This window comes from Genypterus blacodes, unplaced genomic scaffold (genome assembly GCF_046128005.1).
Source record: "Genypterus blacodes isolate CSIRO-AG114 ecotype Tasmania unplaced genomic scaffold, CSIRO-AGI_Gbla_v1 ptg000214l_1, whole genome shotgun sequence".
In the NCBI taxonomy this organism is placed as follows: domain Eukaryota; kingdom Metazoa; phylum Chordata; class Actinopteri; order Ophidiiformes; family Ophidiidae; genus Genypterus; species Genypterus blacodes.
In genome coordinates this window covers 1,344,560-1,461,770 of record NW_027467013.1, presented here as the reverse complement: position 1 = coordinate 1,461,770, position 117,211 = coordinate 1,344,560, and the positions used below count along the sequence as shown (strand labels likewise).

Below are 117,211 nucleotides of genomic sequence, written 5' to 3'. Positions count from 1 at the left end.
ACAGACAACGGCTAGAGTCTAAGTGTAATAATGGCATGATGACAGTTAACTGTAATCCAGGACTTTCCATCGTTGTCCCCCCACTTGGAGCTCCACATTAAAATGATTGTTTGCTAAGTCCTATAGGCATGAAATTGCTCAAGATTGCTAGAGTGCATGCATTAATTCTTTATATAAAGCACAATTGTTTCTCTAAAATACTTGAAGGATTTTCTGGGGTCACCTTCAGGAACAAGGAACAGACAACACACTGAAACACACAATTAATTAAACTAATCAACACACAGTATCATCTTCAAATATCTGTCCAAGTGTTTCACATCCAGGTGTCTATTGTGTCTTTGTGTCAAGGATTCACCAATATTTGTTAAAATGTGCACAAAATACATCAGACAAATTTTCAAATCAAACAGTCACCATCAAAACTTCAAATGTAGACGTCAATAAACCAAATTATAAATAATAATTTTTTTGTGCTTCTCCATTACTACTGTTGATTTAATCAGCGTGATAGCACAAAGGTTATTATTAGGAGCTAGGCCATATTTTATAATATCAACTTTTCTTAAATGTCACTGTAAAGTAAAGAGTCATATCGGCCACCTTCATGCTAACAGCCTAATTGAGTTTAATGACAGTACTGTTGAATTGTTTCTGACTGAGTCTTCATTCACCTGCTTTCTACAGAGGAACAGTGTAGGAAATAAGAAACTCAGCAAACTAATCAGGCTGCAAGAATGACAAAGATAATCTGTGTTGTTCGGATTCCAGCATTAAATTCACATGTTTGTACAGTTAAGGAGTGTGTGTTTGTCCCCCTCAGGACTCAAACTGAAGAAACAAACTTCACCTGCCTGATTGATGGCAGCAATGTGAATGTTTGGCTTCTAGAAAGATCTCGTCAGGCTGCGAAAGGGAAAGATCAAACTCCGGAGACTTCTATGGTAGCACAAACTTCTCGGGAGAACACTGACACTGATAAAGCTGTGCCATGCCACAGGCTCCAACAGCCCAATAGACCGGAAAATATCCAGTTAGTCCGAAAGCCCATTAGTCCAAAAATACAGAATTTGAGTTGTTGAGTTCAGTGACTGCCTGTTTAAAGACACACACAAGTACTTGATAAACTAAAAATGATGCCTCATATTGCTGACTTATGAATTGCTGCTTTATATTCTTGCTTCTCCAACAAACCGTCTAATGTCTCATTGAACAAAAGGACCTCAGGGAACGACTGGAGAAGTTGCTGTTGACTTCGTGGTCGAGTCAATTTGTAGTTCTTATGCCCCAAGTATGATTGTTTATAACAACATATCATAAGATTGTTTATATTTTGTGTATTGTTTACATAAACTATCGACAGTTAACATATTATCTGATCTGAAACACACTAGCTTACTGAGTGAGACCACGTCAGATCCCTCAAAGATGTTTTGAGAGAGAAAAACACCTTAGAAATGTCTGTAAAGATGAGTGAGGTTTTATTCTTTTTATATTTTAGCTATAATTTTCTTTGAACACTAGCACACACAATAGCGGCACACACAATAGTCAAACGCAGCCTACAATGAGGCGAAGCAGACCTACAATTAAGAACACACCCTGAGAATGAAAAGCTCTGGCGCCAGTGAAACTCACAACATGGAGATGCTTTCTCCATAAACGTTTAAACTATAATCCCAGATGAACCATGTTTGTTCTAGGTGTGGCAATGTCAGTTAGCGTTTTAGCATTCCAAACAAGCTAACATGCTGTACATGACATGCGAATGAGGCTATACATTCTACTGCGATTGATAGCTAGGTTGAGCTCACAAGAGTGTGACCAAACAAAAGATGGACCATGAAAAAAATAATCATGAAAATAAAATCAGTGGAAACAGCTAAAGTTAGCTTGCTAATAGCTATCAGGTGTTATTGCCAGATAGTATTAGTGCTTGCTAGCTAGCTAACTTGACTGAATGAAGAGATGTGGATAGAGGATTATCGAGCCAAACATGGAGGTCTGCCAGTGTGGAACTGAGCCTGACAAACTGAGTCTGAGATGTTGGAAAATGGCCACCAAAATAAACTAAAACAACACAACCTCTCCACCTAACAGTTTTAATTTCTAGTGTTTCTTATACTCTCACAGGCTCAGAAGCACCACTTTAACTTTGGTTTTTCCATGATGAATACTTTACTAAGGTTATCATGATGTCTACAGCTGACAGATTACAATACAGCACCTGGATGAGTTGTAGAGTTGTAGCTGTGTTTTGGGTTTATCACTTCTTAGAGTATAAACTCTTTCTTTAAGTCTACTTTTCTCTGCAGCTTCGGAAACTGTTCCCCCCCACATTAAACCGATGGCGCTCCAGAATCGGAGCACTGTCATCCCACCAGCAGACGACCTCTCACTGCAGGCCTTCCTGCTGCAGCTCCATGTAGGTTCTGCCCTGTGATTAAGCTCCTTCAGTGGTGCAGTTGAAGGTCTTGGTGGAAGCTGACAGGTGGATTTGTCTGACCGGCCTTCACACCCAGGCAGTGTGTCAGCCTCTCACCTCTGCTGTCACGTCACACGCCGCTCCGGTCAACCTGTCCCCCTTACAAATAACATCTCTGGCCCTCAAACGGGGGACGACGCTGAGTGACTCCATTTGCCATAAAACACCAGCCTTTTTTTATGACATTTTCTTCGTCTCAATCTCACAATGACACGTTTAAACACAGATTTATGTTAAACTAGAGATGCAAATAAACAGGGTGTTAAATGAAACAAAACTCTATTCTTCTCTATTCTTAATACTGTTTCATATATGTTTTCTGTATCTTTTGATTCATCTTAAAATGCAACAAAAGGTGAATGACAACCAGTCTGTTCAAAACAAGTTCACATCCAATTTGGGGAATCACCTCCTTTGACACACTGTGTGTGTGTGTTTCAAGCAGCTTAGGACAGACAACTAATAGTGAAACTAAAGGGACAACAGGTCAATGTCCTTAAAAAATCAAAAACACACCAGGTTGATGCGTTGCGTTTCACTCGTTTGCATGTTTCCCTGAGATCATGTGACAAACCTACCAATCCAGTTCCCTCCCACAATCCAAAGCCTGACGTGGGTGCACCAGGATTAGTGGGTAAAGAGAGAAGATACACACACAGCTGCGGTTCTGTAATCATGTTTTATGCATTTTCTATGATTTCAGTGCTGTATAATAGTATAGTAATGTATCGAGTGGTGGTAATAACATCCACACGTCTCATCTGTTTGTTTCTTAGCCTTATTATTCACCCGCATATATGACTCACTAGGTGTCCCACTGCACGTCCACAAGTCTCGTTTCTGATTAAACCTACAGAGTTCATTGTGTTGTCCTCGTCTTCCCGCTATAGCTTTACGATATGAAAGAGTTCAATGCAAGCGTTTGGTTGAACGGTGAGCTGTTCAGCTGTTTAGTATAGGTGCAGTGAGCCATTTTATTGGTTTCTATAGGCGACTCCTGTCAAGAGTCCAAACTGCAGGGCGGCTACATGTGTGTACCTTGATTGATATTTCATTTCTATTCATTTGCACATGTGCTCTTGCTGTGTTTAATCTCGGCCTTTACACACGTTTCTATTTTTGGAACCACAGAGGCGTACACACAGCATATATACTTCATGCAAAGCGTTCACTTACCCTACGTTGGGCAGGCCGACAATTCCTATTTTTAATGAAGTGCCAAACCTTCCAATGAGTGGCGGGGGCTTCAGTGCATCATCTCCTTTCCCCTGATGAAGACAAACGGGGCAATATGAACACTCGCCCTTATGTAATCTGCAAAGCATGCTGCTGTTTTGAATGGAGGTATAGTCTCTGCTACACACACCTTCTTCGGAGCCATTTCTTACGGTTAAATTGTCACTGACTATCAACACAGCTCAAGACCTTGGTGCAAATTTTACAAAACACAAAACATACATTGAGAGAGACGCGTCTAAGCGGCAGTATAGGTCCTCTGATGTGTCCAGTCAGCTGCACTTCCACCGTCGTCCCCCGCCCCTGCTCTCGAAATAGAGCGTGCACTTTCTGGAAATGAAAGTTGACACTGTTAGCTGGCAGACTGACACACACACGTCTAAATTTAGGCATTGATGGTGCTGATGCAGGTTGATGAGTTGCTATTCGATCAATCCTACACGCCTCTGATAGTAGACCTCCTAGGGGAAGGTTTATTAAAGGTTTGAATCTGTTTCTGTTAAGATCTGAATCATCCATCTTTAGAGTCTCTAACTCCAACTAAAGGCATCCACGAGTTGCATCATCTTAAGTCAATGGAATTACGTTCTTTCTGTTTACATTCTCATACCATTGAAGAAAAAACAATCTGGCATCCACACAGAAAACTATGGTTCAGGCTTCCTGCTGGGGTAAAGTAAAAATCTGATTCATGTGGAAGCAGACGACACAAAGGCGTTTTCATCCACAAAAAATAAAGCAAAAACCTTAGACCTTTTACAGCCAAATGGTTTCGTAAGAACAACATGTCTCACGTTAAAGCATCCAAACTTTCCTTTCTCTCCGTCTATTGAGTTTCCTCTGACAAAGTGCCAGTGCAGAAGGCAGCCATGGCATCCTCATGTTAACAGTTTCCTCCAGCAGAGAGAAACAGGTGAAGCCACATGAGCACAAGGAATTACAACAATTAGTTAAATGCCCTCAAATAAACTTCCTCTCAGCAGAAATACAAATTAAAACATTCTGGGCACAACCAAAAACCCATTTCCCCACTCCAGCACCCTGTCTGGTTTAACATGCAGAAAATGAGGTTGTTATAATCTGGATTTTGAAGCAAGTGGGGCTCCTATTTGTGGCAAGAATTTAAATTAATAGGTCCGGATTAATCATTTATCTTTTGTTGTTTAAGAGCTTGATGGATGCACCCTCACTTAGACTCATCACAATGAATGCAGAGCGTTTTGTTCTACCAAATAAATCACTCCTATTGTTTAAGGTACATTGATCATTCTAATAGGCTCCTAATTGCCACAGAAAAGTGCTCACCAATGGAGTCCGGAATTAGAGATTCGCCTGAAATTTTCTCTGGGATGACAAGGCAGCATCACCTCCTGCCTCTGCACTCTGCACTTAACACGCACAAAACGCTTTGATTTTATTATTACACAGCCCTATAAGATATGTGTCCTATTAAATGTGAGGCAGGCATGTAAACAGACGCCTATATATATATATATATATATATATATATATATATATATATATATATATATAAATATATACATACATATGTTGCAGCATAAGTAGGATCCCTGCAGACTCGTCTTTGTTACCACACGTGAGGATTGCGATCTAAACGGTGTGCAAAGCTCCATAGAATTACAGATAAATAATCACTTTCACATGAATATTTTCAATTTTACCAGACAATAGACGAAGCCACTATATTTAAAAAATCAAGTTTTTAAATTTAACGCATTTTATTTATCACGGAGGATGAATGTAATTGAATATTATCCGCTTTTATTATTTTTATTTGTATTTTTTGGAGTGTTAAACGTGGAGTGGAGGGAAAAACATGCCCTTACATCTTGCATTTATTTAAATTAACGGTCAAATTATTTTCACTTCTCTCGCAACAATCAACTTTATTTATGTAGAATAGACGTTTAATGCCGCTAATAGCCCTCTAGCAAATTGCCATGATTGCAGAAATGAGTCCATTTTCTCCTCAGTGTTCGGCATTTGATGAGACTATTTTGTTTCGCCCCTCCTCAGAAGAGGATTTAAAGCAAAAAAAGAAGAGGGGGGAAAAAGGAGTATTTGAACAAATTGCGGCTGTGTTGCCTGGCTGTATAATGGAGCGTTATTTGCCCGGTGTGAATACTGTAATGCGCTGCTTTCTGCTACAGCCTTTCTCTTGGAAATTGCTTTAACTTTTACAGCGATGATGATTCACGTCAGAGGAGGTCAATTTTACATTATGTCATTCTCCCGGAGTGACTGAACAATTGTGATCTTAAGAGTTTAAAAAAAAAATAATAATAATAATAAGGAGGAAATAAAGGGAAATGTTGGAGACATCTCCTGATTTGTCACTAATTCAAATTAACATGCGATCGCTCTGATATAGGTTTTATTTCTCACCTATTAAATCAGTGTAACGTCGCAGATGCCTGGCGGCCTGACACACACACTTTTGCTTCTCTGCCTGGACTCCAACTTTTCCCTCTATAAAATTCTTATCTTATATTAAAGCGAATACAACAACAAGAGCTGTCACTTCTAATTAACCTCTCACCTTCACTACACCAACAAGTAAAGCAAGAGGAGGAGGAGGAGGAGGAGGAGGAAGGAGGGTACGGGGGACGGCGTGTGGCACGGGGGGCGAGGAGACGCAACTCACGCGCAAAAGACGTGCACAGAAAAGTGTGTGCGTGTGAGTGTGAGTGTGAGTGTGAGTGTGTGTGTGTGTGTGTGTGTGTGTGTGTGTGTGTGTGTGTGTGTGTGTGCTGGAGATAAACACGACGAGCTGGCGGTTGATCACTTTACGAGTCGCGTCAGCTCGTCAATTGTCCGGCCTGCTGCTTCACGCGCATTCTGCAAACTCAATCACCAATCTATTACAAGTTATTAGCTATGACATCATTCTTTGTCCATATGAACACCAAACAAACAGCTTCACCGGCTGTTTCTTTACACGGAGAAAGTCACATATTATCTCATTTACTCTCAAACTGCACTTCAATTAAGAAAGAATACTTATTGACGTGTTGCGCCTGATCTGAAAATTGACAATCGGAGAAGGGAAACGTACACACACACACAAACACACACTTCACTCCACCAAACACGCTTTTAAATGAGATCAGCTCTTACCTGTTGCAGTGCAGACGCGTCAACTCAAATCTGCAATGAAATAAGACATAGCGCCTTCGTGTGAGAATACATAAAAATATCTGTATGTATTTTAAAAAAACCTACCAAATCGTCGCTTGTATGACAGTCGGAGCAGAAGGCTGCACAGCGCGTGATTGACGGCGGGGTTTTGGGGGGGTTTCTGTCCGGCGGTCGCGTCTCTGATTGGCTACCCGAGTCCCCGGTCAGGAAGGCGGCCACCTGATTGGCTGCTCGCCCTCGCCAGCTGTACTTCAAAGAAACACGCTCGCTACAACTAGATAGTGTTGGGAGAGCCGCACGCGGAGAGAGGAACCGTGTGACCGGAGAGTCAAACGCGGCGCGCCGGAGTCAAGTTGGGAAGCCGCAGCAACGAAGCAATTGAAGTCGCGAACCATCCCGGCCGCAGACGCACAGACCCTGGATATGGCTACGTCTATACTTGGGGTGAGCGCGCGCCTTTTCCTATTTCCCTGCGTAGTTGAAGCTTTCTTTCCAATTCCCTCCTTTGCCGCGAAATAAAGTATTTGTTTGGGTAAATGTTTCGCGCGCTTTCACGATTTGCTGTTGATGTTGTTTATTGTTTACCAAACATTCTATGCGTTATTAAAAATATAATTTTTGTAATGCCAAGAAAGTTTGCTGTCTGTAGATGTTCAAACTATACTATCTGAGGGATTTGGACTATTCCTAAACTCACCATTGACCATATTTGACACGTTAAATAACTTCACAAAGTTGATAAAAAATATACTATATTTCTAATTCCTTTGTTGTTGTTGGTGTTGTGTCACTTGCTGAGACAAATAGAGAAATCGATATTCCTGAAATTCGAGTTTCACTTTGAATCCAAACATCTAAATTATTTCTATTGTTATTTTATATCAACTCTCACGTGTAACATAATATTCTGATCGATTTTGTGAATTTATGTGTGAATGAGTGAGCCGGTGTTGCAGTTATTCAGAGCATCTTGTAATGTTTCGTGCTTTTAAGCCCAACTTTTTGTATTTGTCTTTCTACCAGGAAGAGCCACGTTTTGGAACTACCCCTCTAGCTATGCTGGCTGCAACTTGCAACAAAATCGGTAACACCAGCCCTCTTACCACTTTGCCTGACTCCAGTGCTTTCTCAAAAGGTGGATTTCACCCGTGGAAACGGTCCTCTTCCAGCTGTAACTTGGGATCCAGCCTCCCCGGGTTCACGGTAGCAACGAGCCGCGCTTCTTCTGGACTGACTCCGACTAGCGGCGCGGGCAACAGCGCCTTCTGTTTAGCCTCCACCTCCCCGACCTCCTCGGCGTTCTCCACAGAGTACAGCGGTCTATTTTCCAACTCAGCCAGCGTCGCGTCTCAAGAGTCTGGACAGTCAGCTTTTATCTCCAAAGTCCACACATCGGCAGAGACTCTTTACCCGAGGGTGGGGATGGCGCACCCGTACGAGTCGTGGTACAAGTCCGGTTTCCACTCCACCATCTCCGGCGATGTTGCCAACGGGGCGTCCTCGTGGTGGGACGTCCACACTAACCCCGGGTCGTGGCTCGACGTGCAGAACCCGGCCGGCACCCTCCAGAGCTCGCTGCACTCCGGGACGCCCCAAGCCATCCACTCCCAGCTCAGCGGCTACAACCCGGACTTCTCCTCGCTCACACACTCGGCGTTCAGCTCCACCGGAATCAGCCCCACCGCGTCTCACCTGCTGTCCACCGGCCAGCACCTGTTAACGCAGGAAGGTTTCAAAACGGTCATCCCTACGTACACGGACGCGTCTGCCGCCAACGCCATGATCTCGGGGGCCAGCTCAGGGATAAGCAGCTCCTCGAGGTCGTCCCGGCGGTACTCCGGCAGGGCGACGTGTGACTGTCCGAACTGCCAGGAGGCCGAGCGGCTGGGGCCCGCGGGGGCGAGCCTGCGGAGAAAAGGACTGCACAGCTGCCACATCCCCGGGTGCGGCAAAGTGTACGGGAAGACGTCTCACCTGAAGGCGCACCTGAGGTGGCACACTGGGGAGCGGCCTTTCGTCTGCAACTGGCTATTCTGCGGCAAACGGTTCACTCGGTCCGATGAACTCCAGAGACACCTGCGCACCCACACCGGGGAGAAACGGTTCGCCTGCCCGGTGTGCAACAAGCGCTTTATGCGGAGTGACCATTTGAGCAAGCACATCAAAACGCACACGGCCGGCGGAGGAAGCAAAAAGGGAAGCGACAGCGACACCGACACCAGCAACCTGGAGACGCCCAGGTCCGAGTCCCCAGAACTTATATTGGACGGGGTCAATCCCAGGATCACGGTTAAGGATCCGTCCCCCCACGAGCCGTGATGGGACTAACATCAGAGCGGGGAGCTGTAAAAGAAGAGACGGAGGAAGTGTTGATACACACACACATACACATACATACACGCGGGTCTAATGTGAGAGACGCTCATGGAGAAAATATTTCAAAGAAGCGAGAGACTTCAAAAAAAACAAACTCACTCATTCCTCACTAACGAATATTTGATTCGTGAATCCATGTTTAAAGAAATGACTCTGACACACACACACACTCACTCACACATGCTCATGGACATTTTTTAGGGGACGTCTCGCAAAAATGAAAAACGGGTTTTTGTCGCGAAACCTGTTGATCTCTCGGTTTGGACAATGTGAGTTCCATCTTGTAAATCCCGCCTAAGAATCTGTGTTCTTTTCCTGTAAATGTTTAGGCTCTGATTGTTTTATTCGTGTTTGGTATCCTGGAAATCAGGGGAGTTTACTTTCGATGCACTTTGTGGATATGTATGTACACGGCTTTTTAAACTTTTTGGTTAACCATTTTGATTTCTTTGCTAAAAAAAATTATCTATATATAAATGTTGACCTGTATAAAGTCACACGTATAAGACTTTCATTTTATCGTAATTAAAACACCTTTAAAAAGGCTGGAAGTGTGTGATGTAGACTGGATTATTTATCGAATAATTATAATAATTCAGGTTTTGTTAAGGGAAATTATTTACGTTGGTTTGTTATTTTCTTAAAATTCGCCTCATCATACCTTAACTTCCACTATTTTCCCCTATGGAATAAATCAATGCTTAATGCCCCGGAAAGGACATTTCATGCCCAAATGAAAATCTTGTTAAACGGTATTAATTATGACTCGGAGCACATCGCAGCCCCATGTGTCTTGTATTTGCGATTAGGGATTCGTGTCTTATCAAATATCTAATTAATCTCCGAGACATCTTTTGTTCGCTCTCACTTTATCTGGGGGTTTCCAATGGGGGTTTGATGACAAAGGTCCCCTGAATATTTATTCTAATTGTCCAAATTAACTGCTTTAATTTGCATACCAATCGGTTGGATTTAAGAATAAGGATGAGGCATGTTTGTCAGCGCCAGAAACCCGGAAATGTTCTGAATTCGTCGATATATTTATCTGTTTGGGTTTTTTTAAGTTTTGGAGAGAAGAGTCCAAAAAAAGGAGGCACATGCAAATGCTCCAGTGGCTGGCTGTGAAATGCTCTTTGCTCGGGTGCAGTCAGACGGCGCCTTTGGGTGCTATTTGAATATCAGTGGCCCCCGCGCTGAAAGGGTTCAAGGATGCTCTCTGACTTCTTTGTGCTTAGCCAGTGCAGCGTCCGACTCTCCAAAGGAAAAGCCGGGGAATAATTACAGCGTGGGCCCGGGCCTGGGAATACGCCTCACACACACACACATTCTCTCTCTCTCTCACACACACACACCCTCTCTCTTGTCTGAAGAGGGAAGTTAAATTGACCAGAAGGCAATAGAGGGAAATTATTTTCATTTCCCTTTGTGCAGAGCGCGTCTTCCAGGGAGAAACGGACACGGAGCGAAAAGGAGCGAATTGAAGAAAGATGCTTATTTGAATTTCATGTAAATAAATATCTACACAAAAACAAGAAAAACTATAGATGCACCTCGGTTAAGTGTTTGACACTTTACACGCTGCATTCTGTAATTAAACACGAATCACTTTTTGACAGGAATTTTAAATTGTCGATATGTTTGGTGAAATTTTAAATAGATTTTCGAGCTAAAGCGGAATTTTGCATTTAGGCTGAAAAAGTTGTAAAAATCACAAAGGAAAAATAAAAATGCAATTGAAGTGGCTTCAAATTAAATGGTAAAATTACTAAGATTATTTTTGCTGTTTTCATATTAATAATAAATCTACACCTACAGCAGATACCAGGCGGTGCAGGTTTTGTCAGCGGCTGCTTTGTGTTTCCTCGCTGGTTAATCGAACAATAATCGTATTTATTCTGGGGGTAGAGACGGGAGATAGCGGCAGCTTTCCAAACACGTCCGCTCCAGGAGACGTCGGCCTGATAAATGTACACAAAAGAAATGTTAGTTTGTCCAAAGGGTGTGAGGAATTTGATACCACTTTTAAGAATGAGAAATGAAATTGTCTACATTGGAAGAATGAATCGAAACCACAACGATCACTTAAATCGGTTAACCCATATGCCGTTCAACTGAATTTCACCCGTCACAGATTAAGACACAAAGTTGTCATGGCTACAGTTTTAATCAAAATACAGTCTCGTTTCTTAAGGAATGCATAACGCACACAGGTCGAATACAACGTCAAACTATAAAAGCAACTACACACTCGTGCAAATAGGATCAGTTTGGCTGGAACAGAATATAATCTTAAATCTTTAATTCCCTTGCTGCAGTGAATTGGACACTTGGAGACGCCAGCAGGTGCAAAAGACTCAGACTGGGACTCATCTGCATGATCTGCAGCCTGAGGAGAGGAGCGGGATCTTCTGTCCACTGCTTCCCTCTACTGGAGGGAAATGAGACCTAAAGCTGCTGGCTCATGTCAAATATAGGGACATGTGTGATCAAAGCGCTCCTGAACATCAAACTATACACGCCGGGGACATTTGTGAGACGTGTCCAAGACGAGCGGTGTGGGCCTGAAAGCGTTCCGGCATGAATGAATGTGTCAGCGTTTTGTCTTGCCTCTGTCTTGGCTCCTGTCTCTCCTCTCCCTGCTCCTGCTCCTTCCTCTTCTCCTCTCCCTGCTCCTGCCCTCGTCAGCTCGGTCTCTCCTCCCGTCTGAGCCTCTCCCGTCCCTCTCTCCTTCCCTCCTGTCCCTCTCTCTGTCCCTCCTGTCTCCCTCTCCTTCCTTCCTGTCCCTCTCTCCGTCCTTCCTGTCCCTCTCTCCGTCCCTCCCTCGCCGCCCTTCTTTCCCCCGGCTCCTGCTCCTGTCTGAGCCGCTGGCCCTCTGCCTGTCCCTGCTGCCGGGGTGCTCTCTCTTCATCTCTTGACCTCTCTCTTGCTTGATGTTCTTCACCGGGCTGCGCCTCGGGCTCCGGCTCCTTGGGCTCCGGCTCTTCTGGCTCCGTCCCCTGTCGGCCGTGGCTCTCCTGGACTCTCCTTCTCCTCCCTCCTCTCCGGGCCGCCTCTGTCTGGCCTGAGGGCTCCGGGACCTGGAATCCCGTCTCTCCGTCTTGATCGTCCGCTCGGCCTCGCCCTTGTTCTCTCGACTGGATCCTTTAGTCTTGTTCTTCTTCCTCTTCTGGTCCTTGGACTTGCCGGGGCTGCTGGAGTCCGAGTCGCTGTCGTCGCTGGAGGAGTCACTGGAGCTGTCGCTGCTCTCCTGCTTCTTCTTGTGCTTTCTCTTGCTTTTCTTCTTCTGCTTCTTGCTCTTCTTCTTCTTCTTCTTCTCCTTTTCTAAGCGATCGAGTTTCCTGCAAATCGGGAACACAAACACTCCTTTACAATTAAGACTAAACATTATTCACTTCTGTACTGATATCAAGTGCAATTGCAAAGGGAAGGTTGAGACAAACGTCAACCCAAATGTGAATTATTCCCCTTTATTTACTATAAATATATAAAAAGAGAATAGTAAATCACAATTAAATCATAATTTAATCACACTTGCCTGAACAGTCCTCATCTAAAATATTAAAACTATGTATATACTTTTTTAAATATATATCAACAATACTAAATGTGTAGTTCCGCCTTAAATGCAGATTGTGTGTGCGTGTGTGTGTTGTGTTGTCTTGGTACCTGAGGAGCTTCTGTTTTTGTTTGGTTGTTAATGACTTGAGAAATTCCACCTCGGGGTCCTCCTCTTCCTCACTGGCGACATATTCCTGTAAAAGCATCACAGCACATCAGCAGGACGGTTACGTATCGGTGCAAGAACCTTCCCGAGGCTTCCATTCTCTCACGCGGGAGGAAATCTATATCAGAGCCCATCTGCACAAAGCCTTTCAACATCGATAACGTCTCCTTTCACTTCACTAAAGCTGCCCCGATAATTTCCCATTTTACAGCAATTGTGTGCAAGCTTTGGGGGCGCACAAAGGATATTGTTGGTCGTGTTTTCTTGAAAGGGTACAGCCTATGTGTGTTGGTATATCCTTACATGTGTGTGTGTCTGTGTGTGAAGATGTAGGGGTGTGCGGCAGACAATTACCTGCGATGGCTCAAAAGCAGTCACGGTCCGATCAAGGACACATTTTTTCAGGGCAAACCCACTGTTTCGCATCTCCGCCATTAACTCGGAGGGGTGCATCGACGGACCTGTTAGCACAAATCACAGCCTCAGAGTCCCATTGATGTCAGGCCCATGCCAGCCACGAGCACCACAGTGGGAATTTCAGGGGCGGCTTTGTTAACAGAATGGAACATCAAATCAACTCACTCCCCTTCCGGCTGAGCAAATCATACAATATCATTCTCTGCCAAAGCAGCAGTTGGGAGAATCAAAATACACAATAATTACATTTTTTTCCCCCTCGGAGCACAGGATGGGGGAAGGGAGCAGCACTCCAGCATCAGGACCAGGCACTGACTGGACTCTCCCAGACTAAACATTATTACTTTACCGCTCAACTCGCTGATTGCAGGAGTGAGAACTCTCACGGCTCCACTCTGGGAGCTCCGGTGGAGAAAGGAAAGGTAGAGCAGCTGCACCTCTCACTGCTGTCTGACGTGTGTGTGTGTGTGTGATAGCAGCGTTGCCTCAAATAGCAAAAATAAAAGATCGTAAAGCTTTTGCAGCTGCGAAATAACGTTGTTGTTTGAGGGAAAAATGATTTTTAAAACTTAAATATCAAAAGCTTAAGTCTCCTTCATAGTAATAGTAAAGGTTACCGTGGTGATCAAAATGTGTAAAGAGCTCATTTGCAAAAACAGATTTTTCTTATTTTTGTTAAAGAAATTCCAAATACTATAAAATTGACCAATCATTTATGTTTTGTTATTTATTTTATTTGTATTTGTTTTATTTGAACCCGTCAGATTTGGTTAATATAACTGAGAAAGCACAATAAAAATCTGTTGTTGCAAATGCACCTTTCCTCTTTATGAGCACCGCAACATGACATCGTGCTTAGCTTTATGTTAACTAGCAGCAATTTAAAGTGTGTATGTCATTCTGTTTGTGAGGACATTGTGTCAGAGAGTCAGCTGGGGGTGATTATGACTTGGTAACTCAATGTGCTGATTAAAAGATAAGTCACATGCTTAAAAAGAATACGTAGGAAGAACACAGAGTGAATGTGTGATGTCGTCTCTGTTTGCTTGTTACCTGCTGCTTCATCTGAGGCCACAGAGCTGGCGTTGATGCCTGACAGCCCAAAGAGCGGACACTCTCTGTCCGTGTTCACATGACCCCATTTGTGACATTTGATGCATCTCACATTGCGCACCTGGCAAGGAAATGACAACAATCATGACCTCTAACAGCATGAATACCATGTAAGTATACCTCAGCATTTAGGTGAAATCATACATGTAAACATGGCTTAACAAAACCAGAACATCATAAGAGTAGTGTACATGGTTCAAACATAACTCTCTGCTGACACACTCACCTGGATCCCAAAGGGTTGATCTCTAATAGTCATGTCGTCCTTTGCATACCTGAGAAAATGAAAAAAGGAAGCAGGTTCTAGAAACATACTGACAACATATTTACAAGATTTAGATGGGTGTCAATATTGACTGCTTACTTTTCTCGAGGAGCTCCTTTCTGCCACTCAAATTTGTAATCTGACTCTCCTTCCTGCAGAAAAGACACAATCGAATTAATTTCATTTCATTGTGCCATTATTTCTTCAGTACATGAGAACACATTTCTTATTATTGGTGCAGATCTGTGTGGAGTTGTGTTGGTTGACCATTTACCTCTTTTGTTTCCTCTTCAGGACAGAAGACAATTATGTAGAAGAAAAGGACAAAGAGTTAGTAAATAGTTACGCAAGACTTTGTAAGAAAACTGATGTTCGATGAATTTAACATTAATCTAGTAAGGATGAGGTCTGCTTTACCTTTGGACGCCCCTGGAGGAGCCTCGTACATGAAATTGAGACCATTCTTAACACGATCGTCTCCCATCAACAATCTACAGGAAAGAAAAGATGTAGAAAGAAAATCAGGACAATAAACCTAAACAATATAACAATATACAGGATGGTTATTGAAGCTGATGGAATGGAACCTTCCCACATTAAGAGACACATGTTGATCTAACCTGTTGTTGTAGACGTCCTGCTCCTTCAGGTAGGCCTGCATCAGGTCCTCCTGCTTCTTCTTGTCGAAGGTCAGTTTCTGTTCTGCTATCCATACCTGGATGATAAAGGGGGAATTGCAGGACACATTATTCTATTGATTCAGGTCTGATCGGTAGCCCAAGACATCACATCGCTCCAGTCCAGTTTAACTACAAGTAAACTTCATTCTATTCTTAAACATTTAAAGTTGATAACCACACTGTTGTTCTGTATCAGGTCTAACGTTTACATTTGCACACAATCCTAAAATACAGATTTTGAACTTAAACCCCTGTCTCCCAGCACAGCAACATTTCGGTTCTAAAGGTCCACATGATTCCTGTATTCACTCGAGCTAATAACGGAGAATTATTTCGTATTTCACAAAGGCGACGGCGGACAAACTTTTATTTTGAAACGACGCAGATTTCAGTCCAAACCATTACCTGTTAGCAACATTAACGTTAGCTATAATAATGTGGCTCTGCCCTTTTCTGTTACTTTAAACTAAAGCCAAAGTACACATTCTTCACCTAGTATAGTCAGTGTGATAAAGTTATACATGTTTTCCATGAGTAAGTCTCGTAATGTACGTAAACTTGATGTAGAGAAGGCTAGGCTAAGCTAAGCTAGCAAACTCTGTACGACTTCGAACATTACCATAGCTTGTTAGCTAGAATGCTCGAATATCTTTTGACGTTAAGTAGTAAGATGCTCACCTTTTTGATGTTTGACTTCGACGCAGGGTGAAAGTCTTTCTTGCACATAAAATTTGCGAATGACTTCCCCATGTTTGCTTCTGTTTGTTTGCTCTCAGGACGCCGCCGTGTTAGCTAGCTGAGAGCCGCTAGCTTAGCTTCCACCGCTGGGACGTAAACACAGCGGTCTGGCCGAAGATGGTTCTACAAGTGGACCAGGACAAACCGGGGAATAGCACAGGAAACGGTTTAATTATACTAGGGTAAGAAAATAATTAAAAATTAGTAAATTAGAATTATAAACGTTTTGTTAGTAAGTAAGTTATCAGATGACTAAATATAAGTATACAATTTAAAGTTTCATTTTAAATATTGATTAATACATATGAGAAGGATATTGGGATACTGTATACATAAATATTACTCCGGAATCTATCCTATTCAAATAAACAGTAGAACAATGAACATGTTTTAAGTAGATATTTAAATATTGTATGAATGTATTTCCTGAAAATTTCTTAGACAATTTATAAGTCTAAAAAGTATAATAATTTTGGGCCACATAGACGAGGATTTGGGTATGATATTATATGTTTGAAAATATACGTGTCCAAACTCCATCAATTAAATCAATCGATCAGAATCACGATTTATGCATTCAGTTTATCCTTCCCCATTTAACTGCGAATATAAGACCATCTTCGCCCCCAGCTCCGGACTGTTTCCGTGTCAATAATGAGCTGTGACGCATGACGTCACCTGCCAGATACACGCGAGACTAGTAGAAAGTGAATAAAACGAGAATAGACACTGTTGGTGTTTGACTAACTGGCTCACCTGGGTAAGGTTCCCGTCACGTATGGCCATGCTATGTGTTTGTGTGTGTGTTCGTCGCTGTTGATTGTAAAGACGTTGGCTGAAAGACGCCAATAGCAGCGTAAGAGTGTTTGGAAGGTGCTGGTGCTGGACTTCGTACTTTTCCTTTGCAGGTTGTTTGTGTTTCCAAAATGCTCCCACGTTCCTGCGACACCTTCGTGGCGCTGCCGCCCTCCACTAAGGGGAACAGAGTCATCTTTGGGAAAAACTCTGACAGGCCTTGTGATGAAGTGCAGGAGGTGGTTTATTTCCCTGCCAGAGACTACAGTGCAGGGAAGTCAGTGGAGGTAGAGCACACACACACACACACACACTCACTCACACACTCACTCACTCACTCACTCACTCACTCACTCACTCACTCACTCACTCACTCACTCACTCCCCCCCTTGTCTCTTGCTCTTTGTGAACAGTGCACATACATAGAGATCGAGCAGGCCACACACACCTACGCAGTGATGTTGAGCAGACCGGCCTGGCTGTGGGGGGCAGAGATGGGTGCCAATGAGCATCAAGTGTGTATTGGAAATGAAGCAGTGTGGGGCAGACACACTGCTGACGATGACGAGGCTCTGCTGGGCATGGACCTCGTCAGGTAAAAGCCTCTATACCCAACTGTGTGAGCTCGGTTCACATTCACACTGCATTCACACTGCAGCTCATTCAAAACTCAATCTGTGACTCCCAACATGTTGCAGGCTTGGACTTGAGCGAGCCGACACAGCGGAGAAAGCTGTGGATGTTATGGCGGAGCTGCTGGTAAAATACGGCCAGGGAGGATCTTGCATGGAGGATGAGTGCGGCTTCACCTACCACAACGGCTTCCTCATCTCAGACAGGAAGGAGGCATGGCTGCTGGAAACGGCTGGGAAATACTGGGCAGCGGAGAGAGTGGAAGGTAGTTAGATGTAGAAAGTTGAGGGTTGGCTGTGTACCTAATGTGCAATATGGTAGGAAGGAATGTTTGACCTGTATCCAGCCATAATGGAATTGGGACTGAAAAGAAGAAAATTGAGGATTGAACCAGAGACCAGCCAGGCTCAGACTCTCTACACTGCTCAGATTGCTTGTCAACACAGATACAGATAATCATGTTTTCTGCTGCTCTAGGTGGATATCGCAACATCTCAAATCAGTACGACATAACAACCAAGATAGACAAAGAGCACCCGGGGATGAGGGAATACGCCCAGAGCCAGGGATGGTGGGATGGAGAGACTGAGTTCAACTTCGCTGCAGTCTACTCCCACCTGACCACAGGCAAAATAGAAGAGGCCGAAAGCCGATACTGCGGAGGAAAGGCTTTGCTGAAACGGAATGACGGTTGGTTAACAAGTAATGTCAGCGGGAAACTGGGGATAGCAGGAGGAGGAAAGCGCAGCAGTGCCTCTACCACTGATTTCATTTACTGCAGGTTGTATCGCAGCTGGGACGATGATGGACATACTGAGGGACAAAGCCACCGGCATCAACATGGAGGGCGTGTTCATGACGACAGCAAGTATGGTTTCTGTGGTACCCACCAATCCTATGCTGCCTGGGGTTCACTACTTCACCGCAACTCCGTACCCTGAAAGGTACAAACAGGTGATCTTTACTGTAAGCTTGTGCAGCAGCAGCATGGTTTACTGAGGGATTCTCGTGTGTCGCAGGTCCGTTTTCAAACCGTTCATCTTTGTGAAGAACGTTGGTCAGATGAAGGACACCTGCTCTCCCAGCTTTGGTCTGGATGAGCCCGTGAAGAAAAAACCGCGCTTCCAGAGCAAGCCCGACCGCAAACACCCGCTCTATCTCGAGCACGAAGGCGTGGCCGACATCATTAAAAACACAAAGGTTAAGAAACGACCTCATTCATGCTTTCTGCTTTATCTCAGCCCCTATTGACAGTTTTGTTGTTCCCTTTTTTTAGAGAAGAGGAAAGAAGGTTTTACAAAAGATGAGGGAGATGGAAAAGTGGAAAATGGTGCAGATGGAGACGATTCTTTCATATGGCGTAGCGGATGAGACATTGCTGGTTGATCTATTCTCAGACTCCATCGAGGAGGAGATGGCTTTGTACATCAACTGCTGAGGAGAGACTGGAACCTGTTTGAAACCACCGAGATGAGACTGAACATATTCAACACCTGATGCAGGGTGCAAGGGTTTGCAAATAAACTTTATTCAAAAATGCACATGCATAAAAATGTGCCGCCCTGGACAAACAAGGCTCTGTAAAATATGCATCTATGCGCTTAAAATAAAACATCTGCCTTAGGAAAGTAGTCCTTTTATTTTCAGACCTGAGAGACAAAATCAATCATAGCAGCTCAGACTTGGTCAACTAGCTTCTGTTAAGGAGGAGACGGCCATGTGCATCTTCTCTTAGATCTGTTTAAGTCACAGGTGATGGCAGAGAATCTTCATCTTAACATACCCCTGAGGTTTGACTTCTTCTTCAGGCACAGTTGAGGGTCTTAGGACCAAACTACCACATTACAGCATCATAAATTAATGTCAAAATGAGATTGTGATTTGAAAAAGCAACAATAAATACTGTACAATACTTAATACAATGCCCTCCACGAGTCACTTCTGCCAGTGGAACAATAGAACTATTTCTGCTTAACCAGTGTAATTAATCACAGCTGTAATTTAGTGCACAAAGCCTGCAGGTACCGCAGCCAACAATAGGTACAATACAGCGTCACACTGTTTGACTTAACAGGTAAAACAAGTCGCTACAGGCTGACTTAATAAGATCCTTCCCTTTTAAAGTGGCCTTGGTAGGAGTGCAGTAACATGCAGGAAGCAGAGGACGACATCACTCACAAGCTTCAGCCAGTCCACCTGCATGCTTTCAATGCACTCAGAAGAAGACCGTTATAAAAGTAAAAGCTTTTGATTAACCCTTTAAGAACAGTAAAAACCTGTTTGGCTACCAGCTAAACATTATGACCCAACCTGTGCACTGCTAGGTTGGCTTGAGAATCAGTGCTGAGAAGCCGGACGCACACTTTGGTATAAATTGAAATGTAAGAGACACACTGGCCATGGGTTCTTATGCAGTGAAGCGGTAATAGAGTTGGCTGTCTTGAAAGCTATATTCCTGCTGGATGTGCTGGAGCACGGCGCCCTGCTCTAACCGCGTCCCGTACAGCACCGCCTCACCGCGGTCCTGAGCCAGGCCCACCTGCTGGAGCCACTCCACCAGCTCTGAGCCGAGGAAACAGGCCACCATTGTCCTCCTTCCACACCTGGGAGTCAAAGAAGGCAGGAAGGAAACATGAGGAAGAGACAAAGGGTGTGAAGACATTTCTGACCTACATTCCACATAGAGATGTACTGAATATTACTGTACATTGGTAAATGCCAGCTACATAACCCCACCTTTAAACCATAACCATTGACCTAAGGTTTAAGAACCAAGTGGTGAGTTGGCTCATGTGCTCTCACCTTCTCTTTTGGACAATGTCCTGAGAACACTGCTCTTTGTGGTATTTGGTGAATTGGTGGCAGGTCATCCTGATCTCTTCAGGTAGGTCAGCCTGTGCCGGCTCCTCTGCCCGCTTTCTGTTCCACAGTCTGTGTAACCTGAACACAATTCACAAAAACAAAAGGCATGTATAAACACAATCATATGCACAATGTACAACATTGTCCATGCATATACTTTACATTTAATTCTGTGGAAATCAAAACTGTTTATGGATCTGATGACTTCATGATGTGCAGTAAACCTTCCTACCTCTTTTTAAATGGCAGGAGAATAAAATGCTTATCCAGTCCAAACAGCCCAAAGGAGATAAATCCCTGGAGACAGAAACAATCACTTGCATCACTGCAGTACTGAGTGAAAACAGCTGCTGCCATCTCTTCTTACTTCTTGTGGGGAACACCTACCTGTCCAAAGTTGGCTGCAGCACAGAAGAACTGCAGCTCCAGGTAGAGCCTTCCAGGAACACGGTTAAAGAGCAACCAGAGGCAGCTGGACAAATTCTGTGGGGAGGAGGAAGAGCACCAGCTTGTAAAACCCAGACGGCTGCATCATAATTCATTTAACGCCGGTGACAGAGGGCCAAATGTATTGACCTGCCTTAAAATGTGACGCACTGAACATTGACAGTTTACTTACAGCAAGTGAGGTGACAGTGAGCAGCAGACACAGGAGCACGTGACGGGCCGTCTGTCTGTCTGAAGCCTGCTGCAGCTCCTCCACTTTGAGAAGGAGGCAGTCTGATGACTCACACCTCTCCCCACACGGGCCTGAAGAGGGCAGCACAGGCTAACATTTAGGCTAGCACACAAATATTCAGTGGTCTAACAACAAAAACACTACAAACAAGACCTGAAAAACATAAATTCATATGACGGTTTACATTTAAAATGACAGTAAGGATAACATAAGGATAATAGTAACAATATGGGTAAGTTGTGTTATCGCTACAATACCTGAGAGTGTGTCTGGCGTGTTGTGCATGTTTGTGCTGATTATCATATCGGGCATGGGCTGGGCTGGTGCACAGTCACATATGAGGCAAGCTTGATAAAGAGAAAAGAAGTAAAGGTCAACACGACTGACTGAGCTAATATTAGAGCTAACCTTCCCACTGTGATCAGCGTGTTTCTGACTCTGCCAACTGAACGGAAACTTCCACAGACTCAGTCTTAACCCGTCTTAACTCTTAACAGCTTGTGTACTTGGGACTTGATGCAAGACTGTTGTAACTTTGAGATAAGCCTAATCTCAAACACAAGTTAGGTTCAATGGCAATGTTAACGGTGGTATGAAGGCCTTACTGTTACTTTCACCAGTAAGATAATAACAACGCAAACCTGCCAACTATCTGTGAATGTAGCTCTTTACATGTGAATTGATGTTGGCCTAGCATCTCTGACAGCCTGAATAGAAAATAGGAAAATTAATGCATCTGACTGCTCTGTCCTAAAATTTGCATAGGTCAATGCAATGCAAATACCTGACCGGAAATAAGGAAGTCCTGTTTATTACTGTCGTTTAGACAAGGAACTAAACATGTTGTGTTTCCTGGAGATAAAGCCAGACAACATGGTTTTAATGGCAAATGGGTGACAGGCAGAAGTTGCGGTATAGACTTTGTGTTATTGACTGAAGGTCTCTGTACAGTCGCCTCTGCCAATCTACTGTGTTTATAATCAGCACACAAAACACACAGCTTCACTTGGCAGACCTGCTCTAAGTTCAATACACTCCACTGTCAGTACCTCTGCCGGCATTTATAGATGTGTTGGCTGGTGTTTCTGATTCGCTGTCAGTCGTGAGATCCTCTGTGATCCTACAGGAAGTGTCTCTCTCTGGGATCTGGTCATTCTGGTCCCAAGTCCCTCTGCTGAGGTCCACAAAAGAGGCCCCTGCCAGCAGTATGCTCAGGGCGAGGATGATTGTGGTGCTGATGATCTGACAAAGGACAAGGACACACACACACACACACACACACACACACACACACACACACACACACACACACACACACACACACACACACACACACACACACACACACACACACACACACACACACACACACACACACACACACACACACACACACACACACACACACACACACACACACACACACACAGTATGGAGACCTTAAGACCAAAATACACCAACACAGAAATTTCAAATATGTATGTCAACAAAGGAGAGACGTGAACATTCTTGTGCTGTTACCTGTGGCTTGCCATAGAAGAATGACGGGTCAGTGGTGTCGGGCATTTTGCCTCCAGAGACGAGCAACACAGCTGTTACTAATGCTGGAATTCTGTTTGGGAGGAGGACATGAAAGTATTTACAACCAGAAACCAGTCAGGACAAAGCTATGAAAGATACAACATAAACATTGAAACACGTTGGTCTGGATTATTGATCTTCAAACATGATGCAGACCAGTGAAACAACTTTTAGACGTCCTGCTATGAGAGGCTATGACAACCAGACAGACAAAGACGAGTGCAAACCCAACCTTCATGACAGAGATCCTTTAGTATGCATTTGGATTAAGGTTTAGGTTTAAATACTGTTTTGAGTTAGGAGATTCACACACATTGGGTGAAATGTCCTCACTGCTATAAAACAGCCATTAGTTGTCTTGATACAAATGCAGAAATAGAGGCTAAGCTGTCTGGCTTTATCCTTTTCTACACACGCACCTGTTTCAGAACACACAATGTATGCACAAGCTTGTTAAACCAGTAAACCAGCTCAGTCTCAGTTTCTTTCATATGCAAAGTGACTTACGCCCAGCCAACGATAACAAACACGCCTGGGGAAACTCTCAGCTCCTCGAACCTTTTCATGAGCACAAGGGAGAGGGCGATCAAACCTGAAACACAAAGCAGACAAAAGGCTTCAGATCAGACTTCACATTTAAAGGCACATTTTGATATTCTAAGGTGATGAGCAGGAGGGAAGGATGAAGGTTGTGTGAGGTCATACCAGGCCAGACGTAGGTGCCGTAGAGTGACGTACACAACAGTGTGAACGTCAGGACTTGCCCAATAAAGTTGTCAGTTTTCACAACAAAATTCCACAGGATCATCCCGACACACGTTAGACCCTAGAGGCACAATGACACAACATAACAGGCAGGACCTGTCTGAACAACAACACGGCTAGACTCTGTGACTTCTCAAAATGAACAGTTTCCAGGATGTGTTGGTTCTGTACCTGCGCCATTAACAGGTTGACTGTAAACATGTGAGGAAGCCTCTTGTACTTCTTACTCAGGAACAGTACAGCTAATGTCCACACCTGCCACACACACACACACACACACACACACACACACACACAGACACAGAGAGTATGAATGTAATGGCCACACATTTGTTAAACGGGACTACGATTTAAACTAAATACTGGCTGGGGATTCCATTTCTAAACAAGACGTTAAGGAGGAAGGCATGGAAATGGAACAAAGCAGATGTATTGCTAGAGATAAAAAAAATGGGGAAGTGAAGATGTTAAATCATTGGGGGGAAACATCTGTGAGTTTCAGGTTCCTCAAAAGAAAGTAACCACTGAAGATGAAGGAGGAAGCAGGTCAGTTAGTCTGAACTGGGACATCACAGGAGCAAGCTTCTGTTCTAACGTCTACACAACAACATAAAGCCCTATTTTATATTACATGATGTGTTCAAATAATGCAATGTTAATATTAGATCAAGAGCTTTATAGTAGTATTTAGTTTGTAGACTGACCAGAGTAACTAAGCTCACTATGCTTATGTTAAAGCAAACATTCTGCAGTGCATCCATCAGGCGCTGAGGATCCATCCAGCGGATCGTAAGCAGCCAGGCAGACACGTAGAGGATGGGGGCTGAGAGGAAGGTGCTGATCACCATCCCAGAGGTCACCTGATGGGAAAACAGAAACATTCAAGTCACGACACAAGCAACAAAAACAAACCCTCATGGAACGGGTATATATCTGATTGTGACAAAGGCTGGAAAGTACAAACGTAGACAACTTACCACTTCCAGTTCTGCATTGTAATAGACGGCGTAGATGGCCACGCTTGGTGCAGTGGGGAACACTCCATAGATGAAGGCATAATTAGAGAGGCTGGAGTGGTTCTGAGAGCTGCTGTTGCCATTATCCAACAGATCAACCATGTCCTTACAAATCAGGGGCATCAACAACCTGGAAGACAGAAAGTCCAATAAAAAGAGGATTGTTATCGGCTGTCGTTTGTGCGGTTAGTTCACCTGTGTGTAACGCTATGAGCTGAATAAATGCATTAGTATCACTATAATCATATTCTACACCCATGGGCCCTCTGATTATCCATTATGTAAACTGCTTCAAAGGCATTGTGGTCTGTGAGGGTCTGAGTCAGCGAAAAAAGCTCAGCAGAAAACAACCTGCTGCTAGCACAAAGCTCCAAAACCTGCTGACTTCATTTGCTCTCCAAGGAAACGGCTCATTATACAAATATAAATCCACTTGAAACTAAATCATTACTGGCATGAGATGATCAACTGCATTTGTAGTCCCACTCACAGTTTTGCTGTAGTGAGTAGAATCAGAGTCACCACGGTGGATCTGGTTAGTTTCCTCAGCTGGCCCACCATGGTCAGGCCCAGGTAGAACAGAGCTGCTCCCCCGAACGAGTTAGCCAGGCCGTCCACAAATTCAGCCATAAAAGCAGGAATCCTCTGGCACAGGACGAAGTGGGCGATGATCCCGATGACGACCATGAACACTATGGGGTTCTTCAGGACCTGTAGAAGCACGTGTCCCATAACCCGAAGCTTGCTCTGCTGCTGGTTCTCTTGATCCTTCCACTTCTGGACCTCACAGAGAGCGAAACCGATGGGGTTGAGAAGCATCAGGGACACGGGAGCAACCAGGTAGATGTACTGGAGGTAATCTGGATTTGTGCTCTTGTAAAGGGCCTCAACTGTGGAAGAAGAGACAGGGAACTGAATAAAAAAAAACAACAACATGGAATCAAAACACATTTAAGGTCACAAGGAGGAAACAATAACAAACTACACAACTTATTACGTACTATTCTTCTCCACAGCTTTTCACTCTGTCTGCTCTTCCTTTTGTTATGATAAATGGTATAATTGAGCTAGTCTTTAAATAGGAGTACACACCATGAAGCAGTGAGATGATAGAGTAGTGTTTACACAGGTAGATTACAGTGAAACAAATACACAAGTACACTTAAATAAGCCCTGACAGTGTGTGAATACAGTTACTGCAGTGAGTTACATGCACTCTGCCTGGCAGGTGTTATCTATACTCACCAATCGGATATCCCAATGCAAAGTCGTTGCTTTGAGTTGCAAATATAGAGAAGAGTCCAGCTTTACTGAACCGGCTCTCAGGACAGGCGACTAGCACGGTAAGGACGCAGACGACGAGAAACACACACACTTTGGCTATGAGGATACTCCAGAGGAAGGACCAGTTGACATTCCCAAAGTCCAGCAGCACCATGTTCTTGAAGAGGAGTGCAGGGAGGGCGAACTTGGACACAAAGTTCCCCAGTCCTTTAGCCTGGGTTGGTGTGATGATGTTCGCCCTCCCTGCGATGTAACCGCACAGTATGATCCCGAAACACTCCAGGAGAGCCGGGAAGAGCCGGTCTATAGACATGGCCGTGGAGCCACCGGGGGAGTCGTCCTCATATGACATGACGGGGCTGATCGATGCCTCCATCGTGCTGATCCTCGTGTGTGTGACCTGTCAAAGCCGGGTTGTCCTCATATCCCTGCTGTGATCGTCGCTGTTGGCTAAAGGATGGAGGTCAAGAGAGGAGTTACAGTCACATTCATGAGACGCCCTGTTTAGAACACGTGCCTCATATTGTTTTTTATTCTACAGCTTCACCTCCTTGAATGGTTGGATTAACTTGGTGGGTGAATGTTTCAAGGTTGCAGTTTTAACCGTGTAATTACTTCACCATGACGTCTCTTACCTTTGCGGTTGTGCTTCGTAAAGTCAGACTGAAGGACCGAACCAGCCGCGCGAGCTTAACTTGTGACGCACGAGCCGAGGAGTCGTCGAGTAGTAACCCTAGCGCCTCTTTGTGTTACGTACATATATATACATTTAACGTGTTATGAAAGTATTCACGTAACTTTCTGTTTACATTTAATGTCACGTTGCGGCGCATTGTCTTGTTTACCCCCCCGGTCATCCATCGATCACACCGCCCGATGTTCCGGCAACTTTCATAGGCTCTGATTTAGCAACAACGAGTCGACCAATCAGATCTGCGGGACGGTTACAGGGCGGGGCCTTCAGGTCCCCGCTATTGCGCAAGCGCAGATGTCATTGTTGGGTAATGTTTTGATAAGATCAGTTCACAGACAAAACAGCACACACAATAATGCAGTAAGTATATAGTGTATGTACAACAATAAATACGTGTACAGTATTTAGACCATGTCAAATATGATAATATAACAATATGGTGGTCCTTGAATATATGTATACAAATTGGCATCATAAGCAAAATAAATAAACACAAAACTAAGTGTGTCTAAATGTCTTATATGTATGTATAGATGATAGATCACAGAAAACAAGGCTGACAAAAACTTTTATTCAATGGTTTGTTATAAATATATGAGGTATAACTGTACAATATTATAACAATTTCACGCTCAATCTTTTCCCATAGCACACTATATCCTTGAAAATATTGTTTGTTTTGGCATAAAACACATTGAGGTTAAGAACATATACAGTACAACCTGATCCCAAACATACAAAGTTTACAGCTGAACACACATTGCAAACAAGAGATTACATAGCAAAACATTGAAACAGTGTTCACACGGAGCAATAAGCTTTGTAATCTGAGGAGTCATAATAATACAACACTCCAGGGTCATCCGTCTAGACCCTGCTTAGCTCAATGAGACGGCCTGCAAACACTCCTAATGTGCCGATGAGACACACAGCCATGAACACACACAGCAGAATGTGATCCAGCACCATGGCAACAAACTTCCACTCCTCAGCAGCCTTGAAACACAGGAGAGGAAACATGTCACACACACATATGACACATAAAGACACTGCAACTTTTTGGATTCTTTGTCACGCTTACATTGTTAGATTCCTCATCCGATTTCATGGTTTCTGCAATGTACTTGACCCCTTCGATGGCACTGCGCACATCAGGATTCTTGGTGATTGATGACTGATAGGTGACAGTAGAGGTTTGGTTCCCAGAAATGTCTGAGATGTCAAAATCACCACCGTAGATATTTTTATCCTGCTTCTCCTTGCCCGGGCGCTTCATTGTCGAGAAGAACATGATGTTGGGGATCGTTTCAATGAAAACCTGAAACAAATGGCAGATAATACTAATGATGAATACAAGGCAAAACAAGATGTTCTCTTCATCACCATTAGATGGCAATATAGTACAAAGAACAAGGATTGCTGCTCTGCTCACCTTACGGACCCAACCAGGCATCGTATGGGTGCTTGGTGAACGGTGGTGTGTGTTGATGACGATGACAGTGATGATGATGGAGGCAATGACGAAGACCATGGTGAAGAGCATGTACTTCCCAATGAGCGGCACTGCACTGGAGGTGGAGGGGATGAGCTCCACAATGACCAGCAGGAACACAGTCAGGGAGAGCAAGACGGAGATGCTGAGGGTCATCTTCTCACCTGGGAGGGACACAAAACCATACAGACAGCTTTTATTGTGAAAAATAATACAGCAGTCTCACAATCTCATCTAAATACATACATTCTAAGATGTGTACACTCTTGAACAGGTACATGAGGAAGTTCTTATATGGGAGTGGAAGAAGTTACCAGTGTACAATTCTCCTACCGAAGCCCTCCAATATGTAGTTTTATTATATTGCCACCAGAGGGTGCTGCTCAACGAGTATTTGATCCCTTTCCAAAGCCATCCAATCAGAAGTCTCACACAATAACCCCACTATTCCACAATACCAGCAAACAGAGGCATCTTTCTACATCTAATAATAAATAACAGCATAACAAACTCTGACACCATTTCACCAAGCAGAAGTGCAAGCGTAAATTGTTTTTCTTGCTCAGTGAAACCAGTTGATGCAAAGAGAGCAGCTTTTGGCACACAGCTTCTCCTCCACAGAATCCTGTCAGCAGCAATATCAGACATGGGGAAGGAGTGATGTATTATACATGAAAGCAAAGGCCTGCTTTCCGACATGACAGCACCGAGAGACCCTGGGTAATGAGGCGGAGCAGAGACTGGAACACCGGTCAGATGTGCACAGGAGCGGTGCTTGCTCGTGTCCTGGTCGATGTAGGGACACCTCAACGAAAAACAAGGATTTGACCAACAGAGGCGTCAAGCTGATAACACGAGGATCAAGAATCAAGGATCAATATAGAAGATTGAAAAAGCTATGATTGTTCCATTCTGTTTCCACGGACACAGCACATGTTTTACAGGTCAACATGTATGTATGGCTACATTCCAATAGGTGGTTCAAGTATTGATCTGGCTCCAAGGTGGTAAAAGAGAGCAATGTACCACAAATTATTCACATATAGGAGTCCAGCAGCCTTGCCTGTGGATATGACGATCATTTAATAATGGACTACATCTACAATTCATATCAGTTCCAACATGCAGGACGGCACGCTGCACTCTTATGTTTCCGGGAAAAGATCAAACAAACCAGGAATTCAGTGCTGACATACCAGAGTCTGTGGGAAGATAGAAGACGAGGCCAGTCAGGAAGGAGAAGAGCATGCAGGGGATGATGACGTTGACGATGAAGTAGAGGGGAAGGCGCAGCATGAGGAAGTGGTAGGTGATGTCCAGGTAGGGTGTGTCAGGACAGCAGGAGTAGTACACCCAGTGCTTCCAGCTGCGGAAATCCTTCATCACCCACTCGCCACTTTCCATGAAATTACTCAGATCAGGCCGATCACTGTCCTGGTGAGCAGAATTGATAAAAGGTGAAATTGTATTTTGGCCATTTGTTATGAAAAATGGCAATTACTGTATCGACAATTAAATCAGAGCGTTGCTTTAACCCAAAATTTGTTCAAAATCCTTTCTTATGAGGCTTTTGATAGCAGCCCTGTGGCCAGGAATCATGGGAGCTGTAATTGTAGAATGCTTAGATAATAATGGCTTTATCTGGGTTACAATGGTGAGGTTCTCGCCTCGCACTGCTGGGTTTGAGAAATCTGCACAGTTAAGCATTATGTGGAGCCATATTCAGAAGGGGGGGAGGGGTTTCTTTCTTTTTCTACAGACATTAAATTCCTGTGGCTTCGGTCAAAGAACATTTATTTTTATTACAGGATTGACGACGACCAAGTTCCCGTCATAAGTCCAGGTACCCAGCTTCATGCTGCAGTTCTGGAGGTCGAAGGGGAAATGCAGCACTATGATTTCACAGTAGCTCTTGAAAATGGCAGGTGGGTTCCATGTGATCATCCCTGTGTACTCCAGCAGCACTTTGGTCTCGTGAACGATGGCGAAGTCACCATCGGCACTGCGGGCACAGATAAACACAGGCACCGTCAACACGGGAGGTAATAAGCGAGACGTTAACGCGGGGGGACATCAGCGCCTGAGGCTGCCTGTGGCCCAGCCAACCAAAGCTCAGTGGCACAAGTGGCTGTGGCAGTGGAGTTGGTTGTCAGGGAGAAACAGCAGTGTGTCAGACACAGCATATGGTGTGAGGGGGCGACCTGCAATACGGAGGCCAGATTTAGCCTGATGAAACCTGAGCTTTCACACACTGCACACACACACTGAAGTACTACAGGGAAGTGTGATGCAAAAAAAACACTGACGGGTTTCTGTGTGCTTGTGGCTCAGACAGTTTAGGTCAGGAAAGGCAATAGAAACTGAGTGAACGATATTAGGAAAATAAACATGGTTTGAATCAAATGTGTCCTCAAAACTTACTTGTTGTAGAGAACGAGATCAGGCCGCCAAATGTCAGTGGATGGAACTCTGATCTTTTTGATTCCACCATAATCCTCTGGGTTCCACAGCAAGTTCACATCTTTCCATTGCTGGAAAAGTGCACACGGACTTCTTCGGTCATTTGTCTTTGGTACAATATAATTACTCCTAACTTTAATTTACCAATATTTAAATCTAACACAGTCAGTAGTTGTTTGGGTAACTGTCAGTGGTTATAACAAATATCTGTTGACTGAATGAATGACGCTGTTACAGTAGAAATGAAATGTATATTCGATTTGACTTAAATTAACATTGTATACATTTTAATTAGTTTTATTTATGCATTTATTGGCACGAGGCCTCGTCTGAGACAGAATCCAAGAAATATGAAAGCATGAATCTGCTCAAACAAACCTGCTTCAGTCGCACGTTGCTGTTGACAATCTGGTTGACCTCATCCTGTGTGATGCAGAGGAATTAGTTTAGGTTTTGTTGTGAACACTGAACCATGGTATGAACCTGGATGAGGAGAGACACGGTGACATGAGACCTCACCACGCTGATGAGCTGGATGAGCTGAAGGCCAACAGTCACAACCACCGGGTCGCTGAAGTGATTTACCGGACGGACAACCTTATTGTACCCGGTGAAGATAGTTTTTACCAGGCGAGTCTCATCAGCAGAAGCCCAGGCAGCACCTAAGACACACACACACACACGCAGCATATCGGCTTATACAGTGTAAATGTTGGTTGGGGAACTGAATTGTTGTCGAATACTATTTATAAGTACTTGTAAAGATCATTCAACACTTTGTTTCTTTTAAATTCTTCATACAATGATGAGGAAATTAAAAGCAATGTTTCTGATTGAAATTATGATTATTTTATTAAATGTCAAATAAGAAGTTACGCATATTCTGATTTGGTTATGATCCTGTGTTTTGTTTGTATTATTTCCTCTTTTATTTTGTAGTATTTTCTGTTCTCCCGTGTTTCCTGTTTGTTTGATTATCCTCACCTGTGTAATTGCCCACACCTGTTCCTCGTTGTCATCTGTGAGGAACAGGTGTCGACAATTACACTCTGGGTCTTTCCCTCACCTCTGGAGCCATTAAACCATTTTTTATTTATGAATAATTTGCCATTACAATAGATTATTTCCAGTCATCTCCTGTCCAAAGTGGTACGCACAACACAGTTTGAGAACCACTGCTTTAGGATTGCAATAAAATGCACTAAACTGGAACAATAGCGTACACACTTCATATACATATAGTGACAGTGTTGGCATTGTTGTCTAAATTGGGTTCTACTACTTTGCCCTGTGTGTGTTGTAATAAAGTTATTTTTGTGTTATTTCCACCACATATTTGACACATGCTGGGACAGTATCGCATTTCATTTTGCGCCTGACTTTGAAACGAAGGTCACGGCGCAGCAACACAGCTGAATGGCTGAATGCTTCCGGAGACATTCGACTCAGGAAACGCAGGAATTGTCTGAACATTAATTATGCAGGTTCATGTGGTCACAGACAGCCAGAGGTTAAAAAACAAAATCAAAACAGCGCTTGTGCCCTTGTCACTTACAGAGACGTTTTGCAACAAATTAAAAACTGCTCATTAGTTGAGATGTTTGAAATGAATCAGCTTAGAGACGTGGAAGCAGTTTTGTGAATCAAACTCCATATGAAGAGGATTAAGTAACTGAACATGTAGGTGTATTAGATCTTAAATTGTATAACTAGAGTATATAAGTTAGAGTGAAAAGTAAAATGTGTTTCTGCTCCACCAGCACACAGAAGCTTCAGCATGAAGTAATCGCTTACCTGCTAGAATCATTAGATGCAAAAGGAAACATAAAGCCTTCATTCTCGCTGGTGTTTGGTCTCAGAAAGCTTGGCACCCAAATCCAGATCCGACTTCAACACGCTGCCCGTTGACCAATAGAGAATTAGAGAGATTTGACCCACTTAAAACATTCTTTCAGCACTGGCAAATGACAATTGTGACAGTTGTACAACCTCCACAGCTCCACGCGGGCAGTTGGGTTGTTATTGTAGGTGGGCCGGGGGCGACTGCCAATGTCTGACACATGAGACGCTCACATTCTTTGTCATCTGTTTTCAGATCAACGTGCCGGTGTAATCTACCGCTGAAACATCTCATCGTGAACTTGGACACACTCAACTCTGAGGCACAGAGACGACGGTAAACAATTACAACTGGACATGTGTACATTTGGGACAAACTGTCAGCTTCTACTACACTTAGGACACTTGTGTTCTCAATGGGAACATCTATCACAAAATAGAATATCAATATGTAGCATTTGGTACTGATCTGGTCTAAGATTAGACACAGGATACACTCCTGTAATGGAACCAATGAACAGGAATAACAGGGATAGATAGCTAGATAGATAGATAGATAGATAGATAGATAGATAGACAGACAGACAGACAGACAGACAGACAGATAGATAGATAGATAGATAGATAGATAGATAGATAGATAGATAGATAGATAGATAGATGCATTCTAATGAGTGAGCTTCGAGTTATTTGTTTAGATATTATATTTAAAATGCTTTTAACGTCCCATTATCTACTCCCAGTAAGTAATATATGAGGTAATTCATGTTTTGAAATAGCCCCGTGCGTCCCCAGGCCTCCCTTTACACACCAGCGTGTGTGTGTGTGTCCCCACCCCACCCTGTCGAGCCGGTGATGGGTCAGGCAACTCAATTTCCTCACATCCCCGACCCGTTCAATCAGCCAGTCACTCCACTGCGAGGCTCATTCATCTCACTTAGAGACAAATGAACAGTTTGGCAATGTCTGAATTAAGAGAGATTTATCCCTGCACCTCCCCTCCCCCCTTTCCTGGTCCAATCACTCAGGCCACCTGAATCTACACCATGTAAGCACAGCCAAGGCTCTCATCTAACACGGGACACGGGACAGAACATGGGACAGGATGTTGGACATTGTAACTGCTGAGTTGGACACTTTTGCTGCTTGGTCCAGTGTTAATTACAGCTGGTTTCAGTGTGAGGGGCAGTGTGAGCTCTATTTATAGCACCGCTACATGACATTAAAATGCTCTTTGGATCTGAATGAATGTGGCAGTGAGGCAATATCTGGAGGGGGTGTGTGTGGACGCTGGACAATGTATAGGATGTTTATGGCTTTATGAAGATTATAAGGATTAGAGAGCATCAAAGGGATTAATATATGATTAATGTGTGTGTTGAATGATATATTTCACATAATGTCCCAACTCAAAAATAGCAACATAAAACAATGAGCTGTGTATTTTACAGCCTTTGGTAGGAAAATCCTTCTTTTGCAGCATTTTATGACTTGATGGTATAATTTAGTTATAAATTAAGTATTTTTATTATTTTTTCATTTATATAACAGTGAAAATCCTGGTTAATGCACTTTTATCCTGATAATAAAAGAGAGGCACACAGATATAGCTATTCAACCATAAAATGATATAATAAATGATATTTCGTCAAATCATTCATCAGTATTCAGTTCAGCTTTAAAGTCACTGTGCTGCAGAGAACACACACACGCGCACACACACCATGAAAAGTGTCAGCATCTGTAATAATGATGCTGATTTACATTTTCTAAGTACACTGAGGCGTTTTTGTGTGAAATATGAGGGGGAAAAAATGAAACTGTGCTACATGAATAATATTGCCATTTCTCATATTTCACATGGTTGAGCTGCATATGACTTTTATTCAGGAGAGGGTTGGGAATGTATTTAGGTCAGCCTGCTGCACGTCCATGCAGTCAGCAGAGAAAGGTCAGTCATCTCACGGATCACGGACTCTCAGATTTAGTCTCATTACTGGGAATGAAGCACATCCACCACACAATAAATTTGGCAAACATTGGCGTGACGTGCGTGTGTGTAGACTCTGAGCTGGGCCTTATCACAGCAGCTGGCTGAGAGATGAGAAAGGCTCCGTAGCTTTATTACTGTGGACGCCGCGTCCTTTCACAGCCACTATACCGTGATGGAGATGAAGCTATGATATGTTTGAAATGGCTGATAATGGAGGCTGGAGGAGGATCCAATTTTGCTTTACAATCACCAGAGACAAATCACAATTTTACCTGTATTCATTCAGTGGGATTGTGGTCAAAAACTAAGTGATTAAATGTCAAGCGGTGATTGTTTCTCCCTCGCCTCACACTCCAACCCCCTACACCTGAACACACCTATTTACATTTTCAGGGTTTTTTGTGTACATTGTTGCCCTTAATCTCTTTCTTTATCACATCATCATCATCGCCGGTTGACAAGCTCATGCCTCATGTTGTTTATTGAAAGTGCATTTAGATAATCTCACACTATATATGCTTTCAGGTTTGATCTTTCCTTCTCTCCGGGCCTATAGATCCTTATAACTCACCGCTGATAACGCTGACCTGATGCATTCATGTCATTAAAGATCAAATTGTTTGAGGCGTGACTCTCATATCTGGACGTTTAGAAATAGTGACGGAGAATTTGAATAATTTGAAAGCATATAAATGGATATGTACGCCACATCCTTGGTAGGGGGTGCTGTGCAGGGGTGCAGGCGACAAAACCCTCGCCCCTCCCCCGCTCTGATCACACTGAACACAGCTCTGATGCTCACGCTGAAAACACACAAACACACTGAACACAAGTGCGATCACACAGAAAGACCGCCATCGCGCTGAAAACACAAAAACAGACTGAACACACATCTGATCACAATAAAAACACACTATCAGAATTTTAAACCCCCCACAGGGCTTGAGATCTCTCTATTTTGCATTTTCTACTCATGAATATTGGATTTTTGTGCTTGACTGGCCCTGTAGAGATACTCCATCATGAAAAACAACACAAAATTCAGTTTTTGCTTCCGAAACAAGGCCCTTTTTTGTTCTTTTTGTTCCCGAGCAGGAAATTGCATGAATGGAAGATAGACAGACTCAAAGCAGCCACAGCAGTCACATTTGGACTGAACCATTCTGTACGTTTTGCAGGAAGTGGATAGTGTGAAGTTTTAGATTATATTATTGCATGAATTTGTCTATGTTGATGTCATTGATTGTCACTACTTTTGTAATTTAAGATCTTGAGGGGCCCCAGTAATGTGCCTGGGCCCCTGAATCATTCAGGCTATGCAGGATGCTAATGTCCCCCTGGTCCAGTGCCCCAAGCGGCCCCTTGTATAGGGTAATATGGAGGCTCTGTATGCATGTATTTGTTCTGTGGGCATAAACAGAGCGTGACGCTGATCACAGTAATGAGCCACCAATGAGCAGGAACCACAACTTATTGGAAACCGCCTTGAAAGCCACAACATGTAGGTAATTAAACCAAAAATGCATAAATTTCAGGTGACATTGTGTGCATAATTCTAAAGCAATTAACAGTCTCCTTAATGCACAGAGGGGCGACGCCTGAGGTGTGCAGGCTCTTTTTAATCTCACTGTGAATCAGTGTGACTGATGTGTTGAGAGGAGTTTATGTTTAATCAGGAGTGGCATGTAGGCACAGAATGTCAGTGTTAATATGCAGGATGAAGATGACACACAGCCTCATCCTGTCAGAGTAAAAGTGCGACATTTATATGACATTCAGTAGCAGTAATGTGTTTTATGCTCTATTGTAGGTGAATTAAAGTGTAGGCGAGAAGCAGGTGAGAAATGTCTGGATGGATTCAATGTGACGGTGGTCAGGGGGGAAACGGGACTGATTCACAGCTGGACGAGACCCTGGAACACGACAGAGAATACATGCAGCTATTTAACATGTTTAAGTTTGTTTCCTGTTCAAAGGGTCAAGAAATTCTGTGCAGCATCCCTACTCGTGTTTCCACTGAAAGCATCAGTGTCACTACATCCACATTTCCATTCTGACAACAAAGTTACCACACTTCTCAGAGGAATGTTTAATAAATTAAAGTGTCCATGCACACATTCTGTTTAAATCATTACAGTAAAAAAACATGAAAAGCACAAAGGATGCTGTTTAAAATACAATAGAAATTGTAAGATCAGGCAAAATGCACCAAAAACGTAGTCAGGAACAGTAAAGGATCATTTCACAAAGGACTGCAGCTTACATAAAAACATTAGAGAACATTAAAAAAATACAGGATCATAAAAATTACCCCACCCCCAACACACACACACACACACACAAAATCAGTAGTTTGTTTTTATATCCACCTATAGAATGTTTCACTGAAGGAATGAATGACGACTAAAGAACAAATAGGAGAGAAATCACAAAGCTGCACCATCTCTAACGCATGCTGGGTCACAACTACAAAGCCAGAGAGAGAAAAGAAAGACCTCGCCCCATGCATGCTGCTCTGCCAGCGTCTCACAATCCCCCGACAAAAATGGGGAGACGGTCAAAGTGTAACATCCATCATTCAACAGCCAGCGCAGGGGGGGAGGACAGTTGACAGCCGGGTCAGTGCCAGAGTCCAAAGCGCGGCCAGTAGAAACCGTATTAATCAATCTAATACAAAGATTCGTTCAAGTCTTTATACAAAAACAATGATTGGCTCCCTGTTCTATCAAAGTTCCGTATCTGTGTCTAGAAGAGCACGTCTTCTTTTTTAATGAGCACCTCCACCACTTGCCTCTGGTAGCGGATGTCGTTGAGCGCGGTGATGGCGTCCATGTCCGGAGCGCGCATGAGGGTGGGCCCGAAAATGATGGCCAGGTTCTCCGCGTTCATCAGGTTGTCGTTTTCATTCTGTGTCACCCTGGAAACAGCGTTAAAGTTAGAAACACTAGAGGCGGAAGCTGGGGACGGACAGGTTTTTTAGATTTTGTGCGACCTCACCTCTTTAAATGTGCCATGAGATACTTCAGGGTGTCGCTGTGTGACGGCGGCAGCAGAGCCAGAGCCTCGCGGAAAGCTTCAAGCTTCTTTTCCGGATCTGTGAGCTCTAAGAGACAGAAAACGAGGAAACATATTATTGGGAACGGCCACGCTTCAAAACAAACAAAGGCCTCTGTGTCGTAGCTTTCTTTGCATAAGCGTAAGGAGAAATCCAGAACAGGACTCACTTGCAGCTTCGATGAACCTGGGGTAAGCGTCGTATGAGATGACAGGAACGGGCAAATCCCTCAGGTACAACTTCAGGGCGCCTGTGATGATGTTGATGTCATCATAGGCGTTCACTGAGATGTCAGTCTTCTCACCATCTTTGCACAGTCAAGGAACAAGAGAGAGGGGAGCAAAATGGAGATGTGAACAGCCGCAGCAGGTTCAGATAAAGTGAGGAAAAATCTCTCTTGGCTCTGAATTTTCCTTTTCATTCTGACTTCCCTTCAGTTAAGTCTGCCTTCCTGCGCAGGCCGTGGCCTACTTGTGCTGGCAGACTGAATATCACAGCGCTGTGAGCTGGAATGACACTCTGTCATGGATGAGCTCCCACACGCAGCTCTGGCTAAGAGTTTAGCCAATTGCTGCAGGGTTTTTTACTGCAGCTGATATTCACACCGCACTGGGCTGAGACAGCCTCACTGTCGCTGAGTCTACTGCCCAATCCCAACACAGAGGAAGGGATTCATACGCCGCCTTTTGTTTTTGCTATATGTTCAAGGCAGAAGACGGCATTGATGGTTTCTATCCCCTCAGGTCCGCCTGCCTGCCTGCCTGCCTGCCTGCCTGTCTTAGTGTGTGTGTGTGTGTGTAAAAGCCTGCGTGAGAGGCAAATGTCAGCACAGGGTCGTCTCTCCCAGATGGACACTAATCCCTCACAAATGTGTCACTTTCTGATTAATCTCAAATGTTCTGTGTGTTTTACATAAACACATGTTAGCATGCAAAGTCCCCTGTCATGTAACGAGCTGACAGAAATCAATAGAACAAATACCAATCTGTCCAAAAGACAAACGGAGACGTACCTTTGTCAAACGCCGTCTTGACTTCCTCCACCGAATCACTGAATCCTGATATTCTGTACAGACCCTCAGACTTCAGGCCTGGATACAGAAACAAACACAAAGAACATTTTTAAAACATAATCCGAGCCGCCACATGAACGTATGAGAGCCAGAGTAATGTAGAGAAATGACCTTGGGTAATCGAGGAAATGCCATTAAATATGCATAAGAAATTAAGGGTAAAAATGTCCACAATATCACACGAGGGGCGAACACGGAGACACGCTCATCATTTTCTGCATCGGTGGGCGACATAGCGCAGACATAAATCAAACTTAGCTGCAGACGTACATTAGAGGGCGAACCAGGAGCTCCATACATACGAGCAGGATTTAACTGGAGAGCATTGAGCTGAGGCAGGAGGACACGGAGCAGAATTGTACCCATTACTCATGTTTGTGTGGTCTGTGGCTGTGGTCTATGTGGTCATTATGAGGACATAGTTAGTGGGGATATTGTGCTGCGTTGCATTATAACTTAGAAATCAATATAAAGCTCTAAATAACAATCGAATACACACACAATACCAACAAAGGCCTCATAAACAAAACCTTCACCTTTCCCACAAAACAAAAACAAACATGACATCATAATCTTAGGAGAAGGAGAAATGATTGCAGGGTTGTTGAGCTGGATTGCATCAGACGGTGCAGCTGAAGGAAAAATGAAGCTTTTTCTTTACAAATTTAATTGAATGTAAATGTAAAACGCAGCCTTTTCAGAATAATTTCATGGGGTTGAAGCGACCGTCATCCGTAAATTTAGGAATGTGAAGCAACCGCGCAGATTTGCCCTAATTTGAATTACCGACAGCCAATCAGGGCACCAGGATTATGACGGAGAGGTAAATGCTTTGTATACATTTGCATCACAAAGAACGCTATTCTAATCCTGAGTCGCTGTACATTTGAAACACTCTCTCTCTCTCTCTCTCACACACACACACACACGATTTACCTCTTGACTCAATCTCCCGTATGCACATGTCCACCACCATGGGCCGAGCCGTGTTGTAAGCCTTCACCAGGGTCGTGAGGTCGCAGCTGTAGACTTTGCGGATGTGCCTGAGGTCCGGCTTGCAGTCGTCGGGCACCATGGAGGAACAGTTTTTGTGGACGTTCAAACCACAATCTAGACACAAATGTTCAGCAGGATTAGAGACGCTTCATCTCTAAGTCACAATGGAGGGGGTAAACACCAAAAGAAGCCCGGCTAAATGATTTCTTGTAGATTAGTAATGTCATCTCTGGACAAAGTGATGTCAAATCCATATTCAGCCCGGTGTTAATTGTCCTTTTTGCTGAGCGGCTTGATGTGTGTTTTGGCATGCAGAAATCTTAATCTGGTTGATCAATATTTGCCCTCTGAATGTCAGGAGGCCACAGGAGAGACGCTCACACCGCTGACATTGGAGTCACATTGAGCGCCGGACATTTACATAAACAATCACTTCTATACGGGCTTTGTTTTTGTGTGCTTTCTTCCTTTTTGATAAATTACAAAGCTGTGAGAGGAAATCCTAATATTAGTGGGTTCATTATACAACATGACATTATTTGACAAAGCGGGTGTTTAAACCGCACATTAGTCATGATGTCAGTGTGAGGATCCCTCATTGCTTTTTGTCTTTAGTCACAGTGGATGCAGCCTGGGGCACAGCTGTTCCAGGGCAGGTTTCACCTTGGAGGAACAGAGGAGCCTGCAGAGAGCAGATGCACTGAGACTCCAGGCCTGCTTGGTAACAGAAGCTCTTAAAGGGAATTAGAGGCGCAGCTAGAACACTGTGGCCTGGAGGAGGGACAGTCAGTGGCTGCTGTGTGTGTGTGTGTGCGCCATTCTTTTTCAAATCCAAGCTCGCACACACAATGGCTGTGGAAGCAGCAATTCAGGCGCTGCGGGCTACACTAGACCCAGTTTCCCAGACTGAACTGGGGCGGCTCTTAGCTCAGATCTTTGGAGCTTTCTCCCAGCTCGGGAAGGGAAGCTTTTCTTGTTTTGTGCTTTGATTCCAAAAATCATTAAAAATGACATTTGATCCTCAGAATCAATTGTTACTATTTAATTGTAAAAGCTGTGTATTGTATAAAAGCGTACGGCCTTCTCGCTCCTGCAGATCCTCAGACAATATTTTGATTAATATGGGTCCCTGGAGAAATTTCTACTGGCTGCATTTATATGCATTGATGCAGAAATGTAATTACCTTAAGAGATGATTCTCTTAAAGATATGAGACAGGCGCTATAATAGAGCGGGGCCTGTAATCAGACGCAGGGCTGCTGCTCTCCCGCCGTCCACGTGCACGCACTGATGGCCCCGAGTCCCAGGTGGGCCGGGTGAGGGTGAGGCAGCGGCCCGAGAGACGGAGGAGGAGGACACTGCTTTACTGCACCGTCAGCTCTGTGGCAGCCAGGACGGGCTCAGCTCAGGTTTGGGTAAAAGGCTCTGACACTGACGGTGGTTGGTTGCTACTTTCTAATCAGCACATTATCACCACGTCTAGCCTCTGTGATGCTACACACACACATACACACACACAGGCTTTATTAGCAGGTCGCCTGTGTTTGAGGAGAACAGAAGCAGAAGCAAAAAGGTTCTCTTCTGTATTTCAAGTAGGGCAGCACCGTTGTGTTAAATAGAGGATGAGCATTGTGACCGGGCTCTTTGGTTGGAGCGGCTGAATTTTAATGTGTGTGAAAACAGTCTCCTTCCCCACGCTCGGAGCCGCTCCTCATTAAAGAGACATGCCAGCTTTGTTTTTCGTCACAGGCGTGATGGGATGAGGCTGGGGGGCGCACTCTCGCACTCTGATGAGGAAATGTGGCACAACAAGCACAAGCAGAGGCTGGCTGCCTGGCACTCAGCCAAAAACAGTTCACACATACAAAGGGAGGGGGAAAAGAGAGGCCTGGAGAACAGTTTTAGTATGCAAATTTGAGCCTTGTGTGAGACTTCACTGCCCCAGATTCAGAGTGTGAAGGAATGGCAGAATGAGGAGCGACTCTAAACATGCAGCTCCTCTGCTCCCTGTCAGCTTCATCAAGACATCAATAATTAACATCATCGCTCCCAATCATTTGTGTGCCACAGTTAGTTTCGTCAACAAAACATCAAATACACACATCAGAGCGAATTAGAGCAAAGTTTGAGGGTGGGAATGAAATCTGTCAACATCTAACGGCAGTGAGATACAAACACACTGAGGGGCAGAAACACAAACCAGACCTGTTTAAAATGTAATGTGTCTGTGTTCAATCAGTTAAATAAACAAGTGGAATCATTTAAAGAGGAGTAGATAACTAAATAATTAAATTTAAGGACTGAATCCAACGAAGGAGCATTTGGGTAAATATCTTTTAAATGTGTTTACGGCTTTGGGATGAAAGGAGAGAAGCAGGGAGGGGAACAAACAAACTTCTACATTATATTTACAATTGGGTTACTGAGATTGGAAGTGGTCTCTCTGGTTACAATGTAGCCGGCCATTCAAATCCTGGGAGTGTGTACGCAGACATACAGTAATGATGATGTGACAGGACAGGAAGCACAGCTTGACTGTGAGCCGTAAAGAATCCCGTCGTTACCCGAGATAAAAAATTCAGAGCTACTTTTAGATTCTGAATAATTTCTGCTCTCGGCACCGACAGCTAAGAAAACCAATTGTTCCTCTCATTTGCATCGATCATCCCCGCTCACAAATAAAGCAATCAGGTCGACAGCAAGTATCTGTTACATCACAGTAATCTCACAGAAACACACTCGTCGTTTCACTTACACAACCACTAATCCAGCGCACAAACACAACGGGTGGACTTTAGATTAAAAAGCATAATGCAGTTCCTGTTGCACTCAAAACCAAGTAACCCACATCCACAAAGATGCAGAACACTCTGTACTGTACAACAGTTAATCAAGAGGCTGTGCTGAGGGGTTTAAGTGAGGTCACAGAGTGTGTTTATGTAGGCTGGGACGGAATGTACCTGCACATTTGACCCCTTGAGCCATCAGTCCCCACATGAAGCTGGCACAGTGTTCACACCAGTGAGGTCCCCGAAAGCTGTGGACCTAGAAAAAAGAGGGAGACAGAGACAGATATGAGCCGTGAGGAAGAGAAGCAAAGCAGAGGCAGACACACATAAGAGTGCGGGGGCAGAGCTGCATTCATCCGCTCGTCCCCAGCATCTCTTTCAGGCCGGCGTGGAAGTGTGTGTAGCTGCTGCCAGCTTAAATGAGGCCGAGGAGGAGGATTGTTGCCTAAACATCCAGTGGAGCTGACAGTGATTAGGGCCGGATGCTGGATGCAGGGGGAGACTTTGCTGCGGTGCCACAGTGGGATGTGACGCCCATATAAGCAGCACCAGGGCGCAAGTTGTCAGGGAAATTCGCTATGGAAACCGTAAGGAAAGGGAGCACCAACACTCCGGCAGGTAACAACAGCCCAGCCAATCAGGAGGGGCCTACGGGAGGAGACCTGCGGGAGCAAGAGCCACACATACACACACACCCCCACAGAGTTACCCTGCAATATGGCAACACACACTATATAGGGCACGACGCTGCTATTGGGTACTGAGCTGATGTTGTTACTACCTGCAACAATCACAATAACAACAAATCACACACTTTAACTGCCAATACACACACAGCTGAGGATCCTTCTGTAGTAGAGACACGTTAATGTGTGATTATTATTGGAATAGTTGAGTTTAGAGAGCATGATGTCGTTACTTATAGATTTAGCTGGAGAATGAAAACGAAGGAATCGGTATGTTTACTGCCTACAATTGATCAGATTACATCATTTAGAATGGAATTAAAAAGTGAGTATTGATCAGAGAGATGGATGGAGGGATGGAGGGATGGAGGGATGGAGGGATGGAGGGGGGGATATTGTTCCCAGTGGGCCTTTATCACATTAAAGAAACATTCTTCTTCAATTTGGCCTCTGATTTGAACTGCAATTGAATTTTAAAGAGTTCATTTACCTCCAATAGGTTGCTGCGCTGTCACAACAAACACATTCATCTGCTTTATAGCCACTTCACACACATTAATGCACCATCTTGGCTGTGAGAACTTCAACCACAGGAACAAAATGAATGAGGCACATTTTTCATACAAATGTTAAAAATCAGCATGCGGCCCAGTGTGAGAACAAAGAGGCAGAAAGAGGCTGTGAGGATCATCAATCTGGAAGCCTTGAAGATAAACGCGTCTCTCTCTGCTCTCCATCCCATTAACTGAGCTCAACCAGAGTGCTGACGGAGCCAAACGGGGGGAAAGACTCCTCTGCTGTTTGTCCTTCCGTCGGCCTAATCTCTCCATCTGCTGCTCAAACTAGCAGCAGAGGTCCACAGACAGAGCCAAACAAACAGCTCTGCTTTTATTCTTTCAGCCACTCAGTCTCTCTCTCTCTCACACTCACATAAACACACACACGGCTCTCCCCACCGCCACATAGAACACATGTAAAGAAAGCCTTCCTCTCGTCACAGCATGACGAAATTCATAGCTGCTGTTGGTTAACCTGAGCGTTTCTGCCGTCTCACCTTAAAGTTGTGGACTTTCTTGTAGTTGGCCGTCTTCTCGTTCTCCCTCAGCGAAGCTCTGCGCACCAGTGAAGTGAGCTGTGAATAGGCGAAGAGTTTGAGCGGCTGCCAGAAAGTGGCTGATGGTTTCTGTGGTCCCATCCTCATCCCCAGGGCGGCTGCCAGAATCTCCTCCTGGTTGCTCTCCCGCTTGGCCTTTTGCACCAGGGACTTCTCCTCTTTGCGAACATCATAGGACTCCCTGGACGGCATTGTGGCGGCGGTGACGTCGTCGTCTCAACAAACAAACCCTTACAGATGAGTCCAAAAGTAGGAGTAGTGGGTTCCACTGTGAAAGCCAAACTCTGGGTGATGCTCAGAGTAAGACTAGATCAAGCAGTAATGTTGGCATTGTCCCAATCAAACCAGGACATCACTGAGGAAAATACAGCAAAGTTAAACCATGAAAAGAGTCCAAAAGCAGGGAAGAAGAAGCAGCAGAAGAAGAAGAAGAAGAAGAAGAAGAAGAAGAAGAGGCTCTGTGTTCCCTGGTAAATCCTCTCAGCGCGGGGACGGAGGAGCGCCTGGTCTCATATGAAGGAGGTGCAGCCCCGTGCCTGCGTGCGTCCCTGGGAACGTGTATGCAGATGAGCTGAGTGTGTGTGAGTGTGTGTGTGTGCTAATCCTCTCCTCCCTGTGCAGAGCTGATATTCTCCCTGGAACGGAGGAGGCAAAGCAAAGCTCTCCCTGAAAGGATGCTGCGAGGGCGGGCAGAGGGAGGGGAGGGGGAGGGGGAGGGGGGAAGGGGAGTGTGTGGGGGGCGGCCCCTGTCGTAGCCAGAGTGGATTAAATGGATCCCCACCAGCCAATCACAGCGCGGATACACAGGCTTTGTAACCGCCGCTCCCCTCCCCTCCTCCCCACACACACACACACACACACACACACAAGCCTCTCCATCAAGATATCCAAGCAGGGGGAGTCGGGGGTTGGATGAAATGAGTGTGGGATGATAATGAGCCATGAATGAGTCACGCATCAGGAGTGGGAAGAACCTGCGACGGTTACAGAGAGGAGCTATTTTCAAAATCACGTTGCCACAGAAACTGCTGATGCCAGCGACGACAAAGAGCCACAGCAGCACAACGCTGCATCACCTGGGACCGAGCTTTCACTTACTGCTTTATTCTAACTTTAAGAGCAACTAAATGAACTCTAATAACCCTGAAATGTATAATTGCCTCACAGAAAATTGTGTGTGTGTGTGGAAATGACCTAGAGATGCTTGTTAACTTCAGTACAAAAGCTTCTGCTTTGATGCAGATCAAAGTCACATACCAGAGCTCTGAGGGGGGGATGACCTCATTTTACTGATAAACAGAGTAAACATCACGAGATTCACTTGTATAATAATCATCTTCACCTCAGGAGGGTTTGACTGTCTGATGCTTTGTTGGTTTGTTAGAGGATTTGCTCCAAAATGGGGGAAGATTTTTGAATTTTATCATTAAATACATCAGTCGCATAACAATTCTTCTAATTATGGGGAAAGAGCGGAAGATATATTGTGTATATTAGTTTAAAGTCATTCTCACGTCTGATCTCACATCTGTATGAGCTCTAATGTGAGGATTTGTAGTTTTATATCGATTTTTAAAAAACATTACTCTCATAAATTATTTGTATTATAAATCAATATCGCCTCATTCAGCAGTGATCAATTATTCAGTGAAGAATTAAACAGAACGTGTCAGATAGGAATCTCTACATTTCTTTGTTCATTTCAGAGATGATGCGTTCAAGCGTTGTGTGTGCGCGTGTGTGTGTGTGTGTGTGTGTGTGTGTGTGTGTGTGTGTGTGTGTGTATGCAAATAAGGTATCAGATATAGCCTGGTGATGTCACTGCGAACAAAAAGAACCTGCGACCTGCTGCTGTAATTCACGCTGCAAGTCAAATGTGATTAGCCTCCCACGTCGCTGAGCCTCATTCAGACTCAGCTGGTGGTGGCCACGTTTTCTCACCTCAGAGAGAGAGGAAAGCAGGTGGAACAGAGGAGAGGAAGTGTGTGTGTGTGTGTGTGTGTGTGCAGGCTATAGAGTCAAGACGCCTCCTTCACAAATCAATGAGAGCCGTTATGGAGCTCACGCTGCTCCTACCTCAGCAGAGAGGCGGCGGAGTGAGAGAGAGAGAGAGATGAAGGTCTTTGAAGATCAGTGCAGTTATGTAGAGTGATACCCCCAAAATGTGAGTGTCTGACAGGAGGGCTGGAGAGCGACCATGAAAGACGCGAAACAAGAGGTGAAGAGGTGCTTTCCCGACGCAACTCTCCTCTCCCGCGCTCAGTGAAAGCATCTGCCCAGGAGGGAACCTGAGAGCAGCAGATAAAAGAGGGTTAAGGGGCTTTTATTCGCGCCGGTTCCTCCTCTCAGACCCTGAGCACTTTACAGGGGCTTTGCAGCGTAATTGCATTGCCTGCTGTTAAGTGCAGGCGGAGCGTCTGACTCCCAGGATGTGGTTTACTTTGAACGCGGCTCTAATTGACACTGATTGATTTGCTTGTTTCCCAAACATGTCCGGAGATGGGACTCTGGAGGACGGATGGATGCCGGGGCCGTTAATGCCGTATCTCTCACATCTAAGCGCTGAGAGCTCCATCTGTGATCGGCCCGGACACCCCAACGTTTGGATTCACATTCAGGATCCTCAGTCTCCATAATAAGCTCTAATAACCTGTCTGAGTTTAGCTTTAATTCTGCTTATAGCCGGTCTACATCGCACCGTCTCAGGCTTTGATGTTTTCCTGTGTTTCCGGATTTCCAACCACTTTTAAGCCATTAAGCTGTGAGAAATGCTGACTGCTCCTGTGGGTATGAAGGCTGTTACATAAGGGAATGTTCCTCTAATGCACCGCTGACCCAGCATCACCATAAAGTGCCAGTAAGTGGACGGCAGCATCCGCTCTCATGATCTGAGGTTACAGTCTGTGTCTCGGTTTCCAGTACAAGACTTTCCTATACTTCAGTGAAGGAGTGTGTGTTTGTTTGAGAAACGTCCACGTGTGATGTCTGAAACGAGGTGGAACGGTGGCACGACGCCAGGGAGAGAACCCATCACAATCTGGGAGACGATCAAGAGCCTCAGGCGCATCTTTGATGACCTTACACACACATGACCTTGTGAGGGAGGACTCAGGGGGCATATTTATTTAATTTAGTAATAAAATGTGAGCAGATCCAGACTATGATGAGACAAATATGCCTCCTTTCTCATCACGTCTAATTACTACAGCATGTTCTGCCTCCATACACGTGCAATAGTGGCGTGAGACTTGCTTGGCCATGATGGAGGTATGGACTCAGTGCCCTTGCCCACTGTATTGATCGCCACCACTGAAAGTATTCTGATCCGCTGACCTCATCTCATGTTACATAACGTTATATAAGCAGGGACAGTGATGTAACGACAAGAGCAAAGAGCTGTGATGAAGACGAGTGTCAAGTAAAGAAGCACAGAGGGAAGGGATCATTTAGATGAAACCACTAATCCAGCATAATGTTGGTACTGATGATTGTATTGACATATATACAGTATATAGATGACATCACCGTTGTAAGGATACTACTTCTGATCACTTATTCTTTTATTAACTCCTCTGATTGCAAAATGGAGTTATTTTATTTTATTCAATCTTAGTCTTCCTAAACTCCAATTTAACATCTGATCTGATTTGTTTTCTCAGTCAAACGCTGCGAAACTGCTTCTGAAAACAACAGATGTATTCTGATTGTTATGGTTCCAAATCTACGATCGGCAGCCATTTCATATAAATATAAATCTAATAAGAGGATTGATCTTTTATCTTTTGATGAGGCACATTAGTCTCCGTGTGCTGCAGCCAGCAGAAGGCCACAAACGCCACAAACAGCACCAAGACGCAGCTGAAATTACTGCAAGTCTGCAAGAACGCCGGGACAAATTACACCATATTTTACTGAGACAAATGGATTACCTGCATGTGGCTGCAGCGCCGTGTGTGCTGGCTGTGATGTATGGGACGGCCCTATCACACTTTACTATCCAAACAGCAAGGTCGCAACATAGGACACACTCATGATGATGCACAGGAGCGATATAGGTGGTGAGATAACCTCAGCTGCACACACACACACACACACACACACACACACGCCGCTGCAGGGATTCATCCTCTGGGCTTTTATTGTTCAGTGTTCTGTAAATACTTTGTTGCAGTGTGTAAAATCATGTCTGCTGCAGTGAATCAGGTACGTTTGCTCGCTGAGACAGAGGAGTGATGTAAGAGGAAGAGGAGCGCGGCGCAGAGCTCTGTCGGTGTGGTTACAGAGCGTAACAAAAGGTTCAGGGCCCAACTCTCAGTTGCTTTCATGAAACGAGGGAATCGAATCAACTCTGCAGCACTGATCACATCACTGCTGCCTCACACACACACACACACACACACACACACACACACACGCTGAAGAGGCTCTGGGTCGGCATGGAACCACTTAATGTGCATGAGAGCAGATAAAGGCTGCAAACCCTGAAATGTGATGGTTTCAACTATTAATATACACAAGAATCTCTGTTCTGTCACTGCAGAATCCTGAAGCGAGACCGAGTCGCATATTCAGGTCGGCTAAATGAAACTCTGTACACGAAGGCGGTGATGGTGTTCTGTTCAGCAGCTTAGTACAGAACATCACATGCTGCGTTCACAGGATTCCTTATATAACTGTACATTACAGACTCCCCCTCACACCAGCAGAGCCTGAGGCTGGAGGTCCCTGAAGGCTTCGTGATTACATTTTACATAATTATCTAACGCTGCTTCGTCAGACAGACACCAGGGTCACGGCGTTGTTTCCTGCCCTCGCCACACAGGAGTCAAAACACTTTGCACGAATGCCGTTTGATGCATAAAAGGAACAAGCAGAAGTACAACAGTGTCCCGAATTAGCAACTGCGGTTGAACTCAGAACACCCCCGAGATCAAAGAACCCCTGTGAGAAACAAGCTATTATTTCAGGAACTTTGCAGGATATTGGAGTGCACACAGATGTCAGGATCTTTGTTCCTGTTTGGCTTCATAATTGTGGGATAAACGCAGAAAAGACCCAGCGGCCAGACTAGAAGAGGCCTCAGCTGGGTTTGGGTTTGTAAAGGAGGGTTCAGACGTTGGTTCAGACGTTGGTGCAGGTTGAGCACAGGTGGCCCGGGGTCACGTTATGACCGAGGGGGTCTGGACTTCCTCACTGCGGCTCTGATCAGTCAGCTGCTCTCTGTCTGCTGAGGCTGTAGGGGACACAAACCTGTGGAGCGCTGACCATATTGTCTCTGATCGTGTTTCACTTAGTGTACAGCAACAGCAGCTGTTTAGAGCTCCAGGTTCCCATGAGAACAGAGACAATGTTTCCTTTATACATTGATGGGCAACTCCACCAGCTGAAATTTGCAGACTACTCCCATGAGGAGGAAGTGTTAAGAGGCGCTGTGTTTTGGAGGTGATGATGTATGAATAAGATGATCAGTGTGTCGTTTTTATGAAACGAGTCTGAAAACACGCAGCAGACAAAGAAACAGTCAAGAGAGGTTCAGAACTGAAGCGCGGCTGAGTCGAGTTTTGAAAGAACGTCAGGTGAGAACAAACATAAGAGGGATAGAATGACTACAAAGGAGAGATGAGCCCTGCAAGCACCCAGGGCTCAGCTGACTACAAAGCTCAGCAGAGAGAGAGAGAGAGAGAGGGAGAGAGAGAGCGACGTGAACACAGACAGACAGGAGAGAGCAGGCAGGTGAGACACAAACACACTGCGTGTCACAGCCGCAGAGAAGAAGAGGAAGACAGAGACAGGTAGAGAAAGGTAGAGACAGAAAGAGCAGAGACAGGCAGAGGTAGAGGCAGAGACAGGAGGAGACGGACAGAGAAAGAGACAGAGGGAGAGACACAGACAGACAGACAGACAGACAGACAGACAGACAGACAGACAGACAGACAGACAGACAGGAGCAGAGACAAAATCCTTCAGCGTTGATTCCCGCTGCAGAATTTCAGACACTATCGTCTCATGTCATCAGCCTGCAGACTGCTACTTTCAACTGAAACACAAAAACGGGAGTATCCAGGGGACTTCCAGGTTCCCTGTAATAAAGCCCTTAACCCATCATGTGGGCTGAGTTTTGGTGATAGCTGTCAGAATCGTCTCTCCTGCTCTGAGCTCTGCCACCGTGTTAGATGACATCACGTGACATGACATCACCCCGGCCACTCCCTGCTTAACCTCCATTAGAAGAATCAAATCAGAGGCCGTGTTTAAACGTATTTACAGATATGTTACCCATCAGTATTCACTCTGTGTGCGGCAAGATTGTGGTAACAAGGCAGCTGGCAAAGGCAAAAAATGATTGACATTGATTACTGCATGAAAAAAAGTGTGCAGCATCCTGGGCTGCTGCCAGAGAGTCTGGTCCTGCTGCAGCTTCACACACACACGTACGTGCATCTATCTGTCCTATCCAAGGCATCTGGCTGGAGGCGCCGTTCAAATCATCAGGCCATGAATATCAAATCATTCAGATTTAGACAGAACGGAGCGACTGGTGGACATCTGGCCGACCAGCGTCTGTGAATGATGATTTCCCTGCGCTGTCTGCTCGTTAGCATATCAAAGGCAGAAATGTATCTCGCCGACAGACAGAGAGAGAGAGAGAGAGAGAGAAATGAGGAAATGAGCAGCGAATGCGAGGCGAAGCTACAAAAGGAGCGACGGCTTTGTGTCATAAGCGGCGTTTCTGTGAACGAGCGGAGAAGTGGGTTAGATCGGCCCGATTACCTCACAGAGATGCTCTTTGTTTTGAACTCTGGACGTTGACCTCTGTTACCTAACGGCACTCATGAGCTCTCAGCACCGTGAGACGGGCCTCAGCAGCGCTCACTCATCCTTTTGTATTCATGAGATGTGTAAACACGCTGATGCAGTTTCACACTCGCCTCCCGGGGAATCTTGTGATTCGCCTCTAAGCCTTTCTCACTTTGTCACAGAGTGGAGCTGGAGTAGATCAGTGCAAAGGCTTCAAACAAACACGGAAACATGGGCTGTGATCTACTTGTTCAATAAATAAAGAGGGTCTGAGCCTGGGAATGAATACGATTACATCATATCTTTAGGTGAATAACTTCCCCTGATGTAAAACACACTGTTTTCTTATATTTTGTTGTGTTCAAGTGATTAAATATGATAAAATGTCTTCCTGCGGCTCTAGTGGGAGAATAGAAATCACAACCTAGCGAATGGGAAGCAGTGATGTGGAAGCCATTGTTCATTTTGAGCAGGGCCTCTTTCTGATCGTTCAGTCGAGCCTCTGTTATTTACCAAACACTCGTAACGCTCCGGCTTTGTGGCGGATTAACGAACCAAAGAGGCAATTCAGGAATTCAGGGGGATAAGAGTATAGTTGGCGTCCATAAGTGAAGATATGTGGCACACGCTGACACACCTCAACCTCCTCACAGCCCTCATAAAGGCTCCAGGCTCCTTATGAGGCGGACAGAGGGAGTCGGGATAAAGTCTCCCCTCATTCTCCATTATTAGTTTCCAGACCAGGGATGGAAGTAGAGAAGTGCAATTTCAGATCGGAGGCAGGATGGACGAATACCAGACGCTTTGTTTGTTTAGAGACATAAATCTAATAACAGAGCAGCAATATGAGCACAGATCTGCTGTGATCAATACGGGCTCAGATGTTCCAGAGATTTGTGTTTACTCAAGGACAATATATGGGAAATAATAAGGGATAGCAGGAACATATGGTCAGAGGCTGTGAGTTTACTGAGGATAGCAGGTAAAGGCATGGAAATATGTGTTTATGAGAGAATCTGCAGGTTATAAAAGACTACAAACTGTTTGACATATTATCTCTTCAATCTAAATAGGAAAAAGCATTAGATTTGTATATTGGTTTGGGGATGTAAAGGCGTCTTTTAGAAATGAAATCTATTTGACTTTAACTTGTTTTAAAAAGTCCTGAAAGCCTGAAAACAAAGCACCTGAACGCACACGCGGTAATTAGTCATCACTTCATTTAATGGGTCCATGTTAAAACAGTGATTAGCTCGTCTTTGTTGTCGTTGATTAATCCATTCGCTGGCGTGAGAGCGAGCAGCTGCACACCTGCTAATCAGTGGCAACAATCACCGCAACATGGCAATCTGCAGCGCCGCCTGAGTGACGACGCTGCAGAGAGAGCCCTGAGGCCTGCTGGACCTCATTCAGGACCAGGAAAGGAACCAGAACCCACCCAGACCTGATGGGGGAGCAGTTATCTAAACGTGCCGCAATATGTTTTTTCATATGCAAATCCTGATGGTTTCCTTGACGCCCACGATTGTAATCAGTGTTTGAAAGCTGGGCGCCGTGCCGAGGACGGTATAGACTCTAGCTGTCCCTGCAGAATCACTGACAGATGGATCACACAAACACAGCATATCCAATTTACCTCTACAACCCGAATAAGAGAGAACAAGAAAGGGGAGAAGGAAGGAAGACGAGGCAGGATGTAAGATGGAGGGGGAAGGAGGCTTCAGATTCACCTGATTAACTGCTTCTCCTGCTGCTGAGGCCCAAATCAACGACCTCACTACCACGGATTGCTCACACCGAGACTAATTTCACCCGAGAGTCCTGCAGAGAGACAGACGGAGGACATATTAATCACATGCTGACATCGGCTAATCTCATCAATTGGAATGTCTTCAAACAGAAACAATTGAACTCATTAACATAACGCCTCCCCCCCGTAAAACACTGAACCTTTAAACCCCATCAGTCAAACCAATAACAGTATCAGTGTGAGTCCTTTCTCCTATGTTTGTGAAATTATGAAGTCTCATTTGGATTGATTAGGTTTGTATTGATTATGTTGTCTCCTATCAGGACACTTCAGCTTGCATTATCACACTGGCACCATGGAAACCAGGGAAAACCTCATTAACCACTCTCTAACATCTGCTGGAGCCGTAGTTAGGCCGGTTATACCATCCAGCCAGAGGTAACTGCTGGATAATCATTGTTGCCATAGTTACCTGGAGTTTAATACACCCCGAAGACTGATTGAATCCAGTGTTGAGGTGTAACTATGTCTGAGCTGAATAGGTAAACAAGGACATCAGCACTAATGTGTCACGTGACTGCAGATACTGGAGGAGATTCCACCCAACGCAATTAAATCTAAAACTCTCCTAAGACTGTTTTATTGCACTTCACATCAAAACATTCTAATTTCCTGCCGAGCGTCTGCGGATACATAAATCATTTCCTGTTTACGCGGGTTGATCTAATTAACACAACGGAGACAAAAGACTCATCGGCAAGACGACATCATGACAGATGATATGTTATGGTAATCTGTAACGAATACAAAAGATAACGGTGTGTCAATATGCAGATCCCTCTACAACAACAATAATACAAAATAGAGAGGATCAGGTGTGTGTATGTGACATCAGCCCTCATGTAACCAGACAGTCATACAGTAAAGACACCAATCAGGCTGCATTCTGCTTCTAAACCACCAGGGCAGGAAATTAAAACCTCTGAATCCCTTTTGTGACGATTTCCTGTGAAATAAAACATATTTCTGATTTTGCTTGTGTGTGTTTTACATTGTATCCTCTTGTATTTGCTCCAGTAAACATGGAGACTCTGTGGATCTAATTAAGCTTCTTTTGTTCTGATGCTTCTCCTATGTTTACATATCGGATCTCTTTGGATTATTTATAGTTTGACAGATATTGACTGCACTTGCAAATTTAAAACCTCTCGCATAGTAAAATAGATCTGTTTTTCTGTATTGTCTTGTTTCCATGACACCCTGCATTGTAACCCTATCTCACTACAACCCAGATATCACTTTATATCTATATATAAAGGTACTTCTTATATATATATATCCAGGATTTCTATTAATATTGACAGTCTCTTATGTGATTATGTACTTTTGTGGAATTTTTTGCAAAGTTACACCTGTGATGGAGTCAGAAACACAGTGAGAAAAGGCCGACAGATGAAGAAGAGCCGCAGCAGAGCTCAGTCAGTCTGTGGATTCCTAGTTTCTGCTGCCCGTCAGACAGATTTAATGGATCTCCCTTTCATTCCTGTAATACAGTTTATGAGCATAAGACGCACAAGATGTACTCTAATCCAGCCGATAAAACCGCTGACCTCAGAGTCCCCGGTGACGTCTGTTAACCGCAGCAATCGCACTCTCCTTCCTTCATGTGTGTGTGTGATGAGAGAAGCCCTCATTAGCTCTGCGCCGCTCTTAAACATTTGATCGTTAAATCCCGGCTTTCTAATCCCATTAAGTACATCGGGCTCAGGCTAATTGCTGGAGAAAGTGGGCGTGGGATGAGGATTTGACTGAGACGGAGCTAATACTGCTATGTTGTGAGCGTCTTCAACATATTCTCAAAATCCACAGTGATATTTTTACATCCACATCAAAGCGTTGCTGTTTCAAACCCATTTAGCGGCTTAATGGAATTCCATTTAGCTGATTTGAATTGGTACTGAACAAATGGCTCCTTTTTATTGGTCCATTGGCACAATAACAGAGTTTGAATCAGATCACATTACGTTTCAGAGCGACACACACGGGAACCAGCCATTTCCCCGGATGTGACTCAAACACTCCAAGCGTGACGGAGAGTTGAACCTACGACCTTCAGCCTCTCCATCCTCCTCATACATTTATATAGGTCACACAGCCCAGCGTCATTCGGACCGGAGATTCGTAGAAATTTACATTCAATTTATTTCTCCACTTTCCACGTTATCAGAGAATGAAGCCGCTTTCACTTGACCTTGAATTTGGCTCAAGGTGTGTTGTTGCTGATAATGAATAAGCGAGCAGCATAGCAGCGTGCACGGGGATATTTACACACATTTTGACTTTGCTGGTGTCACATTATAAACTAAAATATTCCCTCTCTCCATATTCAGACTGAATCATTAGTGGAATTAATACAGAGTGGAATTTAATGAATATTTACCAGCAGGGATTCATATTCAGGGTTATAGTTTCACTTGCATCTGTTGGTTCTTATTCTGATTCATTTCTTTATTTTTTGCCAAATTTTGTCAATTTTGTCCAGTTTGGCTCGTTCACCCTTGGTGGAGGTATGAGCTCTTGTGATTCCCCCTCTAGTTCCTGATGAAAAGAGAGGAAGAGCACTTAGAGAGGAATTTATTGCACTAATAAAATGGGGGAAAAAAATAAAAATAGAAAAAATAAAAAAGGAGCCTGAATTCTTAATTGAATGCATTGTTTGCGTGGTCATAAATATCTTATAATGGTGTATGGGGGAATAAAACAGGTACGGTGTTAGAGCCGTGTTTATGGGCCGTATTATGGACGACTAAGTGGATAAAAGCTGCAGATCAAATGTGAGAAAATAAGGGATCTATCACGATGAAACCACTCTTCACCAAAACGTGGAGCGAGCCGGCCTCAGTGAAGTCTGGGGTGCAATGTGAGCCTGAGTGCGGTGATGGACGGGGTAATGAAGGAGCTAATGAGGGGGATCAGGGCTGCTGCACCGCCGATAAATCAACACAACTGTGCCTACAATGATACAGGGGCAATCAGCAACACCGGTCAGAGCAACAGTGGGGGGTGGGGTGAGGGATCAGTGTGTGTGTGTGTGTGTGTGTGGAGGTGACACTGTAATGCAAAGTCAATGTCAAAAGCACATCGGACCAAAGCTTCATTTTATATGCAGAATCGGAGTTGAGGATTATTTCTTAAGCATGCATCACAAAAGCCTTAAAATATGCTAATTACTGCAGTTAATATTAATTCTTGTTGACGCCACTCGAGACAAAATCCATCCTCACATCTCTGAAGTGGCTTTAAATCAATAAGGCTCCGCTCTGATCAGCATTTAGTGAGGGAGGCTGGTTCCTGTAAGCAGTGTAAGCATGTCGAGAGGGGGAAAAGGTCAATCGCCGCGCCGCCCAGGAGACACACACACCTGTGCTGCGAAATGTTCCAATCTTTAGAAAATAATTAGTGAGCGTGCTGAGATCAGAGGAGGATTCAAGCGCTGCGATCATTTCTGAATCGATGTTCCTGCAGAATCAAAGAGGAAACTAACTGCAGGAGAAGGTTTGCAAACAAATCTCCAACTGGCTGGGCAGCAGACAGCAGCTGGTCTGAAGACTGACAGGTATAAATAAATAAAAACAAGCTTATGCACCATTGCAGTGCCCACAAAATGGGAAAATATGGAAGGGAAACAGGAGCCAGACGGTCTGAAGGTTCAGTCTACAGTCTCTAAATGTGGTGTTTGGCCCTTTAAATACATGATCTATTGTTCAGGAAGATACTGGAGAAGACCGCCTGGGTCGCAGGAGAGCTGGGAAGCAAACAAGAATCCAATCCTCTGCTGGACAAGCTGGTGGTAAACGGTGGTGGACAACATCAAGAGGGCACCAAGACAGAGAGAATGAGAAAATAGAGAAAGCAGTCAAGCAGATTAAACATCAGCCAAACATCAACAACAACAACCCTCAGCAGGCGTAAACAGGGAGTCAGACAAAGCAGGAAACCCTCAGCCGGAGCGTCGGGCAGCTGAATCATTCCCACCTTGGTTCAGGGTCATTGGAGATGTTTGGAGTCACATGAATGAATCTGCAAACCGCTCTAATACTGAGAAAGCCCCCCATGTGACTCTAACCCCCCCCCCCCCACCTGACTCCCATGTGACCTAAGAAGCCTTCTGAGCCGAGGTGTAAACTCACACACTGATACAGCGACTGCTTGCTTTGCTTCAGGTTCCCCTGCGGCTCCAGTCCAGTCAGGTCAGCACAGAGAGGGGAACAAGATTAAATATTGATAACCAAGTAAGAGGATTCCCATAATAATGAGAGGAGAAGAGAATAACAATCAGAGGCTCAGTTGTGTGTGTGTGTGAGTCCTGCTCTGAATAGAGCCTCATGCATACTAATACAGCCCAGACTAATGGACGAGACTCTGCCTTGCCTCCAGACTCATGCAGAGGGATGGCGAGGACCCAGGGGAGAGACTGGCAGAGGTGCACTCAGTCCACACACACACACGTAGATGTGCACATGCATGCCGGGGATTCGCCTCCGCCCGTGCACTCGCTGATGGCCGGGCTGATCCACTCGGGCTAATGCCATTAAATAGATGCACGTCCCTGCGGTGACGGAGCCAGATGCACAGTCGCCCTCCAATCAACAGCTAACGCAAACAGCCACAGAGTGATAGTGTGTATGTGTGTGTGTGTGTGTGTGTGTGTGGTGGCTGCCAGCTGAAACTAATGAGTGCTTATCAGTGTGTGTAGAGAGGAAAACATGGTATATCTCATACAGACTTGCATTAAAGCCTGGACTCTGTATGAAAGCCATATTTGATTCCTCTGTGATCTGAATAACAATGGAGGCCGTCTTCATCAGGCAGCTTGCTTTGTGCTCCACGTTTGGTTTGGGACACGACCAGTGTATTTACATAATCTGAATTAAATGTAAATCAAGCCGTTTCATCTTGTGTCTCTCTGGATTTGAGGGGTTAACGCCCGTGCTGGTAAACAGCACCTTTCTCCGGGGGGGGGAGGGGGATCCGTCTGCGTTACACACAGACATTAAGTCAAAAACCCCTGCAGACGCTTTTTTAAGCAACGTAGACGTTTTAAAAGATTTAGCCCCGGTGCCCCTCCAGCTAGAGGGTCGCCCGTTTGTATTTATGATACGTCTCACGTAAACGAGGCTGTTTGGCCTTAATCCTTGCCTAATTAAGTGCCAATCTGCTGAGGCAGACTGCTAAGGGCCAAAGCGTAATACCTGTCGAATTATGGGAACAGCAGGAGCAGCTTGGCTGTCAGCAGATCAGCGCCACATTATTATCGCACTCATTTATGGAGAGGGCAAAGAAAGAGAGACTGCCTACTAATGCGAGGGCCGTCTGTGTTTCTGTTGCCATTCTTCTCCAATTAGGCTCTACGTGGCGCTGCAGAACCACATGCTGTTTGTAATTCTGTTACAGACGCAGCCTGCTACTGGGGTTTCCTTGTTGGAATCCGTGCTCATACGTTCTACAAACCAGAAAGCAGAATATTAAAGGTTTTTGTCTTTTTTTCCGACAACCTGCAGTAAGCAGATTGTGATACCTCTGCAGCCCAGGCCTTCATTAATAGAAACCTCATTAAATTTACATTAAAATCCGTATGCAATGAATAATGAATCACAGGGAGCCGTTTGCCTGTAGGAAATTAATTAGACAAACAATCAAAATTCATAGTCTGCTTATGGAAGAGAAGGAACAGTGTGAAGCTCGTCTTGTTCTTTCCTCCGTTTGATTTATGGTGATTTCAGTGCGTCGACGTGGCAACGATTCAGCTGCAGCGTTAAAGATTCACAGCATCTTGGCATAAAGAGTTGTTGTTGGTAAATACTGTGACCTACATATAAACATTTAGAATTCTGCTTCTGCTCTGTGTGATCAGCAGCTAATGAAGTCTGGCCCAGTTAGGCTGTGTGAAGCAGCGCCAGGCAGCACTGAGGGGAAACGCTGCTGTTTATAGAGATGGAAATAATGAATTAAAGCATATCTGAGAGGAATATTTAGATCTCCGGCTTACTGACTCCCCCTAAAGATGCTTCCTCTTGGTTCAGTCATTTTAAATCAACCTCAAACTGAATTTGCAAATGTAAAGTTAATAAAAAAGAGTTTATTTGTTGAATTAATATTCAGACTGAAGCGCATTTCTCTGCCTTAGAACCAATAAATCTTCATAATCATTCCAACATAAAGCTATAATGTGGTGGCTGCCGTGTGACGCTTATGTTTGTGTGTGTCGCCACCTGGTGGACAGTCAGACTTGGTACCTGGGCTCCTCCCAAAAAATGATATCACCGTTATTTTAGATGGAACTTGACTTTATAGCAGCCTGAGTAAGGAGCAGGGAATCCTAAAACGATGACGATGATTAAGAAAAATATCATGACGTTTCCTTACTTGCTTAACCTTTGGACAAGTTCACTAAATACTTAAATTCTGTTCAATCTTTTACTACATCATAATAATCCCATTGTCCATTTCATTCACACGCACACGCACACGCACACGCACACGCTCACTCACTCACTCACTCACTCTCACTCACTCACTCACTCACTCACTCACTCACTCACTCACTCACTCACTCACTCACTCACTCACTCACTCACTCACTCACTCACTCTCTCTCTCTCTCTCTCTCTCTCTCTCTCTCTCTCTCTCTCTCTCTCTCTCTCTCTCTCTCTCTCTCTCTCTCTCTCTCTCTCTCTCTCTCTCACTCACTCACTCACTCACTCACTCACTCACTCACTCACTCACTCACTCACACTCTCACACACACACACACACACACACACACACACACACACACACACACACACACACACAGTTAGGACCCTTTAAGCTTTCTAAACACTATCTCTGTATTGTACTGTCCCCCTCAGTATGATGTCACTCTGAGAAGTCTAAAGCAGGAGACATTCTTACAGTCATTGATGCAGTGAGTATTTCAAAATAAAGGTACAACTGTTGAACAGATGTAGTTGGACTGCAGAGACATATGGATTCAGTCATTTCACTCATTTGCTATCATTCTGTCACAGGACGCATCGACTACTTCACTGTGAACACTTTAAGTCCTCTTTATGTCATTACTGCTGTACTCAACAATCCAAATTGATCACATTGCTATAGTGATGTCACCCTTTGTAACATTCTTTACTATTCTATTGTACTTGAGGCTTTCCTTTCTATTCTATTTGGTGTTTATTAGAGTTTCTTCTGCAGGTTGAAATTACTTGACTTCACATTCCTTTAATTTTTCAGATTACTTTTACCATCTCCATTTGACTTCTATGATTAAAATAAGAATTTACCGCAGACCAAAAATTCATTGAGCTATTAAACACAAAAAAACTGAAATTGACACTTTAAATCTCTCAGTCTGTTGCAATCCTCTAAACAGGTCATCACCGTCTCCCCGCAGCTCCCAGCTGTCACACTCACTTCCCTCAGGTTGAGTGAGTATGCACGCCACTGCAACTGGAGAATAATATCCCCCCCTCCCCAATAAAATGCTCTCCTGGGAGTTGGGAACCAAATAGCATCACAGGATGAACACCTGAGAGGAAGAAGCCTGGGTGCAGTGAGCGGTGATGAGCTGACAGATCAGTGTGAGAGCAGATTCATAAATAAGACAACAAGTAATAACTGCAGTCAGGAGTGAAGACTGAGTAACACACATAACTGCACTCTGCATCCCACATTTCATATCATAATCATCCTGTTACTCTGGCAGCTCACACACTGACAGCCGACTCCATGCACAGAGCGGAAGTGGGGGTGAAATATAATCTTATCTTATGTCATCCATCTACTCTTTATGAAAGTTTTGATTTGTTACAAAGGAGTCTTATCTATGCTCAATGTTGTGTTCAAGTGCATTTTACTGAATGAATTTCGTCCCCATAATCCACTAATAAATGGTTTTGATTTAATAGTTCCATGTCTGCTGACTGTTTCATACCAGGCATACTGCTAACACTCCACACGGTGGCAGCACACACCACAAGAAATGTTTATGTAGTTAGCCGCAATATGGTTGATACAAACACACAGTCTGCAGTTTTATGAAATATCCAAGTTAAATCTGGATGCTGTCCTATAGTGTGTGTGTGTGTGTGTGTTGTATTCTGTGTTTTACCTGCAGTGTATCGTAAAGCTGCTGTCATGATCCGATCACTGTGGAAAAGAGACTTTGATGAGACTAATCTTTGATGAGACTAATAAGGAAAGTTTGACTGTATACATTGGTTCATTTCAGGTTCCACACATATGGTTTAAAAATATAAGTAAAAAGTAAAATAATAGTAATAGTGAAATAATGGCATTTCTGAGATTTAATAGTGGTTCTCAAGCTGTGGTATGTGGACGACCAATGGTACTTCATGTGCCCCTTGATGTCCAACAACCATTTTCTTTACAATGACAGCATCCAAACCGCTGAAGTGACACATTCCAGTCATTCCAGACAACTTCTGCAAACTTCTCAAAGAAAAGAACATTTACATGAGTTTGTAAATTCAGAACTGATTTAGTATTTACTCACCAACTTTAAAATCTCATAATGTAGATCTATGAGCCCGTTAGGATGTTCAGCCTGGTGATGTTGTAAACAAGATGTACGAATAAAAACATTTCATTTCTTATATCTACAGCCTTACTCTTTTATTTAAATTCTAAGTAAATTTGCTAGATTCCTCATTAAATTGCAGCTTGAGTACCCCTACAATATTTCACCTGCTGGGATCTGATTTGGGGGAAGAGCCTTCGAGCCCAAGATACACCAACAAAATCACCACAAGGGGGCGTCTCAGAGTGAGTGTCAGTGGGGTTGGACGGGGGTGAGGAAGGTGTTTAGTCCCTGATTCCACACAACTCCACAGAGTTACAGGCTGCTGCTTTAACAGGCAGCAGAGTGGCAGCAGCTCTGTCAGGCTTTTGCTCCGTTCCTGTGCGATCGTTAGAAAACTGAAAATGACTCTGAAGCGATGAAAGAGATATTAAAAGGTTTATTACAACATCTTATCCAATTCATCAAATTTTATACACAACTTTCACGAGTCACAAGTACACTTCTGACACAGTACCACACCCCCGTTAGGCTAAGGGCAAATAAATAAGAAAGAGAGGCGTTCATGAGAAACAACTGGTTTAATGAGATTTACCTGACCGGGACATTAGCCAAGAAAACAGCTAGGACTCTCCCGGAGAATCCTTATCTCATGCAGATCGCACATGACACTAAAAAGAATGAAAACGGGGCGTGAGCTCGTCAGAAAACTACACAGTAGTAAGCCAGTAAAGTCTAAGAAAAGGCCAATGGAGTGTGTGTGTGTGTGTGCTGTGATTATCTCTTATGAGCGGTGGGGTCGATGATGGAGTCCAGACTACTGTAGAAAAAACACCTAATGTGCATAACACCTACAAAGACCACACACCATGTCTCAGTACTCAGGGTATTTACAGGCTTTCCTACAAAACTCTCACCTACAATTGGAACCAGCCGACAGAACGACGTCATCCTCCGGTGTTCTGCAAAGACACTAAGAAATCAAAGAGAAGATACAGAGCAAGAAACCCCTGCTATCCAGCTGTTAGGTCGGTGAGAAGAGGGATCAACTCAAGCTAGAGTCTTTTATACAAAACATTAATGGCACTGAAGTTGAGTGGACGTCTCTGTGATGGAGTCCTGGGAAATGTACTGCGATCCTACAATCACTGCTTCAGGAACAATCAGGATGCAGATGGAATGTTGAATGAGCTAACACGTGTGTCTAAGCCCGCTACCGCCTTAAGATGAAGAGTCTTTTTTAGGTTTTAGGTTTTTTAACATGGCGAAGTTGAGCGCAAACATTCAATAAACTGCACGAGGCAACTACAGCTCGTCTCTCTCATGTACGTGTGTGTGTGTGTGTGTGTGTGTGTGTCAGATCGAAACTCTACAAAGTTAAAACCTGTCATCTCTCAAAATGTGCAAAATGGAAAAGCAAACGGTAAAAGTGGAACTAAGCAGGCAACAACGCATTTTGGTAAGCAAAAGATTTACCAGACAACCTTAGTGATCGTCAAACATAAAGTAAGATCAATAAATAAATAAATGAATAAGTTAAACACAGAGGGAGAAGTGTCACGTGTTTACATCGTCACTATTAACACCTAAAGTGCCTGTTTCTCTTTTGCCTATAGAGGACAAAACAATGTAAACAACCAAAGAAAGAAAACAGCAACAACAGAAAAGTCCAAACTGTGAGAGAGAATCCACTCCTCCTCCTCCTCCTCCTCTTCATCAGAGAGCTTCAGAGGCGCTGACAGGAGGGAGGGGGGGAGATCAACTCCCCGAGGGCTGCGACTGGGCCTGGCCCTCCTCTGTGCTGTGGCTGGGCGTGGCGGCGGCGCTGGAGGGCGCGGCGATGGCGACGGCGGCGGAGGAAGAGGAGGAGGAGGAGGAGCTGACCCCGTTGGAGGTGCTGACGGAGCTGTGCTGGATGGCCTCGCTCTGCGGGCTGCTGGGCACCGACATCTCCTCGCAGCTCTCCTCCTTGTCGGAGACTGACGACACAACACACACACACGCACACACACTGAGCGGCACGTCGGGCGGGAATGTTTTGATTGCGTCGCATGGACTCCCGCGGCACGCCGGGGCCGCTTTAATTACCTGATCCGTTCCATAAAGGCAGTGGAAAGTGTTGCGGCGTGGACCTAATCGGATGTTAAACAGCTCTTTGCGTGCGGCGCGTGCCGAGCGTTTCATTAATCCCCATAATGCCGCTCCTGCACCCTTTTTTCCTTTAATTAAAGCTCCAATGTCAATTTAAACCCACATCATAAGGCTGCATTACATTCTGGGGCATGTGGCAGTGTTTCCCATCCCTAACTGCATCCTCATTTGTTTTTTGTTACCTTGCCAACTACTGCAGCGACAGATGATTACAGCACCTGATTTTAATGATGCTCACACTAGAGAGTAGGGAAGACTTGGAGTCGAAATGCCACCAGCTGTTAGGCAGTCGCACTGAATTAATTGGATCCTGATGGAGGAAGGAGGGGAAAAAAAGCCTCTACTCTCATGCTCTGCTTCATAAAGGAATAAGGAGCACTATGATAATTAATATTGCTAATGATATGAAGTCACTCGAAATGGCACTTTGTAATTAATGACCACGCTTTGGTGTTTGAGTGCGTAAAGAGAGAGAGAGTACAGATTCCATAGCAAGAGACGCAATTAAACGCTGTTACGGGCGTGGACGTGAGAGGTTCCGCCGCCGTGTGTGTGTGTGTGTGTGTGAGAGAGAGCGCTGGACTCTGGCCGTGTGATTTAACGCAGGCGAATGCCAAGGCGCCCGTAAAACAAACCGCCTCGCTCTGCCCGGCCGCACAGAAGGTCAGCCTCCGAGTAAATCAGCGCGGTGGTTTTGTTCCATGTTCAAGTGTGCATTATCGCTCCTAATGACATTAAGGGGCGGCCTGGACGATAGCACACACACACACACACACGCGCGCTCACAGGCACGCTCACAGGCGCACACACACACACACACACACGCTCACATAAACTCTTGCTTCTCTCTGCCGCCAAAAAATGCTTTCTGCTCTCTTGGATTTTCTGAAGTGGCTTCCACCGGGCGGCAGATGGACGCACAGGGTGCCAAGTGAAAGCATGTCCTGGCTTGTTTGTGGGGCAGTCTGGGTAATTTCCTCCCACCTGCCATCACTGCGCCTGGGCAGGACGATGAAGGGTATTACATGTCTGGAGGGGCCCGGAGACGTACGGGAGGGGAAACGGGCGGTGACGTGATGATGTGAGCCGGTACGGGGGGGCGAGGGGCACGGGGCGGGCGGGGCGAGAGAACGAGAGAACGAGACGCCTTCCTCTACGCTCGCATCATCAGGGCGCTGGCTGTCAATCTCAAATGTTCCCCAACTGCCAAAACAGTCAAACTGAGAGGCGAGAGGACGTCTGGATGAAGTTATGTTCCTCTCCAGCAGGGTGAAAGGAGCTCCAACTCTCATCCTTCACAAAGATCTAGAGAGGGAGGACGGACAAACCTCAGCACCACCTACTCCATCCAGGCCACAGCGTGTCCTCGTCCCGGGAACCATCGCTCCCGTTACGCACGTGACAACGACAAACCGCTGAGCTCGGTTCCCGCTGACGCGAACGCTCCGCAGTCTCGTCGAGCTAACAGACTCGTTTCAGAGGCGATCATCGTCAGTGCAATGCGACGGAGGCCTTTCTCTGAGACGCGACTCGGCGACGCGTGTGTCCTCGCCGAGTGCGGGCTCGTCTCCGATGGAAGAAGGTGAGTTATGAGCGCGGGAGCACGGTGACAGAAAGCCGGGGAAATGAGAGGAGGTGAGGGGAGGAGGGGAGGAGGAGGGGAGGAGGAGGGGAGGCCACGCCGTGCAGCCTGACAAGAGTAAATTTGAATAAAAGAGGGCGCAGACGGCAGATACTTCTCACAGACTATAAACATTTGTAAAGATCATCATTGAACGTAGCTGAAGGCATTAAAGGCGGCGGCGGCTCGCACGTGCGGCTGTTCCTCCGCAGACAGGTCGTGCTTCTTAATCCGCTGCCTGACAAAACCGCGCCGCAGTGTGTGATCGGGCTTCTCGGGAGCATTTACCTTCATCTAACAAATGCTTATGTGGGTGTCAGAGTCAGAGGGAGAACAATTACGTGTGTGTGTGGACGCCACCTGTGGCCTCTCCTCAAACAACACGGAGGCTTCGGCTCCAACAGCCTCATTTATAAACATCCAAACTTCAGGGGGAGAAAAGTTGCTTTGTTCTCTTTTTTTTGCGCGCGAGCGACCGAATACGTCAAGGAGATCTTTCAGTTTGTGGCGTAAGTAAGACGCGTCCTCGTCGCCACGGTTAGCCCCGGCTCATTTTCGGCGGCGGCCTCGGGCTGAGAATAATGGAGCATTACTCACTGTGATAGCCGGATTTCTTCTGCATGGCGGTTACGGGGCAATCTTTATGAGCCAGGAGGAGCTGCTTCAGCTGGGCCACTTCGTTTCTCAGCAGGGTGACTTCACTCTGTGAGGGGAGACGAGACGAGGAGACAGCACTCAATAACACGACACAACAACACAACAACAACAAACTAACTTTCATCAGAAACTGCTCAGAGTTGATCCCTTCAAACACAGAAACACCACAGTTCCGTCTCTACTGTACTGACGGGGTCAAAGGGTTCAATCCGCTCCACTCACTAAACTTCTCCTCCCGTGACAAACATTAAGGGGAGCAACACACACATCAAACCGGAGCGGCGTAAAGCTCGACTCTGGCTTTCATTCGCCTTGTTCCTTAGCAATAATTACGGAGCTTCTCTGGCTGCCGACCAGCACATTTGTCAGAGGTGAGCCGTCGCAATTGTCAGCGCAACTTTGTAGACGCTGCCTAGATTTACACAGGAGTGTTGTTACGGCTCCCGGGGGGATCCGGGGGATCTCTGCATGTCGTAAAAAAAAGCAGCCGCATTACGCTGAAGGTGACTTTAACTGGATTTAGAGCGGGCAGGGGCTCGCAGGACGCACGATGGCAGATTTAAGCTCCTTCGCTTCTCCTTTAAAAGGACTATGGGTGGCTTAATCTATTAGTCTAAAAGCAGCCAATTTATTCACTTCCATCTGTTTAGTCTTGCTGCCGTTGGCAGGGCCGAGCTGTTGTGAGACAGATTTAAACACATCTGGAAGGACCGTGTGTATCGCATGTAACCGGTGCCTTGTTTGCTGCACTTCCACATGATCGCTGCCATTTACACACACAGACACACACGAGGTTTCACTCGGAAACTCAAGAGGGAAGAAGAAGAAGAAGAGACAAAAACGACAAAAACCTTTACAAAACGCAGCAAACCTCTTCATACTTGTGTGTGTGTGTGTGTGTACCTGTCTGGTCTTTGTGGCACTAAGAAATCTGGATAATCCTCTCCCATCAACGCTCAGTGTGCACGAGGGTGTTAAACCATAAATTCACGAGTAAACTGGACTGTTGGGAGTTAAAGTTGTTTATAACTTTATGAATTAACTGAAATGGAGCAAATGGGCCTTGGGTGAGGCTGGGAGCCGTGCGAGCTGCCTGGTCTGACACCTCATTAAAAAGCCAGTTAAGGATGATGTTAAAGTAATTGTGCATCATTAGAGGCAGTTTCACTGATCAGCTGGGCCGTGTCAGCATGGGGGTTCTTACTAAACCTGCGCCGCTGATTAATGCCTCCGTATAAAGACAACTTTTATTATCTGCCACATGTTGTCCCCTTCCTTCTAGTTAACACTGATTCCTCTCTCTGTTTATAACCCCCTTTCATCTCCTACCTCTCTCCGTTCAAACCTTTGCTTCTGCACCCGTGACAAGCGGTGATAACTTGTTTTGAACCGGATATTAATGACGTGAACCTATTCTTCTTCTCCTCCTCCGCCGTCTTCCCCCCACTCCCTCCCTCCCTCCTCCCTCCCTCCCTCCCTCCCCCCTCGCACATCCACGTCTTACTCTGCCTTCGTAGACAAACAAGACAGCGAGCAAATAAACACCACATCTCATTTAATTGTCTGGAACACCGATGTGCCGCACCCCCGGCTCACACTTATCAACAGAGACAGCGGATACATGAACTGTTTCGAACTTGTCAGCATCAGATCCTAATTACTTCCAGCGAAATGAAGGTTCAAAAAGACACCTTTCCCTGAGAGATTTTTGAGGCCATTCAGTAAACTGCTGAGACAGAAGCAAAGACACGCTTGTGTGCGGCTGACATCTGGAGGATACGTCTTTATTGACAGGGACGTATCGATGTAAAGGGCTCACACACCCGCCGCTGTCACACGGCAGCTCTTCTTAATCGGCTTTAATGACTTCATCACCAGAGAAGGGAAAAGTGTGTGTACGCGTGATGGAACAGACAATGAGCACGCACGCACGCACGCGCGCACAAACATACGCGGTCGCGCCGACGAGCAGAGGAACAAAGACGTACAGTAAGTGGCTGTGGTTACACTCTAAGCTGGAGGGAAGAAGAGGAGGAGAACCTGTAGTTGTCCGTTCACGGAGTTGAGGTCGTCCGCCTTCCTCTCCAGGGACTGGACCCACACTTTCCTCTTCTGCCGGCAGCGGGAGGCCGCCGCCCTGTTGCGCTCCAGGAATTTGCGGCGCTTCTCATCGGGGTCTTCGCTCGTGGTCCTGCGTCGTCGGCCCCCTGTGCTCGGGGCGCTCTGTGAGGGGGGAGCTGGGGAAGCCTGCATGAAGAGGCATTACAGACCAGTGTGTTCACCAGGTTATGACCTTAATTAACCCTGGCTGACCATTTAAAAATAGATAACATGTACAAGGAGCATGAAGTGTGCTTATAAATAACCCCCGTGAAATACTACAACAATGAAAATACCACTTAGTGAGTGGAATTTTATGCGGTGTTTGTACTCACAGGCGTCTCTGTGGTTGACGTGGCCGGCTGCTGGAGAGACTGTGGACCAGGTTCCTCATTTGTGGGCAGTTGAGGAGCCGGGGCCGGAGTCAAGGTCCGGATCGGGATCGGGATCGGAAGCGGAAGCGGAAGCGGGATTGGGAGCGGGATTGGGATTTGGATCGGGGTCACGGGCGGGGCAGGAGAGATGGGAGCAGCCGTGTGGGTTACGGCGCTGCTCTGCACTTCGCCAGCGTCCCCATTGGTTACCTGAGGAAGCTGTTGGCTTAGCGTTGCTTTCAGCGTCTGGGGAGAGAGTTCAGCAAAGGTTTATAAAAAGCAAAGTGGATCGTCCCAAATCAACTGAAATGAAACATGCATTTAGCAAAAAAACGTCTACTGACTTCTTTGTGAACATTTTCAACAAAACGCCAAAAGAAGCACAAATAAGCATAAAGGAGAATATTCAGGACAAAATTATTCTAAGATTTTGTGGGATTTTACATGCCTGAGGTAAACACGAGCACAGGTGCAGTTGTGGTAATTTGAATGAAGTGCCACTAATAAGGATCTGCTGCTGCTGCACGCTTTAAAGACACCATGACAAGCGAGGAAGGCAGCGGAGCTCATAAGTGTCTGAGGAAATGAACAAAAACTCAAATCCAGTCATTTCACAATTTTTATTTCTATTTTTAAACCCTGTGAAATGGTTGTGAAAAACTGTAATTAATTAACAGTCGACTAATTCCACATAAGACACGATCACAGTGAACTGCTAAATTGCTGAAAACCAATGAAGTCTCAAGTTCATTTAGGTTTTTGTTATCGTTTTGTACAGACAGTCACAAATCCAATTGCACATATTGATTTGTTTGATTGGATATTGGTGTATTACTGTGGAAGAAAATTAATAAACCGGAGATTATTAAATCAATTTCTTTTTCAATTCCTGGATCTTAGTCAGCACTAAAACTGCCGTGCTAACAAAGCAAAGAAAGGCAGAAACGGAGGAAAAATAAACTGCTGTGTAAATAAAAAAGCTGTGTACTAACTGGTACATGAACAGCACTAGAGACCATTCACACAAACATAACGCCACAGATTGGTGTGTATGATTCACCTCCTCCCGCATCAAACACACTGAGCAAACAAGGTGAAAGTGAATGAGCCTTTCCAAGCAGTAACAAAGTGAGAGGGAATACATTTACATGGGCGACCAGAGGAGCACATTATTCTAACAACTACCTTTGCCAGACCAATCTATCTACCAAATTAGTTTATCGTGTAATACCCTTCCAGAAGCTCTTCTGGCAGAAAGAAGATATTATTCTCTTGGAATGGCCCATAGAAAGAGGGAAAAGCCAGTCAGATTCATATTTCATCTCTGCCATGGAAACCTCATCAGTGTAATAACCCTCCATCTCATGGGTGTTATTCAACCATCTGCTACTATATTACTTATCTTTATTTTGCAACTAATTAACAGCATAATCTTCTAAATTCAGCAAGTTAATTATCATTATTGTGGTCTTTGCAGCATCATCAGTCCTTGTAAAGTGCCGTCTCCGTGCCCCCCGAGAGCCGGGTGGGGGTGGGGAGCGGTCAGGTTGTGCAGGGTCTGTTTTCTTGACGCGGGCTCATTAGGTGTGTGCTGATGAGCTCAGTGCGGTGGGAGGCGTCGGGTGTGTGTGTGTGTGCGCGGGTGTGTGTGTGTGTGTGTGCAGGAGGAGGGGGGGGTGCAGGTCAGGCAGGATTCTGCTGAACAAAAGGTTCCATGCAGGGTGAGGCTGACTTAATGTGCCTGGCTGAGTGTGTGCCAGGATGCCCCCAGCTGGCTTTCGGTGGAACCCCCCGCCCCCTCCAGTTTGGCCCAGGTGATGGCATGCTGAGCACGACGCTGTCTCCGTGTTTGTCATCTCCCCACCCCGTGATCCCTGACGACAACACCCCCCCGCCCCCTCCCTCCCTTTCTCCCCTCGCCACTCAGGATCAATCCTTCCCTCCCACACGCCTCCTCTCTACTGTGTATCTGTTAATTTACACAGGCGCCGCACGCTGTGAACGCTTACAGCTTCTGTGATCCGTACTTCATCACGTTGCCACCGATCTCTTTCGCAACACTTCATATCCTTTGCCCTTTCACTATCGCTGCTCATACTGAGAGGACATGTTTATGACAATTCTCTGAGATATGTTCAGACTTACTACGACCATTAAGTACCTGGAGTCATCTAAATCAGTAAAAAGTGAACCAAAGGTAACGACTGGACGGGCAATTCCTCATGTGAGGCTTACTAATGGACAGGGAGAGTAAGACATTTATTTAAAATACCCAACAACACTGTTTTTGGATTGCTAACCTTTCAGTAGCGCCCTCATCTGGCACAAATCAGCAACTGTCAATGTTATTATTTGTTATGTGTTTATTTCCAGCATGTGGAAAACACAGTTCTCTATTCTGTTCATGTGATGTGATGGCTTGGTTGTTATCATCTTCATACCAAAATGTAGAAACAATGCTGTATGTGCGAGAATAAATAAGTACCAGCTTGGCTTCTGTTTGGACGGGCTGCGGCGAAGGCGGTCCTGGGATCCCGGGGACGTTAGGCACTACGGTGACAGGTCTGACAAGCTGACAGCACAGACACAGAGCACAGAGAAAATTAGTCTTCTTCTGGAGAGAGGCAGGCAGAGTCTGTACCACCCCCCCCCCACCCCCTTTCCCCGCTGCAAAAAAATTGCACATGCGCCCAAACACGCGGCAGGCTCTCGGCGTTTCCTCATATCTCAGCCTCATTAGGTTGGATGGCCTGTTACTTTGCCGAGGCAGCGCCACATGGAGATGCGGCGCGCACGCTAATGAACCTCTGCCTGCCTGCTCGAGAGCATATGGACGGAGGGAGCTGAAGAGGAGGATGGAGAGACGCGAGTTGGAAGGCCAGAGCCGGGCCTCCTATCACAGCCGCTAACAATGAGACAGAGGGAGGAGGGAGGGGGGGAGGAACAGGGGGGGGCTAGATGGAAAACAGGAGAGGAGAGAGGGGGGGGGTGAGATGATCGAGTGAAAGGGAGGCCCACTGGTGGTTTATGCTCTCCATCTCCTTTTGCCCTCCTTTACTTGTCAACGGCTTTCCCAATCCCCACAGACTGGGAAGATAGAGGTTTTTTCCCTGCTGTGCTGCTATCAGGAGATAATCATCTGCTGCTCAGTGTTCCACACAGACAATCAGGACTGTGGTGAACAACAAGACAGCTTCCACATGGGGGCTTAGGGGAGGGAGGGAGGGGAGGGGGGATATCAACGAGACCTTCATTTACAACATATTTCCGATATGAGACACTGTAATGGGGTTGCAGTTGTAATTGGATTGTAAAACACATTAGTACTGTCGTCAGTCTGCGCTGCCAGAAATCAAGATTGTTTTGATTCTAATTGAACAAGGGCAAACAGCAGCGAGGTACCCTGGACCGGAGCCTGCTGCGCCGCGCCTCAGCCAATTTCTGCGTCTTTGCCACAGTGACACACACACACACACCCCCACACTCACGCACACACTCACAGCTGTACTCCAACGTCCATTAGTTCACACACAGCCTCAAATGCCAAATGAGTTATGCCAAAGTCGTAAACAGTCAGTCTGTCCAAGTAGAACAAAGAGGCTGTGAGGCGTTAATAGATCGTTACAGTGTGAGCCCAGGCTGAATGTCACTTTAGAGACCATGATGAGGATGTTCCCTCACAAGGATGGAAAATATTTTAAAAACATTGATAAGACAGTCCATCATACAGTTAATTTATGCAGCCTAATTGCATAGTTGAGTGTCGAAAATCTCAATAACGTGGAAATACAGAATGTAATATAATATGTAATATGTAATACATGTAAAATATCTTCTATTTGGGACATAAACACCAATAAAAGTGTTTTAAATGTCTTATACACACATATTTCCACAATCACATTCATACTCTTTACTGTGCGTATTTGGTCCATAGAATTATGCCAACTGTTCTGTTTCTACTTACATGACCTGACCTCAGTATGCAGCCTTGCCAGCTATGTATAGCACCTTACCTGTCACTGATGTGCACTGTATATTAGAAGGTTCTAGTTTTTTATTGACTTTATGGCCTAATTCTTAGTCTTAGTCAAACAGACACAAAACTCGCACTGCCTTCAATTTTTAACCCGCATATTGAAAGTCTGCTTTCAAACTTTAACACTGAGGTCACAACATGAGCGGTACTTACAGGGATTGTGGCTGGGATGTGTACAGTTGAGCTTGTGATAGATGCAGGTATAGCCACAGGCATGGTCTGGCCATTAGGCAGCTGTAAGAGCACAGGGAAGGTGGCAGACACGGGGCTGAGGGAGAGAGGTGAGTCACAATCAGACCAACAAGACAAATCACCTCAATATGTGATTAAGACAAAAAAAAGTAAACAACAACAACGGTGACTAATAAATAACACACCGACATGATGGCAAATCCAAGCAACAACTGATAGTGGACGACGGTTCAAGCACTATTGTGTCACTTCAGATTACAGAAATGACATCAGCTTTGCACAGCGATGGACTCTCTGCTGCTCAGAGTCTTCTTACACATGTTGGTTATATTTGTCTTTTTAGTGGAAATCTATGGGCCCATAGATTTCATAGATTCAGAATTTAACTAGAGCAGTGATTTAATTTTTATCTTATCTGTTTTGAGACGCGTTCCGATGGTTATGGAAACATTTAATTACGCTTTGATTGCAGAGACATGGGGGCCGTGGGGACTCTGCTCAATACAGGTTTATGACAGAGTCCATGGAGCGACACACATCAGCTAACAAAGCTATTACTACATTTTCCAGAGCTGCTCCTTGGTTGACCTTTGACAGACAAGCAAGTTTGTGCTCCACCAGCCTGTTCCAAACATTATTCTTTCATTACTGATTTTAACAATTGCTATTGGATAACTACAACGCCCATGATGTTTTTATAGCAACAGCTTTGTCTCAGACTCCTGGGAGCTGTAGAGGCTGAAAATAAATAATATAAAGCCCCTTTAACAAAATGCCTATTGAATTAGAAAGATCTACATATAGGAACTGCTTTGGAACTGAGCGTGATCTTGGTGTGTGTGTAGAAAGCTGATGTCATCATTGAAGACATGGTCTATAACCATAAACAAATAAAAAAAATACAAACATAAAACTGCTGGGTGCAAACCAATCAGAAACAATACGAGCACATGCCTCATAAAACATGAACTAACCAAGACACAACTGCAGGAAAATAATAGTGAGGAGAAAAAAGGAAGAAAAAAAAAAGAAAAAAGCGATGAGCCAATAACAATCTATGATCGTTTAAAAAGGTGACATCTTGAGTTACTTACACTATAGGTCTATTAGCGGATGGGACTTGGGTAATAACAGAGCTAGATGTTGGCGATGGGAGTGCTTGCTGTATTACAACACTAGCCTCTGAGGTTGCTAGGAGTACATTGGGAACTTGGAGGGACGCAGGATGGACTATAGTGGCTGTTGGCAGTGAGGCTGGCTGCAAAGTTAAGTCCTAAAAAAACATCATACAAGACCTTAGCTGCAACAAAACAACACCCATCTTTCACATGGCTTCCTCCTGACACCAGGTGTGAAATGACTCAGCATGTGTAGAAAAGGGGATCATGCAGTATTTGATTAACACAATCCATCTTCTGTGTATTTAGTGTTTCCACCATGTGCTGCTCAAAAATCTGTTGTTAGATTAATATTTACACCAACAGTGAATTATCCATCGCAAAAGCAGAACCTTGGTTTATACTCTTGGTGACGGGCTGAAGCGGTATGGAGCTGTTACCTTGTCGTCACTGGTGGTAGACTCGGGGTGAGGCAGCGGGCTATCTCGATGCGCCGCTATAGCTGCCTGCTCCTCCATTTTGTTGCGTATAATAGGTGTGACAAGAGGCGACAGATCCAACGGTAACTACAGAACAGTAACGACAAATCATCTTAATACAACAAGACAGAATTAGAGGCGTTGGCTGTACGGCGGAGTGACTGGAGTTGAGATCAACCTTTTTAATGTCATCCTCGGAGGCTTTTTTGAAGTCATGGTCGAAAGGACTTGCAAGTTCGTTGAAGAGTCCGACCTCATCGCAGTTCTTCAGGAAACGTGTGGGTGTGGGGGTTTGGTCTGCGGGGGGAGGAAAACCATAAGCGCACTCACACACACACTCACACACACACACAGGCTGGTAAGCATCAACCACAACAAACCCCCTCAACTTGGACAGCTCTTACCAGCGATGATGACACTGTCAGTCCTCGCTGGGCCAAACTTGAGGGTCATCTCATGTTTGTGTTTGTGTACAGCCAAGTGGTCCTCATTTGTAAATCGCTACATCAGGGATAAAGACAAAAAACAAAAGTCCTTACACAGGAGTAACTTGAAATAATGAAACATATCCATAATATGTAATTAAACAGAGACGTACCTGACCACACCCAGGAGCCGTACATTGGAAAGGTTTATCATCACTCATATTAGGAAATTCCCGCTGTGTCTCCCTGAAATAAAATACAACAGAGTTTATTAACAGTCCTCAATATATGCAAGTGAAAAAGACACAACACACACACATTTTTCAATACGCAAAGTGATGTAAGTGATGAATTCAATACAAATTTAACAGATGCTCCTGAACAGCTACTGCTAAAAGCTGAAATGCACTTTAATTTAAAATACTCATTAATAATCAATGTCTCTCTTTAATTTCAAAGGCATGCAGACTGTGCAGCATACTAAAAATTACAAAAACAGCAGGAGATCTGATTGGACAGATATTGCTCTGTGGGTTGGACCTTCTTTAATGATTAGAGCAGTACAACAGCTGGATGTCTTTAAATTAAAGAGAGAGATGTGTAACAACGATCCAACAACACAGGAAACGGTGGGAGTTTAGTATCTGATCTGTGCCACCCACTGACAGTGTATGTTTAAGATTTCTGAAACCCAATTGTCATTTACAAAAACAGAAATGAAGCCAATACCATTAAAAAACGTGGGGGTGTTTGTTTACTGGTGTGGTGTGGGATAAACCCTGGAAAGGTGGAGGAGCTGCTGGTGTTTAGTTAGAAATGTGGACAAAGCGGTGATGGGCGGCTGCTCTCACCTGCTTGTTTACAATCCAGCCTCAGTCTGAACGATGCGAAATTCTCAACCTCGTTTCTTTTGTTCTCTCTCGGTGCTAAAACGTGCCACTACGGACATTTGCATCGTTTTCTCACGTTTTCTATGTTGTGCATATCACTGCTGCTCAATAAGAGACATGCGCGAGACAAACAGGAGAGCGATGATCTGTCCCTGCCGCGTCCATGCAATAGTCTGATCCCTGCGTTAACACATCACCGTCGCCATATTTAGAGCCAAACGTCACAGTAAACAGAGGATGTGTCAACGTTTATGTCAATGTCGCCTCGCCGTAACGGAGCCCCGTGTCACCCACAGCCCAACAAATGCCGTCTTTAACCACACATTTCAGCCCGTTCGCCATCAGTTTGTGTGGACACTTACCCACAGGCTCAACCCTTGATGTACAAACCTCGCGTCCGTGCCAATAGTCTCGCGAGCTCTGGGTCCGTCGGCTTCCGTATACGTCACACGAGACGTTCCAAACTGGTCAGGATTATGTTAATACTCCCGATATAAAAACTCTTGCGGTGGCGAATACGTGCGTTTATGGTTTTTTCATTAGTCTTATCTAACTTATTCTCAGTTAACTGGTTACAAATTAAGTTGCTTATTCATTCAAAAATACTAATAAAGCACCATAGCTCAATTTTCTTTGTAAGTAACATTTAGGGGAAGAAATCATTACGTTTGTAATCATTTCAGTTAAGTACAATTTACTCCAAACTGGGATCTCAACCTACAAGTATGTTTAAATGGAAGATTACCTTACATTTATTTTGATCTAGCCCAATAATTATGAAATATTAGAAATCACCAATACATGTAATGTATTCACCCATTTCACCTAGACTAGTTTTCCACCTGACAATCAGGGCAGGATAGTAAAGACCTTTAGAGTGACTTCAAACTTGCAGCATAGCTCGACTCGTTAACCCTGATTAGAGGTCCTATCAGCTGAATAACTGATACAGACCTGTGTGGAAAAAAGTGATACAAAACCAATATTTAGCACCATTAAATTGTCTAGATTTATTCAATGCCATTTACAAAAGCAAGCCCATACCTGCTGCCTACTTACAGTACTGCCATTTTACCTGCAGGTGACCCAAGAATGCATGAAGGTGGACCCCAAAAAGCTTGCAAATGAAGCACTGAGAACAAAGGCTCCAGCTGTGGTTGACACATCTGCTTCATGGAGAAGATGACATGCATGAAGGCAGTTTGTCACGTTGCGTTGGCGTGATTTTAGACATGAAAGTTACTGCCATTGTTAAATAGTCAAATACATGTATTTTAATCACGTAATTTCTTACATTTTTACAATACATGCTTTGCTTATCTGACGGCGTCTGACAGACTTGAAAATGTACATTGCCCTGACACAGACACGGAACAATTTTGGTAGCCACAATAAAATATGTAGTCACATCTGTAATTAAAGTGTTGTATGACAGCAGAGTTTTACATAGCAAACAGGATAAGGAACGCCACCATCAAACAGAACAGTCCCATGGCTTCAGACAGGGCAAATCCAAGGATGGCATAAGAAAACAGCTGCTGCTTCAGAGATGGGTTCCTACAAACAAGGACAAATGATCAGGACATCTCTCAAATAACAATCAACACCAGAAATAAACAAAACTGAACTCCCATCACTAGTGGGAACAAGTTGAGCTTAAGAGTGGATTCTAGGTGTTATGGCAAGAGAGCAACGAACCTAGCATAGCCGATGATGAGACTGCCGAACACGGTCCCGATTCCAGCACCAGATCCAGCGACTCCGACTGTGGCAGCGCCGGCACCGATGAACTTGGCAGCGGTGTCGATGTCCCTGCTCACGGCGCTGGTCTGGAAGCCTCTCAGTACAGCCTGGGTGAGGGGGCTCTGTGGCATCAGAGCTACAGTGTTCTGCAGGGATACACGGAAAAAGGGAATGTTACTTTGATACATTCACACAAGGTACAAAGACACATTCAGCCATACAACATACGCTTGGGCACTATTTGAAAGTGACAATAGCAGCGCCAATATTAGAATTTTAAATCAAAATGTTTTTTTACCAACGTTACTGCTAAATATAAAAAAAAAAACATTGAACAAAAATCACTGGCATAGCTGTTAAATGTTATTTTGACAAACTGTCTACCTTTCAGAAGTAATTTTAAATGATATATCTATTCACAGCATTCCAGGACGATAACACAACTAAAACAAGTGATTACCGAGACTGATAACTCAATGGTTTACTGAAGAATAAAAAAAGCTTTATCCATGATCATGAAAGCCATTTAGTAAACTTAAATGATCAACCATTGAAGATGCTTTCACAGAGGCCTGGAATGCATTAATAATTCAAACCACTCGAATACCAAATGCACTTAGAATGTCTCACCTGTGTTTGAGCCTCAGGCCTGGACAGCACAGAGGCAGACAGGGGTCTGTATAGAGCCCGGGAACCAGCACGGACCTGCAGCAGACAATGGGACACAAGACAAAACCATATTAGCATCAGGGGTGGTTGACAGAGAAGGTTGCATTTCAGGATTTAAAATCAAATACGCCAAAATCACATTGAACGAAAGTTACACTGAACTTTGGATCATTTTCAAAAACAAAGCCATTCTTGCAGAGACTCCATGCATTCTAACCAAAATAGTCGCCACACAGTAATATGAGGAGACAACAGGTGATAACACTGAGGCTCCAGCGGGGCTGGGGGGTGTGATCAGTCAGAGGCTGAACAGGTGGGAGGCACCTTGAGTGTGACAGTTAAATGTCTGTGACAGGTCACAGTACACCCTGTGACATTGGTGATCAATAAGCACCGTCTGTACAAACACAAGGACTTTGAAGGGGCAGAACCAAGCAGCTGGTAAAGCTGTGACAGAATGCTACATGAGCATAGCATTCCTCTTTTTCAAGCCAATCTCATTAGCTAGCTGGAGCTACAGGAAACAGAAAACAATGACCTTGGGTGAAGCACCAAACTGCTCAAAATGCATTTAATTGAATCACCGAGCCGCTGATGGCCGCACTGCTGTGTGAAGTATCTGCTGCTCAGGCCTACATGCAGGACTGACTGGTGAACTGTGCTCTAAACACAGCTAACAGTGAATAATAATGACCTTAGTTGGCGGCCATGATTGAAAAGCAGCCAGCTAAGAGCTCCAGTGACACTGCCGTCGAGGTTTCTCCAAAACATCTTCATGCGTTGAGCTCCTCCGCCGCACAAACACAGCCTCCATGCATTCAACGCCAAATGTCATTCAATGACTTAGCATTAGCAGCTAGCCCGCCGGCCTAGTCTGCAGGTACCCTTGCTGGGCAGATAAGTGTCAAGTTCAAGCCGAGGCCCGCACGGCTTTACCGGCCACAGGAGACACCGAAGAGCCGAAACAAGCGAAGCGAAGAGAACTCACCAGAGCCGGCGTGGAGACGAACTTTGCACAGGCGTACATGTTGAAAGGTAGATTGTATAACCGGTTCGGTCAAATGTGAATGAAGCCCGGGTCTCTCTGCGGAAAAGAGCAGACAAAAGTAAGGTCACACTGCAGAACAAACGCTTCGGGGACACAATTAAGACATCCAAAACATCATCCATGTTCACACTGCATGCTGCCCTCACATATGCACCGCAAGATGAAGCGGAGAGGGAGGATGACAGAGGATTTAAGAGGAAGAGAGTCTCACACAAGCTGCCATTAAAAACTTACCGACTGCAGAGGTCGTACCACAGTGAACGAGCACGCATGCGCGGAGTGACGTATATAGAGCCCCGGATGATGATGACAGAAGGTCATTTCACACTAACTTTATTAGCATGATCACACACAGCAGCAGCTATTGTCATTCAGAAAATAGAATTTTTAAATTCTTATAACCGAATATTTTTGCTGCGTTATTCTTAATTGTAATCCCGTTAATACATTTAAATAGAAAACGTCATCTAAATGTATCAAGGCATATACAGCAATTAGTCTGCATGCACCATCATGGAGCTGGGACGATGACTGCAGTGTAATGCAAACTAAGATCACTAAAATGACAGGCATCGCATTTATATTCAGCCGTATGCTTTGTCTCCAGTTATACTACATTTTAAGAGATCTGTATAAACGACCAAATATTGAGTTGCTCCAGCGCTCACTTAAATAAATGATAATGGTCTCATGGCATTAACAAAGTGATGTCATCCAACAAACAAAAGTTACAACAGTGAAGCCAACCAAACTTACAGTAATGATGTCATCTAACAACAATATTGTCGTCTAAACTATCAGTTACAATTATCTAGTCAAAACAAACAACACAACTTATTTTGTAGTAACAAATATCTAAAATGTAATAAAAGTAAAATCTTCTTGAAAATATTTTGTATCAATAGGCTCTCAATTAGGTTTATTAATATTTATTATTATTTTAAAAGTACTTTTGCCCAAACAAACGTGCATTACATCATACTCCTGTAACACAATAGTTAATCATTTGCCGTAGATGTACAACAGTAATCAACAGAGGATGTTTCCTCAACAAAGGATGCATAACACTTCACACATCAGCAAATTGCTTTTCCACCACTGCCAGTTAGATGTTTGGAGCTATAGTTTGATATATTAAGACCAGGGTAGTAAACATCACCGTTTTGAGGAATTTCTATGGCTTAAAGAAGGAAAGAGACAAAAGTGGCATCTATAAAGTTGTCATCATGAACATTAAGTTGCTTCCACCCTCCTTAAATGTTGCTCTGCAGCAGCACTGGGCCTCGGCTTAACTGTGGGAACTGAATGTGTTCAAGGCTAGAAATTCTTGGCTGTGGACTCCCTCAGGGTCATGGCAAACCAGGAGCAGATGGTAGTTTCACTGAAATTTGGCCAAAAATAAGAATCTGATCCTCGGGTGCAGTTTCCCTTCATATTGACTGTATGTTATTTGTGTCCAGGGAGCGTCATAAACTCATAGAAGTGCTGAGTAATACTATGGACAATACGAGTAGAAACGCCTTTTCATTAATTTATCATTTCTAATATGCCAGCATTATCTTGGCTAATGTTTGTTATGTGTAATATGTTTTTCAGACCTCATTTTAAAGCCTCTGATCTAAATTATGCATGCAGCAGCACAATTTCGACACGTATCTCAATTTTTCACTTACAGAATAAACCTGGCTGCCTCTGTCTACCACTTGCATCACCTGTTGTAGTGTGAAATTTCTGCGTGTGCCCAGAGGGATCTGTGGCTCGGGGACCTGTGCGTGCATCTCGGAGGCTGAGGGTGGAGCTGTAGGCTACCAGCACCAAGCGGATTTGTAATTGTGATGAATGACTCTATAGCAGCTGCTCTGTGATGGAAAGGTAATGAGCACGGGGAGTCTGTCTTTGCTGCATGCTGGCATTAAGGGAGGAATGTCCCACCGGCTCCCCAGGTATGATCTTTTCAGTTTTACAGGGAACACGCATGATCTCGGGAGCACTGAATGTCCTGAAAATGGAGAAAAAGACAGTGAAGGATTTAATGTGTTAAAAAAGAACCAGAAAATTATTCTGTTCTGTTCACAGAATTCGTTCCATTTTTTTTCTCTAGTTGCTCTGAAAAGGAAGTATGTGGAAGTAGAACATGTTGAAAGACCAATTTGTCCAGAGTGCTATTGTTAATATTATGTGTTAGTAACAGATTGTGCTGTAATTAAACCTTAGTGTTCATAATACAGGAACAACTTTGAGTCTCATGCATTCCATTTGTAGTAATTATCAGTAATGTCTTATTGGATCAACATTCACTCTGTCAATGGAGGCCTGAGCTGTAGCAGAGTGGAACAAGGTCATTCCATTTGAAGTCCAGCAGAGGGTGCAATCGGGTCTATCCTTTGTTGCCAGGGTCATGCTTAAGGTTTACAAAGACTATCAAAAGCCTCTTACCAATATTATTGGTAAGAGTTTTATTATGCATTAAAACTCTCTGGCAAGAATTCTTAAAGGTAAATGGAAATTTCATCAATTTTTTTGCTCAATATGAATGTAAAATGTAACCGATAGATTAAAAAGGAAAACACTTCGTTTATATGTACTTGATCTTGACTATAATCCCCCCTGCTGCGAATCCTCTTAATTATGTACGTCCAGACACAGCTGGCACAACAATGGCCGTATGACAGATCAGTGTCTTTATTCAATGCAGCAGATGATATTATATTTCTGTTAATGCAAATCTAAAACACACTGTAATGCACCCATCTATAGGTCAGAGCAATCCGTATGATAAAACATGAACCTTTACAATATAGTAATTGGTAGACAGCACATATCAAAGTGGCCGTTAACTACCCGGGGTCAATGTCATAGCGTCTAATTAACAGTGCAGCAGTTGTGTGGTCCTACATGGCTGTGGAAGGTGGAGGGAGCAGCTTATCTCACCACCCTTTACCCACCTTTTACTTCCTCCCATTCAGAGGCACGCACGCACTCGCTGTCTGAGTTCTCGCATAGAACACTCCGAGACATTCCATTTGCATGCCCGCCCCATCAAGCTGGATGCACTCAGACTGGTAATAAAAGGCATTGACCCCCTTAACCTTTATGAATTACAATTTGTGCCTGCAGCACGTCCTGTCAGAGGCCTCAGAAAAGCAGGCACCTCAGCCGGGGTGTGTGCGTGTTGTTTTGCAGTTGTTAAGGAGAGGGGAAAAGGTTTTTACAGCTCCTCGTCGGAGCTCCTGACAAGCAGGGAGGAGGCGGTCTGACAGCAGAAGCAGAATAGGGAGGGACTGCAGCGCTGCTGATGGCTCCATGCTAATCTCCATCCCTGGATGCCGTACAAAACTACAGAGGCTCTTTTCTTTGTCAAGACCAAAGATGCATAGCAGATAGCGCTTTAGATCATCTGTGCTCTCCCTCTAGAGCATCCAATCGTTTAACTCTGATTACTCTCTGACTGATCATTTTCTCTCTCTTCAAAAAATATTTATTAGCCAGATTGTGGTGAAACGTATCACTGGGTTATGATTGGCAGTTATAAAAATAAATGCTGCAAATCTATTCAGAACTTGCTAAATCTGAAAGTGTTCTGGGGCCGGAAGAAACCAGGACAACAGCTACAGGTTTCGAGCACTTGTTGGTGATTGTGTTGTTATAAATGTCAAACTAGATTGTTTTCAACTAAATTAATATATGACCCAAACATTATGCTGACATATTTCATAGCTCTAGCACAGATTTAGAATAACGCATCATACAAACAATGGGCCTCATTCATCAACCATGCTAATGAACCATATGTGATCTGATCCTGTGTTTAAGAGCAAAGAGCAACATTTCTGCGATTCATCAAAAATGTTTGGTGAATTAACATAATGTAAAACAAATGTGATGATAAAATACAGTAGAAGACATTACAGTTACTTTCAAAGAAAATGGTATGTTGTTTTATTTATATATGAATGTAAATTTGAATGTGGGTGTGTTTTTTGTATGATTTTAGTGTTTTTTAATGCACAAGTGCTGCTTTAATACCATAACATCAGGTAGAAGAATTTCATTGTTGTCTTCTTCTTTCCATTTTGTTAGGCACTCATCCATCCATTCTCTGTACCTGCTTCATTCCAAATCAATGCTTTGTGTTCAGCTCTATGATGTGATGCCATTTTCTGGAGCTTTGGGGCATTTACTTATGCTAATCACCACTTCAGTAGAATACGCATTCAATTTTAAGATCAGGTGGGATTCATCCACCAGGGTACAATCAATTTAGGTGTTGTACACACATGTCGTCAATCGGATGTGGAATTTATTTAAATTTCCTTTTTCAGTCCAGATGCTTGGACGGGGGACACCAATTAAGAGCTGACACGTGCAATGTGGTTGTTTTGTGCATTGTTGTTGCTGATTCAGCAGCATGTACAGAGTTTGGACGTTTCCATATATTAGCTAGTATGTACAATACAAATGTGTTAGTGGTAGTTATTTCTTTCTTTATACAATAGTATGGGATTAGAACAAGACACATTTTGTCTGAGCTTGTTGTTGCCTTGGTGGAGGTATCAGGCTGAATTGAATATGAGCCCAACTTGAATAAAACAACAAAAGTGTCTGTCTTGGATGAGATGATGAAGAATTCTTACACATTTCCGCCAAGAGAAATGACTCCATTGCTTTTGGTCTTTGTGAGGAAGTGGTCTGAATCTGTGTGTGTGTGTGTGTGTGTGTGTGTGTGTGTGTGTGTGTGTGTGTGTGTGTGTGTGTGTGTGTGTGTGTGTGTGTGTACTGGGACAACAGTGAGCGTAGAGAAACAGAAGTTTGCTAGTTTAGCTTCAGTCTGAACATGGTAACTGGGGGCTGGAAGCCACTGAACCAACAGAGCCGACAAACCCATCTAGCTAACAATGCTACAAGGCCGCTACAGGTCACACTTCAAACTAAGCTAAACATCCTGAGTTCGAAGGTCAACGGGTCAACATAACAGAAACAAGAAACAAGAGCAGTGACACTAATGTAATATATTGGTTTACCTTAAGAAATATCTATGTGTTTTTGCATTATAACTGTAACAGCTGTGCTAGTTTGTAGCTAACTATGAATGCTGAGAAGTAGCATTGATACAAACCACAACAAACAAAGTAGATAGGGTCTGTAAACTGGCAGCAAACATCTAATTACCCAGAACCAGAAGAATTTTATTTGACTGCTGAATGCCTCATAATCCATAATAATGTTTGTATTTGAAGCTAGAACTGACCTTATAGGAGACAGAGTGTGAAACCACAAAATGTCAGTTGTTTATAAGAGCACATCAACCACAACTCCTCAAAGTCTCAATTGACACCATTAATTCATTGTGTTGTGTGTTCTCAGAATGCCTTTAATTTGTGTGAAATCTCTTGGGTTCACACAAAACATTTCCCTTTCCTTTAGCGCACACACACACCCCTCATGGAGAGACTCCAATAATCCACACACAGGAGTGGGCATACAATCCCCGATGCCCCTGGAAATCATCCCACAATAACACAACAAGCATTCTTTATCTCTGAAAGATTTAAAGGACATTAGCGCTCATGAAATTGATTTTAGTTTTTAAAGAAATCTATAATAATGCTGATCTTTGTGCTGCTGCTGGTGTAATGAATGCCGAGGCTCGCAGCATCGTTCGTCTTGATCCTGACTTCGTTAGATTTGTCTGTAACGCCTCTGCTTCCACTGGATGCCAGTATTCAGCTGAACTGCTTCTACTGAGTAATTCCTGAAAAAAAGAGCACTATATCGCTGATATTGGCTGGGGTTTCTGAATACAGTTTAAAATAGATATTGTGTTCCCACTGTCGCTGGCATGAACCATCTTCTTTATTCCTCTTTCCTTCTGTTTAACATCAGGAAAGTCAGCCAGTGACTGTGTGAACAGGAGCGTGGCTGACAGGGGCAGCCGTGCGATGATTGGTTTACGGATCTGTGCTTTCTCTAGCGACTTCAAGGTCACTAAGATTTACAATCAAATGGCTCATGACACTTCAGTAAAAGCCCCCTAAAGCTGATGACAGAAAACCAAAATGAGCCGGCCACTGTCACACAACGCGCTTGACCTTTTTCGTCCATCACGAGAACGCAGCGTTGTCTCTTCGCTCCGTGCTACCCAGTAAAGATATGCACGTTAAGTTTTGCAGACAGAAGGTTGTTAAGGGAGGCATATGGAGAAAGGATTTGATAGACAGACACTATATGGCACACACACTTTAAGGAGATTAGAAGAACAGTGTGTTTCAAGCTTCAGTCAAAATGCAGTCACAGTTTACTACACAAAAGAGCAATTAAATATGATTTAAAAGGCCATTCTGTGATGGCAGCATGCTGCCCCCTATTGAAATATTAATACCCTACTATCGCTGCTCTAAACAATCATTTAGGTGATTTAATGCATTCAGGATTTTATTAATCCAGTTATTTACATATGTTTTAGTTCTTAAATGTGATGCCTGAACTTTTGCTTCAATTACACAATTAAACTGCTGAACATAAATATACCTAAAGTTGGAGGCTTTAAAATATTGTCGACAAACATTCAACAACATTTAAGTTAATTTTCTATCTACATTCCATTGTTTTCCAGAGTAAATGCAAATAAAAGTAAATGCAGCCTTTGTTTTAATCACTCATCTAGTTTAAATGACTGAGGATGGATATGAGACTTGTTACACATAAGCTGATAAACAAAGTGTGTTTACTTAGCACTCATATGGAACACTGTTGATTTTTATAGGACACATATGGTTGCGTTTTATTGTGCTCAATTAAATTGCTTTAAACTTGGATTAACTTTTGCAGCGGCGTTTCATTATTTCACGTTTTCGCACCGAGTGCTGTTCACCATGCGGCCACTGCAAACATCTCCACAGCACCGCTCACAGATTTGGGTGTCAAAAACGCAGCTGTCACAACAATATTTAGTGAAAGGGCCCTTCCTGCTTTTAATGGCCTGACCTACATCCCAGTTCAGAGAGCTAATAAAGGCAGTCTGGTGTGGGGCCTGGAGCTGCACAATGTCACTCACAGATCCCCAACTCAGCAAGATCCGGAATGCTCAATTAGTTGCTTTTATAGGGTCCATTAATATGCATTAACTCTCTTTCCAATGTACGAGCACAGACAAACAGTCGCTGATGGTGACATATCAGCTCAGCAACACAGTGGCTTTCTACCCTTTAATGAATATCTGAATTTTTGGCATTACAGAAAACTCATTGTAGAAAGACAAATGAAGCAGAAACTAACAAAAATATGTCAAAATATAGTTTTTTAAATAAAAAAAGATGTATTTTCACAATGAAAGTGTAAAAAAATACTAGAAAGGTTACACGTACTTATATATGCACATATGCACACACACACACACACACACATAATGGCAAACCACAGCCATAGGAATCCAGATGAGTTCATTTACATAGAATCGCTCAGCCTGCCTGCTCTTGAAGCGGGAGAACAGATCGCTCAGCACAGAAACCTCCACAATCTGGTACCACTCCTCCCACACAATAAACTGATCTGGCACAGAGCAAGTTGAATCAATCATGGCGCTTTATTATCCTGTCACTAGTCTGCTTCCTGCAAGTGTGTTTACCCTGTCCATGGCCCTGCGATTGTGGCTGTTCAGTGTACATTAAGACAGACATAATTGAGATTGTGGGCGGCCGAAAGTGCAGGGCTCAACCTGTTGTCGTTAATCTGTCATATTGTCACAAGTCACGGCAGCGGTGACCTGTGGGAGGCTGCACCTTGGAGGCACTGCTGATGGCGCTTTGTTGTGCACAGCAGAGGGCCTCACCGATTCCAAGTTTATTGGTTTGCCACCAGCGAAGCACTCAAAGAAAGTGTGATCTATGGCCCAACCTCTGGAATCAATTCCTTTGCACTGATCTTAATCCATGTTTGGTACTTCATGATTAGGAGCGACTCCCCTAAAACTCTGCACCTCTATGCTATGCTTGTGGTCATGATTCCAGTGATTAAAGATCAGACTTAGGCTCCTTATTTGAAAGTATTATCATTAAAAAAATAAGGTATAGGAACCAACAGTCACTCTCGACGTAATCAAAGCTTAATATTGCCTTATGTGTTACACTAAATTATACAAGCAATCAATTTGAAGTAATTGGTAATCCTTGAAAAGGTGGCAGTCTCCCTTTAAATTAGATTACTGATGGCTGTGCAGAAAATTCCCCTTCACTTTGTATAAATTAAAGCCCTGGAAAAGCATTTACAAAATAACAAGATATAAATGAATGCAATCGCACTGTTGGAAAAGGTGCTTTTTACAATCACGTCACATATTAGAAATAATAGCTAAATCTTGGCTCAGCGGCCTGTTATTAATTACGTGGCAAATAGGACCTGTCTGTTTTCACACCCAGTTATTGTGGCGGTGAGAGATCACCAAGAAAATTAAACAGCAATCAAAGTGCATTTCTATCATCATAATTCTGATTGTCACCTTTCCCAAGATAGCACGTAGCATAACAAGTCCCAGTGTTTATAAAGCATCCCAATATGCTGCCATTCATATTTCACATTTATGTTTTACTACAACAGTTTCCTAAATGTGATCTCTATCCTTGTTACTCCTGACGTGCAATGTGATTTATTAGAAATGGAAATATGAAAACACTGGCATGAAACAGAATTTAATTGATAGTTAGAGTAGACGCAGCTTGTAAAGAGTAATCTGTGGCTTCCTCTGTGCAGAGCGGCGCAATATGTTTACACCAGCAGCACTAACACACAGCCCCGCATCATGTATGTCATTTACACACGCCTCCATTCTGCCACTGCAAAATTCACAAAGCGATCGCTTAAATCTCAAAGTGGATGTAAGTATCTGGCTCCGTATCTTCAGAATGTGGCTTCTTTTATAGCAGCGGTTATATCAGCCTGGAGAGCCATAAGTTATGAAATGTCAGGATTCTATGCATTCTAATTGAGTGTGGAGCAGTTAATGGCTGTGGAAATTCAGCCGCTTGACGTCTTATTCCCCTGTGTGCCGTTTCACACCCAAGCCCATGAGCCTCAATTAAATGACAAAATGGGCTCATTCTTGAAAATAACAACAATAAAAACACAAGCCTATATGGCAATAATATCAGGTCTCACCTTGAATCAACAATGGTCACAGCTTGCAAATGACTAAATGGAGACGCTGCGTTAAGTGAAGTGACAGGGAGGTGCATGTAGTAAAAGAGCATTAATGTAACAGTTTGTTTCTGCAGTGACATACATTTAATGTGCATCAAAGCGTATTCAAATATACCTTAGAATTGATGAGAAAATAATTGAATTTTGCCCTTGGGTTTGATTTATAGGAGATACACCATCAAGCTCACTGCATTTATGACTAACAGGAGTTCATCTATATCAAGTCTGAGACTTAGGCCTGGGTTTTATGTCTATAGGTAGATCAGCCCATCCCTCAAAACATAAAGTTACCTATGTGTTACTGAGTAACCGGGTCAATAATGCCTAAACCCTTTCCCATTTTCAGCAGATGTCTGCAATCTATAAATACACATGGAGCATGTCCTATTAAATCCTGTGATATGGAGAGGGCCTAAATATTGACCCAATCCTGATTGGAGTATTTTTTTTCACACCCTTGCTTATTATTTTTATGACTCCTTGACTTTAACCCCTTTACTGCTTCGCTGATTTCATGCAAGAAACAATAGCTTTTCAATAATTCAATTTATAGCTGAGCATAAATGGAATTCAAAGGACAACGCTGCTGCAAATGAACACGAACGGTGATTTTGGTCCAAGCAAAGGCGCGCTGGAAGCCAGAAGGAAAGGGGGAATATTTATTTTACGGTTGCCTCACATTCCCATTAAAACGAGGAAGCTACATTTCCAAAGTGTGCGGTGCAAATGTAATATACAGAGTTGAAAGAGACAGATGGTAGAGTGAAAGTCTCATGTGGCGGTGCTGTGCAATGGTACCACTGAAACCAGTGCCAATAAAGAAATCCCTCCAACTCCTTCCGAGGCGAGATGAGGATGTGCAGGTTTGTAACATTCTATTAATACAGGTTCATGTGCATCTATTGTGTGCCAGCTCACTCACACACACACACACACACACACACACAGACACACACACACACACACACACACACACACACACACACATGACTAATCAGATCCTGGTGCAGAGGTGGCCACACCTTGTTCATCATTTCTTGTTGATGTCGCTGGAGTGAAATGTGGAATGAATCTAAAGACCAAGCACAGAAATGAATTACCATCCTATTTATTTATCCGGCCTTTTCTGTCAATCACGGCAATAATCAGAACTAACTCATTCAAATTTTGAGAAAATGAAGAATCCTTTCCCCCCAGTTTTCAATTTGGAAGAGGCAACTATGGCCATGATGAATGTCTGAATAGTCCATCTTCCTCCTCTCATTTCTCCTAACCTTTCCTGACAGCTTAGATATTGCCTACCTGGTAATTTGCTCTACAATAATTGTTACTGTGAGATTTCCCCCAGCTTTTAACAAGGATTCTTAACACCCTCTGTAGGTGACAAAATGCAATTACAAACAGAAGTGCTCCATCGTGACTGGTCATCAGCAGCTGCCACCTCCATTCCCCCGGCCCCGACTGCTTCCATTAACGAAAAAAAACAAAAGACGCGCAGACGGATTCGCCAAACATTTGCGGCGAATAAAACTTTAATTAAAAGATATGAAGCCGTTTTATTGATTAACAACATTGGTGATTAAAGTGTACGGCTGACATTTTTTTTTCCAAGCTTGCTCTTTTGTTCCCCCTCGGAGATCATTTATTGTGGTGCGGGCCTGTTTATTGATAAGTGTGTTTGATGAATGCAGATGTGGCTGTTTGCAGAGCGGGCTTTGCTGATGGAGCGATCATATTGCGCAAAACACCGGGCGGAGGCAGGAACAGCTGTTGCGGCTCCATCCACTGGGACGCCATGTTTCACCACCACCCCGAGTGCACGCACGCACCCACGCACGCATCCACACACGCACACATGCACGCACGCCGCTGTGAAACTGCAACCAACACATTCAAGGCACCCGAACAACTCTATGAATTTTATGACACATCACGAGAGCTCTCTCATCTCTGTCCAGCACTAAAACCTTAATTATTGGACTAATTGCTACGGCTATATTCATTTCTCCAGTAATCCTTTGGTGATTATACTTTGTGTTCAATACTGGGTTTATCCTTTAATTAAAAGGATTATTAACCTTTTAGATGGAGTCATGTGGGATTAAACCCTAAAATGTTCAACGTCAAAAGCGTTTTCTTCTTTTAAACAAGCCGAGAATGAGGTGAAAGAGGCGTTAATTCAATCATAAACAGGAGGCCCCGGGGTGGTCAGATGGTTCATAGCTTCACTTCATGCTTTTGCAGAGCTGAGAAACAACAATAAGCAATAAGCCTTCATCCACACCGCCGTCCAATTAAGGTGCGTAGGATGCTGACTTATTGTGCCTGGTGGGCTAACAATCAGTGTAAATAGATGAATCATGATCCGGAAGCTGACCAGAGAGACTTTTACATGGTGAGAACAAGGTGAGAGGTCCAGAGTCAATGCTACTAAAAACAAGAAACTAATTACCAATACAGACGGGGAAGTCTTCACAACGAAGAGCTCCTCAAGGCCGCGCACCTCCGGAGCACAAGTTCAAAGTCAGACAGAGCCGAGCGTGATTGCAAATCATCGGGGATCTGTACCAATAAGAGTTTGTTAAGGAAAGGGCTGGATGGTGTAGGAGGTTTATGGAATTTCAGCAAATATCAAGGAGGCTCTGTTTTCACCCACAGCTGTTGGTGTGTTTGTTGGTTGGTTGGTTGTCACTCAAAAAATATGAACCCATTTTGATGATTTGTTGTATAAATAGAATTTTGAAGGACGGAGAAAGGCCGTCTTTCCATATTGGTGACAATTTTTCAAAGGTAATACACCAATCTCAACCTATCTTTCAGACATCAAGTAGCATGAAGGTTTTTGGTTTGAAGCCCCATGTTGGCCCTGTTCTTTCTATGTGTGTGAACATTTGTGTAGGTTTCAAGACTAGAATAGAAGGAACAGAGTAGAACAGTAATGTGTACCCACCCTCCTTCTCCAGCCTTGGTGGAGGTATGTGCTCTTGTTAGTGCCCTCCAGGAGATCGACATGTCGTTCCATCCTATTTAAACCTGTGTGAGAAACAGAACAGGACCGGTAGGAGAATACATGAATATAAATAGTGTAACAGTGGTACCATCAGTCGTTCTGCTGGGCTTCTATGCTCGTCCAATGCGGCGTCCTTTTGTTTGATCACTACCTGCCCTTATCAATAACTCTACTATTTGGCTCCAATAAGGCAAAAATCAACAACAAGCAGGGGGCCAGGATGCTGAAAATGCCAAAGCTGAGTCAAGCCGTTTGAATCAGGAGCTGTTTGCCCATGCCAGAGCCACGCTGAATTATCCAGAGCAAGTCTTCATTTGAATGTCCTAATTAGTTAATTAGTTGGTGGTTAAGGACGATATGAGCATCTCATCAATCTCTCTATCTCTAAAAATAAACACCATGGGATGTTGGTGGTGAGTCATTAGAATACTGATGACTGTGGGAAGTGTGTGTGACTGTGAGGATGAGGAGTCTGCCTGTGACACTCTGCGTTTCCACAGGCAGCACGGCGCCATAAAGAAGACTAAGAGCTGTGGCTCCCTGCATTGTATGGATGACAAACCAAGCGTGATGTAATGAGTTTACAGAAAGTCAGAGCGTCCATGAATATCGAGCTCAATTAATGTTTTTTCATGCATAGCTTGTGAAATCCATTTACTTGTTTATCACTGACACAGGGAAAATGAGGATTAGAGACGAGGATGAAACAGAAAGCAGCAAACAATAGGTCATTTAATGAGGAATAGGCCGGCGCAACTCCTAATGTCATCATAGGATCTCTCGCCTGTTCTTACCTCGCTAGCCTTCGTAGTTGCCACGTGGGGTTTTAAAAAGCCAATTCCTTAAAGAGAAGGAGCTGTGGGGATGGAAAGTTTGCTCTTAGATTCTGCACTGGTGAGGGAAAAGAATAGGAGAGGAGGAGAGAATAGGTTAAAAATAGTTAGCATATGGCAGCACATGATTGAGTTTCCAGGGCTCTGAAAATTCACTCTAATTATTCAATGGTATCCCTCTGTCATCCGCGCCTATATGCATTCCTTTGCCTGGAAGTACAAGTGACTCCAACTAATATACATAATTCTGCTACTTAATTGGCACGGATCGGGTGAAAGTGGGCTAGGAAATCTCCTTAGAGACTAATAGGGGTACATATCATTGGCTCCATCAGAACAGCAGTCCCATAGGTGATAGAAGTCAGCAAATATTTCATGAGCTGCACTATCAGAGCTCCTCACCTCTGGAGTCCTGTGCACGATCCGGCGGAGAACACTTCCCAAACACTCCTGCTGGCAGGTGTATTTATAGCAGGCGGGGAGATGACTGATGCTAATGCCAAGGAAATTATGCAGTGCACTATTGCTGTCATAACAATATGTTAGACTTAAACAGGAAGGTTAACTAAACTAGTCATTTAAGTTATAAGTGGGCCACTGGCGAATGTCGGCTTTCTCACACACGGATTAGAGCTCAGCGCCACAGAAACTAGTTCTCAAAGCCGCAGTCCTGGATTTAACCTAGTCCAGATTTGTGTAATTATTTTGGAAGGATTCGGACGTGGGCTAAATGCAGGATTACACTTAATTGACACAGAGGAAGAGTCGAGGTTCTCTATGTGTGTGTAAGAAGGGACAAAAGGATGGGAATTCCACTTAGATTTTAAATTTGAGGGAATTAGAGGGCATACCTCCAACAAGGCTGAACAAGCCCAACCAAAATGTGTCCAATAAAGGGGCGTAAAGAGAGAGAGATGGCATGGATGACCACACAAACTAAATGCATTATTTCCTTGGGTCTGATTTGGAGGTCAAGAGAGGAACGAAACCTTTGAAACCTTTACCTAAACGATAACACAACGCCGTAATAAAAAGGAAACAAATTGGAGCCAGTAAAGGAATCAATTTTTGACATTTCACCTCCATCTACAGAGAGTTCACTGACCCCGGGTATCAAATTTACAGCTGCGTACAGCCTCAATCAAAGGGTTTGTCAATTGAAAGTTTTAGTGTAAGACGCGGGACATCATGACGTGTATGGATTTAATGGACCCTTGAGTCTTCCATATATATACAGTATATCTCATGTCACTCACATGGGATAAATATTGTGGCTCTCGGTGTAATAACACGGGAGGGGATTTGTGGATCAGACCCCATTTCTAATCTTGGATCCATTAAAGTGTTTCTGAATGAATCATCAGAGCTATTGATGTCACTGTGGGCTTGTTAGATCCTGGAGTCAATAACAATTGCTGCTGGGGTTTGAAAGGGGCACACATGACAGTAACTTTCTCTAATACGTATACTGTATATACACACATATAGAATTGTATAACTGCTTATAGAAGATTTACGATACTTTATTAATCGTCATTTTGCATGCAATTCACAGCAAATCACATGCAATTGAAATTTATCTTGCACCCCCTCATATCACACACACACAAACACATGCATCACAGAGGGGGTGCAGGGCAGCCATTATACGGCGCCCGTGGAGCAGTGTTAGGGGTTTGGTGCCTTGCTCAAGGGCACCTCGGCAGTGCCCTGGAGGCAAACTGGCAACTCTCCAGCTGTCAGTCCACTTTCTTGGTCCATACGGGACTCGAACCGGCGACCCTCCGGTTCCCAAGCTGAATCCCCTATGGACTGAGCCACTGCCACCCCTACAAGAATAGAAGAATAGAAGAATAGAAGAATAGAAGAATATATACAGTGAATTCTGTTTGTGTTTACTTTTCGTTCAGGTCCAAGGAACAAATAAGAGACGAATCACAAACTGCTAATTATAACTTACTAAAGAGCGTAGACTTTCTAGGTTCATTAAGCAGTGTGTAATGATAAGCTGTTAATGTGTGTGAATGTACACACTGACCCTCCAGCAGGGGGGATTCACTTGAGAGTACACAGAAATGGAGAGTAATGAGGTGGTATTCATGAAGTAATGATGGATCTCTGTGAATGCTCAGTATGATGCATCATTTTGCTCGAGGTGACATAAATGGACTTATATGTGCAGAATATGGAACCAAGCAAAAAGTCCAATTCCAACGTAGAATAAAGAATAGGAATAAGAATAAATGTATAACTCCAAATTAAATCCATTTTCTTTCCCCAATTTTTTCTCAACAATATCAGAATTGCCTGAATTTTCCGGCAATCTCCACAGTCATCAGGCAAACCTCCAGGGGGCGCTATCAAGCACCACCAGTGAGACTCATGCTACAGTCTAAGAACCACTGTATTTAATTCTTGCTTCGACCTGAAGAAGTCACCTGGATGAGAGACTAAAGAGTCCAGAGAAGTTCATAGAAGAAGAACTTTCAGGTGCAACATGCAGCGATTCATAGTCTTTCTGTCTTCCTCTGTTCTCTCTGTGCAGGACTTGCAAATTTCTTCCAATGATGCAACAGGTCATGTGATATTTGGACCAATTACATCCAGGGGGAGGTTTCAGAAGGTATCACAAGAGGAAAAGACCTTCTGAGGATTGAAGGTTTTAAAGATATTGTAGCTTTTAAGTCCTTTTATATGAGTTCTGTTCAGGTATAGCAGGGCTTAGACATCAGGTCCAATGGAGACCTGGATGACTGAGATCCTTCACAGTTTGCTCAGTGCAGCAGTTGTTTTAGGGTGCAGCACTTCACTCTGCAGGTTTTGACAGCGTGCCAACATTCAGGGAAACAGATAAAACCTGGAAAAAAAGCTGAAAATAACAAATATAATCCCGAATGTGCTGGCTCTCATACACAACACAGGTAAACCGTGTGAGCATCAAAGAGCACGACTCAGGCGGAGGCTTCCCTCTAAGCAGCAGAGATGACGGTCTGCATGGCGGGCAGAGGCTTGTTCAGTCAGCCCGGAGAGAGGGATCATGAGTACAATATTGACTTTAAATTACAGCAATAGCTGCTGCTCATGCTGTCTCAGGACCACGCTGAGGATCAAACACAAAGATCAGGCCCGGATTAGGAGAAAGCTACTGACAAGCACCGAGCCGCCTCTCTGCTGCGGCAGCACACACTCTCACACCCCACCTCCCCAATCTCACGCTAAGCTCTCCCCCGCCTCTGCACGTGTAACACACAGACCTTACACTCGTCTCATTTGAATTTCAAAGCCGGCATTGATTGCAAACCAAATAATCTAAACACAAGGGCGGTGAGTAACAGGGTGGACGCAGTCAGGACGGATGAGGCCTGAGACGACGGCGTTTCCTCCCTGACGCTGGAGACTCTCACGTTCGGTCAGGATACAGCCGTGTTCTTGCAACGCCTTGTAACTGGGCTTTTATTTTCCTTTTCCTGGCAGTTAAACACAAATAACAGCATGGATGATGTGCTGGGATTCATTGTCTCTGCTCAGGGAGGAGCGCAGGATATGACTGGTGTGATAAATGATCCCGCCTTGTGGCTGGCGTGACAAAGGAACTGCAGCACAATCTGCATGTGCTCCATCCTTTCGCCATCATTAGGTGTAATTGGGACTCACGGCGAGGCGTGTTCTTTTTCTGCTGTGGAAGTAGCAGATCGTCCTAATAGGACAAGCTGCAGAAGGGAGACGTGTCCAGGCCAGCGCTACAACAACCACACGCTCGTCCCCCCGCATCACACTGCTGGCCTAAATGGAAGCTCAGCACACATGTGATGGTGTCAAATCTCGGCTATACGCTAAATTCCAATGTCAGACCGACGCTATTGTCATGTCAAACTACCCCCGGTGATGTTGACCTTCAGAGGTATACACACGGGGGCCGTTATTGGCATCTGTCTCAGCGAGCCGGAGCACGTTCCATCACTCTAAACACAGTATTTAGGGTAGAAAAAAAGCCAATAGCACCCAGTCAGGCTCTGATTACAGTGATGCTCATTAGATATAATGGGGCTGCGTGTGGAATTTACAGCGTTGTGTAACAAGGTTAAAATCTAACTCACAAATCCAGGACTATTACTCATCCTTAAGACACCAATGTCTACACAACATAATTGGGCTTAGAAGACGTCAAATGTGGAGGGAGTGAACTGGCAGAGTAATAATAAATGTTTAAAAGTAAATGAGCGTGTGTGTGTAAACCAAACGTGTGCAGGAACGCAAAGTCTTTGTTTGGTGACCTCAGTGTGTGTATCCTCTTCCCCTCCTCTGAATCAAAGCCCCCCGCACCATCTTTAGCATTTAGAATTAATTGCACAGTTATCCTCAAATTAATTCCTAACTGTTTTACAACACACAGAGAGAAAAGGGCAAACCAATTATTATTCTGTTTTCACCTTACAGAGGGGGATATTATGCAAATGATCTTCTCTACATGAGGAGGAAAAGGGGCTTTATTTTCCTCAGCAGATGCTGCCGAGACAGTCTGGCGTCCTGCGCGGGGACAGGAAGTGGGGCTGCTGAGAAGATCTGATCGCTCCACCTGGCTTCCTACTGACTCCATATCACAGCAATAATAGAAAAACACAATGATTAATTATTTATTTCAGAGAATCTGTTTTTTTTAAATGTTCGAGCTAGACAACTAAGGTTAAAAGGAATGTTCCAAGTGCCGTCTGGAACTCTTTTACAACTTGTGCTCTCATGAGCCGGAGGTGTTTGGTGATGGAAGACAAAGACCTCTCGGCTTTGCAGAGCTGCAAAAAAAAATGTTTTATTTGCTGCTTTCCCAGGAAGAGAATTATGTAGGAGCGAGCAGCGCCTGTAAGCCAGACGAGCCAGATCCGGCTGACAGGATGGTTCAGAGAGGACAGGGGGCATCTCACCTCCCCTGGCTGCTCCGCCCTTCTGACCACAGCGAGTGTTTATTAATCTGAGACTCTGAGACCTCCGAGAAGTTGGCGAAGGCGAAAAAACACACAACCCTGACACGCCGCCACTCCAACTTCTCCGACGCCACACAGAGCCGCAACAAGCTAATCTAGACTGGCTGGCTACAAACAAAAGCTTTAATGAGCGGTAATGATGAGTTAAGGTCAAAACACTTATTATCTTTACAAATCAGGAGGAGATGTGCTGGTGGAAACGACGTCCCATGAGTATCCATCATCACCTCAAAAACTACACGCAGCGGCGCCGCGGCTCCAGGTGCTCCCTGCAAATTGGGCTTTGGATGTGGAATGGATCAAACGCCGGCTCAATATTCATTATTCTCCCTGACGGAGATCGGCCGCAGTTTTCTGAGTGTGTGGGGGGGGGGATTGTGTACCTCATTGTGCGCGTGTTTGGACCAAACTTAATCATGATGTCAGGCCTGTTAATAAAAGGTTATTAAAGGAACAAAGATCCAGGTTTTACATATGTTAGGCAGGGGAGGTCTCGGGAACTCCTGTCTCTGAGGTAAACACGGGGCCCTCATGACAAATGATGCTCATGCTGGGATCAGATAGTTAACAAGAGATCCCCTTATTAACCAGGTCTGCATAGATAATTGGCACTTGAGCCTCACATTTTGAATCTGGCCTGAGCGGTGTCATTTATCAAGAGCCCGAGCTCGCTGTCAGGCCGCCATAATAAGCCCCAGTAACTGATGAATCAAGATTAAGCAGATAGATTGAGAATGAAGGAGGAGAAAATGGGCCACAGACACATTGCAGGAGGGCTTAACTCGATATTCATAACATTAAAGTGGCATTATTCCTTATAGGGAGGGATCTATGCATGCATTAGGAGCTGCAGTTGCAAAATAGCTCCAGTCCCACGACATCATGATAAAGAATCTCACCGTGGATTGCAACACTTTTCTCTAATCTGCATATACGGTGCCATACGCTTTCTGACCCGCCGAGGTGTGAGTTATTTGCTCCTCGCCGCAGAATGTAGGTCCAACTATTGCCTTTCACAAAGAAGTATGGTCTTTAACTACGCAGACACATATAGATTTCATATGATTCACACTTTGAGCACATTGTTGTCATGTTATCAATATAATAAGCAGCAGTTAAAATAGTGTAGATGCCACATTCTCTTGAGATATGAAAACATACTTCTTCTTATGTTCTCATTAGTGTGTGTGCTTGTGTGTGTGTGTGTCTAACCCCCTTTTATCTCACTGGTATATAAGTGTAGATAATTACAGATGATGGGCCGGTGATCAGCTGCAGGTATGGGAGCCACCTCAGGCCTCGCCTAGACCCGCACCTCCAGCGCTCCCCCGCTCTTCCCCCCGCTCTAACCCCGCTCTGTCAGCCTTGTTTGGCAGCGTCTCTCCCTTTCTCCAACGTCTCCAGCTGTCCAGTGGGGTGCGCCAAGTCACAGCAGGAGCGCCTGGCTCTCCATCTACGGCCCTGTCTCTTTCTACGGTAGGGTGAGACGGGGGCGGAGGAGGGTGTGTGTGTGTGAGTGTGTGTGGGTGTCTATCTCTATCTTTCTCTCTCTCTCTCTCTCTCTATCTTCTCGCATTACTCACTGGCAGACGGAGCACTGGCTGCCAGCGCCCAGCATGTCCACCCACACGCCCGTGCCCTGCCGCTTAGACCTCACGGCTGGAGGAGATGATGGAGAGAATCTGGGATCCAGGAGGGGGGTGGATCCAGAGGAATCTGAGAGAGAGAGAGGAGGGAGAGAGAGGGGGGGGAGAGAGGGAGAGAGGGAGAGAGAGAGAGAGAGGGACAGGAAGAAGCAGCTCACCTCCGTCCTGCAGGCCGACCCTCGGACACACACACCTGACATGGTACTCTGAAGTCTGCTTGTTGTTCTTTAGCTTTTGGGGGAAACTTAATGGGATGTTAGTGTGAAATAACTCATTTGCTTTCATTTCATTTTAAGCTTTCAAATTTCTATTCAGGCATATTTACATGTTCCTTATTTATGTTTAAGACTGTTAAAATTCAAGACTTTAATGTTTACAGTATAAATAAGTTACGACTCTGTAAAGTATTGAGGATGAGTGAAGTGTGATGATGCCACAAAATGTGAAGAAGCAGCAGCTGTGTGCTTAGTTTGTACTTAGAGCAAATACAGTGTGTGCATTATTGTTATGATAAGATGCTTTCAGGACACAAACTGTATCTCCATGTTTAACATAAGAATTAGTCCTGTTATTAATTCAGTTTGGTGCAGATTACGCTTCCATATCTCAGAAAGAGAAGAAAAAGGGTTGTCTCCTCATCTTCATCATGAATGTTGGGCCAGATTCTAAACAACTCCCTCATCCACACATTTAACCAGCCAAGGCTCATAACTACAAGCATTACTAGCCGCAGTACCAGCATGTACCCATAGGGGGCTCTAGTGTACCACAGATTTTAAGCGGCCTGAGCGTCGCTGTGGTAGCTGATGGTGTTGTAGGGGGGGGGGAGACCTTTGAACCGCTGTGCTGTGCCCATTGATAGCAGCATTAACAGAGCTTAGGCACAATCACAATACGAGTGTGTTAGTGTGACGCAAGTGTAAAAGCAGTGTAAACGTGTTAAAATAAAATAAATATGCAGCTTTGGGAAGGAAGAAAGACTGAGACGGATTAAAACGCTCAAAATAAAGGAAAAGCGAAAGCCGGAGAAGATACACACTCTATATTTCTAACTATACATACAGCTTATATCTATATGTGTGTGTGTGTGTGTGTGTGAGAGAGTGTGAGTGTGTGTGTGTGAAATTCCAAGGTGGTGAACAGCACTTGATGAGGCAGCTCTGGAGACCTCTGAATTTTAATGATGTTGGAGATGATATTGTGTGTCCTTCAGCTTGTTATACTGACACAAGCACTCCATAAATCATCATACCTAGCTATCGTAAAATCAATACCAAACTGCTACCTCAGCGCTAACCCGTAATAAGTTTTTCAGCCGCCTAACAGCTTAAACTTTGCCGTAATGCCGTTCGACCTATAGGTTAAGATCAGAGCATGCTTAATTTGTTTTGTAATAGAGACTTTCTAATCCTTAATGAAGCGCCTATTAGCCGGGCTTTTGCTGGCACATTGGTGATCAGTTGGTGGAACAGCTCCCGCAATTAAGTTTGAGTCTTTGTCCTGGAGCGGGGGAAGATAGGAAGGGAAATAAATAAAGAAATAAAGAAATAGAAAGGAAATGCACTAAAAAAAGAAGAGGAAGAAGGGGGGGAAGAAGAAAAAACTAGACGGTCAATAAATGTTAATCCAGTCAGAAGTCATCTGTGCCTTTGAACAGGACTCACGCTGGGTTTTTTCACATGCACTTGTTTCATCCTTCCCCCTAAGAGAGGCCGTCCCCGAAGGACACCGCCACTGATCCTGCCGCCAGACTGCTGCTGCCTAATAAGAGCACACGTGTAAGTACTATTGTCCAAATTAAACACATTATTACCAGACTTATGCTTTAAATACGTTAAAAGCAAAAAGGAGGGAGGGAGGGAGGGAGGGTTCTTCTTCTGAGCGGGTCGCTGAGAAGGAATCGCAATCACCCCAAAAACCTAACAATGCAGTTGCACAAATAAATTCTAAAAGATGAGCAGAATTTAATTTTTTTTGTTAATTTTGTGAAGAATAACAGAATTTTCGACAATTTCAGTTTGTGGGATTCCCTGCAGCGACCATCAGGAGGCGCTCTGTGTACCACCAGTGGCACTCACACCAAAGCTTGAGAACCACTAATTTAGAGCAACTGCAGTATTACAATTTTTTTTGTACTGTATCGTCTTTATAAAGGAAAACAGTGAAGCTTTGATTAGTTCGATGGTGATGATGTCATCGTTACATTTATAGCTAATGTCATTATTTAGTTTTCAATGCAGGCTTCATACCAAAGCCCTGAACATGATGTACCAGCTTAACAAAGAGCCAAAATAAAAAGCCTGACGTAACCTTGCAGGGTTGTTATTTTGGAATGATGTCTATAACTGGGCCAGCGTTTCTCAGACGCACAACATATGTAAACGCCTTTGCACCAGAGAGGGAGAAGCCATCGCCACAATTTCTGAAGCGTAAACAGCTTATGAAAGTCAAATGGATGTGTGGCATAATCTGACACGGAGAGTCTCTGCTTCAAAAACATCTCCAACAAAGCGCCCGATGCCAGACAAACAGCGACAGTGTGTGCTGCCTGTTCTGTTCCCCCGAAACGCTCCACAGGTGATCGAGCTGTAATGTCAGCGTCCGCATGTCAGCAAATGAACTTATCCAGGTGTTTAAACACGGGAGCGTCACACATTTCCGATCTAGTTTGTCTAGTTTGATGCTAATGAACAGGATTTGGCCAAATAATTCAGTCTACACTCCATTGGATGTAGCAGCGAGAAATAAAGGGCTTAACATGGATGGCAGCCTCAGATTTGGCTTCCAAACATGCAGCATTAAAGTGACATGGAGCCGCTCTCAGCTTGTAAGTCATGTTCCTTTGGCGGGGGGGTGAACACCAACATCGCCGGGGGTTTTTGGGTGACGCTGATGCCGGCTGTGATTTACGCCCAGTAAGAGGTGGTGACCAATTGTCAGAGGTCTTGCTGGTTGACCCTGAAACATCTGTGTTTAGGGTCTGGTGCTTATTACACAGAGAAGCAGACAAGGCAGCTAATAGGACGATATAACCCCGGTAACAGCTTGAGCCGTATTTCACTCTCTTTCTTATTAATGTAGTGTTGTGAGGATGCAGGCGTGGAGATGGAGGCTGTGTTAGGGTTTGTTGGGTTTACATGCTGAGCTGCATTACGTTGCTTCCTCATGTTGGATCAGAGATAGATCCTCATACGTTACCCTGCTGGCATGATAACAACACACAATCTGACATGGATGCAAAGATACGTCACACAACGCTGTCCTGAGGCAAAAGGAAACGCGTGTGTGTGTGGCACGTGTTAGTCAGTGATCTGATATGGACAGTAGAAAAAGTGATAGAGAAGAAAATGCAACATCATCAATTTACAGCATGCAGCATTTCTGATTGATAATTATTGAGTCTGTAATGGAATGTAGGTCAAACACCTTTTTCCCCACAAAGCTGCTGTGTTTACATTTACAAGCTTTTACAAGCCTGTAGGTAAAAACATTCACTCCATTAATAATAAATAGGAACAAAGGTTTATTTACTGTCCACTTATCATTCTTGTGATTTGAATTAAAGTTTTGTTATTTTAAAAGGTTACAGACTTTATAAGTGACCAAACATTTCATCATGAAAAAACGGAGGCTCATTAAAGACCAAGCAACCCTGAGCAAAATGCCTTCTAATAATATACTGTGTAGAAAGAAGAAATGTAATAATAACAATATCAATAAATGTAATAACTGAATTTTTATTGTGTTATTTATCTTAACAAACTAAAATTTTGAAACTGTATCCTGATCCAGAGCACATTGCAGCTATCGATGGTCTAAATAAAAATATGCTGGATTCTTTCATTGGCATTGCTGCATCACTGTTGAAGAAACGGACAAGAATATGCAAAGAAGTCGTAATGTTAAGGAATTTGTTTTTTAAATTCAAACCTCTGACCTTGAGTGTGGATGCAGAGCAGAGTGTAATATATTCCTCTCATGGTCGTGCTGCTTCCTGCCCTCCAACGTTTTGTATAATCAATTACTGCACTTCAAAATCAGGAATCCTACAAATAAAACAAACAAATATAAGGAAATAACGCTATATTTTTGCTCAGAAGCAAAGTTTAAATGTGATTTGATTTTTTTATGTCAAAGAAACTCATAGAGCTTTTATATATACAAATAAAAGAAGTAAGTGATGTAATATTGTGTCTTTAAATAGAACAATTATACTAAATGCATTGAAGATAATCTGGCATTTACAGAAAATTGACATTGTTGCTGTTTTTGCTTGATCAGATTCTGCCATATTTGAAAGTGCACATATAGTGAACATATAGATGCATATATGTTCCAAACCAACCCGGACTCCATCACAGGAAGTACACTCATGGATATCGTCAAGAAGTGATTTTTCCCTTTTAACAGCAGCGAGTCAATCTGGTTGTTTCTAGTTGGTTGGCCAGACATGAACATGCAGAGCATATGTTGCACTGATACATCCTCAGCATTGGTTTAATAAGGAATCAATACTGTGTCCTTGGTGCAATTTACTCAAAGCAGGATTTTGAAAACGTCTCCTTCGAATGTCTCGCGCTCAAACATCCAACTAACAGCGGCGATGAACTCACAGCTCCGTATTGACGTTGTGATTCTGAAGAGGATAAATTAGAATCCAGAGGTAAATTGGAGCGCTGTGGAATGCTGCCGTGTCCGTCACAGGCGTCCCATGCGGTTCTGGAAAAGGGCTGATCAGGACTGACTGGGTCACACCGGGGCAGGGGCGGAGGGGCGGAGGGGGAGGTTTTACACTTAAAGGCCCGAGCTTGGAACCATCAGCGTGGGCGTTTGGGGGTCATCTTCAGCGTAACCTGCCCCCTCTGACTGAGCTTTGAAAAGTGCAATCTGATCCCAATGCTGCCCAGCCTCTGAATGTCAAATGATTGCGGACAATATAAACCACGCCATGCAATCTGTAAGCTACACTCTCAAAGACATTGACGTTATATTAAATTAAATTGAAGAAAATAGCGGGCCAGTACACACTTCAAATTACGAAACGCACCAAATGATGCCGCCGCCGCCTTATCTGCAAGGAAAAGCACAGCCATGCCTCTCAATTATCCCCCCACAGCAGCAGCAGCAGCAGCGGCGGCAGCAGCAGCAGCCACTTTAGCACACACAGATGTAGTTTTTCACAATTGTATCATCTGCCAAAAAGTCCAGTCTCGCCCTTTGTTGAGCATCCGGAGAGGAAGAAACATGGATAATAAAGGTCTCTTTATGATGAGGCTCCTGCACACAGAGCCACAAAAACTTAAGAAAAAAGATCTATCAAGAGGTGGGAATTACACTGCCCTGTGCTCGGCTGGGAAAAATGAAGCAGGCATTTCTGAGCTCGCCGGCAACATAACCTTCAGAAACATCCTATTTTTCATTAGAGCCGTGTCAGACAGCGATGCCTTTAATAACATTCATCCCCGCACCAAGGAGAGGATAACTCAAGCTTTAGGCACATAATGAATGGGCGAATAGGCCCTGGCGCTGTTAAGAACAGGAGGGCTTGCCAAATAGGCGGAGCAGCACCGGTGGCGAGCCTTTCACCGCACAGCGTCCTCCTGTATTAACGCCACGCAAATGAACAGTCAGCCGCCTCCTGAGGTGGCTCTCTAATGCAGCCTTGTTAATTACTGTCATTAGACACCGCGGCTTGGAGAGAGAGGGCTAACAAGACGTCGTCCTCTTGATCCCTATGTTTTGAAAGTCATCTCCAGCCATAAAAACATGTCAGATCCTGGGTAAGAAAATTACAAATTGCCAAATTTGCTGACGGTGAGGAAAATTTTGTGCTGACTCTGAGCCGCCCGCCGGTGATGGATGCATTCTTGACACAGTCTTGGTGTTTAGACTTAAGAAATAATGAGTATCAATGTCCCAGCCGCCGAATATGCAAAGATGAAAGAGCGCTGTGTGGGTTTAATTAAGGGAGGCAGAGACAGGAGCTGCTTTCAAACAGAGTGACCCAACATGATCAGCTTCTTATTGCTGTCATTTTTGTGCTGAATTATGGCCGGTAAGGTACAAGCCTACAGTACTTTAATAAGAGCGACATGATGTCAGAGCAGCCGGCTGATATTTCCTGCAGTATGTCTTGTTTCAGGGGGAACACAGCTGAACATGTAGATCATAACACAGGAGGAAGGTGAGAGTGCAGCGCCGCAACGCTCAGGGCGGTTTTCAGTGTTTAAGGATTGTTTCTCCCTGCATCATTACAATCCTGGGGGGTGCAGGCACTCATTGTTTCCACAGTCAGGCGAGGTATTTTGTTTTACAAAAGCACTCCAGCAGCTCACACTCCCCCCATCAGGGGACAAATGTTTCCCCCATACTCCAGAGAGCAAACCAAAATATCTTCCATTATGCCTATGATGCACCGAATCCCTTTTGTGGCCTTGAATTTAGTTTGGAGGGTGACACAGTCAATATATTCAACGCACGAGGGTACGTCCGAACTAACACAGAGGACTCGCTCTCCTTTTTCCTCCTTCCTTCCTCTCGTTCTCCAAACGTGTGTGTGTGCAGTTGAGGACAAATCAAAGGCTCTATTTTACTAATGTAACACTGAGCAGACTGTGGGGTGGCTGTGGGGATAATGAGGGACTGCAGAGATGTGAAACAGACAGGATGAAATGGATAATTAGGACAGAAAGTTTCCACAGCGGCACTGACACGCGACAGGAAATGGGGACATTAAGTTCAAATGAAGAAAAAAAGAGATAGATAGATAGATAGACGGAGATTCAGTCCTAATTTTATTTCACATTATGCTTTTATGTAGATTAGAGGTTCTCAAACTGTGACGTGTGTACCACAGTGGTTCACCGAGCGCCCCCTGGTGGTCAATCAGATGATGCAAGAAAAGCCTATGGTGGCAAATTGTTTACAACTACAATGACTTCCAGATAGATAGATAGATAGATAGATAGATAGATAGATAGATAGATAGTAAAGGACAAGCTCACTGTATATAATGTCTCATATCAGCGCGGGGGTGCAGGGGCACGCTGGATAATGAGCAGCCGTTTCAGTTAAAAGGCGTTTGAGGGAGACATCACGCTACGTTGCTCTATGATGATTAGATTTCTCCTTGACAATATGAAAAGAGCAAATCAATATCTACTGAGATTTTGATGATTCACAAGACGCCACCCACCCTCCATCCAATTCCACACTCCCCAGGCTCTATTGAGAGAGCATGATCTGACATCGCCACGGTAACGCCGGGCTTTTCTCCCTCTCTCTCCCGCCACTGTGAAAATATGTAACTTCGATTAGTGAAATGCTGAACAAAACGACCTGTGTTTTGGATTCTCTCCCAAACGCTGCTGTTTGGGTACTGATGACGGGACTTATTGTGTTTCACTTTAAAGCAATTCAATTAGGAGTCATTAGTCCTCTGAGTGATTACCAGTGGCCTATCGATACAGAGGAAGGACACACTAATTAAAGGCCGTTTAAATGTTTCTCGGTGTAGAGTAATGGGGAGAAACGTAGCATTTAAAACGCAGTTTGGAGGAAAATCTCCTTGCACAGCAAATGACCGATATAACGCGTTCGCTCTGCTCTCCGCAAATTCCCTTTATAGGCGCATATACGGGAATGGACCCCAGAGGAATACTAAAACATGGCCGTACAACAGCAACCACAGAGGCTACCAGCCGCACTAAATTGCAGGTAAATATTCAAATGTTATAGTTCTCCACAAATAATGGGGCGGAGCGGACGTAAAGCCGTGGCAGGTATTTACAGTGCAGCGCCTGAAATTGAATATAAGCATTGGGCTAAAAGCAAGCACTGCATTATCTTTCATTTTTAATTGACTGTCAGCCGTGTGCGTGCAGTGGTTGTATCAGAGATGGATTGGTACTTTCACTGCATATCATGAAGTTAATTCCGTTCTTAGATGAATGATGGTGATTATGGTGAAGGAAGGTGACTTACTTGGATTCTGCTTCCTTTGTCGACAATGGCTTGATGGCTATATGATCGTATACTGTGGAAGAGATAAGAAGTGATTTCAGACACAGTATATGAGACAAAAGGACATAAAAGGCTTGATTCCATTTTTTTAGTCGTTTCATTTAGTTCTTCACTCATTTCTATTCATTTCTTTGCTTTTATAAGCGTATGAGTAAAAGCCTGCTCCTTAATGTGTTTCTATTATAAATGACAGCTTGTAGACGAGCTTAGCCCAAACTCAGTACCTGCACACCGTATAGAAAAGGTCACCAAATCATATTTCTTCTCCACTGACAGTGTTTGATCAAATGTATTTCACCTGCAGCCTCCACGGTGCTGTGAGTTCTGCTTTGTGTTAACATGGTGAGAGAGATATTGATTAAAGTATGATAAGAAGAAGCTCCAGTCCCTGGGCAGAGCCTCTACAGCTATGATTAAATATGCTGCACCAAGCTAGGACCTATATCTCTGAGAGAAGCATCTATATACAGCACATTATCCACCCTGCTAATACACAATCAAGCAGTGTGTGTGAGTGTGTGAGAGCTCTAAAATAACACAGGTTCCGCCTAATTATGGCTCTTTTGACATCTAAACAGAGCTTGGCTATGATGTCGTCTGTGATCTATGTCTGCATCCTACTTTTGACTCCTAAAATAAAACCATATCTTGTCCTAAATTATTCAAAATAAATCCAAGTTTTAGTACATCATTAACTAGAATTGGGTTTTATTATGTGTCTACAAATGTGATAAGTCATGAGATAAGGGCTAAGGAGCCATAAGGACACTGAGTGCATCGTGCAAATATATAATGCATCCAAGCACAAAATAACTCAGCCGTAATGAACATCATATGTGTTTTTTATGACTCTATTATGTGCCGCTTCTTTAATATTTTATTATGCTTGATGCCCTGGGAAGTTGGTGGAAATTAACAGAAACTTGTTGTAATTTAACTTGTAGTATAAAAATACAGCAGGAAGACTGAGTACAGTGTATGATGTAATATGTGTGTATAATGGAATTCCTATATTCTTAGAGTTGGGCAAATAAATATGTAGGAGGAATTTAAAGAGTTAACCTTATTTATTTTTACGATTTACAATTTTAATATTTAGAAATTAGTGAAGGTGAAAAAAGTGACCAACATTTCTAACAAACATTTCATCACAATTTCCCAAAGATGAAGGAGGTGCAACCTTATTTCAACAGGGGGCGCCATTCAGACAGTGTGAGACAGCTGAACCACCAACCAAGCTCCTCCCACTTTCTGCATCTATGACTCCTCCCACCCAAGAACACCAGACATGATTGACGAGTGAGTTAGTGCTTCCCCTTGTGGTGAACGGTGGTATTTCCGGGGCTATTTTACACAAAGTGTTGAAATGATGGATTTATCTCATCATCAGTGAACATAAAACTTTACATGGTTATGCCTGAGTTATGATTTTGGAGAATGTAGAAGCGTACAATGAGGAGGTTGATGTAAATAATATACAGCATGTTTCATTGACAAAAATGATGTGAAGATGAACTGATAAAACTTTTGTTCCTGAATAAACAAATAATTATGCGTACAGGTAAACATCATAAAATGTTTATCATCCAGAATTTATGTAGATTTTGTACCAATCATTTTCTTGGTGTACTCTCGTGTAAATGTCTACCTTAGTATTCTTTTCAATATGAACACATTTCAGTTCCACATTCTGTCATATTGCACTAATAACACTGTAAAATGCTTTTAATTTGTTTAGATTTGTATCATTATTTCCTTTTACTGTTCCAAACATGGATGCTTACACTGAATGAACTGTTTTGTATACAGGACACACACACACACACACACACAAGCTGCTGTCATGCTGCTGTGTGTGTTTTTCATCATACATGCACTTCACTGGTATATTTTCTGTGTGTCGTGTAAACGTGTGCACGGCTTTCAAATGGCACTGAGCCAGTGGAAGTGGGCGGGGCCAGTCCTTATCCTAACTCATTACTTATACTGTAATGCTTTTCTTTAAATCCTGCATGATCCAATTTTGCATGCCAGCTACATTTCTTGGTTTTAGCCACGTCGCCGAAATAACAGTGAGAAACGTCCCCTTGGTCTGACTTTTATTCCTCACCTTATTCCCAATGTCATTCATTTGCCACTGAAGGTAACAAGCCTTTTCCACTCGCTGCTCTGTAACGGCAGACCTTTAATAGCCATTTCCCGGCGTGGCGAGGGGAGAGAGGGGGAACATGTTTATTTGTGTGTCTGCACATGCCTCTCCAGCGATTCTCTCTGCTCCACTCACCCAGCTGCTGGCTGGAGGAGTGATTCATGGGCCTGACAGATGCCTGGTGCAGCTGGATCTGTCCTTGATCATCCCAAAAGCCTGGACAGCACTGTCATTCACCATTGCCCAAATTATCTCTGTATTGACTGCAGAACCCTCTGTGACAGCGCCGTAATGGCTAATTACCCAGGATGCTTTGGGTACTTTTAAACCCCAGAGTGTTCTCTTGCTGTCTTGCCGTGCGGCTGCTGCTGCTGCTGCCGCTGCAGCTTGTCGTTGTGAGGGCCACCGTTTGCTGTCGCCCCACCTGAGCACCGCAGCCTAAACGTCCCACAGCAGCAGAGAAAGACGACGTGTTATCTGCTTTTCTGGGAATTCTGCAGTGATGCCTGTGTAACAAAGCACTTTGAGTGTCTGCGCGCTGCCTGCACGATCGCATAGAAAAGAGGTGTAAACATAAATTACCACTGATGCTTTGTCTGTCCTCTATGCAGTAACTGCTCTCTCTTTGTTTAGACATCTGGAGAATTGCCTTTTAAAACCCAAACAGACACACCCACACGGGCAATTATTAAAATCAGTCTAATCTTGTTGGGTAATTGAAGTAAATCTTGGTTGAACTGTGATCACGTGTGGTCTAGCATTTAAGTTTGAGGCTCCAGTAATATTCTGCCCAAAAAGGGGAAAGTACACAGTAAGCATAAGATCCTAAAAGCTGCAATACATTTCAGGGGGGGGGGGGTGACAGAGGGAAGAGAAAGGGAAAGAACAGAGAGAGACAGAAAGAAGGAAGAGGAAGGTGAGGGAATAGAGGGTACAAAATCCCATCCTGACTGTTAGAGAAGATGATGAGGTCCCCTGAGGATGGACAGAGCAGAGAGGGAGCAGCTTTTCCTCGCAAAGACTCCAGTAATTTGCCACATCCTGTCCGCACACCCGCCACGGAAGCCACTCTGTCCTTAATTACCAGGATAACAAACCCATCCCCTCCCGGCTCCTCTGGTCCTGTTCTCTTCGTTCCCCCTCCTCCTCCTCGGCCAACGTCGGCACCACCCAGGCTTCCTTGCGCTTCTTCCTTCCCATCAGTGTCGAGGCTGAAATGGATGGCCTCTGCTGCCGGCTGCAGACGGTGGGAGGACGGACACCAAATAAAGTGATAAAAGGGGAGAGAATGGCTCGGGTTAGCGGCTCTGGTGTTGATGGACAGAGGCGGTGTAACGACACCACGGCCTCACCGGTCTGGACTAACACTTCTGACAGCCCTGTTGGCCACACACACGCCAGGGAGACGCTTAACACCAGCCTGCCATACTGCTAATTCAGCTAATGAAACGATTACTGATAAAATATGTTGATCACTGCTGCGTATTTAATAATTGTTCCATTTCCAGAGAGTAAAACACAGTCATTACATCGCCATTTACTTCCTGTTCCCTTAACAGCACTTTAAGTCATAATAAAATAATCATACGCTTTCACAAAACACAAAACATGCATAATCCCACATTGCAAACCCAGTCTGTGGTTTGTAATGACATCACTGCGAGCCAACCAGAGTACAGGGGCCACGGCCTCTTCGTCTGGCCCTCGTCTGTCAACTCCAAGATGGCGCCGCGTCTGCCTGGGCTTTATTTGCATTGGGCTTTTTTGCATACGTGTGCGCAGATGAATGCATCCTGACTCCACAGGATCCAAACAAAGGGGAGCGGCCGCTTCATTCCTGCATCATCGCCACAGCAGATATACAAAGATCTGAACCACCAGGCGGAATCAGTTAGCAGCATTTGTGTGGCATTGTCACCAGCCCACCAGCCAGTGAAAAGCCGGTGGGAGGATCTGATGTTGCCGGGGGTGAAGGGGTTAGAGGGGTGTGTGTGTCTGTGTTACCAGTCACCTGCTGCTAAATCCTATTAGCAAGGCCTGGGGGTTAAACCAACCATCACCATTAAAGGCCTGTCAGGGGAAAGCCCACAAATAATAGGGCTGATCGCTACAACTCACAAATAATAAGGTGCTTTGATAGAGGATAATCAATTAGTGATAATAGGGAGTAGCCTGACAACTTGAGCCGCGATCAAACAGGGACAAAAGAGCCAGATAAAGGTAGAGAGAACTGACTATTTAGACAATTTGAGTAAAAATCAAAAACCTTATTTTACTAAACTAATCGGGCGATATCATTATTTTTTTTATTTTATTATGTTTTATTTTATTTCTATATTTGACATTATTAATCTATTAATTTTATTTTATAATTTTTTGTCTATAATTGACTGATGATAATATGATTATTCAGATAAAAATGTAATTTGTTTTGCAATAATTCAAAATGTGTCCTGATCATTCCTGCTTCTTGTGTTGCATTGGAAATCATTTTTTATTTATTTTTTTGGGGGTGACGATTTAAAGTTAGACTGCATCAGTTCTTGTATAGAATGTAGCTTTTTCCCAGAGTGTTGTTGAGTGAAGTCATCACAGTAGTCCTGGGGCCTTTATCGCCTCTGACTTGGAACCACCAAAGCCATAAACGCTGATATTGTTAGTCAAGGATTAGAGTGTGAGCCTAAACATTTCCATATGCTTCCTAAAGTGAGGAAAACGAGGTGAGAAAAAATTGGCAAAGCAAGTGTTAAATGAGATGAGAAGTGACAGTTTACATCTCCAGCCACAATTAACACGTTGATGGCGTTTTTCGCTGGGCCCCTCACAGTGATAATGCCTGTTGTCAAATCTGTTTAGCACGCCAAATCTCCTGGAGCCTTCAGCTAGGCAGCAAGCTTTTGACAGATTGAAGGTTCAGAGATAGGCTATCATGACAGATGGAAGCTGGCATCGATGTTCAGCTCTCGCCAATCACAGGGGACCTGCCCCCCTTATTCTGCAGGGCGCAGCTCCGCAACCTTCCCCCCTCTGATGGGAGCAGGGGATGGCATTGTTAAGCAGTGCATCTGTGAGACTCAGTCTCCTCTGATGGAAGCATAAGGCAAAGAGCTCTCAAGCAAAAGACGGCCACTGCTGTAAGCGCATTTCAGATATGATGGGAGGCTAGCTCGAGGGAATTGAGGGGGAGAAAAAGTTTGAAACATTTTGAGGAGCAGAGGAGGACCCAGGAGAGAGAGGAGCAACTACAGCGCTGCTCAGCTGTCCAGTAAAGCCATCATTAAATTTGATTATCACCTTAAGACCAGCAGACGCTCAGTGCAGCCGCAGCACAAGAGAAGTCACACATTGTTCTTTAGATCCGGTAAATAATGTGACATTTTCCTCTGACCAACAGAATCTCACCTGCTTAAATAGTCAATATAACCACGGAAAATCAATTTACATAGCCTTGGCTTGTGTGTAAAGTCCTCTTTAGAACTCATACTACAGCATGATTACCCTTAATGAGATCCATCTGAAACGGTGGCACTGTAGAAACTCATTAAACTGAGCTTGTTCTAATCAGACAGGCTTATATGGATTTTGCCGACATCAGAAATTGTTCTGAAAGTGAAAAATACACGGGGGCCTCTGAAACAGAAGAGGGGATCCCATAATTAAGTATCTGCCATGCGCTGATGATATCACGAGTGTTAATGATCACTATAATGACAGTTCACGCAGCACCCAGTTGATTTACAATACACCTACTGTGAGGCACCGCTGCGACAAACACTGCAGCAAACATACACCGGCGAAAACAGCTTAGTCTAGATTAAAAACGCCATAACGTAAAAGCCAATAGGCACTTTTAGAGAAAAGAATGAAATGCTTACTTGCACTATAAAATTTCCTCAGGTAACTTTGAGTTGCAGCCTTGCTGGTTTACTTGCTGGCAGGCAGCCCTCTAAGTTGTTTGGTCTCTCCCTCCCTGTTTAGGCGAACACATTGTTGATTCAGACCCATCATGTTGAGGCTTGAGGTCACCCTGTCTCAGGCTTGGCTAGTTAGCAGCAGCCCACCTGATGGCCCAGAGGAAATCACAGCAGCCGCACTCACAGGAGAGGGCCTGACAGCCGGGCCCCCGCACCAGAGAGAGAGGGAGAGAGAGAGAGAGGGAGAGAGAGGGAGAGAAAGGGAGTGAGAAGGAGAGGGGTCCAGCCAGGGGGTGGAGAGAGGAGGGTCAGGGTGGGGGGAGGGGGGAGAGGAGTGGAGGGGGGGAGAGAGGGAAGAGGGGGGAGGGGAGAAGTGGCTAAAACCAAAGATTAAGCTGTGGTGAGTGGTGTTATGGTTGCGGCTGCATTAAATGAGAACGAGTCTGGAGGAGAAAACTAGAAAGGCCTCACCGAGTCCGTTTACATGAAGTGTCATACATGTTATACTGCAAATAAGACATTATATTGCGTTTTTTAAAGTTGCGTACACACCTTAACGCCACTGAAACATTCTTCCTCTAAGTGACAGACCTAGATTATGTGATTGTAAATCTATTTAGACATGTAAATGCCTTAATCAGAGGACAACGCCTCCATGGGCAAACTGGCCCTCACACAGTGACAACACAACATGTCATGGCTGAATCCCAGCTTAATTGCATCTTTGTCTTTAATCGCAGTAAAAACTAATTCTCAAAAGTATTATGTGCATGTAAACGTAGTGACAGCTCCACCTCCTGCAACGTGTTATAGATTACATGTCACACTGTATGAGAGGGTCGTAATCTGAGTCTGTGTTACATATTGAGACCTATAGCGCCACAACGTCACAACACGATCTTTGGTTGCAAAGAGTCGGAAGTACCACAAACTGTGATGTGGGAGCGCCTTGCCGAGGTTCCTCATTCAGAGGGTTGGAGGGGAGGGAGAGGGATTTGTGCTCAGTTGTATGTATGCATCCATATAGGAGGCTGGTCTAGTGGGCGAACAGCGGTTTCCATTCAAACCGAAGCAAAACTGCACTGTGTAAATGAAGTGAGGCATCAGTGTAAGTTATCCTGGGGCAGTGATGCTGCTCTAGCGGGGGAAAACGTTGGCTGTAAAATGCTGTGATGAACAGCAGACATTTCCAGTTCACAAGTCTCCCAGTCTCTCCTGAGAGTCTGCTTCATCCCTATTATAGCCAATAATAGCCCATTGTAGTCAAATGCTCTTTCTCTTCACTGTGACTGAATGAGGACACATTATTTACTGAGAGGAGACAATGCTAATACAACGCTGCAGAAAAGTGCTGACAGGAAGAGGGCAAAAATCAGAGGTTTTCCCTCCTAGAGGACGTTACACTTCTATATATTTATAGTTATGTTTAATAACATCCAACAATCTGACAATACACCTCCAGACACCCTCCACAGCCACTCACGCTGCGGGTTCCACTACAAGCTGGCACACGTAAGAGATAGAGACATTTTATTCTGTGTGATGTTGCTGTTTTATGCCCCTTATTAAAACTGGACTGCTTGATGCTCAAAACCAATACGGTGATAACAAGAAGGGCTGTCGCTAGGTTGCATACATACCCCCTCCCAGACCAGCACACCAAGGCAGAAACTGTCCAGTTCTAATAACACACTGGTTTAAAAGGGGAAGAGACAATTTAATTAGACAGGCACTGATTAGAGTTCATACCTCCGCCAAGGCCTAACTGTCGTCCTGTTCTGGCCCCTATGTCAGAGATGACCGAAGACCGATGATCACCTCAGGAACACACTGTGCTGATCCAAGAGCATGGCAATGAGAAGAAAGAACAAAGATTAAACATTTGTCCAGCTTGGTCCAGACATTCATGTAAATGTTTGTGACAATTGACTGAATATTGTAGGATGAAATTTGTATTGGAAAAAAAGAAAAAAAGAAAATCTTGTTAGACCCTATATGGATGGACTGGATAGAATCAAAATCAGAGGAAAAAGGAATTTGGACTCTTTGACTCAAAAGCTATAGGCCATAATATAGAAGTGGTTATAACAGCGCCACCATCTGGCCGACCAGCACCAAAATTGAATGGGTTATTCACAAACCTGGATCATTACAAACCTGCACACCAGGTTACATGACAATCTGTTTACCACTATATTATTATATATTATATATTTTAGTCCAAATTGTAGTTATTGCTCGTTTTATTTTATTTACATGGGTTGTAGAGACAAACTAATTATATTCATTTACTAAAAAATTTTGGTGGAGAACAAGAAATGTATACAAATTTTGACACAATATATCTGTACTTCAAATGAACTTAATTCATGATTAAAGTTTGCAGCGTCCAGAGTTAAACGTAAAAATTAAATTCTAATTAAATGTAGTCATTAATACCCTTTCAAAGCTAATCTCACTGCTTATAGACTCTGTATTCTATAGCATCTTAATAGAGCAATGACTGTAAAATGCAGATCAAAACCTTCCTGTATGCATGTCCCATTTAGCACAGTTTCTTTATGTTTCCATTTTGTGCTGATGTCCAAAGGCATCTGGAGACAAATGCCTCACCACAAAGTCATACACCATTAATGCAGTCAGTGGTGCTGCAGCCTCAGAATCTTATTATCTTAGTTGGTTCAGCCTCATTAGCCGTTCCATGCATATTAATGGATGGGAAATGGAAAACTATACCCCATTTAAGAACAAAACATGCTCAAAGCACTCGCTGCATTGTGGTTACAGGACATAACTCACTCTGCAAATTGCTATCATCGCACTCCTGGCAGAACCCCGCTGCTTTCTTTACCCAAAAGCCCCTGGTTCCTTCACTGAGGCAGAGTTTCATTAACCTGCACTGCATTCAGATGCCATTATGGCTCTAATTATGGTACACGCTCATGTGAGGAGCTGCCTGGGTTCTCAAACACTTTCATGGTGAACTGTCCTGTCACCGAGGCCAGGGTCACCATCATCCCCGCCGCTGTGGAGGTGCGGCGAAGAGGAGACGTGCTAATCTCACACGTATTGAAGCCGGCTTTGGAGACTTACGCAGGCTTATCTATCATGGTCACGACTGCATTAGACGTAAGACCTTAAGTTTGAAGGAATTGAAGTAGAAAGGAGAGCAAATTAAAGTCTTCTCATCTACCTCCTCAGCTGTGTCTGGATAGCATCAGTCAAGAAAGCCCTTATACCCCCGAGGATAACACCAGCACCCAGCAAAGCAGAGGTACCTCTTTACATCCTGCCTTTTCTCCACAATAGCATGTAAGGTGCCGCCGTTACATACCACATCGCTCTGACTTACCGGGAAAGCACCGTAATGACGGAGTTTTAACCATCCAAGACTCTGCGTATCTGCCAACAGACCAATGGAGATCTTAGCTGGGGAAACAAATAAAACCTCTGTCCAGTGTCTCATTATCCATGAAAGTATCTCCTTGGCTTCCTCTGTCTAATCAAAGAAAAAGGAAACGTTGGAACAAGGTGAAAAAAATCCAGCATGAGGGGGATTGAAGCAGCGTGGAGCATTGCTCACTCACAGCAGATAGTGAAGGTAAGAAGATCCTTTGGCAGGTGCTCTGGGCTGTCAGGCCTGGAGATGAGGTCTGCTGCTGGATAACATCTTGCCAAATGCTCGAAGCTTGTCAGTTAACAGTCTGCTGCAGAAAAAAAGGTGGACACTTACTAACCTCTTTCAGGAAGGAAAAAACAAAGACAAAGTAAGTTCCAAGTCATAACAAGAGGGAGAAAGTTGAGTTTCTCCTCCAATGAATGAGGGAGAAGCAATTTGTGTAAAGATGAGCAATAGTGAAACAGAAACCAACACCAACAAGTGAAGTTAAATAACTATTACTAAGCAGCAGGTATAGACGTTACCACAAACTTTACCAGCTTTTGGTAGAAGTTTGAATTTCTTTGCTGTAACATTTGGCTCCTTTCCAGTCTAAACATGAAGCCACTCATTGTCTATCACCTCTTGGATAAAGTTCTACATTGCACCCCCAGTACAGGAGTTCTCCAGGGACGAACTGGAGAACAATTCACGCTGCTAAACAGTATACAGGTACATATAGTGTTACTGTTTCTCTCATCCAGGCGGAGTCCCGTGGGATTCCAAAGGTGACCTCATCTGTAAGCGGAGAACAGGAGCTCTAATCTCTCTCCCGTGAATGAATCCCTCTCTGCCGTTTACAGAAACTTGTAGTTGCTGACATGAGCTGTCACTTAATGAATTCTGTCTATCTTCATCATTCAGTCAAGTCAAATTTTTCAAGACTTCAGTTAGGCCTCAGGTAACTCGCTATGTTTGTTTTGTTTTTTTGTAATTGTACAGCCGGAATGATTAATTGACGAGTCAAAAACAAATCACCAGATTCATCAAGAATGCAAGTAATCACAATTTACAGAATAAGAATTCATGCACACATTCTGTCAAGCTAATTCACTGTGTTTCCAGTGGCCCCAGTAATGAAGCTCACACACTGAACTATTCTAATATGGCCACAGGAGTAAATGGACCACAAAGGCATAACGTGGAGAATATGGCGAGTGATATTGATCCCCGATGTGAGCAGGATGAGCCATCTGTAACGCAGTCCAGCTGCGAATCTTCGATGACTCTCAGCACTTGTGAGGATTTAAGGCGCTCACACACTCGGCTATAGGAGGAGGATGTTTTCTGTTTCATTTACAGGAAACCATTTCAATTCATTTGACCTAATGATTGAAAACGCACTGAAAGCGAACACACTTGCAGTTTGCAACAC

At 44.2% G+C, this 117,211-nt stretch overlaps 8 protein-coding genes across 10 annotated transcripts; 2 read left to right on the top strand and 6 right to left on the bottom strand.

Annotated features, from left to right (window-relative positions):
• The first annotated feature begins 7,906 nt into the window (after nucleotides 1–7,906).
• Nucleotides 7,907–9,199, top strand: sp9 (sp9 transcription factor). Its single transcript, XM_076169790.1, has one exon. It carries the CDS (start codon nucleotides 7,937–7,939, stop codon nucleotides 9,197–9,199), a length of 1,263 nt encoding a protein of 420 aa, XP_076025905.1. The 5' UTR covers nucleotides 7,907–7,936.
• Nucleotides 9,200–11,385: 2,186 nt separating this feature from the next.
• Nucleotides 11,386–16,273, bottom strand: cirsr (corepressor of RBPJ and splicing regulator). Its single transcript, XM_076169843.1, has 10 exons — nucleotides 16,134–16,273; nucleotides 15,396–15,490; nucleotides 15,193–15,266; nucleotides 15,050–15,063; nucleotides 14,875–14,927; nucleotides 14,737–14,785; nucleotides 14,451–14,571; nucleotides 13,335–13,441; nucleotides 12,923–13,008; nucleotides 11,386–12,594 (listed from the first exon to the last, which is right to left on the bottom strand). The coding sequence occupies exons 1-10, from the start codon at nucleotides 16,203–16,205 to the stop codon at nucleotides 11,847–11,849; spliced, it is 1,419 nt and encodes a 472-aa protein (XP_076025958.1). The 5' UTR covers nucleotides 16,206–16,273; the 3' UTR covers nucleotides 11,386–11,846.
• A 26-nt stretch (nucleotides 16,274–16,299) lies between these two features.
• scrn3 (secernin 3) lies at nucleotides 16,300–19,496 on the top strand. Of its 2 annotated transcripts, none has more exons than XM_076169846.1 (8): nucleotides 16,300–16,375; nucleotides 17,102–17,275; nucleotides 17,403–17,584; nucleotides 17,688–17,887; nucleotides 18,100–18,312; nucleotides 18,404–18,566; nucleotides 18,642–18,822; nucleotides 18,899–19,496. In XM_076169846.1, exons 2-8 carry the CDS (start codon nucleotides 17,120–17,122, stop codon nucleotides 19,058–19,060), a joined length of 1,257 nt encoding a protein of 418 aa, XP_076025961.1. In that variant the 5' UTR covers nucleotides 16,300–16,375; nucleotides 17,102–17,119; the 3' UTR covers nucleotides 19,061–19,496. The 2 variants fall into 2 exon arrangements, with proteins under 2 accessions (XP_076025961.1, XP_076025959.1); XM_076169844.1 differs by lacking the exon at nucleotides 16,300–16,375 and adding an exon at nucleotides 16,699–16,953.
• On the bottom strand, nucleotides 19,120–26,696 carry gpr155a (G protein-coupled receptor 155a). Its single transcript, XM_076169842.1, has 16 exons — nucleotides 26,445–26,696; nucleotides 25,771–26,259; nucleotides 25,016–25,415; nucleotides 24,487–24,655; nucleotides 24,214–24,369; nucleotides 23,681–23,764; nucleotides 23,450–23,570; nucleotides 23,252–23,336; nucleotides 22,685–22,775; nucleotides 22,213–22,405; nucleotides 21,421–21,510; nucleotides 21,104–21,234; nucleotides 20,872–20,967; nucleotides 20,717–20,781; nucleotides 20,425–20,562; nucleotides 19,120–20,225 (listed from the first exon to the last, which is right to left on the bottom strand). Exons 2-16 carry the CDS (start codon nucleotides 26,183–26,185, stop codon nucleotides 20,030–20,032), a joined length of 2,430 nt encoding a protein of 809 aa, XP_076025957.1. The 5' UTR covers nucleotides 26,186–26,259; nucleotides 26,445–26,696; the 3' UTR covers nucleotides 19,120–20,029.
• A 534-nt stretch (nucleotides 26,697–27,230) lies between these two features.
• LOC143015748 (acetylcholine receptor subunit alpha) lies at nucleotides 27,231–32,292 on the bottom strand. The gene is made up of 9 exons (XM_076169804.1): nucleotides 32,250–32,292; nucleotides 30,975–31,117; nucleotides 30,834–30,878; nucleotides 30,417–30,526; nucleotides 29,802–29,997; nucleotides 29,192–29,429; nucleotides 27,936–28,159; nucleotides 27,585–27,821; nucleotides 27,231–27,499 (listed from the first exon to the last, which is right to left on the bottom strand). Exons 1-9 carry the CDS (start codon nucleotides 32,290–32,292, stop codon nucleotides 27,371–27,373), a joined length of 1,365 nt encoding a protein of 454 aa, XP_076025919.1. The 3' UTR covers nucleotides 27,231–27,370.
• Nucleotides 32,293–36,925: 4,633 nt separating this feature from the next.
• Nucleotides 36,926–44,463, bottom strand: chn1 (chimerin 1). Its single transcript, XM_076169976.1, has 5 exons — nucleotides 43,940–44,463; nucleotides 42,371–42,455; nucleotides 38,355–38,432; nucleotides 37,285–37,390; nucleotides 36,926–37,204 (listed from the first exon to the last, which is right to left on the bottom strand). The coding sequence occupies exons 1-5, from the start codon at nucleotides 44,189–44,191 to the stop codon at nucleotides 37,033–37,035; spliced, it is 693 nt and encodes a 230-aa protein (XP_076026091.1). The 5' UTR covers nucleotides 44,192–44,463; the 3' UTR covers nucleotides 36,926–37,032.
• Nucleotides 44,464–61,685: 17,222 nt separating this feature from the next.
• On the bottom strand, nucleotides 61,686–75,617 carry atf2 (activating transcription factor 2). Its single transcript, XM_076170046.1, has 12 exons — nucleotides 75,555–75,617; nucleotides 74,476–74,548; nucleotides 74,282–74,378; nucleotides 74,056–74,174; nucleotides 73,839–73,964; nucleotides 73,375–73,553; nucleotides 72,242–72,356; nucleotides 70,535–70,621; nucleotides 68,011–68,295; nucleotides 67,616–67,822; nucleotides 65,516–65,621; nucleotides 61,686–63,125 (listed from the first exon to the last, which is right to left on the bottom strand). Exons 2-12 carry the CDS (start codon nucleotides 74,521–74,523, stop codon nucleotides 62,905–62,907), a joined length of 1,590 nt encoding a protein of 529 aa, XP_076026161.1. The 5' UTR covers nucleotides 74,524–74,548; nucleotides 75,555–75,617; the 3' UTR covers nucleotides 61,686–62,904.
• A 560-nt stretch (nucleotides 75,618–76,177) lies between these two features.
• Nucleotides 76,178–78,944, bottom strand: atp5mc3a (ATP synthase membrane subunit c locus 3a). 2 transcript variants are annotated; one of them, XM_076170052.1, is made up of 5 exons: nucleotides 78,887–78,944; nucleotides 78,593–78,688; nucleotides 77,566–77,640; nucleotides 76,891–77,081; nucleotides 76,178–76,749 (listed from the first exon to the last, which is right to left on the bottom strand). In XM_076170052.1, the coding sequence occupies exons 2-5, from the start codon at nucleotides 78,629–78,631 to the stop codon at nucleotides 76,635–76,637; spliced, it is 420 nt and encodes a 139-aa protein (XP_076026167.1). In that variant the 5' UTR covers nucleotides 78,632–78,688; nucleotides 78,887–78,944; the 3' UTR covers nucleotides 76,178–76,634. The 2 variants fall into 2 exon arrangements, with proteins under 2 accessions (XP_076026167.1, XP_076026168.1); XM_076170053.1 differs by having other exon boundaries at nucleotides 78,799–78,899.
• Nucleotides 78,945–117,211: the final 38,267 nt, after the last annotated feature.

Coding starts and splice junctions, on each gene's coding strand:
- LOC143015748 (XM_076169804.1), bottom strand. CDS start 32,292: ATGAAGGCTTTATGTTTCCTTTTGCATCTAATGATTCTAGCAG. Junction 30,879..30,974: donor TCATCCAGCTCATCAGCGTG/GTGAGGTCTCAT, acceptor TGCATCACACAG/GATGAGGTCAACCAGATTGT. Junction 27,500..27,584: donor CGGATGAGGAATCTAACAAT/GTAAGCGTGACA, acceptor CTGTGTTTCAAG/GCTGCTGAGGAGTGGAAGTT.
- cirsr (XM_076169843.1), bottom strand. CDS start 16,205: ATGGGGAAGTCATTCGCAAATTTTATGTGCAAGAAAGACTTTCACCCT. Junction 15,491..16,133: donor CGAAGTCAAACATCAAAAAG/GTGAGCATCTTA, acceptor TTTATCATCCAG/GTATGGATAGCAGAACAGAA. Junction 14,572..14,736: donor ATCAACCCTTTGGGATCCAG/GTGAGTGTGTCA, acceptor TTTCCTTGCCAG/GTGCGCAATGTGAGATGCAT.
- scrn3 (XM_076169846.1), top strand. CDS start 17,120: ATGCTCCCACGTTCCTGCGACACCTTCGTGGCGCTGCCGCCCTCCACT. Junction 17,276..17,402: donor GTGCAGGGAAGTCAGTGGAG/GTAGAGCACACA, acceptor CTTTGTGAACAG/TGCACATACATAGAGATCGA. Junction 17,888..18,099: donor GGCAGCGGAGAGAGTGGAAG/GTAGTTAGATGT, acceptor CTGCTGCTCTAG/GTGGATATCGCAACATCTCA.
- atf2 (XM_076170046.1), bottom strand. CDS start 74,523: ATGAGTGATGATAAACCTTTCCAATGTACGGCTCCTGGGTGTGGTCAG. Junction 74,379..74,475: donor CGGCTCCTGGGTGTGGTCAG/GTACGTCTCTGT, acceptor TCCCTGATGTAG/CGATTTACAAATGAGGACCA. Junction 68,296..70,534: donor TCCAAACAGAAGCCAAGCTG/GTACTTATTTAT, acceptor CTCTCTCCCCAG/ACGCTGAAAGCAACGCTAAG.
- gpr155a (XM_076169842.1), bottom strand. CDS start 26,185: ATGGAGGCATCGATCAGCCCCGTCATGTCATATGAGGACGACTCCCCC. Junction 24,656..25,015: donor CTACTCACTACAGCAAAACT/GTGAGTGGGACT, acceptor TCTGTCTTCCAG/GTTGTTGATGCCCCTGATTT. Junction 23,337..23,449: donor CGGCACCTACGTCTGGCCTG/GTATGACCTCAC, acceptor TTTGTGTTTCAG/GTTTGATCGCCCTCTCCCTT.
- chn1 (XM_076169976.1), bottom strand. CDS start 44,191: ATGCCGTCCAGGGAGTCCTATGATGTTCGCAAAGAGGAGAAGTCCCTG. Junction 42,456..43,939: donor AGAAAGTCCACAACTTTAAG/GTGAGACGGCAG, acceptor TCTTTTTTCTAG/GTCCACAGCTTTCGGGGACC. Junction 38,433..42,370: donor TCAAGGGGTCAAATGTGCAG/GTACATTCCGTC, acceptor TTCTGTATCCAG/GCCTGAAGTCTGAGGGTCTG.
- sp9 (XM_076169790.1), top strand. CDS start 7,937: ATGCTGGCTGCAACTTGCAACAAAATCGGTAACACCAGCCCTCTTACC.
- atp5mc3a (XM_076170052.1), bottom strand. CDS start 78,631: ATGTACGCCTGTGCAAAGTTCGTCTCCACGCCGGCTCTG. Junction 77,641..78,592: donor TCGTCTCCACGCCGGCTCTG/GTGAGTTCTCTT, acceptor TGTCTGCTGCAG/GTCCGTGCTGGTTCCCGGGC. Junction 76,750..76,890: donor CTCATCATCGGCTATGCTAG/GTTCGTTGCTCT, acceptor CCTTGTTTGTAG/GAACCCATCTCTGAAGCAGC.